Source organism: Schistocerca piceifrons, chromosome 10 (assembly GCF_021461385.2).
Source record: "Schistocerca piceifrons isolate TAMUIC-IGC-003096 chromosome 10, iqSchPice1.1, whole genome shotgun sequence".
Taxonomy (NCBI): Eukaryota; Metazoa; Arthropoda; class Insecta; order Orthoptera; family Acrididae; genus Schistocerca; species Schistocerca piceifrons.
Genome location: NC_060147.1, coordinates 143106032 through 143250210, shown reverse-complemented (window position 1 = coordinate 143250210; position 144179 = coordinate 143106032). Strand labels below are relative to the sequence as shown.

Here is a 144179-nt window from a genome sequence, read left to right as displayed (position 1 = left end):
GCATGAGTAAACAGTCGAATACATCTGGGGTTTGGCAACGTGTCAAGAAACTAAGACGCTGATTTTCGCCTGCATGAAATTCCTTCATTCAGATAAATGAGTCTCGTTTAGAAGCATTCATGGACAGAGCGAGTCCACCAACAGTGCACCAACCTATCACTGTCCTAACTGATGGCTACTTAGACCACTTCCTATGACAACCATTTCAGAATTCAGAGTTGCAGAAAGTGTTCAAGAACATTACTAATTCTTCCCCAGGGATAGTATAGATGAAGGGTGAACGGACAACATAAATTACATAACCAGTCGCAAAAACAAACGCTAACTCCCGATTTTAAAAATTATTTAGACCAATGGTATTATGATCCCGTGTCGGTAAAATACTTGAGCATGTGATGGAATGGTGGTTTGTAGAGCAGGAAACTTCCCCCAAAATCGCTGTTTTGTTTTCCCAAGGGAAAGGAACTTAAGACAACCTCTCCATGTTATGTACTGAAAATTAGATGCTTTACAAGAATACGCAAATCCTGTGTTTGCAGATGTTTCTGGAGCGTATAACATCGTATTAATATAAGACTTACTGCAAAACTTATTAAATATGGATACCGTTCTGGCTTTGTATCAGGCATGAAATCATTTTTAATATTCATTCGACGCGATAACGAACTGCACGGCTTAGGAACTAGACGTTATACCTCAGATCTAGAAACTATTTTTTCTCTATCAGTCAAAATTCTCCAATATGCTGATAATATACGCATATATACTGTACACAAAAGATTACAACACTGGGATATTCATTAAATCTGGCAGTCAGAGCATTAGTTCGGTGATTTGATCTACATTGTCTTTCAATATCGGAAAATAAATTTTCTGTTATACCTTTTACGCAGCATCGGATTCAATATAGAGAAAATACCATTCAGTTGGGTGAAACAGAATTTCCAGTAATATTATATTACATTTTTTGGCACGATTTCCGACATGTGTTTCACGGGGATTATTACCGTAAGCTATTACCAATGAAATACATCAATCTACTAATGTTATGAGGTCTGCAGCTGGCACTGGATGGTGTGCGAAGTCCTCTGGTCAGGTGGTGATATACAGAGCTCTACTCCAGTCTAATTTGTAGCTCTAATAAGATCAGTACTAGACTATGGAAGCTTTCTTTATGGTAAGGGTTCCAAAAAAGATCTGTCTAAACTTGATAGTCGTCAACATCGCTGTCTCAAGAAATGTATAGAAGCAATCCGACTCTCACCCACACTTACTTTTTGTAGTTGATGCGAGGCCACAGACTTGCTTGAAATGTTACATCTTTGGAGGCGCTGCACTGATCAATAATGTAAACTTTGGCGTAGCTTAAAGTTTGATGCGCACTGCGCGAAATATTAAAATGTAAGTAAAGGTTTGGACTTTGGAGATAATTACAATGTCTGCTGTTTAGAATATGTGTCTGATTTTGAGACTATGTACTTGACAAACGTTCTGTTTCAGAAAGTAAAGAGGAAGTAAGCAATTGAAAGCATTCCGTTTAGATGCAGTTAAAAGGACTAAGAAACTTTTGTTTTACGATATAATATAGTGAAATAGCAGTTCCCTTCTTAAATGGATGCATTTATCTCTCTGCCAGGCACATTGCGGTGCTAGTGGAAAACGTCGTAAGTGAGCGCGAAATAAGGGGAATAAGAGAACACTTAGCGGACAAAACGTAATTCATATACTTTGATCTATACAGTACGTGATTCACGGTCTTTTCCCTTGGAATGTACTTGCGTTTTGTTTTCTAATAATTTATTTCTCTTACAGTTTAGAAGGATTTAGAGTATAAAGAAATAAAGAAGATCAGAAGCTTATAAATGAATAGTATTCATGTTTCGATCTTGGAAAATAAAATATTTGTTGGTAATATCAAACGAAGCTTACATCGCTGTTTTACGGTCCTTTCCTCTACGTACGTCACAACCATGATGTTTCGTTATATTATGTTGTTGGAAGTATAATAGGTTTCCTCACTTCGCAGTATGTATTACCACTAATTTCGACAACTGTTTTGTTGTGTAAGTAGTAAATCAACAGGTAATTGTGTAACCTCTACGAAAATGTAACAAATGAATTCAACAAAACTGCTTGAAGCCATGTAGTGGTTAATCGATACAAATATATGAAGGGAATACATAATAATAACACCTACAGATCATGACTATTTTATTAATTTTTTTAAATAATTGTGATAAGCTGTCATTTGCGAACGTAAGATAATTTCGTATTCTTATTATCTGTTGTACCCAATATTTGAGTGGTGTGAGTAGTTTGACGTAGCACGAAGTCAACCACAACTGCTATTGGATTTTTAGATTTTGCTGCAGACGTCAGTAGAGGAAAACGAATACGAGCCCAGTGAAATAAATTACAGAAGTGTGCGATTTTACCCATCTGTTGTGACACATGATGTCATCAATATGGCGCAAAATGATATTCTAAGCGACTCCAATATAGAGCTTGTGACGTCACTACATAAATACGGCAACAAACACGAAAATACGTGTAAATAAGACAATAACATGTCCCTCCAAAAATACATTCAAACTAACTGGACAGCCGCTGGAAAATGAGCGGTTTTAGGGTGCAGACAAGCGAAATATAATAGTAAATAGAAGCTACTATCCCAAAACACACAAAATGACGAACCAAAAAATTGCAACATTCTGCTATACCAACAAAAATCTACAGGAATCGGACACTTCCCTTGACCTATAAAGGTCAACCACAGGTGACGATACCAAAACACCAAATCCTATAACTACGAGAAATATAATCAAAACCACAACACCTTAAAAATCAAACATCCCTACATAAATTAAAACACAGCCAGTACACCATAAATACATAAAACATTACAACTCGATAAGAATAGACCCAAAGAAACAATTACTTATCACAAACATATTCTGATCCTGCAAACTGGGTCCCCCCCCCCCCCACCCCACACACACACACACACACACACACACACACACCCTGTGCGCGCACGCGTACCCATCCCTGCCCCAAGACGTCAGAACTCTGGTCAACCTCATGCTCTCGCGCAATAAATACTACACTTCACAATCTCAGTGATAAGTTCAAATAACTGGAGGAATTTAATAGTAGACATGACCCCCCCATCTCCGACTGATGTTATATTTCATTGTCATATCCATACCTAACAACAGCCGCCACACAATAAATTAAATGCCTTACTGCACCACAAACAGCAAACCAATAACAGCTAACGAAAACGCTAAACACATAAACAAAACAACAAAAACGAAAATTAATTGATAACTCACTGAAAAAGCTTCCAAACCTAAAATTTGGAACTACGAATACTGCCAACGACTTCACACATCCAACACCAAAACCCAAATGAACCCAATACAACACATTACACTCAGCACATACACATACACAAACACATACACACCAGCACAGAGCACCATAAAACACAACAAGATGACATTTACAAACACAACCAACTTATAAACTCTGTGCCATAATGATGTCACACACAACACCCTTACTAAAGAAATGGGTTGAATCGGATGCTTCCACTGACCCGTTTCTTGGTATGTGTCATGGATACGATTTCTAAATCTGAAAATATATTTTTAAAATTGTTTCTGTATGCCCCCTCATGTGCATAACAGCATTTAGTCTGTAGCTCAATTTTCTAAAAATTGAATCTATAGTGCATTATCCACTGTTTTTGTGTATTGGCATTACAGAAACAAGGAAATTATTGGTCAGTGCTGTAGCATGTTCTTTTTGACTTGCCCTGGCCTTTGATCTGTGAACTCATTTGACTCACCAGTTATGGGAAGAGTAGGCTTATAGAACTACGTATTTTCTTTGTAGACAAAGGATTGCAACATATGAGAAAACCCATTTACTGACTGAGGTAGGGTCAGATGGGGTATTTGTAAACTAGGGTTAATTGGAAACAGAAGGTATACGAGTTCTTTTCAGACAAATGGAAAAACTGGTAGAAGCCAACCTCGGGGAATATCAGTTTGGATTCCGTAGAAATGTTAGAACAGGCAATACTGACCCTATGAATTATCTTAGAAAATAGATCAAGGAAAGGCAAACCTACATTTCTAGCATTTGTAGACTTAGAGAAAGCTTTTGACAATGTTGACTGTAATACTCTCTTTCAAATTCTGAAGGTGGTAGGAGTGAAATACAGGGATCGAAAGGCTATTTACAATTTGTACAGAAACCAGATGGCAGTTATAAGAGACGAGGGACATGAAAGGGAAGCAGCGGTTGGGAAGGAGTGAGACAGGGTTGTAGCCTCTCCCCGATGTTATTCAATCTGTATATTGAGCAAGCAGTAAAGGAAACAAAAATTCGGAGTAGGTATTAAAATCCATGGAGAAGAAATAAAAACTTTGAGGTTCACAGATGACATTGTAATTCTGTCAGAGACAGCAAAGGACCTGGAAGAGTAGTTGAACGGAATGGGCAGTGTCTTGAAAGGAGGATATAAGATGAACGTCAACGAATGCAAAATGAGGATAATGGAATTTAGTCGAATTAAGTTGGGTAATGCTGAGGGAATTAGATTAGGAAATGAGACACTTAAAGTAATAAAGGGGCTTTGCTATTTGGGGAGCAAAATAACTGATGATGGTGGAAGTAGAGAGGATATAAAATGTAGACTGGCAATGGCAAGGAAAGCGTTTCTGAAGAAGAGAAATTTGTTAACATAGAGTATAGATTAAAGTGTCAGGAAGTCGTTTCTGAAAGTATTTGTATGGAGTGTAGCCATGTATGGATGTGAAATGTGGACGATAAATAGTTTAGACGAAAAGAGAATAGAAGCTTTTGAAATTTGGTGCTACAGAAGAATGCTGAATGTTAGATGGGCAGATCACATAACTAATGAGGAGGTATTGAGTAGAATTGGAGAGAAGAGAAATTTGTGGCACAACTTGACTAGAAGAAGGGATCAGTTGGTAGGACATATTCTGAGGCATCAAGGGATTACCAATTTAGTATTGGAGGACAGCGAGGAGGATAAAAATCGTAGAGGGAGACCAAGAGATGAATAGACTAAGCAGATTCTGAAGGATGTAGGTTGCAGTAGGTACTGGGAGATGAAGAAACTTGCACAGGATAGAGTAGGATGGAGAGCTGCATCAAACCAGTCTCTCGACTGAAGACCACAACAACAACAATTTTGCTAGAGACACATTTGGTGTAATTGTAGGCAGCATCATTTTCAGCCATAATTTTTTAGGTTGACATGGCTCCCCTCTCTCTGTTTACAGCTGCACCTACATCCATACTCTACAAAACACCATGAGGTGTGTGGCAGACTGTATGTCCTATTGTACCAGTCATTAGAGTTTCTTCGTGTTCCATTCAGGTATGGGGTGTGGGTGGAATGATTGTTTGAATGCCTCTGTGCGATCTGTACATGCAGTAACTATTCTGCCCTTATCCTCATGATCCCTGTGTGAGCGATACCTACAGGATTATAGTATATCCCTAGAGTAATCTCTCCCTCTTTTTGTTGTTAAATTTTATTAATTGTTGAGCTTTTTATGATGATGGTCTCACAGCTCCATATGCTTTTCTTGTGTTTATTGGTAAGTTGAGCATATTTGTAGTTTATTAAGTTATTTTATATTTCCCAAAAGCGATTATAAAAATGAAATTACTTGTTTTCAAGCTAAATAAGTACCATTGCATGTTTAAATTTACTCCCTAAAAAATTATAAAGTGGGGTAATTGGGTACAGATACTAAATGGAGATTGGAAAAAGTAGGAGGATGATATTCCGTATCAGGTTTTTAAAAATGCCATGGTCCTATATTAAAAGGTGTTCAGATTGCAGTTACACTGTAAATAATGTGTCAAGGGCTTTGCATGATGTTATAAATAAAGTTAAAATGTTTAAGGCAGCAGCCTATGGTGTCCAAAAAGTCAATCATATACGACCAAATTATGGGGTGGAAAGGACATTTTTCTGAGAGAAAAGAAGTTAAATCTGACTCTTTATACAGGTTTTGCATTATTTGATTCTAATTTATTTGAAGAAACCTGAGTGCTTTCCAAAGTCCAAAAAGAATGCTAGAGATCAATTTGTAGTTTATGCCTTCTACAATGAACTGAATAATTTGTGTTAAATCTGTGAGCCAAAAGATAATCAAAAATCATGATTTGTCAACAGTTGTGATTAGTCTGGTTTCGGCTGTGACCCAACTAGAGTAAGAGCTCCTGGGGAAGACAGAAAGCCACTGAATGTGTTTTTCTAGTGCATCAAGTATGAAATCAACAACTGTTTTAGCCTTTTTTGGTGCAGATAACACAGCGAATATGTATATCCAAATCTTGTGCTTCTCTGCTGAAAAATTCATCTAATGAATAAAAGGCCTTCTCAAATAAATGTATCTTTAATTTATTTTTAAATAATGCTTTGTTAGTATGTAGACATTGATGGAGCTTGGAAGTGAATTAAAAATTTTAACACTGGAATACTGTACACCTTTCAGCACACGAGTTAGATTGTTTAGTTCACAATGGAGTTCAGTCTTCCTCCCTGTGTTGTGATCACGGAACATTTCGTCGATTTCATAGTAGGCAGGATTGTCAACTAGAAAACTCGTGATCGAGTAAATATATTGGGGCGTTGTCGTAAGCATCCCGAGCTCCTCAAATAGGAGATCACAGCAGGAGGTTCTCGGGTGTACTCTGCACATTATTTGGGCCACCTTTTTCTGCTGCAGGAAGATTTTCTTTGATGAAGGTGAATTGCTCCAGAAGATAATTCCATAGCAAATGATGGTATGAAAGTAACCAAAATAAGTAGATATTGTGACACTGATGTCTCCAATTTCAGAGATTGTCCTAATGGCAAAGGTAGCAGAGGACAAACGTTTCAGGGTTTGTAGGATTTGATGTTCCCAGCTGACCTTACTGTCTATGAGCAGTGCAATGTGCACTTTGTATTTGCCGACTGTCATATAAAATAGGAATGTCTTGTGGGACTTTGTGATCAAAGCTGAAGTGGACTAATTGGTTTTGCTCTGTTTTACTGTTAGTGAGTTTGTTCTGAACCAAATTAAAAGTTCTGAAAGTAATTTGTCGGCTTCAGCTTCTACGTCAGTGGACTGTTCATTGTTTATCACAATGTAGTACCGTCAGCAAACATAGTAAACTAGCACATTTTGTATGACAAAGGTATGTAAATGAGCAACAGCAGTGTACCGAGGACTGGTCCCCGGGAACTCCACGGAGTACAGTGCCGCAGTTGGACTCCACCTCCTCCCCTCCCTGCTAAGCTGCTCTTATCAAGAATTGTCTTCTGTTTCCTATCATTTACTTGAGATTGTTGCCAGTTTCCCACTGCCCCTCTAAGGCTGTAGTGGCTCGCTACGTTGACAAGTGTTTTTGTCATCCACACAGTCGAAAGCCACAGAGATCACAAAAGATCCCAACTGGTTACTTTTCTTTTCTTTCTTTCTTTTTTTAAATTAAGGGATTCCTATATGTAATTTGTGAACAAAAGTATTGCTTCAGTAGTAGACATACATTCTCGGACAATGTTAACATTTTTGAGGAGCCTCACAGTTCCGGAACCCAGTAATTTTTCGAGAACTTTTGCAAAACTGGCCAAAAGAGAGATGGGATGATAGTTAATGACATATAGTGTTTCCCTTTTTGTGGAGTGGCTTCACTGTAGCAAGCTTCATTCCATCTCGGAAGATACCCTGATAACTAGAGGTATTCAATATGTGGGCTAAAACTTTGGATAGTTGATCATTTAGCAGTTTACTGGAAATATTATCTATGCTGGATAAGTTTTGCTTTTTAATGATACAGTGGTTTTCTTTACCTCATTTCTGGTTATGCGAGAAACACTTATTTAACTTACTGAATTGAGAAAATGGTGTTTCAGTGTGTCCATAGGGCTTTCTAAAGGGAGATTGCAGCTTATTTGCACAGCAGAACTTATGAAGAGGTCATTGAACCATTCATTGAATGTTGTTTGTATGCACTACCTTTTGTAGAGTGAAGTTCTTCCAAAACGCTACATTTAAAAGGGCACGTAATTCTTTTTTTTCCTGGCCTGTTTAGGTGCATTCCACTTGTAGTAAACAACTCTCTACCAAAATTGCCTACGTCTACAACACAAGTATTGCTGAAAAGTGTGCAAGTATTCGCCAATTTAAAGTTTTTTTGTGAGATGGCTTCATTTATGCAGGACTGTTTCCATTTCAGTAGTTAGTCTAAGCTTGCAACCATACAGATATGGTACCATTATAATTTTGACACTATACTACACTTTAATAGTCCTGAGACTAGAGTGTTTTACATTGTGCATGTAATGTTAAAGAGGCACAGTAGACTGTGAAAATGAAAGAGACATCTTGTATCTGTGATTTCTTGAATGAATGTTGTATAGTGACTTCTTACCTCTGCAGTTGTATACATAACTACTCAATTATAATACAACAACTATGGTCTGAATAGGTAACAACTGCCCTATGTTTTTATAGATGTTGATAAATTAGACTGTAGTTTAAAAAAGAGAGAAATGGCATGTATGTCACCAGCAACGTAAAATGTCTTGCTTAATATGTTTTGTAATTTTAAAGGCACAAGCTGCAGTATGAGCCTATCTTTACTACCTGTTCTTTTGTTTTAAAAAAGAAAACAATTCGTGAGTTATAGGGACACAGCAGAAAAAAAAGAACCAAAAAAAATTATGTTGAATTACAATTTCAAAACTTACTTGGATATTTCTGGAGAAGATATTTTACACAGTTCAAAACATTTACCAAGTGTATTGACACAATAATTAAACAATATAGGAATAATAAAAAAGATCTTTAATTGAAACTTGATCTGCCATATAGATCTTATATTGGTGGTAATTATTATGTACATCTGGTTGAATTAAATTTATATTTTTGAGAATTCCTTTTTACACTATCAAATTTTCTAATTGCAAAGTAAGCGAAATAGAAATATATTCGAGCCCTGTCCCATGCTACAATCAATACAAATCGATTTTCAGTTGAATACTCGCACACACGTGGGCTGCGCATCATGATTGGCACCTGGAAAGAAAATACGGTGCCCGTCGGATCGAGTTATGTAAGCGAGCACTTTCAGAAAGAATGCTCGAAATCTCGGCTTCAAAGGAAAACAAAGTTCACTGCCAAATGTAACAAGAGTTAATGTGGTACTAGATGTTGATGGTGACAATATCGGTCAACATTCCTATTACCTGTACTGTGGAGTCTTGTGTAGCGAGCATAATTCATTCCAGAATCTTACTTGTAGTGTGAAACACTTGTTATGCGAAACAGTTTATCCCATATAACTTGATGTAAAATACAATAATGCATTCTATGTAGAAAACATACTAAAAGTTTTATCTTATTAATGCCTTTTATTCAAAGAAAATTATACATACAGTATTATGTACTTTATTATTCACGATACATAACTTAATTCTATTTTACCAGGCAGCTATCTATAGTCATTTGTTTCTGCCTACACTTTAATGCTTGGTGAAAATGTGACTCAGCATTATTGTCAAATAAATTTGTAGTGCTCATAACCACTGATTTATTGGGGTGATGATTTTCAATGTACGATGCAATTGATTCCCATGCTTTCAGAGTTTGTCTTATTGCTCCATAAAATTGCTGCTTTGCTGTTACTATCTCCTGCTCTGAAGAACTCCTCTCCCCAGCTTCCTGCTGTGAAACACACTGCAATCCCATCAGCTCTTCGGTGGTCATTTCTTGGCTGTGATCTTCCACAAACTTATCGATATCATACTTATCCACTTCTAGTCCTGTACTCTTGCCAAAGACACAATCTCATTGACTGTAGGCTCCACAGATACTGTCTCAAATGGCACTCATGGACAGAAAAATATGTAAAGCTATATTATCTAGACCCACCATAAAAATATATAATAGTTTAAATGTTATTGTTGTCTTAAAAATTGTAAATTTATGGTTCAAAAGCTAATATCTTGGCAATGCTTTGGCCGATTAATATGAAAAAAGTGTCTACGGATGTGGCTAGTAGAGCTGCATCGAGCAATCTTAGCCGATTTAGCAAAACGTGTAGCTGTTTTGAATGAGAGGTCGGAATATGGGATTTGACTGAGAGACACTATTTTTGGTAATAAATAAATTTAAAGAGATGATACCAGTAGCAGCATTCTAAAGTTTAAAGAGGTAGATGAATAATTAAGTTTGTATTTTTATTTGTTTATTTGTGCTAAGTGTAAAAAATCTGGGAAAAGCAATATCACGCCACAAGAACATTATTTGTGAAAAAACTGTGGCAGATACAAAAAACTGGACTTTAAATTGTTATTGCCCAGAAAATGCCTGTATTTTTCAATATGTCATATATGTTTTTGTGCTTAGTTTTATAATATTCGTAATTCTTTTTGTCAAACATTGTTTTGAGTTAGGCAGCCGTTTTGAGGGTGCATAGGGCAGCCATCTTTGATAACAGTGGGTTTTGACTGACGATAAGAGCCGAACGTGCCGTGCGTCTGGGGGTAGTAGTGTGTTGGAAGCAAGCGATCAAGTGGAACGCAATATAGTGGTTTAGGACAACAGACAAGAGTGTATTTTGTGAACTGTGAACAGACTGTCAAGTGCCACGATAGCGACATATGAATATTATAGTGAAGTGTTGTAGCATCAGTTGTTAAAGGCCGCCCTTACGTAAAAGCCCCTCAGATTGCATTTTAAGTGTTTAGTGAATATATTGAAGAAAAATAAACTACCTGTTCAAATTATAAATCACGCCCGGGTTCCCGGGTTCGATTCCTGGCGGGGTCAGGGATTTTCTCTGCCTCGTGATGGCTGGGTGTTGTGTGATGTCCTTAGGTTAGTTAGGTTTAAGTAGTTCTAAGTTCTAGGGGACTGATGACCTAAGATGTTAAGTCCCATAGTGCTCAGAGCCATTTGAGCCAAATTATAAATCAGCATGAGTGACTCAATATTTTAAATTTCACCACAATACCTGGCTGCATTGTTTTGTTATATTTTATTTCAGCTTAAAAATTGAGTTTATGACAGATGAGCTGACACCCCATGATGAAAAAAGTATCCAAACATTGAGACAGCTACATCTCTGGGCCACTCAATTAAGCCGAGTGTAACAAATACATATACTTTCGTGCCAGAGCACATGGGGGCTCGAGCCAAACTATTCAAGCTTCAACGTGTAGTGCCCAGTACAGTCATAACGCAGGCAATGGTGTTGAAGTGATATTTTGAAAACACTCTTAGAGTGAGATCAGTAGGTTCTATCGACTGAAAGCAGTGCTCAAAGAATGCTGTAGTGTAGAGCTTCTTAAAGCTAGAAATAATCTGCTGGTCCATAGGCTGGGGTAACGGAGTGGTGTTGGAAGGCAGAAATTCTATCTTGATGAATTGAAATTGGAGGTAGTCCTGTAGGCCTGGAGAATGGGTAGCATCTTTGTCCATAACAATCAAGACATGGAGTGGCAGATTTCTCTCAAGCAAATATTTTTTACTGAAGGACCAAACAGTTCACTGATCTAATCACAAACAATGTCGCGTGTCACCCAAGCCTTGTTGTTGGATCTCCACATCACATTTAACCTGCTCTTCTGGACTTTACACTTCATGAAGGCTCGTGGAGTTTCTCGATGGTAAACAAGCTGCGGTTTAATTTTCGCTGTGCCTCATAACACTGTGGATGCTGGTTCTTCTCTTAAAATTCTCAAACCACCCACGACTTCCCTTAAACACTTCTTTGGCAGCTGATGATCCTGGCATCTTCTTAACGAGGTCAGTGAAAGTCATTCTCGGCTTCTCACAAGAGATGTTCTCGTTAATAGTATTGTCTTGCAATTGCATTTCATTTATCTGTATAAGAAGCAAACTTTCGACATCGTCCAGAATACAAAACCACTGTTTAGATACTCTCGTCGCTGCCTTTGAAGCATCTATCTCCTTAATCTTGTCTTGTTCTCGAGAATAGTGCAAATAGTTGATGTAGACTGATGGTATGTGTGTGCTAAATCAATTAAGTTACATTTCATTTCTAAGTTTTTCTTTCTCTTACCTTTGCCTTCTTGCAGCTTTATCTTCGGCGACATGTCTATGAATTTTAGTAAAATTTGCACACAAAAAAACTCTTGTGTGTTCACAAGTTTAAAAGAATATGTGATTACTAGCTTCACTACAGAAAGAGCACTAAACCCAGACTGCAGTACATACTAAAGACACTGTTCATGTGATGCTGCTGACAGTGAAAGGTATTCATATTGCTGAACGTTTCCCCCGCTGCGCACACGGACGGTTGGTGCTGTCACACTGTGTGATCGTCACTCATTATGCAAAACATCACTAGTTAAACGAGTTATTTTTTCACAATTTGTTTTGCCCGTAGTGAGAATTGCGCGTTATGCGAGGTGCTCATTAAGCTAGATTCCACAGTACTATTTTTGTACAGCCTATGACCTGCGTCAGTAAATGCTTTTCTCGTGTACTTATTGCCGTGTTTTCACTGTCATCAGCTTCAAAGTGTATTGCGTGTAGAGATTCCTTAAGTAGACTAAGCAGATAGAAGTCCACGGACTGCAGGTGTGGCCTATAGGGTGGATGAGGGAATGACATCCAACCCATTTTGGCTGTGTTCCCACATTGTGAGACTTGTGTGCAGGCATGCATTGTTATGTTGGAGCAAGATTTCTTTTGTTCGTTTGAATTCTTGTCACACTCAACATATCAATTGATACGATTCTTCTTCACATATGCCTACTAATAAGTGGTTGACTCTTCTACCATCTCATCCACGTGAATGACACCATCACTAACCTGAAGCCTGTCATTGTGACTTTGTCATCATAGGGACTGCCCCCAAATTCTTATTTTTTAGTGCCATTGTAGTGACTGCTCTTCTGTTTCTGTCGCAAAGTAATACAACCGAGTTCATCACCTGGAATGATACGCGATGGGAAGACATCTCATTTTGAATCAAACTACTCCAGCAGTTAAGATAAAATAGCTTTCCTTTGAATTTTGTGGTCTGTTTTGAGCACTTGTGGAACCCATCTTGAGCACACGTATGAATATCCGAGAGTTTCGGTCATTTCACATCCACTTCAGGTGCTCACGAGTAGCTGTGGAGCCAGTTGTCAAGTTGAGATGTGCAGTCTGCATGAATAATGGCAGCCAATATTACTAAAACTGCACTATCATTCACTGTACACAAATTTTTATGGATGATGACCACAGTATCATTTTCTGTTGCCAAAAATTCAATTACAGCACACTGCTCGTAATGAGTTTTTTTTTTTGTGGGCACCATTTTTATGGTTCACAATGTTCACTATGTCTCTGCAGCCTGTCACAATTGCTCAAATGCTTGCACACATGCAGAAGAAACATTAAATCTGAAGCACCTAAAAGTACGTCGAGGAAGGTGGAGTGCAATTGATCTTCTTGAAACATGGGTACAGAATTACCAATTGTATTTAACATTAATAGTCTGCAGTCCTACTAAACTGCAGATTTAAAGTCACTGAGTCTGTCAGCAGACAGTGTGATTGTAGCAGTCACTATATGCCTTTAGTTTTCGGGTATCGTGCTGCTCGTGGGGAATCGTGGCAATTCCTTGATGCGACAACAGTTTCAGTGATGCTTTTTAGTTGAGATGAAGGCAAGCTTTTGTATTCCCTAAACAATAAAAGTGTCATCAATCTTTTCTCTGCGTCTTCCTTGTACAACCCACTTCACCTCTACGATTCCGACATCAGTCCTGAGGATAACATAAATGTCCGTGTGTGGACGAAGAAGACTCGAGATGGCTTTCCGATTGTGCCTTCAGTTGTAGGGGCACAGCCAATGTAAAGTACTCTGAACAACATAGCTGTGTCCAACATGTGGAGCCAGGTGCATAAGTTGAAAGTAGAAATACCATTTTCTGTGCTAGAGTATGAAAGAGTGTGAAATTTCGAGGTTTAAAATATGCCCCTCCTGCAGGTGGGAGCTTCTCAGACAATTTGTGGCACAGCACAGTGTGACAGGTAGTCCCAGAGCTATCAATTCTGCAATCCAGTTGACACAGCTGCACAAGAAAGAGACAAACTGAAGAGATAAGGGCAGACTCAGTTCAGTCCCGAGCTCTTAAAAGTTGATTCTGCTGACCAGGCTGAGGGTGATTTTTGGAGACTTCTTGTGGTCATGTAGTCATTTACTGGCCCTGGATTACATTTTACCAATCTGACCTGAAAAATGTGGCTTTGAAAATGCATTTTGTACAACTTCAGTTACACCATTTGACAGGAAAAAATAGAAAGCATGAAGGTAATACAATAAACCCATTAGCATGGAGAAATGTAGTTTTGTAAGCAAGCAAAATGTTATCAGTGTAATAAATATTGAATAAACGTTTTTAAATGTTTGGTCTCTGTTTCTTACTGTGGTGATATATGTATATATATTGGTTGTATAAAAAAAGACAGAGGGAAACATTCCACATGGGAAAAATATATCTAAAAACAAAGATGATGTGACTTACCAAACGAAAGCGCTGAAGCGCTGGCACTTCGATAGACACACAAACAAACACAAACATACACACAAAATTCAAGCTTTCGCAACAAACTGTTGCCTCATCAGGAAAGAGGGAAGGAAAGGGAAGGACGAAAGGATGTGGGTTGGTTGGTTGGTTGGTTTGTTGGGGGAAGGAGACCAGACAGCGAGGTCATCGGTCTCATCAGATTAGGGAAGGATGGGGAAGGAAGTCGGCCATGCACTTTGAAAGGAACCATCCCGGCATTTGCCTGGAGCGAGTTAGGGAAATCACGGAAAACCTAAATCAGGATGGCCGGACGCAGGATTGAACCGTCGTCCTCCCGAATGCGAGTCCAGTGTCCAACCACTGCACCACCTCGCTCGGTGGATGTGGGTTTTAAGGGCGAGGGTAAGGAGTCATTCCTGACCCCACCGACACCCACACCCCTACCTTCTACCTTCTTCCTAAAATTCACAAACCCAATCATCCCGGCCGCCTCATTGTAGCTGGTTACCAAGCCCCCACAGAACGTATCTCTGCCTACGTAGATCAACACCTTCAACCCATTACATGCAGTCTCCCATCCTTCATCAAAGACACCAACCACTTTCTCAAACGCCTGGAATCCTTACCCAATCCGTTACCCCCGGAAACCATCCTTGTAACCATTGATGCCACTTCCTTATACACAAATATCCCGCACGTCCAGGGCCTCGCTGCGATGGAGCACTTCCTTTCACGCCGATCACCTGCCACCCTACCTAAAACCACTTTCCTCATTATCTTAGCCAGCTTCATCCTGACCCACAACTTATTCACTTTTGAAAGCCAGACATACCAACAATTAAAGGGTACCAGGATGGCCCCCTCATGCGCCAACCTATTCATGGGTCACTTAGAGGAAGCCTTCTTGGTTACCCAAGCCTGCCAACCCAAAGTTTGGTACGGATTTATTGATGACATCTTCATGATCTGGACTCACAGTGAAGAAGAACTCCAGATTTTCCTCTCCAACCTTAACTCCTTTGGTTCCATCAGATTCACCTGGTCCTACTCCAAATCCCATGCCACTTTCCTTGATGTTGACCTCCACCTGTCCAATGGCCAGCTTCACACGTCCGTCCACATCAAACCCACCAACAAGCAACAGTACCTCCATTATGACAGCTGCCACCCATTCCACATCAAACGGTCCCTTCCCTACAGCCTAGGTCTTCGTGGCAAACAAATCTGCTCCAGTCCGGAATCCCTGAACCATTACACCAACAACCTGACAACAGCTTTCGCATCCCGCAACTACCCTCCCGACCTGGTACAGAAGCAAATAACCAGAGCCACTTCCTCATCCTCTCAAACCCAGAACCTCCCACAGAAGAAACACAAAAGTGCCCCACTTGTGACAGGATACTTTCCAGGACTGGATCAGACTCTGAATGTGGCTCTCCAGCAGGGATACGACTTCCTCAAATCCTGGCCTGAAATGAGATCCATCCTTCATGAAATCCTCCCCACTCCACCAAGAGTGTCTTTCCGCCGTCCACCTAACCTTCGTAACCTCTTAGTTCATCCCAATGAAATCCCCAAACCACCTTCCCTACCCTCCGGCTCCTACCCTTGTAACCGCCCCTGGTGTAAAACCTGTCCCATGCACCCACTCACCACCACCTACTCCAGTCCTGTAACCCGGAAGGTGTACACGATCAAAGGCAGAGCCACGTGTGAAAGCACCCACGTGATTTACCAACTGACCTGCCTACACTGTGACGCATTCTATGTGGGAATGACCAGCAACAAACTGTCCATTCGCATGAACGGACACAGGCAGACAGTGTTTGTTGGTAATGAGGATCACCCTGTGGCTAAACATGCCTTGGTGCACAGCCAGCACATCTTGGCACAGTGTTACACCGTCCGGGTTATCTGGATACTTCCCACTAACACCAACCTGTCAGAACTCCAGAGATGGGAACTTGCCCTTCAGTATATCCTCTCTTCTCATTATCCGCCAGGCCTCAACCTCCGCTAATTTCAATTTGCTCATACCTCACCTGTCATTCAACATCTTTGCCTCTGCACTTCTGCCTCGACTGACATCTCTGCCCAAACTCTTTGCCTTTACAAATGTCTGCTTGTGTCTGTATATGTGTGGATGGATATGTGTGTGTGTGTGTGTGCGAGTGTATACCCGTCCTTTTTTCCCCCTAAGGTAAGTCTTTCCGCTCCCGGGATTGGAATGACTCCTTACCCTCTCCCTTAAAACCCACATCCTTTCATCTTTCCCTCTCCTTCCCTCTTTCCTGATGAGGCAACAGTTTGTTGCGAAAGCTTGAATTTTGTGTGTATGTTTGTGTTTGTTTGTGTGTCTGTCGACCTGCCAGCGCTTTCGTTCGGTAAGTCACATCATCTTTGTTTTTTTTTTTTATATATATATATATATATATATATATATATATATATATATATATATATATATATATATATATATATATATCCAACAGAATTTATCAGTCATTCTCTCTTTACAACCAATGGAAAATCCAGGATGGAATAAGAACAATATTATGAAAAGGATAGATTGCTACTCACCATATAATCGAGTGGCCTTTCCTGTACCACTCTAACAAATAGAACAAAGGAAATATGACTTATCTAGAAGCCTCTGAATGCGCCTTAATTTCTTGTATCTTACCTTTGTGGTCCTAACGTGCAACGTATGTTTGCGGCAGTAGAATTGTTCTGCAGTCAGCTTCAAATGCTGGTTCTCTAAATTTTCTCAATAGTGTTCCTCGAAAAGAACATTGCTTTCCCTCCAGGGATTCCCATGTGAGTTCCTGAAGCATCTCTGAAACCCTTTCGTGTTGATCAAATTTATCAGTAACAAATCTAGCAGGCCACCTCTGAATTGCTTCGATGTCCTCCTCTAATCTGACCCGGTATGTATCCCAAACACTCAAGCAATATTCAAGAATAGGTCGCACCAGTGACCGGTATGTGGTCTCCTTTACAGATGAACCACACTTTCCTAAAATTATCTCAATAAACCTAGTCGACCATTCGCCTTCACTACCACAATCCTCATGCGCTCAGTGCATGTCATATCACTTTGCAACATTATACCCAGATATTTAAATGATATGAGTGTCAAACAGGGCACTACCAATGCTGTATGTAACACTGCAGGTTTGCTTTTCTTACTCATGTGCATTCACTTACATTTTTCCACATGTAGAGCTAGCTGCCATTCATCACATTGACAAGAAATTTTGTCTAAGTCATCTTGTATTTTCACGTAGTCACTCAGCTTCAACACCTTACTGTACACCACAGCATCATCAGCAACGATGACAGATTGCTGCCCACCCATGTCTGCCAAATTGTTTATGCATAAATAAAACAACAGTGGTCCTATACATTCCTGATGATACCCTCATCTGTAAGGGACACTAACCAATGAGGACAACATACTGGATTCTATTACTGAGGTAGTGTTCTACCCACTCACACTGTGATGAACTTATTCCATATGCTCGGACCTTTGTTAACAGCCTGCAATAGGGCACTGTGTCAAATGCTTTCCGGGACTCTAGAAACATAAAATCTGCCTGTCGCCCTTCATCCATTGTTTGCAGTATGTCGTGAGAAAAAAGCAAGCTGTTTTTCACACGAGTGATGCTGATTCGTAGACATAACCTTCTCAGTCTCGAGAAAATTTGTTATACGCCCTGGGAATATGTTCAAGGATTCTGCAGCAAATTGAAGTTAGCGATAGTGGTCTGTGATTTTTTGGGTCCATTCTTTTACCCTTCCTATATACAGGTGTCACCTGCACTATTTTCCAGTCTCTTGAGACTTTGTGCTGGAAGAGAGATTCGCGATAAATGCAAGCTAGGTAAGGGACCAGTGTCATAGAGGACTCCTTGTAAAACTGAACTGGGATTCCATCTGGACCTGGTGACTTATTTGCTTTCAAATCTTTCAGTTATTTCTCTCTGCCGTGTTTGCTTATTTTTATGTCACCCATACTGGAGTCTGTCTGATGGTCATACAATTCCCTTGTGTGAACGATTTCTGAAACACGACACCAGATTGGTCAATGAGGGACTCAATGAAGCCCTTAGACTCACTTAACAATTATACATAGTACCAGAATTTTCTCGGTGTCTCTGCCAGGTCTTTTGCTAAGATATGACGGTGGTAGATGTATGCTTCGTACACAGATCTTTTTAAAGAGGCATGTGTTTCTACTAATCTTTGCCTGTCGTCATTTGTGCTTTCTGTTTTGAATCAACAGTGCGACAGCCTTTGGTTCCTCAGTATTTTCCAAATGCTGTTATTAAACGATGGTAGATCGTTTGCATCCTTAAGCCAGTTATTAGGCATATAATGCTCCAGACCTTGATGTACAATCTGCTTTGAACTTTGCCTAAAATTCCTCTATGTCCATCTTACTGGAACTAAGAGACGTCAGTTGACTTTCCAAGTGAGACACTAGTAATCGCTTATCTGTTTTATTTAGAAACAGTACCCTAGGCTTCTTGACGGTTTTATTAATTTTCATAACAGCAGTTGCTAAAATGACATCATGATTACTAATCCCTGTTTCTATGACATTGTCAATAAGGTCTGGCCTATTTGTAGCTACAAGATCTAAGATATTCCAATAGTGTGTTAGCTGCCAAGCTCAAGACAGTTTTCAAAAACTGTGTTCGAAAGTATTTCACATGACTCTCTGTCTGTACCCTCCTGCAATGAATTCGTAGACATCCCAGTCTATACTCGCTGGGTTAAAGTCTCTTCCAACAAGTATTGCATGATCTGGGTATTTATGTGCTACTGACATAGACTGTCTTTGAATGGCTCTAGAACTGTCACAGCAGAGTGGGGTGGCCAGTAAAAATATCCAACATTTAACTTGGTTTCATCCATACCTGTTATACGTGACCAGATAACTTCACTGTCACATACAACTTCAACTTCATTAGAGACAATATTTTTGTCAGCTGCAATGAACACTCCCCCTCCTATGACCTCTAGTCTGTCTTTTTGGTTTACATTCCACTACTCACTAAATATCTCAGAGCTTTCCGCTGCAGGTTTCGGCCAGCTCTCGTCACGAGAATAATATGAGCATGGGAACATTCCTGGAGGGCAGTAAATCTGATAAGTCTGCTACGAATACTTTACTGATAAAATTTTGACAGTCAAAATGTAGTTATCCTGAATGCGGTCTGACATCCCTTGATGCTTATTGCCTGTTGTTTGTTCATCAGAGTACCTCAAACTACAGTATAGCCAAAAAACCCTTACGTGCACTCCACAAGTACTCTGCCACCAAAGTAGCTGCTTCCTTTGTGTGGTGCACCCGTGACCTATCGATGGGGTTTCTACAAATACCCACCCGACAACACAGGTCTAGAAATCTGCAGCCAAGACTGCCACAGAGGCAATGAAGCCTTTGGCTGAGAACCTCTACTCGCCTTCAAACCGAAGGATCCCGATCAACTCTGGGAACAATACTGCAAGCTGCGAGCTCTTCTTGCATCCCACACGTGAGACTAGCAGTCTTCACCACTCCCACCAGCCGCCTGTACAAACTGAGGATGGCCTCAGAAGCCATAAACAGCGTTGTCGGTGCAGACGTGAGCCACAACTTGCAGACGACTGCACCCTGCACGCTCGATAATCGCAGGCGAGGCCGCCTCCACATCTCGGATGAGACCCCACTGCAGACATACTGAGTTCACATCGGTTTTCTTTCCGGCCCTGAATGCTGTCTCTCTGAGGGGCTCCGTAACGCTGCTAATGTTGGAGCTCCCAATAACTGGTAAACTCTTCCTCCCGTGTACCTACTCGGACTGAAGGAGCGGCCGCTTGCCCCCTCACAGCATGAATAGACGACAGCAAGCCTACTACAAGTGCAGAAATAAACAGCTCTTTGTTTCATTAAAAAAAATTTTAAAAAAATGCGTGTGATTGTATTCATATATCCACACTTTTGAAAATACTTGGACCATATGGCCTTTGTTCCAATTAATATAATCATTGAACTAACTTTAACTGACATAGATTCCACGGTAAAATTCAGGGAAGAAATCTGAGCAGCTTTCACAATAAAAACTTGTCATACGCAAGGTGATGGATTATTTTCCCTGTTATTCAATGTAGTCCTCAATTACATTATGAAGATTTGGCAAAAAGAAAACCTATTTCAAATTAAAATTGGAGCAAAACTTCAATAATAACAAACTCCCTGGCTTTTGCTGATGATGTAACTCTCTTAAATCTAGAAAGAACTTCATGCCCAGATCACCAGTATCCAAGAAATCACCTTAAAAATAGCATAAAATGTCATTCAAGAAAACTGAGATTATGTACACGAACCCTGTAATCTAACGTAACCAACAACTTTCTTTTTGTAATAATAAGTAAAGCTTGTCAGCAGACATTAAGATCCCACATTATAAAACTGTAACTCTAAGGCACTTTGTTTGCAAAACCTATTCCAAATTAAAGATGGGAGGAACAGATCTGCTCCTCAAAACTCAAAGAAGAATCATCAGAACTTGCATAAATAAAAAGTACACAGTCAGAGGAGTCTGTCGAGAACTTTACCCGATCGACAGCATAATGAAATGAATTTCTTATTTGTTTTGCAGCTTGTGAATGCAAGGAAACAGAATTTTACAACAACTTGTGATGAGAAATCTTACAAATAAGACAATAGGCTAACAGATCTGAGAAATTCAGCTAGATCTTACAGCAGCTGGACTCTGGATAACAGATACAATGGGCAAAGAAAAAATTAATACTCTTGTTAAAATCCACAGTAGAAATGACACACAGAAGGGCTACAGAGATTTCAGATGAACTGAGAAATTATGATTGGAAACACCCACAGTAGACGTTTATATTTTCTGTTTAAATATTAACTGCTATCTTTCACCATACGAGCCACTTCTTTGTTTTACATGGAACCATCAACTTCACATTTGACACGGTTCAGTGATATGTCACGGGGGTTGTTGTATATTTCTAGTTCATCACTTAAATCTGGTTCTAGGAATTTTGTAAGTAGACTTTCGTAGGATAGTGTGTGTCCATTTTGAAGTGTCTGCCGGGTGAAGTGTGACACGCCATTTTTAGAATGGCACGTCCTACTTCAAGCTGCCGTTATGACAAAAGATGTTAATGACATTCAGCAGTAAGCAACTGTCAGAACATCCCACTGTGGGAGATGTTACTCCAATAAATGCAGGCAGGATAATGGCTCGAACCTGTCACCACCGCAATGTGAGGCGGCGAGTGAGTGTTTCCAACTGCGACGTGGGGCTCTCTGTTCCTCGGTGACTGGTTTTGAAGGTATTTGGAAGATAACGAGAAAAAGAGAAAAGGTCGTGACAAATGACTGCCATATTGGCTTATGCCCTTTTTGTCTCGCTTTTCCAGAAGCTACGTACGTGTAAGGCGATCTGTCATCCCACGTAGTATATGAGATTTTGAGACTAGCAGGTCCACCGCAGTAAACATCAAGAAAAAGTGACCGAAATAAATTCTATTAGGTAAAGCTACTGATCTAGAAGTCAGGAAATGGAACATTGAGGCTGTACCAAAAATCACCCAGTTTCCATTCCATTTGGCAGCTCAAGTGAAGGACACGGATTGACAGTGCTAGAGAAAGAGAGAATAAGATTTTAAGCAAATATCATCAAAAGAATTTGGAAAAATCCATCATTGTCAAGGACGACTGATACCAATAAGAATCTGTAAAGAAGAATAACTGAACACAGATTACAATATTATGAGAAGGGAAGTTGCTACTCATGATATAGTGAAGATGCTGAGTTGCAGATAGGCACAAGAAAAAGATTTTCACACTTAAAGCTTTCGGCCAATGGCCTTTGTCTACAATAGACACACACACACACACAACTGCAGTCTCAGGCAACTAAAACCACACTGCGAGGAGCACCACCAGGGCATGATGGGAGTGGCAACTGGGTGGGGGAAAGGAGGAGGCTGGGGCAGGGAGGGGGGAAGGATAGTATGGTGCGGATGGTGGACAGTGAAGTGCTGCAGGGTGGGCGGCGGGCAGGGGAGAGATGGGGAGGAAAGAATGGAGGCGGAAAAAAAGGAAGAAGAAGACTGGGTGTCATGGTGGAATGACTGTTGTGTAGTGCTGGAATGGGAGCAGGGAAGGGGCTGGATGGGTGAGGACAGTGACTAACGAAGGTTGAGGCCGGGAGGGTTACGGAAATGGGGGACGTGTTGCAGGGAAAGTTCCCACCTGTTCAGTTCAGAAAAGCTGGTGTCGGTGGGGAGGATCCGTATGGCACAGGCTGTGAAGCAGTCATTGAAATGAAGGATATCGTGTTTGGCAGCACATTCAGCAACGGGGTGGTCCACTCGTTTCTCGGCCACAGTTTGTCGGTGGCCATCTGCGCAGACAGACATCTTACGGTTGTTGTGCCTACGTAGAATGCAGCACAGTGGTTTCAGCTTAGCTTGTAGACCACATGACTGATTCCACAGGTAGCCCTGCCTTTGATGGGATAGGTGATGTTAGTGACCGGACTGGAGTAGGTGGTGGAGGGAGGATGTATGGGACAGGTCTTGCATCTAAGTCTATTACAGGGGTATTAGCCACGAGGTAAGGGATTGGGAGCAGGGGTTGTCTAAGGATGGACGAGTATAATGTGTAGGTTCGGTGGACGACAGAATACCCCTGTAGGAGGAGGGGAAACGATAGTGAGCAGGACACTTCTCATTTCAGATCACAACAAGAGGTAATTCGAACCCTGGCGGAGAATGTAATTTGGTTGCTCCAGTCCTGAGTGTACCGAGTTAAGAGGGGAATGCTCCTCTGTGGCCGGACAGTGGTTCTTTGGGAAGGGGTGGGAGACTCTAAAGAAAAGGCACAGGAGATTTGTTTTTGTACAAGGATGGGATGGCAGTTACAGTCAGTGAAGGCTTCAGTGAGACCCTCGGTATATTCTGAGAGGGACTGCTCGTCACTGCAGATGCGACGACCACAGGTAGCTAGGCTGTACAGAAGGGGCTTCTTGGTAATGAACAGGTGGCAGCTGTCTAAGTGGAGGTATTATTGGTGGTTAGTAGGTTTGAATGCTGTGTGTGTCTGGGAAGTTTGACTACTAGTGGAGTTGCTAAGGCATTTAAGGATTATTGGTAGATGAGATTCAGCTTCTGTTCCATAGACCCAAAAATGAGATGATTCTCATGGGTGTGGAACATAAAACATTTGAATATAATACTCTCTACCCTGATCATTTGTTAGGAGAGTGTCAAAATAGGTGAATACACTACAGAACACAGGAATTGCTGATATTTACAGGATTAATACACTGTCAGAATGAAACATAGTTACACAATTTTTATAAATTTAACATACGCAAAATACCTAATCTTGATTGTTGTGACCAAGTGTTGTCAAAACTAAATTCTAACAGACATTTTCACTTAAGCTGGTCTAACAGTCTCTTAAGACATTCATCTATGGAGTAGAAGGAATTGCTTATCAAAAACATGTTTCAAACTCTGTTTAAACTCTATCTGAAACCAAATTTTTAATAGTTGCTAGCAATTTATTGTAAATGTGTGTTCCTGAATATTGGACCCCATTTTGGACCAAGGTAAGTGATTTTAGGTCTTTATATAGATTGTTCTTATTCCTAGTATTGATAAATGTACTGAGCTATTGGTTGGAAATAGAGATATATTACTTGCAACAAATTTCAATAAGGAATAAATATCCTGAGAAGCAGTTGTTAGAATGCAAAGTTCCTTGAATAGGTTTCTACATGATGTTCTTGTATTTACACTACAAATGATTCTTACTGCGTGCATTTGCACACTAAAAATATTTGCTCGGTTTGAAGAGTTACCCCAGAACATGATCCCGTACAACGTAACAGAATGAAAGTACGCAAAGTATGCAAATTTGTTTTATATTTATCTCTCCTACATCTGAAATCATTCCATTGCAGATGCAGTCTTTTTTAGGTGCTTCTGCAATTTTGTGGTGTGCCCTTCCCAACTGAATTCATTATTGAGTTGTAATCCCAGAAATTTAACACTGTCAGCCTCTTTAATTTCCATGTCTTTATATGTTATACACATGATGGAAGGAAATCTCTTACAGGTTCTGAACTGCATGTAGTGGGTGAAATAGCTTGATACCATTTTTTAATTTATTAATGTCAGTGAAAATTTGATTACCAGCCATTTCTAAATTTATGTTTGGCTTGCTACTTATTGCAATGTTTGTATTATCTGCAAAGAAAACAAACTTAGCACCTGGCAATGTAACAAGTGGGAAAGAAAAAGCAACGGAACCTTGAGGAACACCAAATGTAATTAATTTCGAATCGGATGAAATTGATTGCTTACTGTGCAGTTATTTGGCAATGACACCCTTTGTTTCCTGTTAGTCAGGTAAGACTCAAACCATTTTGCAGCATTGCCGGTGACACCACAAAATTTTAATGTACTTGAGAGAATGCTGTGATTCACACAGTCAAAGGCTTTTGACAGGTCACAGAAAATGCCAGTAGCCTCTGATTTGTTATTTAATGAATTAAGTACATTCTCACTGTATGTGAAAATAGCTTTATCTATATCAGAATACTTAAGAAACTCAAACTGTGACTTGTACAGTATATTATTTGCTGTGAGACACCTAAGGTGACACTTGAACACAACCTTTTTAAATATTTTTCAAAAAGCCAGCAAAAGAGAAATTGGTCAGTTATTTGGTGGTATCTCTTTATCCCCTTTCTTGTAAAGAGGCTTAACTTCAGCATATTTCAGCCAGTCTGGAAATGGTCCACTGATAAGAGATTGATTGCACAAATAAATTAAGACAGAACTCAACTTGCATGAGCACTCTTTGATTAAATTCATTGACATGTTATCATACACACTAGAATACTTAGATTGTAAGGGTGTTATGGTGGATGCTATTTCTTTTGGAGACACAAGGGTCATTTCCATTTTACTGATGCTACTTTTAAAGACTGGTCTCAGATACTTCATTGCACTGTTCACCAAACCTGATAACCCCAAGCTGTCAGGAACAAAAGCAAAGTAATTGTTTAAGAGGTTTGCAACACAACATGCACTTGTTACTAATATCTCATTTATTTTTAGAGCTATCGGTTACTCTTACTTTTTGGTGCCACCTGTTCCTGTCTTCACTATATCCCATACAGTTTTTATTTTGTTGCCTGATGTAATTATATTTTTTTTCATAATAAAGCTGCTTTGATTTCTGGATATTTGCTTCAATATTTTGCAGTATTCTTTGTAATGCATTGTAATGCTAATATCAGAGCTGTTCCTAGAAAGTAGATACAGTCTCCGTTTTGTCCCATATGATGTCTTTTTTCATTGTATAATCCATGGTTTATTTTTTGACTTCTGATTGATTTGAGTTACCTTTAGGAGGAAACAATATTCAAAAGCAGAAGCAACTTTATTAATGAATGCTTTGTATTTTCCATTTGACAGAGAAGTATTGTAAACATCTCTCCATTTCATATCTTTGAGCAACCTCCTAAAATTCTCAATTTTTGACTGATTTATTGCTCTCCTGTACTCAGATTTAAGAGATTTTTTATCCTAACAAGTTTCAACATTTAATTTCAGCATTTAACACAAGACAATGCATGTCATGATCAGATAGCCCATTTACTATTGGTTTTGTGATACAACTTTGTTTCCTAGATTTGTCTACAAAAAAAATTATCAATAGCAGTCTCAGAGCATTTAGATACCCTAGCTACAAACTTCACAGCAGGAATTAAATTGAATGACAGTGTTAATGATTGCAATAATTGTTCACTGACAGAAATTTTTAATAAATCTACATTAAAATCACCAGGAACCACTATGTAATAAGTGTATGATCATTCATGAATATCTGAGTGGAGTATTAAGTTAGAAATGCGTTTCATGTAATATATTATGTCAATTATCGTCATTTGAAGGAGTAAAGTTTATTGGTTGTGGACACTGCAATGTGTCACACATTCTATGTTACGTAGATGCATGGCATTTACAAGTAAGACGTGTACTATTGAACAGAAAGGTAAAAAGTGAAGACTTAAGATGCATCTGTTCTCCCAGCCCAGGAGAAGGTTGTAGCAGTTAATTTAGGGGAAATCATTGATCATTATGGCTGCGACGTCTCGCGTTATCTGACGCACTGCTGTGTATACTTTTTATGGGAATATTTTGTTTATATTTGTTTAGTTTTATTTACTTATGTGAGGCCCTATAGCCTTATTAATTATTTATTTGCTGAACAGTGGGGTGAAGGTAAAGCAGAGATTTAGAATTACGTGGTGAACAAAACAAGCAGCACTTTCAGTTATTAGAAATCAGCTGTTAGATTAAGCTATTGAAAGATGATCACTGGAGAGGGAATGCTGCTTTGTCACTGGGTGCTAATGAAACACGGCGAGTATAAACTTGTTGTCACTAATTTAATCATATGATCCTAATGCTGAAAAGTATTATGAGAAGTAGTTACATGGGCAAGAAAAAGTAGTGGTACTGGCACAATTCCAGACAAGGTAATCGAACGTATTTCTGTCAGCATAAATTCACAGCTAGCTGACTTAATAATACTTCTTCCAGGACAGGGGTGTTTCCATCAAAACTAAAGTTACCTATAATAAACCTACTATACAAAAAAAAGATAATATGGCTGACATAAGTAATTACAACTACTGTCACTGCTGACAGGTCATTCTAAAGTAATAGAAAGAGCGATTCATGAAAGTCTGTGTGACTTCCTGAACAAAAATACGTCATGGAAAAAAAAACCTAGCTATTGTGTGCCCCAGGATTCTGTATTAGGCCTTGTGTTGTTCCTGATGTATACAAATGATTTGGCAAACCACCTGTGCACGGTGGTGTCGGCCAATGACACGAGTATTGTTATAGAAGGATGCACGGAGTATGACCTGCAGCAGAATGTCTCTAACATGATAAGTTAGGTAGGAATACAGTTTAGGAATAAATCTTTAGTCATAAATAAGGAAAAAACAGTTTGGATGAATTTCAGTGATATTAGAAGTAAAGCTAGAAGCAGAGTCAAATCTGAGCTAGGTAACTATGTCATTGCAAAGAATCAAGGAACAAAATTTGTATGCATGCAGATGGATGAGCACTTGGGAGAAACATCTAGAATTTTTTCAAATAAAAAACTAAGTAAATGGTGTTGCATACTAAGGATGCTTCAGGACTGCTCCAGCATTGAATCATTGTTGTGTGCCTGTTATGGTTTTATGAACAGTTTACTTTGATGTTGTGTGATCTTCTGGGGAAATACAGGTGTGGTAAAACACACTTCAAAAAGAGGTGTTATAATAATGAAAGGAGTCCACAGTAGAGAACCATGCAGCAAAATATTCAAAGAATCTAAAATAATGACACTTTGTGGGTTACACACGTATAAATATGTGTACTTTCTGAAAACTCATCAGGAATTTTCAACATTGAACATTCAGGTTCATAACTACAAAACAAGGATCAGAGAGACTTCCACAGAGACACTGTCAAAACAAGTGTAAGTTATCAACCAAAAATACTTTTTATTGTACTGTCTACTACAATAAAGAAAATTAAAGAATTTCATAAGTAGAGCTAAACAATTTTTAATAAACTGAATGGAAAGAGTACGGTCGAATATCGAGAATGCGTTCTTTCTGACCTGCCACGACCGTGATTTATGACTCAAAACAACCAATTTTTTAAAGAACTTCCATTACTGCAGGAAAGAATAACAGTTATATCCTAAATAAAGTTGTTCAGTGCAAAGAGTGAGACAGCAATGAAACTGGATAAACACTTCCCACAATGCAGTTTAGTTGTTTCAGCTCCAGGCTAAGGGGTGATAGGGTTCATGTGTATTACCATTATTGTAACATTAATGTCTGGATTGGACACTGAGAAAGACAAGGGGAGGAGGGCAAACTTAAATGAAGATTCCTGTTTATGTCATTTTCAGGTCGATAATGTATATTTTGACACAGTAGGAGTTGAGTTTGTCACTTGACCGTTCTCCTGAAACAAATACATGTCTCCTACGTGTTTTCAATATTCGTCATTCAGTGAAAGAATGAAAAATACCACCTTGAAATAATGAGACTACAAGCCAAATTACTGTCTTGTTCTGTCCCTTTAGTACATAACACACTTGTCCAACAGTGACTACGTGCGGCCAGTCTCGTGTTATGTTAGTTTCAGATCCACACTGAAGTAACCACTGCTACATGGCATTTCCACACTTACATTTACATTTAGATTTACATTTTACTATCAATATATTTCTTCACTACAATTACTGATTCACAAACATGACACCGTGCCATTCATAAATCTTGTAATTAATGCCGTGTGCCTTTTTGCAAAATAACTGAAACACTTTTCTTCTATATTGCAATATAACACTTTCAACTCTGCTAAATTCTTCGTACTGTTTATACACGGTGTGATGCACATCACCGCTCCGTGCTAGAGCCCAATAACGACTCTACTCACACACTGAGACGGCACCAACAATTCTCCCTCATAGATAAGCCACGCACGGCTTTGGAAGTTGCAGAACCCAGAAGTAAGTAAGGAGTACAATACTGATAAGTTACAACGGCAGGACGCTTTGCAAGCCGAAGATGATTGAGCGTTGCACACAGATGCAATGTGAACTTCAGTATTACACAGGCAGTGTGATGCCCTACATCACAGACGAGCTGGTCACTCATGTCAGTGGCGTAGTGAATGTCACTGCCACCTGGGGCACGACACTTTATTTGCCTGGTCAGTGCTCGAGGCACGGGCCTTTATTCGCATACAGATAGTAATGTAAAATATAGAATTTACTCTAATAATAATGTATTTTCTGGAAGGTCTTGTTTGTCTCGGAGACCATTTATTGCCCCTCAGCCGGTGGCCCCCTGTGCGCGATAGACCTCCCCACCCCCCATCCCTCCCCAACCACCTCGTTACACCACTGAATCGTGTCGAACAAAATAAGGACAGCAGGAGGCACGCGTGCATTTTTCTGCCGCTGCCACGGAGTGCGGCAGTCGGCCACGGTGCACTGCCACGACTTCTGCTTCCGAACGTGTACCGTAATGCGTATTCCTGTCGCTGTTCGAACTGACAGTGGCTGTGTCAGACCGAGAATCTAATTGAAGGCCAGTGGCATTAGAAGCCTCAAATGCTTCCATTATCTCGAGTATTTGTTCTCAGACGGATCTTCAGACTGCAGTGCTATTTGGTGAACTCCCTAATCAGTGGCAGCCTGTACTGTAGCATCTCTAATTTTTACAATTTCGTAAGATTCCTGAGATCTAGCAGTAATGCGACCCGAGTGCGATAGGGCTGACGGGATTGTGGTCTGTATTGATAAATCTCCTCTGTGACAGATATCGAATGAGTAGGCTTCAGTAATAGGAATTAGCAAGTAAAATATTTTGTCAAATGCCGGAACACACATCCTCGAGGCGGGCTGACTTCTGTAACAAGTGATACATTTGTGACAAAAAAAAATAGCTGTAGTGGAGGCTGCGAAGAATTGCTGTAGGTATTTTTCCTACAAGTCCCACGTATTGACAGTTTCATCGCAGGTGTGGAATGTACGTGAGTACACTAGCAAAGTTCGAGCCCTCGTTAACGGACCTGTCGACACCGGTGACAACACGGGTGGCCCGAGACCCACCCACTGTGCTTTCCCAAATTAGTTCGACCGACCTCTCTTTCTGGTCCCGCGTTACATCAGTAGCCGCAGCGGGCGACGGTAGTGTGTGCCGCCCTGTTGTCAGCTGGCATAAGTGTCATCCTCAGCTCTGCAGTGACACTGTTAAGGCACGGCCACTCGTGGCACTGGAACAATTTGGCAGAGTGCACATTGGTGACACTGTTTCTGTTTTCTTATTTCTGTGTTTTCTGCCATCTTAGCAAATTGTCATATGCATTGTTATATTATTGGTATCCCATATGTTACTCAGTGTAAAGTTCTGTTGAGACTTCTTATATTAAATGACTGAACTGGTATGTTTTAATGTGCTAAGGTTTTTTGCTCACTTCTATGTTCCTTTTCTTTATTTGTAATCCTACAGTTACCTACCGCAAAAATATTTTGCATCCCAGGCTGCCACTTTGCTGAGAATTTTGACTTAAAAATATCTTTGCTACTGTATAGGCTTACCTTAGAAAGCATCCCTGTTGGTGCCTACTTGACGAAAATAATATGTATTCCCCATTTTTGATGTTGTAGACAAAGCACAGAAAAAACCTAGGGTAACACCTATGTATGGATAACCCTCCATAGCAGAGTATTACTTGCACCTATCTGTAGAGTTCAATGTCTGTTGTAGGAAAGGTCAATTTTATACTTGTGTTATCTGAGGTCATCACAAATATCTTCACAAGTGACCTGTGGTTTTTTGTTATTTTACCGTGCTACTTTGTGTTCACTTTAAGCTGTTCTGTTTCCTTTCTGTCTATTGTACCACATGGTTTATACTTGTGCTTGTTATGCCTCACTTCATGACAACCTACCTGATAAGTTCTCATTTTAATATGAAGCCAATCTTTACTAATATTTCAATAAAATAAGTAATTACCATAGATTTCCAGTGTAAGATACGGTTATAGCCTTGTTATAATATTATTATATATTTCTTAACATCAGGTACCAAGATTTAAAAAATAATAATAATAATAAATGGGGGGTGGGGAGGTTGCTGTATCAGCATGTTAGACTGTGCATCACCACCTTGTATCCATAATATTGTTATATGCATTATGATTTATGAGTCCTCACATTTCTTCCAATTAAAGATCTACTGTGACTTTTTATCTTAAAGGATTGTGCTCTTATGCTTTTTAATGTTCAAGATGTTTTGCACAAAAATGATCGTACTTCTATGTCAGACCTTCAGTAGCACTCCTACAGTTGCCCATCACAGGCATAATTTGCACTGCAAGCTGTCACTGTGCTGAGACCTTTATTCTTAGAAATATTTGTGATCCTGTATATTCCAAACCTAAAAAGAGCGGCAACCGTGTTGCTGCCTGCATAACATAAATAATATGTACCACATTTTTTTATTGTGGTTGGTCACATTCTTCTATTTATGTGACAAGTATTCTGTCGTACATATCTATATTTTTCTATATTGTAGTATAACAGCTACGTACGTACAGTCGGACATAGCAAAATATGACTTGCACCTATCTATAGCAAGTTTTTGAGGTAAAACTCTGTCCAGCTAAAGGACAGTTCTATACGTGTCGTGCTTGAACTGCGGATCTTTCTTGTCTCACGAGGCTTGCTACACAATATTTGCTTTCTATGCTATTATACATAGCTGTTTGTGAATATTAAACATCAAGGCTTAAATTGTGTACTTGGGAAGATTTTTACATATCATGTTGGTATCTACCAAACCTATACACTGCAAGCTTTGCTTTGTTGTTGTCCGGGAATAGATGTTCCCAATCCCCCACTTATGTAAACAGATGCGCTACTGTGTACTGTGTTTTTGTGATGTTATAACCATCTATGAGCACATGACCCATTGCACAAGGTGCTTTATGTTTTTAAACATTTTAGTAATGACAAAGCTTTTATAATTTACGGATTTTTATCCACTTGACAACTTGGCATGAAGTTCAGTGTAACATGTACACGTAAAACAAAAATATTTTTAAGGTATTTAAATATGAACCGTGGACCTTGCTGTTGGTGAGGAGGCTTGCATGACTCAGCAATACAGATAGCTGTACCGTAGGCGCAACCACAACGGAGGGGTATCTGTTGAGAGGCCAGACAAACGTGTGGTTCCTGAAGAGGGGCAGCAGCCTTTTCAGTAGTTGCAGGGGCAACAGTCTGGATGATTGAATGATCTGGCCTTGTGACATTAACCAAAACGGCCTGGCTGTGCTGGTACTGCGAATAGCTGAAAGCAAGGGAAAACTACAGCCGTAATTTTGCCCGAGTGCATGCAGCTTTTCTGTATGGGTAAATGATGATGGCGTCCTCTTAGGTAAAATATTCTGGAGGTAAAATTGTCCCCCATTCAGATCTCCAGGTGGGGACTACTCAGGATGATGTCGGTATCAGCAGGAAGAAAACAGGCGTTCTACGGATCAGAGCGTGGAATGTTAGATTCCTTAATCAGGCAGGTAGATTAGAAAATTTAGAAAGGGTGATGGATAGGTTAAAGTTAGATATAGTGGGAATTAGTGAGGTTTGGTGGCAGGAAGAACAAGACTTCTGTTCAGGTGAATACAGGGCTACAAATACAAAATCAAATAGGGGTAATGCAGGAGTAGGTTCAATAATGAATAAAAAAAAATAGGAGTGCAGGTAAGTTACTAACAACAGCATAGTGAACACATTATTGTAGCTAAGATAGACATGAAGCCCACACCTACCACAGTAGCACAAGTTTATATACCATCTAGCCCCACAGACGACAAAGAGATTGAAGAAATGTATGATGAGATAAAAGAAATTATTCAGATAGTGAAGGGAGATGAAAATTTAATAGTCATGGGGGACTGGAATTCGATAGTAGGAAAAGTAAGAGAAGTAAAAGTAGTAGGTGAATATGGAATTGGGGGTAACAAGTGAAAGAGGAAGCTGCCTGGTAGAATTTTGCACAGAGCATAACTTAATCATAGCTAACACTTGGTTTAAGAATCACAAAAGAAAGTTGTATACATGGAAGAGGCCTGGAGACACTGGAAAGTTTAATATAGATTATATAATGGTAAGAGAGAGATTTAGGAACCAGGCTTTAAATTGTAATACATTACCAGGGGTAGATGTGGACTCTGCCTGTAATTATTAGTTATGAACTGTAGATTAAAACTGAAGAAACTACAAAAAGGTGGGAATGTAAGGAAATGGGACCTGGATAAAATGAAAGAACCGGAGGTTGTAGAGAGTAACAGAGAACGCATTAGGGAACGATTGACAATAATGGGGGAAAGAAATACAGTTGAAAAGAGTGGATAGCTTTGAGAGATAAAGTAGTGAAGGCAGCAGAGGATCAAGTATGTAAAAAGATGAGGGCTAGTAGAAATCCTTGGGTACCAGAAGAAATATTGAATTTAATTGATGAAAAGATAAAATATAAAATTGTAAGTAAATGAAGCAGGTGAAAAGGAATACAAACATTTCAAAAATGAGATCGACAGGAAGTGCAAAATCGCTAAGCAGGGATGGCTACAGGACAAATGTAAGGATGTACAGGCATATATCACTAGGAGTAAGTACAGGCTACAGGAAAATGAAAGAGACCATTGCTGAAAAGAGAACCACTGGTATGAATATCAAGAACTCAGATGGAGACCCAGTTCTAAGCAAAGAAGGAAGGCAGAAAGGTGGGAGGAGTATATAGAAGTCCTGTACAAGGGTGATGTACTTGAGGGCAATATTATGTAAATGGAAGAGGACGTAGGTGAAGATGAAATGGGAGATATGATACTGCGTGAAGAGTTTGACGGAGTACTGAAAAACCTAAGTTGAAACAGGTCCCCGGGAGTAGACAACATTCCATTAGCACTACTGTTAGGCTTGGGATAGCCAGTCCTGACAAAACTCTAACATCTGGTAAGCAAGATGTATGAGACAGGCAAAGTACCCTCAGACTTCAAGAAGAATATAATAATTCCAATCCCAAAGAAAGCAGGTGTTGACAGGTGTGAAAATTAGCAAACTATCAGTTTAATAACTGACGGCTGCAAAAAACTAACATGAATTCTGTACAGACGAATGGAAAAACTGGTAGAAGCCGACTTAAGGGAGATCAGTTTGAATTCTGTAGAAATTTTGGAACACATGACGCAGTACTGACCCTACGACTTATCTTACAGAATAGATTAAGGAAAGACAAATCTACATTTTTAACATTCGCAAACTTAGCAAAGGCTTTTGACAATGTTGGCTGGACTTCTCTCTTTCAAATTCTTAAGGTGACAGGGGTGAAACACACAGAGTCAAAGACTATTTGCAATTTGTACAGAAAGCATATGGCAGTTATAAGAGTTGAGGGACACAAAAGGGAAACAATGGTTGAGAAGGGAGAGAGACAGGGTTGTAGCCAATCTCTGATGTTATTCAATCTATACATTGAACAAGTATTAAAGGAAACAAAATAAAAATTTGGAGTAGGAATTAAAATCCACGGACAAGAAATAAAAACTTTCAGATTAGCTGATGACATTGTAATTCTGTCAGAGACAGCAAAGGACTTAGAAGAGCAGTTGAACAGAATGGACAGTGTGAAAGGAGGGTATAAGATGAACATCAACAAAAGCAAAACGAGGATAATGGAATGTAGTCGAATTAAATCAGGTGATGGTGAGGGAATTAGATTAGGAAATGAGACACTTAAAGTAGTAAAGGAGTTTTGCTATTTGGGGAGCAAAATAACTGCAATGATGGTCAAAGTAGAGAGGATATAAAATGTAGACTGGCAATGGCAAGGAAAGCGTTTCTGAAGAAGAACAGTTTATTGACGTTGAGTATAGAATTAAGTATCAGGAAATCTTTTCTGAAAGTATTTGTATGGAGTGTAGCAATGTATGAAAGAGAAACATGGGTGATAAATAGTTTAGACAAGAAGAGAATAGGAGCTTTCAAAAAGTGGTGCTACAGAAGAATGCTGAAGATTAGATTGGTAGATCACGTAACTAATAAGGAGGTACTGAACAGAATTGGGGAGAACAGGAATTTGTTGCACAACTTTTCTAGAAGAAAGGATTGGTTGGTAGGACGTGTTCTGAGCCATCAAGGGATCACCTATTTAATATTGGAGGGCAGCATTGAGGGTAAATTTCGTAGATGAAGACGAAGAGATGAATACACTAAGCAGATTCATAAGGATGTAGGGTGCAGTAGTTACTTGGAAATGAAGAAGCTTGCATAGGATAGAGCAGCATGGAGAGCTGCATCAAAGCAGTCTCTGGACTGAAGACCACAACAACAACAACATGCAAATGTACATTTCCACTTCCAGTTTCTGTAATGCCAAATTAAAACTTTTATCTCAAATATTGTGTCTTAACTCATAATATGAGACGTATAGTATGTATATGCACTTTATTGCAGACCTGAAGGTAACAGAAAAGTCTTGTCAAAACTAGTTGTCTTAAATAAAGAAATCTTTTATGTGATCTTGCCTGTCGAATGTTTGTGGCATATAACAGGCAACTCACGAATATGTACCCGGACTTCAAGCAAGTCTTCGATAGTCTAATTAGCAAAGAAATGTTAGAAGTTATAAAACTGCTTGGCATACTACTTAAATATATTTTGGTTTTTAAGGCAACCTTGGCAGGTTCTGAGGCAATGGCGAGAGTGGATGTGGAATCAATGTTGTTTCAGTGTCCATAAAGGAGTAAGATGAAGTGACACTCTTTCCACAGTGCTTTTCAGTTTGACCTTAGATTCAGTAATATGAAAATTGCAAATATCTAGACGCTCAGACAGAAGGATCATGCATACTGATGTTGTTGCAGTTATTAGTAGACAAAGAATGTCACTGGAGAGAGTAATGGTGAAACTTCAAGTAGCTGCACACCACATAGGGGACCGAAAATTAATGAATCAAAAACTAAATATATGAAATTCCATAGAACAGGGGCAATAACCTGGACAGCTGGTCAGCACCAGGTTTTAATTTTCAATATGTATAGGATTTTGAATACCTTGTGGGCTAATGTTAATAAAGTAAATTCCAAGTTCACTGAAATAAAAGTCCACATTTTAAGTAGCAATAGGTGTTATCATACCTTTAAGAAGCTAATGACATTTAGCGTGGTAAACAGACAGCGTAAAATGATTATATATAAGGTTACGATTAGGCCTGTATTTACATACGGACGTGAAGTACAGACACTAACCGACACTGACGAACGACAACGCGTGGTATTTGAACAAAGAATACTGTGGAAGATTTATGGAGGGATCCGAAATAATGATGGTGCTTGAAAAGTGAGCACGAATTCTGTGTTGGATTGTTTCATGTGAGGAGCTGACATTGAAGCTCTAATTAAAAGTAAAAGAATAGCCTGGCTGGCACGTGTCCCAGGGATGGATGAAGCGAGAACTACAAAGGAAGTCTTCCAGTGGAAAGGAAACGGTGGAAGATTAAAAGGCAGACCACATAAATGATGGCTCGACAATGTAGATGAGAACATCAGAGTCCTAGGAGTCAGAGGATGCAGACAGAAAGTAAAGGAGAGGGGAGAATGGACGGAAACTATTAAGAAGGTAAAAATCCATGTGAAGTTGTGAAGCCACAAGAAGAAGAAGAAGAGGATAGAAAAGTTCTATTAGATATTTTTTTTTTTTTTTTTTTTTTTTTTTTTTTTTTTTTTAATTGTTTCATTTTGACTCTAAATAGTTCATTTTAAACACACTAGATACCAAATTCTACAAGGTGGTATTCCTGGCATCATTGCCTGTGCACCTTTATTAATAATTTTCTAAATATGTAAAAATTGTAACAGATCACTCTGGAAATTCTACTGGGGGGAATTCCTGGGATGACTGCCTATGCACCTTTATTGATAATTCTCTAAATATGTAAAAATTGTAACAGAACACTCTGTAGAAGGCGCTAGTAACATTAGCAAAGTATTGGATAATGTTGTCAGTATTATGAAAAAGATTGTTGCTTCTGACCACATAGTGTAAATGCTGAGTTGCAGATGGGAACAACAAAAAGACCGACAAGACATTCGTCGGACAACAGTCATAAAACACACACAAAATTTCACACAAACATGCCTCATACACACATGACCACAGTCTCTGCCCACTTAGGCCTCAGAAAAGAGATACTGTGGTCACGATGTGTGTGTGTGTGTGTGTGTGTGTGTGTGTGTGTGTGTGTGTGTGACTGTTTCCGAAGAAAGCCTTGTTGGCCGAAAGCTTACTTTCTGCCAGTCTTTTTGTTGTGTCTATTTGTGACTCAGCATCTGTGGTGACAGGAAGGGTATACGGCCCCCCTCTGACACTGTAATGGTTCTTTAACTACCGCGCCTCCGCCAATACAAAGATATAATTTACGATCGCGCACGCAGAAGAGCGCTGCGCCAGCGACTGATTTTTATAAATAATTTTGTTCGTTTTTTTTTTTTTTTTTTTTTTTTTTTTTTTTTTTTTTTTTTTTTTTGCGTAGGTTTTTGTTTTTAACAACTAATTGATTACACTCTCTCTCTTGTCTTCATACGAAAGACGTGTATTTTTCGGCGATGTGTTGAATGTGCCTTTGGGTGGAAATTAAAATTACATTACAAAGCGAGGTTGTTTCAATAGTGATTCGAGGTGGTTATCATCAAATTTTTAAATTGATCATGACAGTGACAACTTGAAGAAGTTTTCAACAGACAGAGAAAAGTGAAAGACGGGTCGTCCTACAAGAGAAATTAGGAGGACAGCCATGAAGACTACATTGTAATTAATAATGCGTATCTAACAAGATTATAAGATAAATTTCAATTAGTTTCTGATATTTTATATTTTTCACAGCAGAACCCCGAGGAGAAAGGTACACTACAACACTAACATTGCCAAATCCATAGTAAAAGGCCAACCCTGCATTCATGTGGGACAAAGACCCTGAGCAAATGATGATTCCTGAGTCAGAATCTCCACTATATACTGTCTTTTTCATAATATTGTCACATTCTATCCTGGTTTTTCCACTTTTGGATAGTGTTGTAATTTATAAAAATACCACTCAACTTCTCTGAAAACTGTCAGTAGTTTGTCAAGTTCTATGCCTTTCGCGAGCAGACGGCACAAAAAAAAAGTACGAGCCCTCAAATTATGGATTGATCTCTCAGAAAGTCCTGACCTGGGACCCTTTAAGAACGTAATAATGAAACGAAAGGAGCAAGCACAAGAACTCTTTCAGTACGTCGCTAATATGGTCAATGTAAGATTCGGAGGGAGAAGATTAACTGCCGAACGAGAAGAAATGCAGGGAAAATTGGCTCGTAGAGAGATGCATTCGGAATTGATTAACGAAGCCTTACATCATTGTAGAATTGCTGGTTCCGACTGTTTTCCCAACAGTATACACTACTTTTGTGAAAAGCCTCATTTCTTGCCTTGACTGCACTGCATCCATTGAGAGAATCCTCTCCACTGATGGACTTGTTTGGTAAAAATTAAGAAACAATTTATGAGAGAAAAGAGCTGAGAAATTAGTGAAGAGCTATAAATTTGTACATGCTTCAAAAAGGACTTATTTGTACTCTACGTTCATTATGATTGTAGTTCAGATTCAAGTTTTCATTTTGAGGAAGTGTAAATATTATTTAACTGTGTATCTTATATTGCAAGAAAAGTCATAAAACAATATTAATAAAATAAAGTCTTATTGCTGTAAATACCATGGCACTTTTCAATCTGTGTAAAGCTAACTATGTAACATTTTGTATATTAAGTACATTTGTCTTTTTTTGGGTTTTTATTTTATTTTATTTTGTTATTTTACTTATCTATTTTTGAAGGAAAAAAGCTTTTTCTTGGTTGGGTTAGATTGCAACAAGTTTGGTTCATTGCAAGGTTGCATGACAGTGAATTACATTTTGTAAATATGACTACACTTAGGTGACAAAAGTGAAGGGATAGCGATGTGCACATGTACAGATGGCAATAGGATCGTGTACACCAGGCATAAAAGGGGCACTGCCATCATTTGTACTGATGTGATTGATGTGAAAAGGTTTGAGGCGCGATTAAATCGGCATGACAGGAATTAACAGACTTTGAATGTGGAATGGTAGTTGGAACTAGACACGTGGAACATTTCATTTTGGAAATCATTATGTAATTCAATGTTCCAATATCCACAGTGTCAAGCGTGTGCTGAGAATATCAAATTTCAGGCATTACTTCTCATTGCGGTCATTGCAGTGGCTGACAGCCTCAACATGAGGACGAGGAGCAGTGGAATCTGCGTAGAGTTTTAGTGCTAACAGACAAACTACACTGCCAAAAATAACTGCAGAAATCAATATGGGGCTTATGACAAATGTTTCCGTCTCGACTGTGCGTTGAAATATGGCATTAATGGGCTACGGCAGCAGATGACAGACGCGAGTGCCTTTGCCGATATCACATCGTGGCCGGCAGGACCTCTCCTGGGCTCGTGATCGTATCAGTTGTACCCTAGACGACTGGAGAAATGAGGCCTGATCAGATGAGTCCCGATTTCAGCTGGTAAGAGCTTACGGTAGGGTTTGAGTGTGATGCAGACCTCACAAAGCCGTGAACTCGAGTTGTCGACAAGGCAATGTGCGAGCTAGTGGTGGCTCTGTAATGGTGTAGGCTGTGTTTACACAGAAAGGGACTGGGTCCCGGTTATGTTGAGCTACTCGAGCATCGGAGACGACACGGTGTCGAGTAGACACTCCTGAGGAAAGCTAACCCAGATATACTAGTAACGAGAACTCTACAAGAAGTCTAATACTCTTTTGGCAGCGGCGGGGTGTGAGGATGGCAGTAATGTGCTGCCAAAACTACTCGTGTGAGACAATAAAGACATTCTCGAGATACAGCTGTGGTGGCACTTTTTATTATGTACGTAGAGACCATTTGCAGCCATTTGTAGACTTCAGGTTCCCAAACAATGATGGAAGTTTTGAGGATGACAATGCGCCATGACATTGGGTGACAATTGTTCACTATTAGTTTGAAGAACAATTCTGGGCAGTTCGAGCAAACGATTTGGTCACCCTGATCGCCCGACACGAATCCCGTCGAACATTTACGGGACGTAATCGAGAGATAGGTTCGTGCACAAAATCCTGAACTGACAACACCTTCGCAATTGTGGACAGCTATACTGGCAGCGTGACTCAGTATTTCTGCAGGGGACTTCCGACAACTTGTCGAGTCCGTGCTGTGTCGTGTCGAGTTGTTGAACTGCACCGGCCAAAATATGTCTGATACGATATTGGTAGGTTTCTTGTGACTTTTGTCACCTCGGTGTACACACAAATCTAGGAAATTATTCTCTGCAAAAATTACTGGTGTAACCAGATAAGTATTAAGCTACCAACAACCAATGAACAACAGCCTTTAAGTATAATTAAGGAGGCAGCAGCGTGTTTCAAAGTAGAGCTTTCTGTCTATTTTACTTCATTTATTTTAGCTGCCATATGTATGGGCAGTATTAAGCAGTATAGTGATACACTCCTGGAAATGGAAAAAAGAACACATTGACACCGGTGTGTCAGACCCACCATACTTGCTCCGGACACTGCGAGAGGGCTGTACAAGCAATGATCACACGCACGGCACAGCGGACACACCAGGAACCGCGGTGTTGGCCGTCGAATGGCGCTAGCTGCGCAGCATTTGTGCACCGCCGCCGTCAGTGTCAGCCAGTTTGCCGTGGCATACGGAGCTCCATCGCAGTCTTTAACACTGGTAGCATGCCGCGACAGCGTGGACGTGAACCGTATGTGCAGTTGACGGACTTTGAGCGAGGGCGTATAGTGGGCATGCGGGAGGCCGGGTGGACATACCGCCGAATTGCTCAACACGTGGGGCGTGAGGTCTCCACAGTACATCGATGTTGTCGCCAGTGGTCGGCGGAAGGTGCACGTGCCCGTCGACCTGGGAACGGACTGCAGCGACGCACGGATGCACGCCAAGACCGTAGGATCCTACGCAGTGCCGTAGGGGACCGCACCGCCACTTCCCAGCAAATTAGGGACACTGTTGCTCCTGGGGTATCGGCGAGGACCATTCGCAACCGTCTCCATGAAGCTGGGCTACGGTCCCGCACACCGTTAGGCCGTCTTCCGCTCACGCCCCAACATCGTGCAGCCCGCCTCCAGTGGTGTCGCGACAGGCGTGAATGGAGGGACGAATAGAGACGTGTCGTCTTCAGCGATGAGAGTCGCTTCTGCCTTGGTGCCAATGATGGTCGTATGCGTGTTTGGCGCCGTGCAGGTGAGCGCCACAATCAGGACTGCATACGACCGAGGCACACAGGGCCAACACCCGGCATCATGGTGTGGGGAGCGATCTCCTACACTGGCCGTACACCACTGGTGATCGTCGAGGGGACACTGAATAGTGCACGGTACATCCAAACCGTCATCAAACCCATCGTTCTACCATTCCTAGACCGGCAAGGGAACTTGCTGTTTCAACAGGACAATGCACGTCCGCATGTATCCCGTGCCACCCAACGTGCTCTAGAAGGTGTAAGTCAACTACCCTGGCCAGCAAGATCTCCGGATCTGTCCCCCATTGAGCATGTTTGGGACTGGATGAAGCGTCGTCTCACGCGGTCTGCACGTCCAGCACGAACGCTGGTCCAACTGAGCCGCCAGGTGGAAATGGCATGACAAGCTGTTCCACAGGACTACATCCAGCATCTCTACGATCGTCTCCATGGGAGAATAGCAGCCTGCATTGCTGCGAAAGGTGGATATACACTGTACTAGTGCCGACATTGTGCATGCTCTGTTGCCTGTGTCTATGTGCCTGTGGTTCTGTCAGTGTGATCATGTGATGTATCTGACCCCAGGAATGTGTCAATAAAGTTTCCCCTTCCTGGGACAATGAATTCACGGTGTTCTTATTTCAATTTCCAGGAGTGTAGTTTGCTGTTAATGTAGTATACAAACCTAGTTTCTACAGCTTCTTTGTCTTTTGTTAATGTGTGCCCTGTCTCATTTTACATTCCTAGATTTTTAAAAATTTCTATTTTATTTTATTTTTTTCTACAGAACTTGAATGAGTGAAGTGGTCACACCCTCACAGCAGATATAACAGTTAAGCTTTTATCTTCGGTAAGTAAAAAGCCTCAGAGCGAAATTGTGCATTGACTGGTGAGTCCTCAGTGTACGACAGGAAAAGAAATGGTATGTCTAATTGGTGTAACCAGTACCACTGTGTATTTGTGTTGAATGAATGTAATACAACCTCATTTGGAGTTATGTTGCACAGCATTTCTGTCTATGTTTTAAAATGTGAAGTTATACTATGTTTTGCGGCATCTGTTTTGGTTGTTACAGATTATCGCCATGAGCTCCTGTGGTTTGCCATTGGAAACATCAGAGCATGCCAGTATGGCCTTAAACAGCCGTCCGTCCCCCACGTCTACTGTGCACGGAGCCAACATGTCAGACGTGCCGCCGGTTTCAAAACTTGAACTGAATAACAGGAGACACTCGGAAGGAGATGCTCCATTACGAACGGGCAGAAACACTTCAGAACTTGCCGGCAGAGGCACCACTATTGATGACCTACCAGACGAACTGTTGCTGGAGATTTTCTCGTACTTTAGCTTCACTGAAAACATTGACGTTTTACAAGAGGTGTGCCCTCGCTGGAAAATTCTGGCCCAGGATTCTCACTTGTGGCTCGACAAGAAGTACGTTGTCGGGTAAGAAGACGATTCAGTGTTACTCGAAAGTAGTACTACATAAAGGCTAGGTTGGTCACTAATAAAAGAGCTGTGCTTCAAAAATAGAATGACTTTATTGCTTGAAATATGACACATTTTGTACTCGGCCATTTGCAGGTATCTAGGACTGACGGTGTTCAGACTATATCAGATCGAAGGTAAGTGTCAAACTTTTGAAGAGTAACAGTGTCTTCTTCATCAGAAGGTGACAATTTGCTGGGAGAGATGTCCGGTTCCTGTGTATGGCATCTGAGCTTAGTGCCAGCCAGGTGACTTTGTTTGAAATTGTTGTAACTGAAGTCGGTTGTGATGTCACCCAGAAGGCAGGATTCACATGCACAAATGTGGGAAATTGGTAATGTGGGTGTAACCCCCCCCCCACCCCCCCCACCCCCTCACTGGGCAGTGATTGGGGCTGTATGAAGAAGATGGCATCAGTCTTTTTTTAATTCCAATTTGAGGTAGTACGAACACCGAGATGGTGTCATTTTGGAACTTCCTGGACGATTGACACTGTGCACCAGAATAGAACCTGAACTCAGAATGTCTTTTGTGGGCAGTGGACTTACCGGCTGGGTTATCTGGGCCCACCTCATGACCTGTACCCACAGCTTCACTTTTGGCATTTCCTCTCTCCTACTTTTGGAGCTTACAAAACTGTGGAGGATACTTTGTTGGACCGCACTCGCGAAAGAAAGGGAATTTCAGAGAAATGGCTCAGCCCTAGGACAGAGGATTGTTCCCAGCCTAAAGTTATGTGGGAGAGCTTGTGTGAAACTTGGGACTTACGAGAGGTGTAGTGGCAGGAGCAAAGCTGCGAGCGCAGGTGACGATTCGTGAGGTGTGCCCAAACAGTGAGGGTTCGAATGGCATTCTGGCAGGCATTTTTAATACTGCTGCTAGTTTCAAAAACAGATTGTGTCGTACTTCTGCTGAATCAGTATTCATATTCTCTTTATGTATTTGCATTGAATTAATATTGTTTGAAGCCTCAGTGACTGTGTACATGATGGACTTCACTGTTACAAGGTGCAGGACATCCCAACACTTATAATTCATCTCTGAATTAAATTGTTCTAGGTTCTTTCTTTTCTTGAACATTTTGAGCTGTTATTTGATCTAGAAGAAAGAAGACCCCCCCAAAGAATACTAATTTCTTGTGACATATCATATCTGGATAGCTATATCTGAAAAAATTGTAGCATTCATTTAATGCAAATTTCAGCATGCTTGACTTTGACATGCTCTTTTCATAAAATAAATAAGGATAGTTGCTACTAACCAAATAGCAGCGATGCTGAGTCATAGATAGGCACAACAAAAAGCCTGTTGGAAAGTGAGCTGGATGGGTGAGAAGAATGACTAACGAAGGTTGAGGCCAGTAGGGTTATGGCAACGTAGGATATATTGCAGGTAACAATCCCACCTGTGCAATTCAGGAAAGCTGGTGTCGGTGGGAAAGATTTGTGTGGTACAGGCTGTGAAGCAGTCATTGAAATGGAGAATGTCACGTTTGACAGCGTGGTCAGCAATAGGGTGGTCCACTCGTTTCTCGGCCACAGTTTGTCGGTGGCCATTTGTGCGGACAGACAGTTTATCGGTTGACGTGCCCACAAAGAAAGCAGCACAGTGGTTGGAGCTTAGCTCGTAGATTACGTGACTGGTTTCACAGGTAGCCCTGCCTCTGATGGGAATGGTGATGTATGTGACCGGACTGGAGTAGGTGGTGGAGGGAGGATGTATGGGACAGGTCTTGCATCTAGGTCTGTTACAGGAAGGTGTTGGGAGCAGGGGTCGTTTAGGGATGGACGAGTATATTGTGTAGGTTCGGTGGGTGGCAGGATACCACTGTAGGAGGGGTGGGAAGGACAGTGGGCAGAACATCTCTCATTTCAGGGCACGACGAGTGATAGTCGAAACCCTGGCGGAGAATTTGATTCGGTTGCTCCAGTCCTGGATGGCACTGGGTTACAAGGGGAATGATCCTGTGTGGCTGGATGGTGAGACATTGGGAGGTTGTGGGGTACTCAAAAGATGAGGCACGGGAGATTTGTTTTTGTCGAGGTTGGGAGGATAATTACGGTCTGTCGAGGCCTCGGTGAGACCCTCGGTATATTTCGAGAGGGTCCGCTCGTCACGGCAGATGCGACGACCACGTGTGGCTAGGCTGTAGGGAAGGGACTTCTGGTGTGGAATGGGTGGCCCCTGTCAAAGTGGAGGTATTGCATGTGATTAATAGGTTTGATATGGACAGAGGTACTGATATAGCCATGTTTGAGGTGGATGTCAACATCTGGAAAGGTGCTTTGTTGGGTCGAGTAGGACCAGGCGAAGCAAATGGAGGAGAAGCTGTTAATGTTCTGGAGGAATGAGGATGGGGTGTCCTCACCCTCAATCTGGGTCACAAAGATGTCATCAGTGAATCTGAACCTGGTGAGGGGTTTAGGATTCTGGGTGTTTAGGAAGGATTCCTCTAGATCGCCCACAAATAGGTTAGCACAGGATGGCGCCACACGGGTGCCGGTAGCCGTGCCCTGGATTTGTTTGTAGGTAATGCCTTCAAAGGAGATGTAATTGTGGGTGTGGATACAGTCGGTCACCGTGGCTAGGAAGGAGGTTGTCAGTTTGGAATCTGTCGGGCATTGGGAAAGGTAGTGCTGATTAGCAGTGAGGCCATACGTGTTAGGGATGTTAGTGTAAAGAGAGATGACAGCAATAGTGACAAGCAGGGCACGGTGTGGTGAAGGGACAGGAACTGTGGAGAGACAGTGGAGGAAATGGTTGGTATCTTTTGTGTAGGAGGGTAGGTTCTGGGTAATAGGCTGAAGGTGTCAGTCTATGAGAGCAGAGATTCTCTCTCTCAGTGGGGGCACAGCAACCAGCACTTTGGTGTGTCCTGGGTGGTTGAGTTTATGGACCTTAGGAAGCTTGTTGAAGGTAGAAGAGTGGGAGGAGGGTAGGGGTGAGCAGAGAGATGGACTCCAGGGAGAAGCTCTGGGACGGGCCTAAGGATTCGAGGAGAGACTGGAGATCCCGCTGGATTTCTGGAATAAGGTCCTCTGGCAAGGTTTGTAGGTGGATGTATCTGCCAGCTGGTGGAGTCCTTCCTATGTTGTTGATATTCCTACGTGGATTTTGAATTGTTTGGTTTAATGAATAAAGTGACGTACAAATTAATTTTGAAGTCGTACGACAATAAAATGCATGAGCAAAAGTAGGAGAAATAAGGCCATTCTACCATGCAGTTTATTAAATTAAAACAGCAGCAACATAATGTGTCTAAAATAAAGTACACTGACATGTCTAAAATAAAATACAGTAACATAACTCATGTCATAACCAATACTAAAAACAAGCAAAATTGTAGGGGAGAAATTGGAGGAAGCCACAACACAAAAATGATTGCAAAAAGCCCACCGGTCGTATTAATAAACATCGAGCCATATATCGATGTGATACATTCGAGGTGTGAGGTTAAACCTATAGATGAATTATAGAAAACAACATATGTAACACTAATACATCACCATTAATAGCATTGTCAATTGTTCGAAGAAAATATTTTCTTTAATAGTTTCTGGATCGAATGTTGCACCTCAAGTGTATTACGAAGAAATACAGCGTGATATCTCCCTAGTTTGAACATTGGGTTATTTGCATTACTTTTGTATACCACCTCTGTTATGACCCTGTTTTCTTTTGCCAAGTACACTAATGTTGTTTTTAGATAACTTTGCATTACAACCATTTTATTTCTACAAAATTCTGCTAATGACACCATTTGAAAATGGACTGTTTGTATACAATAAAACACACACAAGTGAGCCTGAATTCTGCACATTGCTTATGCTTCTGCAGCTGTGGTTATCCCAAAATGACAAAGAACATTTGTTAGTGATAAGCAACGAAAAATCTTTTGGTGTAGTTTATACTGTGAAAGTGTCACCAAATATCACCTAATTGTGAGGACTGCTTTTTGTGTTTTTCTGTGTAGGAATGTGTTAATGTAAATATCCTTGTATGTTCATCAGCTCAGCTGAGCCACTACAAATGACTAATGGTAATATCCTTGTTGGGTCATCAGGTCAGTTGAGCCATAACAAATGAGTTTGTTACACAGTTTAAAAAGTGAAGAGATCTTAATTTCCCTCTCGTACCACAGTGGGCCGGCAACAGATGTAATTGTGTCGATAGTGCCGTATTAAATGTTATTTCTGAGAATGTTCTACTCGTACAATTGAAACTGCAGTCAAATCTCGTGCTCTACACGCAGTTACAAAACGACTGAAGAGGAGGCCATCGCAACATTTTCCGCCGTGCCACAGCTGCGGACTGTGATCCTGGACAAGGATGTTTCACCCGGGGTCTTGGAGGCTCTGTCTGCCAGCTGTCCGCATCTCACCACTCTGCAGGCGACTTATCTGCAGGTGCTGACTTACTTGGTAAGTATCCCCTGTCTGCATCCTAACCTAAATCTGATACTGTCTACCTCCAGTGGTACAAGAAGAGAGATGCTGTACTGTTACGTGCCATTTAGGCAAACGACATTTCCCATTGTTTATTTACGAGAAGGAAAGATGATGGTGACAAAACAGAAAAGTAATGTGAGGTATGGAATAAAATGTGAAACACGTACTATGCACAGTCATTTTGTTTCGTATCTGTGCGGAGGTAAACGGAGACCTGTGCAGTACGAGTAATCGGCAAGGCACAACAGTGAGTAAATGTCATTACCTGCTGCCGGCGGGGAATTTTACGTTTTAAAATCGCGGCTCGTCGGTGTCTCGACTGTCCAGGAGCAGACATTCTCTACGAGAATGAAAACAGGAATGACCGAAGGAAGATCTAAAATGCAATGTCTCTTTCTTCTTGTCGAGCTGAGGACAGCCTCAGTACCCGAGCGACATGTGCGTCAGTGTCGATGTGAGCCACAGCTTGCAGACTACTGCACCCTGCGTGCTCGGCAACTGCAGGTGTGGCCTCCTGCACGTCTCAGATGAGGCCCCCCGGCGGACGTACCGAGTGCACATTGACTTTCGTGCACATTGGCTTTCTTTCCGGGTCTGAACAGGGCTCCACAAAGCAGCTAACGGTGGAGCTCCCGATAGCTATTAAGCCCCTGCCCACGTGTGCCTGCTCGGACCTTGCTGATGAATTGGCCGTCCGTTCACTCACAGGGCGAATGTGCGAGGCCAGACGGCCGGCCTCCACATTGGCGATGCGAGTGCGTTACCGTCTGCCACTCACCCTGCTGCGATGGTGGATCCATCCTGGGTACACTAGGGAGGTACTTTGGCAGCAGAGTGGGCAAAATGAGTGACACCCGAGGTGTCCCGTGTGACGCTCCAGATTCTCCGCCACTGCTACACCTGAGGCAGCAGCCGGAAGGTGATTGACCGTAGCCGAAACCACATTCAGCTGTTTGCAAACTGCGGCCAGCTCCTCGCATCTGGGACCAGCAGGCAAACGTCCTATCCGTTGTAGGGAGACCAAGGAAAAAAGTCTAAGGCACTTACATACCTAGATGGCACAGCAGTAGGTGGAGGCGACTTTAACCAGTGACTGTGGCCTGGTACGTCTACGGGTTCACTGCAGGAAGTGCAGACAGACAGTCTTACAAAGTGCTTTTAAACACAGTTTTCTGGAAACTGTCTCGAGCAGACCTTAAGGATGGTATCAGTATAGAGAAAGGAGTTACTGGTCGTGTTGTTATCACAGTGACTGTGATTATGAAAGTTAATAAATAAGTCAAGAAGGCTGGTAGAGTCTTTCTGTTAGAAAGAGCTGACAGCAAACTGACATCACTTAGTTCTGTTATGGTGGACATAGAGGAATTATCGACAAAGTTTAAACATATTATAAATTGCAGTCTGGTAAAGTATGTGTGCGGTAAGTGGATTAAGGATGGAAAAGATCAACCACAGTTTTGCTACGAAATTAGAAAAATGCTGGGGAAGCAGAGGCAGTTGTGCTCTCAGTGAAAAGAGAGCTGCAGTGATGGCAAGAAAAGGTTAATAGAGAATCGTGCATCTGTGAAAAGACCTGTGCACGAAGCATACAACTACTACCACCATCGTACTTCAGCAAAAGATCTGGAAGAGAACCGAGAAAATCACGGATCTATGAAAAATTGCCGAGCAGGTCTAAGGCTCGTTGAATGGTCTGGTGTGGCAATTGAAGATAGCAAAATGAAAGTCACAGTTTTTCATTTTAAAAAATCGTTCGTGAAGGAGAATCGTACAAACATACTGTTGTTCGACCGTCAGACTTTCCTACAGACAACGTAATAGCAAAGATTCCTGGTGTAGTGACACAACTGAAAGAGCTGAAAACAGCTGAATCACCAGGTCAGAATGAAACCCAATTCAGTTTTACAAATAGTGGGTGCCAGCATTGACCCCTTACTTAGTTTGCATTTATCGTGAATCTCTCGCCCAGTGCCGTGTCCGAAGCAAGTGGTTAACATCGGTTTGCTGCAGAATCCTTGAACAAATTCTCACTTCGAATAAAGCAAATTTCTTTGAGACCAAGAAACTTTTATCCACTAATCAGCACGGTTTTAGAAAGCGTGACCTACTCAGCTTGTCCTCTTCTCTTGTTATATTGCGAACTATGAATGAAGGGCAACAGGTAGACTCCATATTTGTAGATTTTCGAAATGCATTTGACATGTTGCCCACATCAGACTGTTAATGAAGGTATGAGCATACAGAATAGCCTCCCAGACATATGAGTGTCTCACAAACTTCTTAAGGAATAGGACTCAGTACATCATCATCAATGATGAGTGTTCATCCGAGACAAGGGAAGTGTGAAAGGTTCACTGTTATTTTCATTGTATGTAAATGGTTTGTGGGGTAGTTGTTTGGTGACAGTGCTGTACTGCACTGGAAGGTGTTGAAGTTGAGTGACTGTAGGAAGGTACAAGATGATGTGGTGCCACAAAGCTTAGGCCTGTCCCACCCCTCATTAAATCGACCAAGACTTACTTATACAAATAATTGTAAGAACGTTGTTCTTGTTGTTGTCTTCAGTCCTGAGACTGGTTTGATGCAGCTCTCCATGCTACTCTATCCTGTGCAAGCTTTTTCATCTCCCAGTACCTACTGCAACCTACATCCTTCTGAATCTGCTTAGTGTATTCATCTCTTGGTCTCCCTCTATGATTTTTACCCTCCACGCTACCCTCCAGTGCTAAATTTGTGATCCCTTGATGCCTCAGAACATGTCCTACCAACCGGTCCCTTCTTCTTGTCAAGTTGTGGCACAAACTTCTCTTCTCCCCAATTCTATTCAATACCTCCTCATTAGTTATGTGGTCTACCCATCTAATCTCCAGCATTCTTCTGTAACACCACATTTCGAAAGCTTCTATTCTCTTCTTGTCCAAACTATTTATCGTCTATGTTTCACTTCCATACATGGCTACACTCCATACAAATACTTTCAGAAACGACTTCCTGACACTTAAATCTATACTCAATGTTAACAAATTTCTCTTCTTCAGAAATGCTTTCTTTGCCGTTGCCAGTCTACATTTTATATCCTCTCTACTTCTACCATCATCAGTTATTTTGCTCCCCAAATAGCAGAACTCCTTTACTACTTTAAGTGTCTCATTTCCTAATCTAATTCCCTCAGCAACACCCGACTTAATTATTGTAAGAACAGTTATTATTATTATGTTCTTTAAGTTTGTTTTTGGGTTTTCAGAAATACTGTGGGAAGAAAGTTTATTTATGTTGCAGATAACGTGGAAGACGTTGCCCAACGATCACCACAAAAGTTCGACCTAGCGGCAAGTGGGCAAGGAATAAAACGAATGCTGCAAACTACCGCGAGCCGTGGAAGAGCCCGGGCCGCGAGGGCGTCGAGCTTCCTAGGTCGTTGTCAGACAACGTCAAAGGAAGAGATATTCTGCTTTCTCTTTGTAAACAGATCAATCGAGTCTTAAAAAGGTTCTCGTAAAACGTATAGGCGGGTGCCACATTAGATGGGACCCGATGCCTGTAATACTTCCACAGTTATTAAAAAGTTGTTAAACGGCAAAACCAATACTTCATCATTTATGTAGACAAAAGGTAGTAAAGATATAGGAAAGGAAGAGTTGCGGCGTCAGAACGAAAAGTGATACATCGCTCAGCAACGGAGGACGTAAACAGTGGGCGTTACGTGGTGAAAACAAATCAACTGATAAAATAGTAAGCCTGTAATTAAGCATAAAGCCACGTAACACTGCAATGACTTGGACAAAACTGCTACTCAGTGTGATGAACAGCAGCTGGCTCTAAACATAGAAAAATCAAAGCAATTCGCAGGCGGGCTACTAGATTTATTGGTGGTAGGTTTGAATGACAAGCAAGTATTTCGCAGATGCTTCAGTAACTGAAAGGGGAATTCCTGGAGGGAAGCCGGCGTGGTTTTTGAGGGACACTATTGAGGAACTTTAGAGAACCAGCATTTGAAGCCGATTGTAAAACAATTTTTCTGCCGCTGACAAAAATTTTGCATAAGGACAATGAAGGTAAGGTATGAGAAATTAGGTCTCGTGTCCAAAAGAACACACACGGTGCATTCATGTAAGGAAGGGAACTGACTAGTATTGGTATGATCATGTGCCATATGGTGGCTTGTGGAATATGTACGTATGAAGAAGTAATTTTTATTCTTCTTTCCAAACTTGTAAGCCAAGAAAACACATACACCCTCTGTGAATGTAACTGTTCCATTTTACAAAAGGGTGTATGCGACCCGGGAGATCCGGGAAAAACCCGGGAATTTTCTAGAATTCCGGGAATTTTTCATTGTTTTAGTTATAAGTTAAATTTTTGAAACTTTGACTGGTAATAACGAATACTCTAACAAAGAATATTACTGTATCTCGCTACTGCAGAATAATACTGCAGCAATAAAACACGAACGAAAACAAAACTTAAGTTGCGAAGGAAATGCACCATAAACAACTGTTTACATTAGATTCTTTCGAGCAGTTGCGAGCGAGCTTATGCGCATATGCAGTTGAGTCGCGTATGAGTAGTACCTTCTCCCACTTCTGGCTACGTAAGTGTGGCAATAAGCTGTATAAGCAATAGCACCAAACAGCCAGACGCTATCCGAAAAAATTTTACTGGTGCGCCTAAGCTGCCAGATTCACGTATGCCCAACAGGCGCGGAACTAGGGGGCGGGGGAAAACTGGGGTATCTGCCCCGGGTGGCAGTTTTGGGGGGGCCAAATTCATATTATTGAGCAAAAAGACCTTGTTTCACAGAGCGCCAAGCATCCAGTGCACGTTGGTCTATAGGTTAGTCACACGATTTTGAACGCATCTCTGTTGGTTTTTGAACATTTTTGATCAAATCCTATATTGATTTCTGAATCAATCGTAAGTTGATTTTTGAATGCATGCATAGTGTATGTGATGTCTCTGCCTGGGGAATCCCAGTCGCACCTAGAAATAAACTTTCCTGCAAACAAAAGGGGACAGGTCTATGTGCAATACATGCTGTCGACTTCTTTGACATTGCAGTGCAATTTCGTACACACGTAAGGGTAAATGACAATCGCTGTTTATGTGGTTGACTGGGTTTGCAAATGATCAGTGTTCTCATCGTGAATTCCATAGATTCATACTACCAGAGTGGAAATAAATGACTAACAGGAATAACAGGCAACAAAGATTACGTATTGTCTTCTCTGTGATCCAAGAAACTGAAATTTTGTCTGAAAACTTTTGGCCTGACCACTACACTACTAAGGGCCAGTTGTACAGTCTCCAGCTAACAGCTGCTAAAGTTCTATTCTGGAGGTAGCGAGGAAAACGCGTTGTACGAACACGTAATAACGTCTAACCGGAGAATAAATGCGGGATAACTAAACTAGTGATTGTGGCAGGTTTTGTTAAGTTAACCAGAGAATAAATTTTGACACTGGCAGGAATAGTTACAGAATTAGTGATGACAAGATTGTTTGTTAGAATGAGGAAGGAGAATAAACAGGGACTCCCACAAACTGCGGAAGAATATGACGATTCCAAATTTATATAAAAATTTCGTACTACTACTTTTCGATCTCATGCTTCAGAAGCTAGAGAGTATGAATGAAATGTGAAACTATTTCCTAACATAAAACTTTTTGCTTGTAGTAGGCCTAATAGGCATTTGATATTGGTACTCCGTGAATTATATTCTGTCGTGTTATAAAAATGACCATTTGTGCCAAAACAGTCTTGTTTATTTGGTGTGTATAACAATTGATTGAATATTAGGCAGGCCTATTTCGTTTTATCTAGCAGACTGACAAAATACATGTAATCAAATCGAGAAGCCACACCAGTCTTGGGTACTATTAGTGTTAACAGCTTTTCTAGTATTAGACAATGACATTTCGTTTTTTCCGCGTAGCAAAACATTCATGAACTTTGATGAGGTAATAGATTCTTTCCTAGAAAGGAAAGCACACCATGTAAAGTTGTAGCAAGAGTAGAGAGAAAAAAATGCTAGTACTTAAGGATTGATGAAATGTGTACTGCCTTGCTTGTCTCCTGTCTTTACTGGTTTTGTGTATCCTTTATTTAATTTTATGTCACACAAAACAGCAAGTTATTAGCTAATAGGCAATAAAGAGTGCAAATTTCCTAAAGAATTCTTGTTCTTCCGGTTACAAATAATCCCACCCAGTATTAATTGTGAGTTGATTATTTTAAGAGGGGCAGGAGAGGCACCATTAGACATTTTAAATTTCCACAGGCCCGAATATAGTTTGATGGCACCCATTACAAAATATTACACATTTGAATTCCACAGAGTGAAATACAGAGACGTGCGATGGAAGAATGCTGTGTGGAGAGGTGTGGCACTGCACTTCAGCACACTTAAGACCAAATAACATGTCTTATGTTCCCTCAAACATATATGTTTTATGTATCAGACTCTTCAAAGTGGCTCTGAGCACTATGGGACTTAACAGCTGTGGTCATCAGTCCCCTAGAACTTAGAACTACTTAAACCTAACTAACCTAAGGACATCACACACATCCATGCCCGAGGCAGGATTCGAACCTGCGACTGTAGCAGTCGCGCGGTTCTGGACTGCGTGCCTAGAACCGCAAGACCACCGCGGATGGCCCAGACTCTTCAGAATGATGTGCGCTACAAAATGAAGATTTTTTGAAAAGCCGATTTTTTAAATTTTTGGCGTCCTACCTCAGACGCTCGAGGGAGGGGAGCGCCACTATCTAATACTGTCCCGATTCGGAAATATCATAGATCCGGACCTGATGCACAGAGCCATCTGAGTTGTTGTGGGGAGATGATAGTCTCCATGTGACCCATGTTTAAGTGATTTTGTTGTCTCCTCTTTGTTTATTGCTCCACGTCAAATGAAAACAAAACTGATTTCTGTGACCGGCAGCTATCAAGTGAATTACAATTCATTCACATAATTACGGAAGGCTAAAATATGTTATTAGTTTCAGACAGTCAAGCATTAATTGCCTTGCAGAACAATGAATTTTTTTTGTCGGTTTGTTAAAGGAATTTGACTTTTATTAATCTTTTCTGCTTTTATTTGAAACGAAGTGTTTAATTCCACACTACTGGCTAGTTTCACCTGTTCGCTGCATTTCAAGTTCACATTTTCATCTTCTAGCACTTATGGCATTATGCCATAATAAAGAACCAAACATGAGATAATACAGTACTGGTACTCCAAAAGAATTTACATCTGAATCTGGATATACGCATGTGCACTTTAAGCTGAATTATGCCTTTTAGTATGGTTCACAAAATTCCCATACTCTTGGAGTATCCACTAATGTCTTGTTTCTTTTATGACATAATATAAGATCTTTTAATGTTTTACACGTACGAACGTACGGCTTTCCTACGTCCTCGTAGCTGCACAAGCGTGGCGACGCCTGTCATCTGGCGCAACTGCTGAAACGAATCTATTTCAACAGACCGCGGGAAAATTTACCAAATGGTTGTTTGAAAAGCGTTATTTTCAAGTAAAGTAAATTTCCTTTTACACAAGATGAACTCTGTGCGGGAATGTCCGATGAATTTCTTAAATCACAGAGCGTTTGACTCTCATTCAAAAATCAAATCATTGAGGACGACCATTTAGAATATTTTCGCGCCCAGAATATCAGACATTTATGTCATTGTTACTGGCACATTTGTGTGATGTATCTTAAAATGTAACGTGCGCAAAAAAGATCAACGTTATGTGTGAAAGCTTAGCTTCTCTTGCAGCTTATTAATACAACATTATACGTGAAAGCTTTTCTTTTCTTGTAACAACGCTATGTATATTAATTTAAACCATTACCTTTTCCTATGTGTGTGTTCGCGCTGCTTAACAGTGATGTTGCTATTGGCTGACTACATCACGTGTCCTATGCTCCTAATATCCAATGTCATCGGCTGGCGAGATGGCTTGACACAAGCTACGACTGGCTTACAAAAGCGCATCGCAATCTCGATTTCAATCCTTCGGAAAGTAACATGCAGTTTTTGATAGAATTCGTATTTATTCTTTCATAATACAAAAATATGCAGTGTACATGTTGCTGCACATCAACATCTTTCCAAAACGTGTTTTTTCCCCTGAGTTACGTTTTATAAAGTGCCGGGAAGTTCTACGCTGGTGTATAAAACCACAACCATTGAAAGTAATGATCAGTTTTACAGTTCCGAGGAAAGATATACTGTTACTTAACACAGAAAAAGTGTATTTTCATCCGGGAGAAAGTATATTTTCATCCGGGAGAAAGTGCGTTTTTAACCGGGAAATCCGGGACAAATCCAGGAATTTTTTTTCCTCGTCCACGTATACACCCTGTACAAGTAAAACACATTAGCAGGTACAACAGGTGATGTCAGTTGATCAAGATAGGGGTTAGATGTCTGCTGGATGTCTTAATTTCACAATGAGATACTGCGAATATGTTTAATATTCTCTATACCTTTCAGCTTGTGCTTGTTTTACATTTAATTGTAGCTTTTGCATTTTATTGTTTCCATGTTTTTTAGCATTGTTGACAGCTTGCAACAGTGAAAAATCCAGTGTGATCAAATTCTAAACACAATAGTGAGTAACTATGGTGGAGATAATGACTACTTATGTTGCATCACTGAATTACATAATAATTTAGTAATGTAATAACTATGGTAATCATTCACACCACAGTCTAATATAACAGCCATGACACTCCGCCTCATTTTAGTTACCCCCAACGATAGCAGCAACCCAAGCAGTGAGCAAGTGACACTGTGGTATAGGAAATCAGACGAATGCTTATGTTGTTGTGGTCTTCAGTCCTGAGACTGGTTTGATGCAGCTCTCCATGCTGCTCTATCCTGTGCAAGCTTCTTCATCTCGCAGTACCTGCTGCAGCCTACATCCTTCTGAATCTGCTTAGTGTATTCATCTCTTGGTCTCCCTCTACGATTTTTACCCTCCACGCTGCCCTCCAGTACTAAATTAGTGATCCCTTGATGCCTCAGAACATGTCCTACCAACCAGTCCCTTCTTCTGGTCAAGTTGTGCCACAAACTCCTCTTCTCCCCAATTCTATTCAATACCTCCTCATTAGTTATGTGATCTACCCATCTAATCTTCAGCATTCTTCTGTAGCACCACATTTCGAAAGCTTCTATTCTTTTCTTGTCTAAACTATTTATCGTCCATGTTTCACTTCCATACATGGCTACACTCCATACAAATACTTTCAGAAACGACTTCCTGGCACTTAAATCTATACTCAATGTTAACAAATTTCTCTTCTTCAGAAACGCTTCCCTTGCCATTGCCAGTTTACATTTTATATCCTCTCTACTTCGACCATCATCAGTTATTTTGCTCCCCAAATAGCAAAACTCCTTTGCTACTTTAAGTGTCTTCTTTCCTAATCTAATTGCCTCAGCATCACCCGACTTAATATGACTACATTCCATTATCCTTGTTTTGCTTTTGTTGATGTTCATCTTATATCCTCCTTTCAAGACATTGTCCATACCGTTCAACTGCTCTTCCAAGTCCTTTGCTGTCTCTGACAGAATTACAATGTCATCGGCGAACCTCAAAGTTTTTATTTCTTCTCCATGGATTTTAATACCTACTCCAAATTTTTCTTTTGTTTCCTTTACTGCTTGCTCAATATACAGATTGAATAACATCGGGGATAGGCTACAACCCTGTCTCACTCCCTTCCCAACCTCTGCTTCCCGTTCATGCCCCTCGACTCTTATAACTGCCATCTGGTTTCTGCACAAATTGTAAATAGCCTTTCGCTCCCTGTATTTTACCCCTGCCACCTTTAGAATTTGAAAGAGAGTATTCCAGTCAACATTGTCAAAACCTTTCTCTAAGTCTACAAATGCTATAAATGTAGGTTTGCCTTTCCTTAATCTTTCTTCTAAGATAAGTTATAGGGTCAGTATTGCCTCACGTGTTCCAACATTTCTACGGCATCCAAACTGATCTTCCCTAAGGTCGGCTTCTACCAGTTTTTCCATTTGTCTGTAAAGAATTCGCATTAGTATTTTGCAGCTGTGACTTATTAAACTGATAGTTCGATAATTTTCACATCTGATGAATGCTTATACTAATGTTTATATTGATTTGTAACATAGTTTTTACAATAGGGAGTGTATGTAGTGACATAAAAATTGACAACAACAAAGAAATTGCACTACATTTGTGATTATTTAGTTTCACATAATGACCCTGGGAGGTGCAGAACGGTGCATTACGGGACAATTTATTTATGATTCTCTTGTAACTTACAGACATTTAAGGCATTCAGTTATGCTGTTTCCCTTTAATAACAAAAAACTGCTAGTAAACACCAACAGATACCAACAGAAATATATGCTTCTCATGCATGAAACATGTTTATATTCTCTTGCTCTGTGTGGAATAAACTGCAAATATGGACATATTGAAAAGAATTTCGTCACGAATGAGCTGTAGCTTACATCATTGAAACAGTGTGATTTGGTTGTTTTTACACATATTTCATAATAATCTCGTGGAATGCAAAAATATAACATCTATTCCATTAACATTGTAGAAAATAATTGCAAATAAACATCCTCATGACACATACGAGTGTCTGGTTTCTCACCACTTGGAGCACTAGTGTTGCTTTGTGTGTTAAACAGTATTAAGTGGCCACTGTACCGTGGCAGTTTTAGGTGGGATGTGTTTTGAACTGTGGTTGCATAAAATACTGGTAGAGTTCAGACTTGAACTATCACTGCTAACCACAGCAAACAATTGCGCTGTAGTCTTTACAGAAAGCTTCGTGTGTTCCAATTTATTTTTTGTTGTGGATTGTTTGTTTTCTTTTCTTATATTGAAATGAGTGGAGAGACTGATCCTGGTGCATAAAGGCATTCGAACGAGTCTCTCACCGCAACGAAAGGATTTGGCGATCCCTCCGACTGCTGACAGCCCGGTTGCAGTGGTGACACCAGTTGCCGTCAGATCGCCAAAGTTGTTCGCAGTTGTGCTCGCCCAGCACTCGGACGGGTGACCGTCCGGGCCTGCCGAGCACTGTCGGCAAGCGGGGTGCACTCGGCCCTCGTGAGGCCGTTTGAGGAGCCACTCGACTGAGAAGTAGCGACACCGGTCACAAAAAAAAAAACAACAGCAGACCGCGTGCCTCTCCATATCCGTATCTGCATCCGGTGACTCCGAAGGACTTATGATGAAGTTGCAACTGGTCAGTACTGCTGAACCTTTGAGTCATATTTGGACAGTGTTTTTTTATCCCTATGATTTTTATGTCAGTTCCATTTTTGTGGAAGCACAGAATACGTATGTAGGATGGCAGTCCTTTGAAACAGAGGTGTGGCTTATTCCCCCACACTGCTCCTCTCCCCTCGGGCAGTCTTAAGTTCTCGTTTCTTTATGGTCGCGGCTGACTGCCACGATATACTGTCTGTGTAATGACAACTTTTGCACCAGAGAGTGTCGTGACTGTATTTATTAGACTGTGATTCACACCCTCGTACATGGACATTACAATACTACTTGCAATACAATCGATATAACTATTTACACAGACAGTACTCAGCAGTTCCTAAACCAAATAACTTACTGCAATGGTGGAGGTAACATGCTCGTAATAAAACTTTGTACTCGAGTGCCAAAATATTTTATAATGAAGGGCTTTGAAAATAGTTAGAAAAAGAAGTTATCTGTCTCCACTAGCGCAGACTACTACATCAAAGTTGTTATGACACAGAAAGTCTCAGCTTGACTAGTGCAGTTCTCATACACGAACAAGAAGTGTTTTACATAGTTTGTTTCTTTTTAACACATACTCTGCGTTTCAGTGCAGTTTAACTTTTGAAACAGTTAATTTCATAAATACTATGAGGGTCATTCAGTAATTAAAGAGGCAAATTGGTCTGGAGAAAAAAACCGTTAGTAGGGCAAGTTTGGTACTTTTGTGGCTTTTAGTTGACATCACTGGGATGAGCCCTGATCAGCTGATGTATCTAAATTGCTTTGTTTATAACCTCAAAAACACCTTTCAAGATGGTGAGTCTGCTTGAAGTGTCCACATTAGTTGAACAACATTCTGTTATTCATTTTTTACTTGCTGAAGGTGAGAAACTAGTGATCGTATACTGTAGAATGCATAAAGTTTATGGTGATGGTTGTATGAATTGTGCAAACTTTTACAAGTGGGTAGAGCAGTTCAAAAACAGTCGCGACTCAGTGAGTGACGAACACTATTCTGTCCGACCAGTTGCTGTTTCAACTTCCTCACTAGAAAGTTGAATTGATGACATTATCTGTAACAAGCTGACGTATGGCAAAACGTGCGAGATGGGTCCCAAAGGAGTTGACACGGCTACACAAGGAAACAAGGTTGAGAGTGTGCACAGACCTAAAGGAACGTTATGAAAGAAAAGGTGAGCACTTCCTCAACAAAATTTTAACTTGTGATGAAACTTCGCTTCACTATTCTGAATCACAATGAAAAAAACGAAACATGGAGTGGAAGCACACCAACTCACCTGTCAAGGAAAAATTCAAAACCCAAGCATCAGCAGGAAAAGTCATGTTGACTGTGTTTTGGGATGCTGAAGGTCCAGTTTTTTGTGATTATCTTGAAGAACAGTGTACAATGAAAAGCAAATACTAATTAGATTTGCTTTTAAACAAGGTGAAGCCAGCCATGAGAGAGAGAGAGAGAGAGAGATGTCGTGGATCTCAGAGGAGAGGTGTGATTCTCCAGCGAGGCAACGCACATCCTCATATTGCTCAAGTAACCCGTGAAGCCGTTGACAAAATGGGCTGGGAAGTAGTGCCTCATTCCCTTTACAGTCCTGATTTAGCACGTAGTGATTTCCATTTATCTGGTGCACTGTAGGAGGCGTTACGTGGGAAAAGGTCCCGGGATAACGAGGACATGAAAAAGATTGTGGGTAATTGGTTCAAACATCAAGGTAAAGAGCTCTTTGCAGCTGGAATAAAAAAGCTTGTAGCCCATTGGAACAAGTGCATAAATGTTCAAGAGGATTATGTTGAAAAGTAGAAAAAGTATTGTCTTGTAAAAATAAACGTTTCTTTCTCCAGATCAATTTATCTCTTTAGTTATTGAACGACCTTCATATTTTCTGCAAATACTAAAGTGCGTAGACAGAAATGATAACATTTATGCAAATAGTTTCTTATGCTGTTAACAGTTGACATTAGTGGTTACAGTCTAAGAACAGTAGTGCATACTTTGAAATATTCCAGCTTGTATTATAAACTGAAATTAATAAATTCACAACTGTCTTATATGCTGCACTTTTGAGTTTCGCAGATCAGTACCTTTAAGTGTAGGCTACTGTCTTCACACAACTGTCTCATTACACTTTCCATGAGCAAAACTGATGAAAAGTTGCCCCGTGTTTGTGACTTTTTGAACACAGCCTGTCAAACGACTGTGTGAATCCTAGCAAGACTCTCAGTATTGAGAAAACCACTACACGTGACACAGACAGTGACTCTCAGTGGGCCCAGTCGAGCCCCAAAGTGTCGACTGATGACGGTGAGAAACGACGTGTGGTGATTGTGAGAAAAATTTTGAAACATAATTTTTTTGGTCAGTTCGTTATCAACACTGAAATTTTGGCACTCAGGTGCGTCCCTGAGTCGAGGAGTAAAATTCCAACGGCACACCTCAGAGACAACTCATCCGGACGTGGTGAGGAGAATGGGGGTCAAAAGTGAAAACTGTGCCAGTTGCACTTTTTGACTAAAGTGGTGCAGTTGAAAAGCATTTGTAACACGAGGACAGAGAGCCGATACTTCCTACCATACAGATGTGCTCGCGAAGTTAAGGAAAAGGGTCATCTGAATACGAGAAGATATCCCCAATACCCACCAGTTCCGTGGCAGCAACCATTCCCAGTCGTGCCTGGGCGCAACTCGGCCTGCAGTGCTGCCTATCACCCTGCTCTGGCAGACATTTCCCATTTTCCCATTCCTGGAAATTGGGGCATGCCTGAATGGAGACTGTTTAGCTTACTGGAAACTATTGCACCTAATTGTGGAGTGGGTGTTTGTACTGTTTCAGATTTGGCCAAGTTGATATGTAAATTTCTAGAGAACAAACAATCCTCATAAAAACACTGAAAACATCCAACTTTGAAATATTAGGCAGAACTCTTTACCTTTGCTTCACGGTCAATGTTTACATATGTCATAAGAATTGGGTATTGGTGGCAAATTTGTTTAGCAACTATACAGGCTACATTGTTGTTGTGGCCTTCTGTCCAGAGACTGGTTTGATGCAGCTCTCCATGGTACTCTATCCCATGCAAGCTTCTTCATCTCCCAGTACCTACTGCACCCTACATCCTTCTGAATCTGCTTAGAGTATTCATCTCTCGGTCTTCATCTACCATTTTCACCCTCCACACTGTCCTCTAATAATAAATTGTGATCCCTTGATGCCTCAGAACATGTCCTACCAACTGATCTCTTCTTCTAGTAAAGTTGTGCCACAAATTCCTCTTCTCCCCAATTCTATCTATTCAGTACCTCCTCATTAGTTATGTGATCTACCCATCTAATCTTCAGCATTCTTCTGTAGCTTCACATTTTGAAAGCTTCTATTCTCTTCTTGTCTAAACTATTTATTATCCATGTTTCACTTCCATACATGCCTACACTCCATACAAATACTTTCTGAAAAGATTTCCTGATACTTAAATCTATGCTCGATGTTAATAAACTTTTCTTCTTCAGAAATGCTTTCCTTGCCATTGCCAGTTTACATTTTACATCTTCTCTACTTCAACCATCATTGCAGTTATTTTGCTCCCCAAATAGGAGAATTCATCTACTACTTTAAGTGTCTCATTTCCTAAGCATTACCTTATTTAATTCGACTACATTCCATTATCCTCGTTTTGCTTTTGTTGATGTTCATCTTATATCCTCCTTTCAAGACACTATCCATTCCGTTAAACTGCTCTTCCAAGTCCTTTGCTGTCTGACAGAATTACAATGTCATCGGCGAACCCAAAGTTTTTATTTCTTCTCCATGGATTTTAATACCTATTCTGAATTTTTCTTTTGTTTCCTTCACTGCTTGCTCAATGTACAGATTGAATAACAACAGGGATAGGCTACAGCCCTGTCTCACTCCCTTCCCAACCACTGCTTCCCTTTCATGCCCTTCGATTCTTATAACTGCCATCTGGTTTCTGTACAAATTGTAAACAGCCTTTTGCTCCCTGTATTTTACCCCTGCCACCTTCAGAATTTGAAAGGGAGTATTCCAGTCAACACTGTCAAAAGCCTTCTCTAAGTCTACAAATGCTAGAAACATAGGTTTGCCTTTCCTTAATCTATCTTCTAAGATAAGTCGTAGGGTCAGTATTGCCTCGCATGTTCCAACATTTCTATGGCATCCAAACTGATCTTCCCCAACGTCGGCTTCTACCAGTTTTTCCACTCTTCTGTAAAGAATTCGTGTTAGTGTTTTACAGCCGTGGCTTATTAAACTGATAGTTCAGTAATTTTCACATCTGTCAACACCTGCTTTCTTTGGGATTGGAATTATTATATTCTTTTGAAGTCTGAGGGTATTTCACCTGTCTCATACATCTTGCTCACTAGATGGTAGAGTTTTGTTAGGTCCGGCTCTCCCAAGGCTGTCAGAAGTTCTAATGGAATGTTGTCTACTCCGAGGGCCTTGTTTCGACTCAGGTCTTTCATTGCTCTATCAAACTCTTCACGCAGTATCATATCTCCCATTTCATCTTTATCTACATCCTCTTCCATTTCCATAATATTGTCCTCAAGAACATCGCCCTTGTATAGACCCTCTATATACTCGTTCCACCTTTCTGCTTTCCCTTTCTACCGTATCTTCCTTCGCCGTCGGCGTTGTCGTGGTTACCGTGAGACACCGTTATACCAAGAGGAAAGGCGCGTCGATCTTAGAGCATGAGATATGATGACCTTAAGCCATTGACAACACACAACGGTCACGGTAGCACCTGATTCCAGAATAGTTGCAGTAGTTAAGATGTACGAACTATCCCCTGTTGACCAGGTCCCCAAAACTTAACTCGTAACGAGATCCCATCAAAGCAAATTGTCATAACGATCGTCTATAAAGGCTTCGAACAATGAGAAGAAATGTTACGGGTTATGGAATAATAACAGATACGACCAAACTGTCTTGTCTCTTCTGCTTTATTTAACATAACTTCGTTCACAGTTTCATTTCGCATTCACCACTCATTCACCGAAACCCTTTGATGAACAGTTTTGGTTGCTTAACACCAACAGTCAATGATAATGATACAGCTTTTCTCCTTTTTATTAATTGAAGCCCTCTCTCCGCGATATAATTTAAAATAAAAAACGGTCTCAATACCACGTCCCTCGTGAGATGCGAATAGACTTATCCCAGAATTGACCGCCCTGTAGGTGTACTCAGTTTAATGACCACACTTCACAGTCCGCTATTTCGCGTAACTGAATGTCCATTTGTTAGTCTGATTATACACTGTAGCTATTTAAAATTCGCCCCTATATTTTTCACAACGCACAATTAGCACATCGTTACTTATTTTCTTTTTTTTTCTTCTAAGAGTAAATGAAAAAAAAAAAAGACGCCGTATCATCGGCTTAGTCGATATAAAGCAAAACACCTTAATATGCCCAATTTTACCTCTTCTTATAGGATTGGCTACCTTACTCATTAATTTATTACATATTATTTCCAATAACGCTAAACAGGTATCGCCGTTATATTTTAATTGTATTCAAAAGCATGTTACTACTATTATGACCGACCAAATCGTAACAAATCGCGCGGCGTGCGTTTTTAACGATAACTTTACGCTATTCAAGTTCCGTTACAGCTGTCTTGACTCGTAATGTTACACGGCCCCCCAGACTGTGATGTCTTGAAGAGGGTTCCAGACAGAACAGGCTTATTTTTTTTTTTTTTTTTTTTGTGTACTGTGACAGGAGAGGGTATTTGTTTCGGCGAATACACTCACTTTCAGATTCACTCAACAAGTCAGTACATACATTCTACAATATTTAAGTTGAGTTAATGGGCCTAGACAAAATGCCCTTAACTAAATTCCACATTTGTTTATAGGTTGTCTTAGAAACACTTCGCACTAATCACTTCATATTCACACCACATTTTTTTTTCTTGGATGAAGCCCTCAGTTCTTCAACCGACTGTGCAAGGCAGGGATCACAGCCGGGTTCGACGATTGGCATCCTAGGCCAAAACCCTTATCAGGCCACTTGTTTAACCAGAGAGGATTTGGTCCTTTTCTTTTCCTCTTAATTCCACTTTTAAATCATCCATCCTCGCTGTTCGGTGAGAGGATAAATTGTATTTCAGCGTCGACATTGTTGCTGATACCAAGAAGGTATCTCATGGAAATCGTCGGTACATTCTTTAATTTTCTTTGTAAGTTAGTATAAGTACGTATTTATCCACTGGTGCTTTTATTTAGTCCACTGAGTGTAGTCTTGGTATCATTAAGTGTTTCTTGAATCTATATTTTGCTCATTATTGATAATACTTCTTCAGGTCTATGTGAGGAAACAAGCCTTTAATTACATCAGTATCACAATCTGCCAGGAGGTAGCTCCCTTCATGAGGTATTTTCATTATTTTATATGGACCTGTATATAAATATTGCCATTTCTTATTCAGTCTTTTCCTGGTTGATGCTTTTGGGTGATTTCTCAATAAAATTTCTTCCCCTACATCATATGAGACTACTTTCTTCGCATTTTTATCAAACGGGTTTTTCTCAATTGTGCTTGATGCTTCAGGTTTTCGTAGACCTTCTTCACCATATCTTCTTTCTTGGTAATCTTTTGTTCTATCGCAGGTAATTTCTTCATCCATTCTGTCACAATACTTTCACCAAATACTATTTGGTTAGGTGCATAACCTGTCGATAAGTGTGGTAAGTCATTATACACTTTCTCAAATTCATAAATCCAATCGATCCATTTATAATGTTGTTTGGGTATGTACGTCCGTAAAAATCGGTTCAACTCTCGGAAGATTCTTTCAACCGGATTTCCACAAGGGTAAAATCTTGAGATGTAAATGTGCTGGATTCCTTGTTCTTTCATAGTGTCTCTCCATACTTTGCTTGTATAATAAGCAGCGTTGTCTGTCAAGATCATTATAGGTTTGCCAAGCTCAGTTATATAGTTGTTGATAAATTTGCGTAACATGGGTCGAACGTGGAGATTTTTCAAAGGATATAATTTCACATATTTTGAAAAGAGATCATAGAAAGCCAATACATATTTGAACCGTCCACGTGTCACGGGACATGGCCCACAGACATCACATGACACCAACATTAAAGGTTGTTGTGGGATGATAGGATGTAATTCTATCTTCCGACATTAGTTTATGGGTTTCACCTTCTGACATATTTTGCACTTCTTAATAATATTTGTAGCTATACGTCCCAAATTTGGATGATAGCAGTATTGTGCTATTTTGGCTGTACATTTAGCGGAACCAAAATTACCCCAATTCAAGTGAGTGTACCGTACTAGTGATTCTAAATATTTATTTGGAACACAAACTTTCCAAACATCTTCTTCATCCTTCCTCCGATACAATACTCCGGATTTTAATTGATACTGTTCTTGAGAGTGACTTAGCGTTTTGCTTTCAACAGCATGCCTAATGGCTTTCCACAACTTATCAACTTCTTGCAGTTGTGGAAGACTTCGAGATAGCTGTGAAATCTGCCTCTCACAATATTGCCTTGATAAATTCATGACTTTAAAGTCAATAGTCCGTTCTTCACACTCGTCGTCATTCTTTCTTTTCGGTAGTCTTGAAAGAGCATCGGCTATGATGTTGTCTTTCCCTCTGATGTATTTGAGCGTAATATCATATTCTTGCAGTAGCAAGGCCCACCGGGTTAAACGTGAATGGAACATCCTTCCTGTTAAAATAAAAGATAAAGCTTTGTGGTCGCAGAATACAATGATCTTCTTTCCATATACAAAATAGCGAAACTTTCTAAGGGACCAGACCACGGCCAGTACTTCCAATTCAGTAGTACAATATGCACGTTCACAGGTAGAGAGTGTTCTGCTTGCAAACCCAATTATCTTGATGGTACTGATATCTTCTGGATTGTCCATCTGGAAAAGAGTGGCACCCAATCCTGTTTCAGAAGCATCCGCAGCAATATAAAAATCTTGATCAAGTCTCGGATGATGTAACAGTGGAGCATTAGTCAAAGCATTGCGGATGTTATCAAAAGCTTGTGTGCATTCGGAATTCCACTCCCACATGACATTTTTTCTTAACAGCCGTAACAAACAGTCTTGGCTTCCTAACTGATTGGGTAAAAATCATCGAAAAAGTGAAACTAAGCCGATAAATGACTTTAATTCCGTCCTATTCTTTGGATAAGCACGTCTGTTAATCGCATCCATCTTTTTAGGATTTGGTTTTATCCCTTCAGGAGTGATTATATGTCCAAGAAATTTCAATTGGTTATGAGCAAACTTGGATTTGCTCAAATTTACAGTAACTCCGTATTCCAAAAATTTCGCAAAAACTCTTCTTAACAAATCCAAATGTTCCTCCCAAGTTTCAGAAGCAATTAGCAAATCATCCACATATAAAGTAACTTCATTCAAAAGGTCTCTGCCCAGTACGGTATCTAATGCCGATATAAAAACACCACCGCTTACTTTCAACCCAAATGGCATGACAGTAAACTGGTAACTTCGGCCCAGAAAAACGAATGCAGTATATTTTCTAGATTCTTTCGATATTCTAGTTTGCCAATATGAACTACGCATATCCAAAGAGGTTAAGAAGCGGGCACCATAAAACTTTTGTACTAACTGTTCTAGGTCCTCCGGTCGCGTTTGTACAGGTATAATGATCTTATTGATCTCTCTGGCATCCAACACCAATCTGATGTCACCATTGGGTTTAATTATCGCCACAAGAAGGTTACAATATTCAGAATCTGAGGGCTCAATAATCCCCCTTTCTAACATTTTATTGATTTCCTTTCTGACTACTTCTTTCTATGTCCATGGGATAGAATAGGAAGTACGACAAAAGGGTTTATGTGCATACGACTTTATATGGCATTCAAAGTCTTTTATTATACCCGGACGTTTACTAAAAATTGACTGATATGCTTCCAACAAGTAGTACAGTTTATCCCTTTGGATAACAGATAAATATTCTGATTCTAACACCTTTTCCTGCAATGACATTTTATCCATCATTTCTTCAGAACATTCAATAAGGCATATATCATACACATTTTCATCATCAATACTGACATATTTTACCATTAGATTCATACACAATTGATTTGGAATTACTCGGCCCTTTCTCAGGCTGGTTGTCAAAACATTACCATTGGAATTAAATATACATTCACCTTTCTCTAAATTAATGATTGCACCGGTTTCACATAAAAAATCCAAACCCCAGATACATGGTACTGTCATTTTAGGAACAACCAGGAATGTACTTTCTATTTGAGCCCCCTGTATTGTAACGTCAACACGTACCTGTTTCACAACTTTTTGCATTTTTGCGCTCAACGCGCCAGACACGGTACATCCTGAGATAGGAAAAGTGGGCATTTTTACCCCTCGGCTTATCTGTTTTAAACAGTCCAACGTCATGACACTAATAGTTGCTCCAGTATCAATTAATATTTCAACATCAACATTATTTATACTTGTTGGAATTATTGCCTGTAAAATTTGTCCACATTTATTAGAAACTTCAGGTTTTTCTTCAATTAATTCATTCCTTATATCCTGATCATTATTGTACCTTAATACTCTCAGTTCAAATTGATACCTGCCTTCCTTCTCCTTTCCAGTCATCCTAGGAAGGCATTTGGTGACTGGTATTAGTTTAATCTATCTCGTTGAGTCATCGGTGGGGGTTCATGAACTCCCACAATCCGTACAGTATGATCCGAGTTATGGTATTCACCCCGTCACACATTGGAGGCTCCTTCGCCCATTGGTATAACTCCTTGTGCTGGATGAGGACTCGAGGCATTTGTTCCATCCTGCCGATGAACATTATGCTTCGAATTATCTTCCCAAGGTCGAATGCAATTGGGTTCATCACTTGGGTACCTGTTACTCTTATTAATATCACTACTATGCACATTCGCGTCACCATATCGAGGTTTACCTCTAGCACAGTAAGTATCTCTTCTATATTTATTATAATCATTGTTTTTATTGCAACCATAGGATGAAGATTGTCCACGCGCCTGTGATGCGGGTTTGACCTGGTTTTCGGTATTATTATTATTATCATACGTTAAATTATTATTATAATTATTCGTATTACTATGAGTGTGAGTCGACATTTGATTACTACTCATTTGTCCTGCGTCTTCCATAATCATATCTATAGAGTCAATCACCGACAAGAATTGTTCTACATCGTGGTCAGGAACATTTATTAACTTTTCACGTATATTTATGGGCAACCTTCCCTTCAAAATTCTGATCACTTCCTTGTGAGAAATTGGATCATTCCAATAACGTGTCTTATTTATGTACTTTTCAAAATATTGCCTTAAAGTACTCCTTTTACTGTTAAAATACTCAGGTTGGTAAACCTCTTTTCTTAATTTCTCATGTTTACTCGACGACCAGTATTTAGTCAAAAAAAGTTGTTCAAACTCAGCGCAAGTATGGCAACTTTCACTTACTTCGGCGGCCCATAATGCGGCTTCTCCGGTAATTTTGGATACTATAAATTGAAGTCGGTCATGTTCTGACCAGCTACGCGGAAATATTCTTTTGAAATTATTGATAAAGATTTTCGGATGCAGGTTGTTCTTTTCAGTGGAGAATGTTGGGAATTGTCTACTTTTAAAAATGCTGTTCTCCACCTTTAAAGAAGATAAATATCCTCGCTGACCAAAAGAATCATCATCTTTACCAACCGAATCATCAACTTCCCAATGCAAATTTTCACCACAATTGTACTTCGTATTATCACATGTTCGGTTGTTTTTCGACCTATTCTCCGAACGTTCGTCCTCTGTCAACAAATTTTGTGATGACTTTCGTTCTAACTCTGCCAATTTATGATTGGTTTCCTTTTGCCATTTAGGTAACTCATCAACTATTTTGTCTTTTATTTTCTGAAATTCGCTAGTGAAGAGTTTAATTAATTCATCATTTCTACTTAGGTGCTCATTGATATTTTCATTTGGCTGGGATCCAATAGTAGTCTTAACCTTGTCTACAATTTCATTTCCTTTTATTTCTATCCATTCAGATAGGTCTTCGTCAAGTCTTTTAGTTTGATCTACTAAATACTTGTCAATCCCCTTACGAGCATCAGACTCAAACTCGACTATTTGTTTGGAAAGCTCTTCTATCTGTGCACTAGCATTGAAACAGCTGCTTTCACACTTAACCATCCTATTGGACAGGCCATCATAACTCTTCGAAACTACCTCATATTTCTTTTCTACGTCATGAAGTTTTCCCATTAAATTATTATATTGCCTTTCTAAGGTGTTAGAAAACTCTACATCTAGTTCTGTGTTTCAATTCTTTCACATTTAATTGAGTCTCCCAGTCCGCCTTTAATTCTTTCTTAGTATTTTCCAGTTTATAATCAAAGGTGTTCAGTTTGCTTTCCAAAGAATCCATTTTAACTTCTAATGAACCAAATTTGGCCTCAAATTTTTCATTTAACTTTTGATTGTCCTCTTTTAATTGCTTATTATCTTTTTCTAGTGAACCAAGTCTTCCATTCATTACACCCATTTGAGTATTTATTGATGCCAGCATATCAAACATTTTTTGATTAATATTTCCATTTTGAGGATAAACTTGCTGATCTACTCCCGAAACCTCAAGATCTTTATGTTCTCCCACGCTGCTTACCTTACTTATCATTGTATTTGAATCTCCTAACAGCTCTAAATCAATAACTGTATTATTATCTGTACATGTCTCCTGTCCCACATTGAGCTCATGGGATGCATCATCCCTTTCCTCTTCACTTTCCTCTCTCTCTCTCTACTCATTACTCTACTCAACTGCACATTATCATGTATTCTTTTCGTTCATTTTGACATGATTATTCACTACCAAGACATACACTTATTTTCACTATGTATTTATATATATATTTATCTACCGAAATCACAAGTCTCAACTTCCCTTTTTTTTAAATAATTATACAGTTATTTTAATCATACCTGGTAGTATCGCTCACTTTTAGCGATTATTGAAGAATACCTCATTCATTGGACAGACTCACTGGCTGCTACAATATTTTCCAACTCTAGGGTTCGTGAATCCGGATGACACTCGACTCGATGCAGCAATCCTCCTCGATCGAGCCCCACGTTGGGCGCCACTTCTACCGTATCTTCCTTCACCGTCGGCGTTGTCGTGGTTACCGTGAGACACCGTTATACCAAGAGGAAAGGCGCGTCGATCTTAGAGCATGAGATATGATGACCTTAAGCCATTGACAACACACAACGGTCACGGTAGCACCTGATTCCAGAATAGTTGCAGTAGTTAAGATGTACGAACTATCCCCTGTTGACCAGGTCCCCAAAACTTAACTCGTAACGAGATCCCTTCAAAGCAAATTGTCATAACGATCGTCTATAAAGGCTTCGAACAATGAGAAGAAATGTTACGGGTTATGGAATAATAACAGATACGACCAAACTGTCTTGTCTCTTCTGCTTTATTTAACATAACTTCGTTCACAGTTTCATTTCGCATTCACCACTCATTCACCGAAACCCTTTGATGAACAGTTTTGGTTGCTTAACACCAACAGTCAATGATTATGATACAGCTTTTCTCCTTTTTATTAATTGAAGCCCTCTCTCCGCGATATAATTTAAAATAAAAAACGGTCTCAATACCACGTCCCTCGTGAGATGCGAATAGACTTATCCCGGAATTGACCGCCCTGTAGGTGTACTCAGTTTAATGACCACACTTCACTGTCCGCTATTTCGCGTAACTGAATGTCCATTTGTTAGTCTGATTATACACTGTAGCTATTTAAAATTCGCCCCTATATTTTTCACAACGCACAATTAGCACTTCGTTACTTATTTTCTTTTTTTTTTCTTTTAAGAGTAAATGAAAAAAAAAAAAAAGACGCCGTATCATCGGCTTAGTCGATATAAAGCAAAACACCTTAATATGCCCAATTTTACCTCTTCTTATAGGATCGGCTACCTTACTCATTAATTTATTACATATTATTTCCAATAACGCTAAACAGGATCGCCGTTATATTTTAATTGTATTCAAAAGCATGTTACTACTATTATGACCGACCAAATCGTAACAAATCGCGCGGCATGCGTTTTTAACGACAACTTTACGCTATTCAAGTTCCGTTACAGCTGTCTTGAATCGTAATGTTACACCTTCTTTGCTTAGAACTGTGTTTCCATCTGAGCTCTTGATATTCATGCAAGTAGTTCTCTTTTCTCCAAAGAGCTCTTTACTTTTCCTGTAGGCAATATTTATCTTACCCATAGTGATATAGGCCTCCATATCCTTACATTTGTCCTGTGGCCATCCCCGCTTAGCCATATTGCACTTCATGTCAATCTCATTTTTTAGACATTTCTATTTGTTTTTGCCTGCTTCATTTAATGTGTTTTTATATTTTCTCCTTTTGTCAGTTAAATTCAATATTTCTTCTGTTACCCAAGGATTTCTACTAGCCCTCATCTTTTTACGTACTTGATCCTCTGCTGCCTTCACTATTTCATCTCACAAAGCTACCCATTCTTCTTCTACTGTATGTCTTTCTCCTGTTCTTGTCAATCATTCCCTAATGCTCTTTCTGAAACTCTCTACAACCTCTTGTTCTTTCTGTTTATCCAAGTCCCATCTCCTTAAATTCACACCTTTTTGCAGTTTCTTCAGGTTTAATCTGCAGTTCATAGCAAATAGATTGTGGTCAGAATCAACATCTGCCCCTGGAAATGTCTTACAATTTAAAACCTGGTTCCTAAAAATCTGTCTTACGATTATATAATCTATATTAGACCTTCCAATGTCTCCAGGCTTCTTCCGTGTATACAACCTTCTTTCACGATTATTATTTTTTATTCATTATTAAACCTGCTCCTATTTGATTTTGTAATTATAATCCTGTAATCGCCTACCCAGAAGTCGTGTTCCTTCTGCCACCGAACTTCACTAATTCCCACTATATCTAACTTTAACCTATCCATTTCCCTTTTAAAATTTTCTAACCTGCCTGCCCGATTAAGGGATCTGACATTCACGGCCCAATATGTAGAACGCCAGTTTTCTTTCTCCTAATAACGATGTTCTCCTGAGTAGTCCCTGCCTGGAGATCCAAATGGGGGTCTATTTTACCTCCGGAATATTTTACCCAAGAGGATGCATCATCATTTAATGATACAGTAAAGCTGCCTGCCCTCAGGAAAAATTAAAGGTATAGTTTCCCCTTGCTTTCAGCCGTTCGCAGTACCAGCACAGCAAGACCGTTTTGGTTAATGTTACAGGGCCAGATCAGTCAATCATCCAGACTGTTGCCCCTGCAACTACTGAAAAGGCTGCTGCCCCTCTTCAGGAACCACACGTTTGTCTGGCCTCTCAACAGATACCCCTCCGTTGTGGTTGCACCTACGGTACGGCCATCTGTATCGATGAGGGACGCAAGCCTCCCCACAGACAGAGGAGGGACAGGCCACGTATACAGCTACATTGCTGGCCCCTATTGCTGGGCAGTGTTTGCGGCAATATATTTCAGAGGCAGAAGTGTTTACGTGGGCCTCACTGTGGTCACAAAATAGATGGAAGTGAGCTAGTGGAAGCGAGTGCCACTCTCCTCATTGGCTGGTAGTTTTTTAAGGAAATGAACTGCCTCTGAAAATTTAACTTGGAAACTGATACTGGATGCATATATTTCACAGAAAGCTGAAACAGTATTTTGAATATGTTATTTGCAGGCAATTTGTCCAAGAATTGGTGAAACTGATATCAATATGAAAGACTATATACTAGATACAACCACATTGGTGATCACCCTTCAATTTTTGATCTGTTGTGATTAGTACAGAAATCTTGCTTCCCCACCCACTGGCTCACCAGTCTGAACAAAGTTACGCTGCCAGTGATAGTGAAGTTGAGTGGTTGTTTCATTCCATTTTATGTGCATCTTTATGTTGTTGCAAATAACTGGAAGCGTATTGTGATTAGTTTCACTGATGAATTAGCTGGTATCAGATAAGTTGAAAAAGGAAATTTATTAGAAACTGTTGTGGCTAATTGTGAAGTTGGTATTTCTACCATTTCAGAAGTGGTGAAGTCAAAATCTAATTACCAGAGGAAGCTGTGAACAATGCTCATATGGAAACACTGAAAACATCAGACTTTGAAAAAGTGGGTGAAGCTCTTTATCTTTGGTTCACCCGAGAATGAGAAAAAGGTGTGTCTGTGAATGGCCCGATACTGCAAAGATAAGCTAAAATGTTAGCTGAACTGTTTGGTGAGGAAGGAAAAGATTTGTCTTCTAGCTCTGGGTAGTTGGGCAGGTTTAAAAACAGGCATGGCATTCAGCAACAGAATGTGTGCGGGGAAAAGTTATCATCAGACCCAGACACAGTTATGTTTTCAAAACAACAAGAGTTTGAGATTACACCTGAGGTTACACTAAAGACCAAATTTACAATGCTCATGAAATAGGAGCCAGTTTTCAGATGTTGCCTACAGACTCCTTAGCTTCCTCAACAGAAACATCTGCCCCAGGACACTGAATGAAAATAGAATGGCAAAGTGTTCTTTTGGCAATAAATGCTTCTGTCACTTACAGACTGCCTCGGGAGTGTATTGGGAAATTGAAAAACTCTAAAACCTTTAAGGATGTTACCCAAAATGTACTACCAGTACTTCATAGAGGTCACAAAAGGTCTTGAATGTTTTTTGAACTCTTTACTGAATGGTGGAGTTTTGTCAGAACTACTGACAGCCTTGGAAGAGCCAGTCCTGACAAAACTCTACCATCTGGTGAGCAAGATGTATGAGACAGGCGAAATACCCTCAGACTTCAAGAAGAATATAATAATTCCAATCCCAAAGAAAGCAGGTGTTGACAGATGTGAAAATTATTGAACTATCAGTTTAATAAGTCACGGCTGCAAAATACTAATGTGAATTCTTTACAGACGAATGGAAAAACTGATAGAAGCCGGCCATGGGGAAGATCAGTTTGGATTCCGTAGAATTATTGGAACACATGAGGCAACACTGACTCTATGACTTATCTTAGAAGATAGATTAAGGAAAGGCAAACCTATGTTTCTAGCATTTGTAGACTTAGAGAAGGCTTTTGACAGTGTTGACTAGAATACTCTTTTTCAAGTTCTGAAGGTGGCAGGGGTAAAATACAGGGAGCAAAAGGCTATTTACAATTTGTACAGAAACCATATGGCAGTTATAAGAGTCGAGGGGCACGAACGGGAAGCAGTGGTTGGGAGGGAAGTGAGACAGGGTTGTAGCCTATCCCCGATATTCAATCTGTATATTGAGCAAGCAGTAAAGCAAATAAAAGAAAAATTTGGAGTAGGTATTAAAATCCCTGGAGAAGAAATAAAAACTTTGAGGACTGTCGATGACATTTTAATTTTGTCAGAGAAAGCAAAGGACTTGGAAGAGCAGTTGAACGGAATGGACAATGTCTTGAAAGGAGGATAGAAGACAGACAGCAACAAAAGCAAAACAAGTATAATGGAATGTAGTTGAATTAAGTCGGGTGATGTTGAGGGTATTAGATTAGGAAATGAGACACTTAAAGTAGTAAAGGAGTTTTGCTATTTGGGGAGCAAAATAACTGATGATGGTCGAAGTAGAGACGACATAAAATGTACAGTGACAATGGCAAGGTAAGCGTTTCTGAAGAAGAGAAATTTGTTAACATTGTGTATAGATTTTATTGTCGGGAAGTCATTTCTGAAAGTATTTGTATGGAGAGTAGCCATGTATGGAAGTGAAACATGGACGATAAATAGTTTGTACGAGAAGAGAATAGAAGCTTTCAAAATGTGGTGCTACAGAAGAATGCTGAATATTAGATGGGTAGATCACATAACTAATGAGGAGGTACTGAATAGAAATGGGGAGAAGAGGAGTTTGTGGCACAACTTGACTAGAAGAAGGGATCGGTTGGTAGGACATGTTCTGAGGCATCGAGGGATCACCAATTTAGTATTGGAGGGCATCGTGGAGGGTAAAAATCGTAGAGGGAGACCAAGAGATGAATACACTAAGCAGATTCAGAAGGATGTATGTTGCAGTAGATACTGGGAGATGAAGAAGCTTGCACTGGATAGAGTAGAATGGAGAGATGCATCAAACCAGTCTCAGGACTGAATACCACAACAATAACAACATACTGAATGGTTTAGTATCAGTTTGTACCAAAAGATGAAAAGTTTCAAACTGATTTGTTAACATCAAGTATAGATTTAAAGGTGAGGAAGTCGTTTCTAAAATTATTTGTATGGAGTGTAGCCATGTATGGAAGTGAAACATGGACGATAAATAGTTTAGACAAGTAGAGAACAGAAGCTTTCAAAATGTGGTGCTACAGAAGAATGCTGAACATTAGATGGGTAGATCACATAACTAATGAGGAGGTTTTGAATAGAATTTGGGAGAAGAGGAGTTTGTGGCACAACTTGACTAGAAGAAGAGATCAATTGGTAGGACATGTTCTGAGGCATCGAGGGATCACCAATTTAGTATTGGAGGGCAGCGTGGAGGGTAAAAATCGTAGAGGGAGACCAAGAGATGAATACACAAAGCAGATTCAGAAGGATGTAGGTTGCTGTAGTTACTGGGAGATGAAGAAGCTTGCACAGGATAGGGTAGCATGGAGAGCTGCATCAAACCAGTCTCACTACTGAAGACCACAACAACAACATGTGTTGCCAGTCTAATTCAGTTGATGCATCAGGGCATAATAGGACATTTAAATGGCGCTGGCATGGACTGCTTTTGCAAACTGTCTACTGACATGCAAAGCAACACACACAAATGATGAGCTGAAGGCAATAAACACGAAGCACGTAATTTACAGGTGCGCGCAATCCTGGAGGTAACTTGGAAACAGAAACTCTTCAAAGGTGCTGCAGAAATATGTATGATAGGCCTGAAGAAGACTTGACAGACGTAGTAAAAAGAATTCCTGGATGTGAAGTCACACGTATGTTCAAAGTGGACGATTTGCGAGAAGTCACGGATTGAGAAATTGTACAAATAGTACTGCAGTCAAATGCTGATGCGCTGGAAGAACCCGAAATAGACGATGTGGATGATAGAGTGACAGACAGTGATTGTTTTTGAGCACTAGAGGTAATCCTATATTAAGAATTTATCTTACAGAGGTGTACTGGGTATAGTATAAAACAAGAATTACAGTAAATGTGGTGCTGTTATCATAGGTTGCTATAACATCTGTTCAACAAGGCAGTGAGTCAACATCAGCTGGATTCCTTCTAATGAAATGCTGGTTTGACATCACTGCTCTAAAACATGTGTAGGGGAAAAAAATTACTGTGTTTTTTGAGTAAGTAATTCATAGGATGAAAATGCTAAGTACAGTATACTGTTTATTAATGTACTGCAATTAAACAAATGTGATTTTAACTTGTGTTTACATGTTAAAGTCTGAAGTGGATTTGCTAGACGAGTTAAATATGGTGCCTGGAAAACAGCTGTTACATTGTATGATTTAGTCAGCACAATCGTTATTCCTCTTCCGTTAGACAAAGTGTAAACAGCTTCAGTCTAATATTCTTCACTGTACGAAAAGCCACTCTGTCCATATTAGCTCCAAATTTTGAAATACAAGACGAAACCTGAGAGCCCAAGTACTTTTCAAAACTGGTCACATTTCATGGGAGTGAAAGTCGATTGCGGAACTGAAAAATGGCAGTCAGAAGCGGATTTTCAGAATCGGCTTAGAAGTATTTATGTGACCACCCAGAAGCAGTATTGGGAAATTGGTTTATGAAATTTGATTTTGGGAGCTCCATGGGGTGGCAGTGTTTAAATAAATGAGATAGGAAATGAGAACAAAATTGCAGTATCTCCTTGCAGTCACTGGCCATCGGCTAAATATGACGCTCTGACTGGTGCGGCGATTCTCTGCTCTGGCAAAGAGTATGAAACTGTGTTTCTGTGATCCAGACTTGTACAACTTGAAACAACTGAAATAACGAATTTGTATTTATTTACAAATTATGATTGTCAAAAATTCTTAAATATGTTTTACAAATAAATGTTTACATCGCTCAGTTGGCAAGCACAGTAGTGTGAGTGAAAATTCTGTATTCTAAGTCAGACTGAAAATCCTTGTAGAGCATGCAACCATTATAAATATAATTTTTGGAAAGAATTTAAAATGGCATGTGGTTGGTTAGTAACAGTCGCTGGTTTTCTGTGAATTGGTTTATTAAAGGTCATGATGTATTTTGTCTGTTTATAATAGGTCATCACATGATGGTTTCAACCTGAAATATGTCATGTCAATTAATTAAGAAGTTCAGAGAAAAATGGTGACTGCTTTTGTTCAACAATACACCTTTTTATTTGTTTCCAATAATTTCATGAAAACTCTGTCACACTACAGTGTAGGCAGCTACTCTTGGCCATGCAGTATGTGTAATTTTGCACTTTTGGAACAACCCCCTCCCCTCACCATCCCCTCCCCATATCCTCCCCTCCCCATATCCTCCCCTCCTCTCCCCTCCTCTCCTCAATGTGATGATTCTATTCCTGAGAATTGCAGTTTTGATATACCTTTGCTGTGTATATGAGATGTACTTAGTGTTTGTACCAATTTGATAGATTATTTGTAGCATATTATAAGTCCAAATGATGTCCACTCTACTCTGATGCAGGAAGCAGACAACCTCTTTGCCGAGTGCAAAGAGATCCGCACACTGACCATTTCTGACAACAGTTTCGATGTGGACGTGAGGTTCTTTGATGCCTTGGCGCGGGTGGCAGACCTACGAGTGCTGCACCTAGGTGTTTATCTTCCTCAGAAGACGTCATTTCCACTGAACTTGTTAGCTGATACCTGTCCCCATTTGTGTGACTTAAAACTGGGGAGCTGTGGCAATATTTGCTACCAGATTCGAGATGCCGAGTATTTTGTCAGTACCCACAGACACGTGCTCGAGCGCCTGAGTATCAGTTGGATGTCAGTCAAAGGAAGGTGAGTCTACAGTAGTGACACTCATCCTGTGTTGTCGCCTGTGCCGTATCTGTGCTTACCTTCCCTCAGTGTTGTTCACTTCAGGTGGATTCCTCTCGTACTTGGATCTGAGCTCGATACCTGACTCAACCTGATCACTTATTAGAACTTCCAGTTTAATAAGTAGGTGTAGAGCATTTTTATTAAATTGAAATATCACCAACTGGAATTGTGCTATTTTGTAATTGTTTATATAATAATTTATTACATTGTGATCCCTTAGATATATAGGTACATAAAAATATATGAATATGTTAGCAAAATTCACATCACTGGTTTTGACAAGTAACTACCATTCTCAGATATGTTTAATCTATATCTATACTACTATATATGAGGGTGGCTCGATTTGGTAAGTTCAGTAAATTTTCACGAAAGAATAGAACATATTTGTCGTGTCTTCACGGTCGGTAAGCTCGATTATTGCAAGTATCGTATAAACTACATACAGTTCATTAATGACAGCTGTTTGAATTGTTCAGTGTGTCAACGTGATTGGAAATTGAGAAAACGAAATTTTTCATTTTCATTTGAAGGGGTGGACTGCTTCACAAATCAATACTGAATTGGATAAAGTGCACTCGGAGTCTGCACTATCATTCAAGACCATTTACTTTTGGATTAATGAATTTGTGATGTACATTTGTTTGATGTTACTGTATTTCTACATTGAAAAAGCTTATTTTTGATGATGAAATGTATACGTGTCAGAGATTTTAAAGCCTGACTTGGCTGAAATGAAATCTTTTGCAGTACCAAATGAAAATGGTCCAAGGGCAAAAATTGCAATTGTGAAATAAATAACTTCTACAGTCAACAACAAATACAATATCTTAAAAAATTCTACACAACTGGTAATCCAGACAGTCAGAAGTTAATCAGTTTAAACACAGCCGAACACGAAGAGGACTCCGATCACCCAGTTGAGGTCACCACAAAGCAAAACATTTACAAAGTCTGTGATATTGTAATGCGAGGCTGCCAAATACAAATTTGAGAGACTGCTGAGACTGCAAGCATCTCAAATGAGTGAGTGCGTAATAGCCTGCTTGGAGAACTGGCTGTGTGCAATGTGGGTGCAGTGGCATAGCTATGTAACTGAGGGCCTCGGGCCAAAAATGAAATTGGAGCCCTATTTAAACTAAAATAAATACTTTATAGCTGCAAAACTACTTCGTCATCATCTCCTACCGTGTAATAAGGCAAACTTCTGGGATAGAGTTCGACCTGAATAGGATACAGAGTACTTTAGTACTGATAAAAGGATCCTGTGGGATAATTTTCAGTGGCAGTCCACACCAGGGGAACAAAGTCGCAAGCACAAAAAAGTAAAAAATAAACAATGAAGCAGTAGTACTTGGCCACATAAATGTGCCCGTTGCCACGAAGCATACTGGGAACAGTGAAGTCAGTGCCAGCAAGTCACTTTCACTAAACTAGTGTGCTACGAGTTCAGTGCGCCTTACCGATCGGCCCGATTTTGCTTAGAGCTACGATTTCTTATTGGTAATTGTCGGTAAGCATGAGAGGCAGGGGCCGTGTTTTCGTGGCTCTAGTAGATTGCAGTTAATAATATAGGTTGACGCTACAATGAAGTAGACAATTTTATTTTAACAATTTCTTTTACGTCTTTTTATGACTTGAGATTTTGTGAACTCATCAATAAGTTCCGTTGAATGTAGACTTAATGCACCCTCGTGTTTGATTGCTACGGGTGCCAAATGTCAGAGTCGAGCTTGAGCTATATTATTCCTTGTATAAATTTTGATCATTTTTAATTTGCGAATGATCTTTCGGCTGTTGCAGAAGTGACTGTTATTGTATAAAATAATAAAACTGTGTTAAACACTTCCATAATGTCACATTCTAGCATTTCACACGTAATTGGTGAACATTCCATATTGGAGTCAATTTAGGTAGTACAAGGTGACAAGTATTAATAAATTGTTGTGAAAAATTAGGACCGGTTATATCAAAATATTTACTTTGGAATTGATCACATTTTTTGTAATAAAGTTGCTTCATACACAGTGAGCAAAAATGGTGGTGCTAGGAACTTAAATATTTGACATATTCTTCTGATATTGAGAAGGCTATCTACACTTACAGTGAAAATGTGCTTAATTCATTACACACAAAATTGCAGGCAACTGATATATTTTGTGATCTGTCAAAGGCATTTGACTGCGTAAATCACAATATCCTTTTAAATAAATTAGAATATTATAGTGTAACAGGAAATGCTGCAAAATGATTCAAATCTTATTCCCTGGCAGGAAACAAAGGGTGTTATTAGGAAAGAATCAAGCTATCAGGCATCATCTAACTGGGAACTAATTACATGTTGGGTCCCACAAGGTTCCATTTTAGGGCCCTTACTTTTTCTTGTGTATACCAATGACCTTTCATCAGGAACATTATCAGATGCCAAGTTCATTTTGTTTGCCGATGATACAAACATTGCAATAAATAGTAAATCAAGTGCATTCTTAGAAAGATCAGCTAATAAAATATTTGTGGACATTAATCACTGGTTCCTAGCCAATTCTTTGTCACTAAACTTTGAAAAAATGCACTACATGCAGTTCAGAACTTGTAAGGGGTGTCCCACGAGTATATGCCTAAAATACGATGACAAGCAGATAGAAGAAGTGGACAGTGTTAAATTCTTGGGATTACAGCTTCATACTAAATTCAACTGGGAAGAGCACACCACAGAACTGTTGAAGCATCTTAACAAATCTCTATTTGCAATGAGAATTGTGTCAGACATAGGGGATATAAAAATGAAAAACCTGGCATATTATGCTTACTTTCATTCCATAATGTCATATGGGATTATTTTTTGGGGTAATTCATCAAGCCAAACTAAAGTTTTCCGGGCACAAAAACGTGCAGTAAGAGTTATATGTGGTGTGAACTCAAGAACATCCTGCAGAAGCAATATATTTATTGCTTAGTGAAATTTTTCATTAAAAATATAGCACTTTTTCAACCCAACAGCTCAATTCATGGAATCAATACTAGAAATAAGAATAATCTTCACAAGGATTGAAGTCACTTAGTCTTGTACAAAAAGATGCACATTATACAGGAACACACATTTTCAATAACTTGCCAGCAGCCATATAACACACACACACACACACAAATTTCAATCTTTCGCAACCCAAGGTTGCTTCATCAGGAAAGAGGGAAGGAGAGGGAAAGACGAAAGGATGTGGATTTTAAGGGAGAGGGTAAGGAGTCATTCCAATCCCAGGAGTGGAAAGACTTACCTTAGGGAGAAAAAGGACAGGTATACACTCGCGCGCACACACACACACACGCACACACACACACACACACACACACACACACACACACACACACAGACACAGCCAGACATATGTAAATGCAAAGAGGTTGGGCAGAGATGTCAGTCAACGCGGAAGTACAGAGGCAAAAATGTTGTGAATGACAGGTGATGTACGAGGGGCGGCAACTTGAAATTAGTGGAGGTTGAGGCATGGTGGGTAATGGGAAGAGAGAATATATTGAAGGGCAAGTTCCCATCTCCGGAGTTCTGACAGGTTGGTGTTAGTGGGAAGTATCCAGATAACCCGGACGGTGTAACACTGTGCCAAGATGTGCTGGCCGTGCACCAAGGCATGTTTAGCCACAGGGTGATCCTCATTACCAACAAACACTGTCTGCCTGTGTCCGTTCATGCGAATGGACAGTTTGTTGCTGGTCATTCCCACATAGAAGGCTTCACAGTGTAGACAGGTCAGTTGGTAAATCACGTGGGTGCTTTCACACGTGGCTCTGCCTTTGATCGTGTACACCTTCCGGGTTACAGGACTGGAGTAGGTGGTGGTGGGAGGGTGCATGGGACAGGTTTTACACTGGGGGCGGTTACAAGGGTAGGAGCCAGAGGGTAGGGAAGGTGGTTTGGGGATTTCATTGGGATGAACCAAGAGGTTACGATGGTTAGGTGAACGGCGGAAAGACACTCTTGGTGGAGTGGGTAGGATTTCATGAAGGATGGATCTCATTTCAGGCCAGGATTTGAGGAAGTCGTATCCCTGCTGGAGAGCCACATTCAGAGTCTGATCCAATCCGGGAAAGTATCCTGTCACAAGTGTGGCACTTTTGTGTTTCTTCTGTGGGAGGTTATGGGTTTGAGGGGATGAGGAAGTGGCTTTGGTTATTTGCTTCTGTACCAGGTCGGGAAGGTAGTTGCGGGATGCGAAAGCTGTTTTCAGGTTATTGGTGTAATGGTTCAGGGCTTCTGGACTGGAGCAGATTCGTTTGCCACGAAGACCTAAGTTGTAGGGAAGGGACCGTTTGATATGGAATGTGTGGCAGCTGTCATAATGGAGGTACTGTTGCTTGTTGGTGGGTTTGATGTGGACGGACGTGTAAAGCTGGCCATTGGACAGGTGGAGGTCAGCGTCAAGGAAAGTGGCATGGGATTTGGAGAAGGACCAGGTGAATCTGATGGAACCAAAGGAGTTGAGGTTGGAGAGGAAATTCTGGAGTTCTTCTTCACTGTGAGTCCAGATCATGAAAATGTCATCAATAAATCTGTACCGAACTTTGGGTTGGCAGGCCTGGGTAACCAAGAAGGCTTCCTCTAAGCGACCCATGAATAGGTTGGCGTACGAAGGGGCCATCCTGGTACCCATGGCTGTTCCCTTTAATTGTTGGTGTGTCTGGCCTTCGAAAGTGGAGAAGTTGTGGGTAAGGATGCAGCTGGCTAAGGTAATGAGGAAAGAGGTTTTAGGTAGGGTGGCAGGTGATCGGCGTGAAAGGAAGTGCTCCGTCGCAGCAAGGCCCTGGACGTGCGGAATATTTGTGTATAAGGAAGTAGCATCAATGGTTACAAGGATGGTTTCCGGGGGTAACAGACTGGGTAAGGATTCCAGGCGTTCGAGAAAGTGGTTGGTGTCTTTGATGAAGGATGGGAGACTGCATGTAATGGGTTGAAGGTGTTGATCTATGTAGGCAGAGATACGTTCTGTGGGGGCTTGGTAACCAGCTACAATGAGATGGCCGGGATGATTGGGTTTTTGAATTTTAGGAAGAAGGTAGAAGGTAGGGGTGCGGGGTGTCTGTGGGGTCAGGAGGTTGATGGAGTCATGTGAAAGGTTTTGTAGGGGGCCTAAGGTTCTGAGGATTCCTTGAAGCTCTGCCTGGACATCAGGAATGGGATTACCTTGGCAAACTTTGTAAGTAGTGTTGTCTGAAAGCTGATGCAGTCCCACAGCCACATACTCCCGACAATCAAGTACCACGGTCGTGGAGCCCTTGTCCGCCGTAAGAATGACGATGGATCGGTCAGCCTTCAGATCACGGATAGCCTGGGCTTCAGCAGTGGTGATGTTGGGAGTAGGATTAAGGTTTTTTAAGAAAGATTGAGAGGCAAAGCTGGAAGTCAGAAATTCCTGGAAAGTTTGGAGAGGGTGATTTTGAGGAAGAGGAGGTGGGTCCCGCTGTGACGGAGGACGGAACTGTTCCAGGCAGGGTTCAATTTGGATAGTGTCTTGGGGAGTTGGATCATTAGGAGTAGGATTAGGATCATATTTCTTCGTGGCAAAGTGGTATTTCCAGCAGAGAGTACGGGTGTAGGACAGTAAATCTTTGACAAGGGCTGTTTGGTTGAATCTGGGAGTGGGGCTGAATTTGAGGCCTTTGGATAGGACAAAGTTTTCGGATTGGGAGAGATGTTTGGAGGAAAGGTTAACTACTGAATTAGGGTGTTGTGATTCCAGATTGTGTTGATTGGAATTTTGAGGTTTTGGGGGGAGTGGAGCTGGAAGTGGGAGATTGGTTCTAATTTGCCGTTGGCCTGTAGGAGGATGCTCTGAACAGCCGGTGTGGATGTGGGAGAGGAAAGACTGAGGACTTTTATTAAGGATAGGAGTTGACGGGTGTGTTCATTGGCTGAGTTGATGTGTAGGTGAAGGATTAGGTGGGTGAGGGCAATGGATTGTTCAGTTTGGAACTGGTATAGGGACTGATGGAAAGAAGGGTTACAGCCAGAGATGGGAACTTTGAGTGTGAGGCCTTTGGGGGTAATGCCAAATGTCAGGCAAGCTTGAGAAAATAAAATATGGGAGTGTAATCTGGCTAGGGCGAAGGCATGTTTGCGGAGGGAATGTAAATAAAACTTAATGGGGTCATTGTGGGGATGGTGTGAGGGTGACATGGTATTACAAGGTGGAAAGTGTAACATGAGGCTGAAATGGAAATGAAAATAAAAATATAAATATATGGGGAGAGATAAAGGTGAACTGGAAAGCAACTGGAGATCTGGTGTGAAAAAAGGCGAAAAAGTGTTGGTTATAGCTGGGCTTGTTGATCCTGTGGTGAACTTGGGTTGATAGACAACGATGTGCACAAAGGTTAGGTGGTTGTGTTGCCGCCAAAACACGTTAAAGGGTGGAGCAATTCGGGGAAATTTCGAAAAAACTGCGTGCAAATGTATTAAAAGGAGTGGTTTTGTGGTGGCAGTTTGTGAAAATGAGGCTAACAATTGTCTGACGAAGAAGTAATGACGTTAAAACCTGTGGGAAGCAGGTAAAAAAGATCAGTGATGTGGGAAAAACGGAAATGGGGAAAAAAAGACGAAAGTTATTAGAACTAGCCGAAATGGCTGTTTAATAGCTGAAAGGAACTGTTTGTGAACTGGAAACGGTGGATTTTATAGCAGCGGTAGTGTTGAAAGCGGAAAAAATTTTTTTGGTTGTGGTTTGGAAGTGGGTTACGTATTGTTGAGTATATATAGGCGGGATAAAATTGTATGGTAGATTCGGTAATGAGGAGAAGGAGAATACAATCTTCAATTAGTTTGTTTATCCAGATGCCACTCACTTTTTAGTAGCAGAACATGAGAAACTGTACAATTATAATCCACCTTATGAATAACAAATAATCTCCATTCTTCATTCTTTCACAGAAAACAAACAAAACAATGAACTGTGTATTTGCATAATTACATTTCCACATAACCAGAGACTGCTAATTAAGTTCTTAACCGATACTGACCAAGGCAGACAACATGTCTATATCTCACGACTACCAAACCACCTCTGATCTTCCAGCCAAACTACTTCACCTGCCATCCATGTTAGGTGCAATCTGAGCATCTCCAAAGTGCTTTGTCTGGTTTTTTGTTTAGCAGTTGTTTATTATTCTACTCGTTATGAACAGTTCTGAAATAACTGAATGATAGCCCCTACTATTGTGAAATGGTTTAATATGAAATGCTCACTGTTTAGTTTTTCTAATACAACAGAAATTTACCATTTTGGCATGCTACTTCCAAACGCAGCTGTCAATTGCGGAGGAGGACCGCAATGTGTGTAGTTTTTCTCACGATACCCGTTCCGAACATACAATCTGTCATCGGAACCTCACACCACATTACGTCATCTTCCCACTGCTGCCTTCTCAACTGCTCTAAGAAGAGCTTGTAGTAGCTGAATACGATGGCTGCAAAGCCACAAATGTTACAGTATGTTAGTTCAGAAAAAGATCAAGTAAAGAAAGTGAAGCCACCAAAGGCAGTACATGCCTTCATTAACTCGTCTGGTAATCTTTGAACTCCCTCTATGTCTGAATCCAGCAGATTCAGGTCACCACTGGGATTATTATTTGTTACACTGATGACAAGCCAATCACTAACACAATCCACAAAAACATACGATACCGAGACCCACAGTTGCTCTTCTTCTTTCATGATATTCAGATTACAGTTGTTTACAACACTTTATGAGCATCTGTGATTAAGGATCATTCACTTGGGGAAGTTCCCTACACAAACAGTCGGTTACCATGCCCGATACAGTATTAGTGCTTGTCTGCTAGAGAATAAAGGCGAAACGTGTATGGCACGAAAATTGTCTCACATTCAGTTGTAGTCAGATGATCCAAAAAAGTAAAAATCAGCAATATACCATAAAATTTAGATAACTAATTGGAGGAAATACATTTGCTAAAACTGCTAATGAGGAGGCTCCCTTACTATGGTAGAAAAGAAATATGATACAGAGGTTGGTCAACTGTAAGCAGTCTTTTATTTTCCATTGAAAATTTAGATATTTTATATACGAAAATAGAGGAATTCGTATCACGGGACAATAGAGCTTGTGATGCACATGAGAACAATTGACACTCAAATAGATTTTGATAAGGTAGTGGGAACAACAACATATGATATCACAAGTGTTTGCACCCAATCACACTGGAGACTTAGAGGATATAAGAGCAAAAACATTACATATCAAAATAAGTTGATGCTACAGGACAGATGGCCAATTGTTGGGAAACAATATGAGTCTAGGGACTAGAGCGTTTACACACAGAATACAAACAAGAGAGTGGCTTTTACAGGAAGGAACTACAGAAGAAGAAGTAAATAAAGCAGCGGTGGCAGGAGAACTTTTTAACAGTAAAATTGACTCCAGGCATTGTGGTGCCACTCGTATCACAAGAATTCACATTTGGGAACCCATTTTGCTCAGAGCTTTCTCATGACCAAAATAATGTTAGCCACACATAATCAGAATATTCCCAGGATCTGTCTGCTGTGCAGGTGTATTGCCCCACTGCTGTCTGCGTGTGCTGAGACGCTGTGTCGCCTGGAGGTGTTCGACTGCAACGAGCGGACCGTCGAGGAGGCCACGGATATGTTCGCTACCCTGGGGCGAGTCCACAGCCTGCGGCAGCTCCTCTTACACGTCAGTGACTCGAAAGTCCGACACTTAATTCCTGCTGTGTTTGAGTGAGTTTCACCAGATTAAGTATTGCACTTTGTTTTTTAATGTGGCACCTCTCCGTGCCCCCGCTAGCTAAGCGACTGCTACAGAAGATCTGTCTGCTCTGCTGTGCACAGTTAGTACACAAACATAGGATCAGGGGATACAGATGGGTAAAATTATCTGTGTATCTGGGCTTGACCGTCCGTTTACGTGGTCCCGTCTACTATACAGTGGAATGTAACAGCCGAGTTCTGTAGCAGTACTAAGCCAAAATGAAGTGTTACCCGTTTCTCAAAGTTTCTCAACATAGTGGGCCTGCTATGCAGTACTGAAAAATGTCACCGTTTCACTGCTTCGCCCTCTGCAGAGGTTCGAGGGCTGAAAGAGTGCTCCAAATTGAGCGAGCTACTAAATGATGTAAACTTCTTTTGCTAATTCTACTGTATTTTGCATATGATGTATGAGAACATTTACAACTGTGGGTGGACAGACCTCTTTTCAATTCGTAACCTCCTAAAGTCGTATAATCATTTGTGTAGGGATTCTCAAAACAGAATGACACTTCTGTTAAGCTTCCTTTAACTGTTCACAAGTGTCACCTTTATCGCCAGTGCCAGTTGCTCCGTGCCTTCTGAGACACCGTCGAGCCGCAATGCCAGGGCACGAGCTCACACAGTCTGCATCTCCCTTTTGAGGCCGGAAGCTTCTGCCTGCTTGCAGGGAATTTTTTCACTACACCTTTTCTACTCCCTCGTTTCTTACTGCAATGTGGCAGGTATAAGCAAATGGCACTTAGATATGAAATTTTGCTTCCTGTTGGGGAAAAATGCTGCAAAAACTCTTGGGAATTTGAAAATGCTCACAATAATGGCACCTCGTGGAAAACTCGAGTGTACTTGCGGCTTTCTCATTTTGGAGATGGTGATTGGTGACACAACTTATTGTATATGCCCATCAGCCTCGGGTTCTGACTCCGTGGCACAAGGGCCATCGACTGATAACGGGGAACAAATTTCATTCTTTTTGGAAATGGTGCAAGTGTAGGGATGAGATGTAGTACCCGTCTCCTCAGTGAAAATGCAAGTAACGAAAGAGCTGAAAATGGCCTTAAACATGGTTGAACCCAAAATGAACTATTAAATTTTGACAGCAAGTGTTATATACAGTACAGTAGGACTTCACAAACTATAGCAACAGTCTCCCCAAACAAGGAAATATGAGAAATACAAAGTACTAATGAGTGTTGGCACCTTTCTTTGTTGGAAACTCAATTTAAGGGCATAGTATTTTCTGTAAACAGATTTGTATCATAATAATTATAAATGGTATTAGTTCTAGAACATCCAGCTCAATATCTTCCAAAAGAACGTTACATAATAGTGAGTTGATGCATAAGTTCGTAGCATTTTTCGTTAGGTTTAATAAACACAACAGATACACATAACAGAGACTTTTATCACCTGTGATATCTTCTCCTTTCCTATTTACAACAGTTTGTCAATGCTGATGTAACTTTTTAATTCTGTGACTGTAGAAATCAGATGGTTTTGAGGTTAAGAGCATGTTTAGATAGGTTCAGAACACATTTTTATTGTGAGAGGAAGATCGTTGTAGGTAGTTTGATTGAGAGCAGATGAGGTAAAATCTAAGGACACAAGATCAGTTGTGTGAACGACTTCCCAACCCAAATCCCGTATAGTCTTTCTCGTCAGACTAGCAGAATGCAGGTGGGTGTTATTGTGGAGTAGCGTCGCTTCACGCAGTCTTTCCGGTTATTGTTCTCAGACTGCATCTGCGAGACATCTGAGTTGTTGACAATAAATGTCAGCACCGATAGTTACGTCTCGGAGAAGGAGTTCACAGGACAATACGATGTCGTCGTTCCTCCAGATGCCTAACATCACCTTTTGAGGATGCACGCAGGCGTTTCTATGGGGGAGCTGCTGCTTTGGTTGGTGTCAACCATTGCTTTATTTTCATTGTGTTAGCATAAAGACACCATTTCTTGTCACCAGCAACAGTATGGGATAGAAATGGGTGGTGTTCTTCATGAGCCAACTGATGATGGGCAAGCAGATTTGCACATTTGGCCACCTGCAGAGTTTTGTGATTTTGGCTTAGAGCATGTGGTACCCATACACCTGACATTTGAACCTTCCCCATTGCATGCAACTGATGCACACAGTTTTTCACATTTGTCAGCGAGTACACTGACGTGGATCGTTGCACATTAATGTATTTAAATGATCTTTGTCAAACCCTGAAGGGCTTCCTAAATGTGGAGAGTCATTAATATCAAAACAATCTTCCTTAAAAAGACAAGAACATTTTCTTGCATGCTCTGTCCAATGGCATTATCTCCATACACGGTGCAAATGTTTCTAGCTGCCTCCACGGCTGTAATCCATCTGTTGAATTCAAACAGAAGAATACACTATGTGATCAAAAGTACCCAGAACTTACAAGTTCGTGGCGCCCTCCCTCGGTAATCCTGGAATTCGATATGGCGTTGGCTCACCCTTAACCTTGATGACAGCTTCCACTCTCGCAGGCATACATTCAGTCATGTGCTGGAAGTTTTCTTGGGGAATGGCAGCCCATTCTTCACGTAGTGCTGCACTGAGGAGAGGTATCGATGTCAGTCGGTGAGGCCCGGCGCGAAGTCGGCGTTCCAAAACGTACCGAAGGTGTTCTATAGGAATCGGGTCAGAAATCTGTGCAGGCCAGCCCATTACAGGGATGTTATTGTCGTTTAACCACTCCGCCACAAGCCTCGCATTATGAAGACGTGCTCGATCGTGTTGAAGGATGCAGTCTCAATACCCGAATTGCTCTTCAACAGTGGGAAGCAAAAACGTGCTTAAAACATCAGTGTAGGCTGTGCTGTGATAGCGTCATGCAAAATAAAAGAGGTGCAAGCCCCCTCCCTGAAAAACATGATCACACCACACCACACCACCACCACCTCTGAATTTTATTGTCTGCACTACACATGTCGGCAGATGATATTCACTGGGCATTCTCCGTACCCACTCCCTGCCATCAGATCGCCACATTGTGTACCGTGATTCATCACTCCACACAACATTTTTCCACTGTTCAATCATCCAATGTTCACACTACTTACACCAAGCGAGGCATTGCTTAGCATTTACCGGTGTGATGTGTGGCTTATGACTAGCCGCTCGACCATGAAATCCAGGTTTTCTCACCTCCTGCCTAATGGTCATAGTACTTGCAGTATATCCTGATGCAGTTTAGAATTTCTGTGTGATGGTCTGGATAGTTGCCTGCTTATTACACATTACAACCCTCTTCAACTGTCGACAGTCTCTGTCAGTCAGCAGATGAGGTCGGCCTGTACACTTTTGTGGTGTACCTATCCATCACGTTTCCACTTCACTATCACATTGGAAACAGTGGACCTAGGGATGTTTAGGGGTGTGGAAATCTCGCTTAAGGACGAATGACACAAATGGCACCCAATCACCTGACCATCTTCGATGTCCGTAAGTTCTGCGAGGTGCACCATTCTACTCTCTCACGGTGTCTAATGACTACTGAGGTTGCTGATACGGAGTACCTGGCAGTAGGTGGCAGCACAATGCACCTAATATGAAAAACGTATGTCCTTGGGGGTGTCCAGACACTTCTGATCGTGTAGTGTGTATCAGAAACGTTCCAATTTCATCACATGGTACTCCCATTTTCTAGCGTCCACAGATCCTCTCACTATCTCCAAATGACAACATGTAAACTCAAATAGCAACAGAGAACTACAAGTAAGAAGCGCCAATCGATTAATAAACCTGTAGCAACCGGAATCCCAATATGCAAAACAAAAATGATACAAACTTATGCACCAACCTAATATAACGTACAAAAGTATATTGACCAGTCAGTGGCCTCAGTTAACACATTAGAGGACTGCCCTCCGCTGGACTTTGTGTACACCAAAGATAGGCTGCAGGATGCCACTTGTTGCCTAGTGACATGGATGACTTATCGTTAGCAGTCAGAGATAACATATAAATTGTTGAAAAATATGTTATGGGAATGCAGTCAGGTGACTTTGAAGATCACTAATATTTTGACAGGTGCACACTCTACCATTTTCAAGGCAAAAAACTGCAGCAAGTAAGTGATATGCAAGTGAATTTAATCCTTGGTTTGCAGACCAGTTCTCTAAAGGCGCGCGTGCGCGTGCACACAAAAAAACACACAAACACACACACACACACACACACACACACACACACACACACACACACACACACACACACAGAGTGTAAACACAAGCACCATCTAACAACCGGACATGACCAACATCAGAAGTTATCAATAGTGAAAATTATGTTAGAACATTTCCATGGTTCATAATTTAACAGTATCTCAATTTTCTGTTGTAAATTTCACAAACATAGCTTTTGACGACACTGCTTTATCCGTGCTAGGGAATGGTTTAAACTTTGCACCGAGGCCAAAGTGTTTGTCTGTGGTTGGCTTTATTAATTCTTTTGTACAGTCTGTTATTGAACTACCCCCTAATGTTCCAGAGGAGACTAGGAAAGAGGCGTGCCATGTTGGCTGTGGCATGTCCGCCTAGGTGTAACATCAAGGCACATCAGAGGGCTGCTTACAATTTGTTTGGAGTTTATCCACATATTATTATTTTACCTATGGACAAGAGCAAAGCCACAGTTGTTTTGGAAGCAGGAGTTCATTCAAAAGGTGCAATGTTTACTGTCTGATTCAGCATATCACAGGATCAGTGCTGAGCTTATGAAAACTAGTAGTGTGGTGTCAACGCTAGACATCACGTTAGAGGTTGCCATAATCGATAGCAGTCCAGCACTTGCAACCTCTCTGAACTCGCCGGCTGACACAGACAGAGACTTGCAGATCATACCGGCCAAGTGAGCTACTGGTCGTGAGCAAAGTATGGAGCATCTAGTTCACGCGTGTATTACGCACGTAATACCAGAATTGTGTTATCTTGCTTGTTGTATAATCCAGTTAATGTTTGTTGATGAATCATTTGCATTCAAGAAAGATAGTTGTTGTGTTGCTTGAGGCTTTCCCGATGGACATGTTGTATATATGGTTCTCGGGCAAGACATCGGATGTCATAGTGAAAACTCCACAATATTTGATCAGCGCAACTGGCCGACATCTTCAGGTGTGATGAACACACTGCTAAGGCATGACTAGAGCCTTCTATTTATGCCAGTCTTAGGCTGGAAGTGCGCATGTGTGGAGGCGCCAAATTCTATGGCCAGTAGCGACAATATCAACCGATAGCTGGAAGGACAGCAATGCCACCTGTAAGACGAAGAACCAAAGACTTCGGCACACACACGGAGGCTGCCGCTGCTGCTCTGTGCTGCCATTGGCTGCCCAGTGACCTCTGTCAGAAGCCACAAGCAAAAATGGGTGTCCACGATGGCACGTGACCATCCTCTCGTCAAGAGAATATTTATATTGCTGGCGAATCGTCATCCGTCGTATGACCAATAGTACTCCTCTCTGCTCAGTGCGACTTCAATATGGCCACTACTGGATCCAAAGCTGTACTGAGCTGAAAGCCTGTGTCTCTGTTTACAAGATTCGTCAAGCTACGTATTTCCACTGCTTCCTTAATAACACTGTCCCAGTACGAAATTGTCGACACGAGAATTTTGGTGTGTTGATAATTCATAGAATGGCCTGTACTGAGACAATGCTCGGCCGCTTCAGACTTCTCTGGTTGCTCCAGACAAGTGTAGCAACAGTGTTCAGTACATCTCTCTTCTACAATGGGACAAGTTTGTTCGTTGTACGAAGTGCCGCAGCTACGAGGAATCTCGTAAACACCAGGTCTTCTTAGGCCAAGGCTGTCCTTAGATGAGCCCAAGAGAGCTCTGACTTTTGCCGGCGGACGAAAGACACATTTAACTTTATGCCTCTTCAATAATCTTCCTATTTTTCAAGAGACACCACTGAAGTATGGCAGGATGACCATTCCTCTTTGTTCATCGCCTCCTTCCAGTCCTCACGTTGGGTAACCCGCTCTGGCTGTAAGGTATGGCGAATCTCCCGTCCGGAATATCCATTTTGTTGGAAAGTGGTACACAAATGGAGTAGCTCATTGGATAAGCTGTCTGAGTGTGATATGGCTCGTGCTCTGTGAACCAACGTCCTAAGTACACCACTTCGTTGCGAAGGATGGTGACAGCTGGTGGCCTGTAAGTATAAGTCCGTGTGTGTTGTTTTATGGTACACTGCGTGACCTAATGTGCCATCTTCTTTTCTCTGTACCAACACGTCCAGGAATGGAAGTTCGCCATTTTTCTCCATCTCCATAGTGAACTTGATGTTGGGATGAAGCGAGTTAAGATGCTCAAGAAATACTTTCAGCGATGCAGTGCCGTGAGGCCAGATAAAAAGGTGTCGTCCACATATCGCCCAAAACACGTAGGTTTCAAATCCGCCGACTGAAGTGTTCTCTCCTCGACGCCTTCCATAAAAAGATTAGCCGCAATGGGTGACAAGGGACTACCCATTGCGACGCCGTCAGTCTGTTCAATGTATTGTCCATTGAATAGAAAGTATGTCGAGGTGAGCACATGTTGGTATAAGTCTAAAAGTTCCCCATCCAGCTTCTCGCTAATGAGCAACAACGATTCCTGCAATGGTACTCTAGTAATAAGTGAGACCACGTCAAAACTTAGGAGTATATCTGATGGTGCAAGTTGTAAGTTCTTGAACCGATGAATAAAGTCTTGTGAGTTGTGGATGTGATGCTCACACTTTCCTACTAAAGGGCTCAGTTGCGCTGCCAGATGTTTCACGAGATTATACATTGGTGCCCCCAATATTACTCACAATAGGCCGCAGTGGCACATTATCCTTGTGAATTTTGGGCAAACCATATAGCCCTTTAGTAGGAGAGTGTGAGCATCACATTTGTAACTCACAAGACTTTATTCGTCGACTCAAGAACTTACAACTCGCACCATCAGATATACTCGTAAGTTTTGACGTAGTCTCACTTTTTACTCGAATACCATTGCAGGAATCGTTGTTGCCCATTAGCGAGAAGCTGGATGGGGAACTTTTAGACTTATTCCAATATGTGCTCACCTCGACATACTTTCTGTTCAATGGACAATACTTTGAACAGACTGACGTCGTCGCAATGGGTAGTCCCTTGTCACCCATTGCGACTAATGTTTTTATGGAAGACTTCGAGGACAGAACACTTCAGTCGTCGGATTTGAAACCTACTTGTTTTTGGCGATATGTGGACGAAACCTTTGTTATCTGGCCTCACGGCACTGCATCGCTGAAAGTATTTCTTGAGCATCTTAACTCGCTTCATCCCAACATCAAGTTCACTATGGAGATGGAGAAAAATGGCGAGCTTCCATTCCTGGACGTGTTGGTACAGAGAAAAGAAGATGGCACATTAGGTCACGCAGTGTACCATAAAGCAACACACACGGACTTATACTTACAGGCCACCAGCTGTCACCATCCTTCGCAATGAAGTGGCGTACTTAGGACGTTGGTTCACAGAGCACGAGCCATATCAGACTCAGACAGCTTATCCAATGAGCTACTCCATTTGTGTACCACTTTCCAACAAAATGGATATTCCGGACGGGAGATTTGCCGTACCTTACACCCGGAGCGGGTTACCCAACATGAGGAACTGGAAGGAGGCGATGAACAAAGAGGAATGGTCATCTTGCCATACTTCGGTGGTGTATCTTCAAAAATAGGAAGATTATTGAAGAGGCATAAAGTTAAATGTGTCTTTCATCCGCCGGCAAAAGTCAGAGCTCTCTTGGGCTCATCTAAGGACAGCCTTGGCCTAAGAAGACCTGGTGTTTACGAGATTCCTCGTAGCTGCGGCACTTCGTACAATGAACAAACTTGTCCCATTGTAGAAGAGAGATGTACTGAACACCGATGCTACACTTGTCTGGAGCAACCAGAGAAGTCTGCAGTGGCCGAGCATTGTCTCAGTACAGGCCATTCTATGAATTATCAACACACCAAAATTCTCGTGTCGACGAGTTCGTACTGGGACAGTGTTATTAAGGAAGCAGTGGAAATACGTAGCTTGACGAATCTTGTAAACAGAGACACAGGCTTTCAGCTCAGAACAGCTTTGGATCCAGCAGTGGCCATATTGAAGTTGCACTGAGCAGAGAGGAGTACTATTGGTCATACGACGGATGACGATTCGCCAGCAACAAAAATATTCTGTTGACAACGGGAGGATGGTCACGTGCCAACATGGACACCCATTTTTGCTTGTGGCTTCTGACAGAGGTCACTGGGCAGCCAATGGCAGCACAGAGCAGCAGCGGCAGCCTCTGTGTGTGTGCCGAAGTCTTTGGTTCTTCGTCTTACAGGTGGCGTTGCTGTCCTTCCAGCTATCGGTTGATATAGTCCCTACTGGCCATAGAATTTGGCGCCTACACGCATGCGCACTTCCTGCCTAAGACTGGCATAAATAGAAGGCTCTAGTCATGCCTTAGCAGTTTCTTCATCGCACCTGAAGATGTCGGCCAGTTGCGCTGATCAAATATTGTGGAGTTTTCACTATGACATCCGATGTCTCGCCCGAGAACCATATATACAAGATAGTTGTTATTAGTTATGTTGCTGGAGTGTAGTAGCAGGACCAAGTTAAGTAAAAGTTGTTTACGAAAGTATTTCATTACTAATTATTATAGAATGTTCCAGATTCCTACAACCACCCCACGCGTGCTAGCCTCTATCATCCCACTGCAAATCCCGGGGGTACCGATTGGAAAGTGTCCTGCATTTGTGTGAGTCATGACATGCTGCTATTGACCTTCACATCAAGCAGCCTTCTGAAGAAAAGTTCCTTGTCACAACAGACTGCCAAAAGTCTCAATTCATATTGTTCTCTTCTCTGTAGTTTATATGCTGTCCCTGAGGCCCACAAGGTAGGGATTTCTCCACAGAGGTCAGTGTGAACATCACATTAAGAACTCGGCAGATTTCTTTCGTCAGTTAGAGGGAATGCTTTTAAAGGATTCTGATATTCCAGTAAATTTTGATGTGCTTTTTTTCTTCACTCATGTTCGTGTGCCTGATTCATTACAGTTAATAGAGGTTAAGTTAGATGTTGAATTAATAATCCTATTTTGACATATGTTGACTTATACTTATTGTTTATTGAATGACCAGTGTATGAGCTGACAGATGGAGTTCCAATTTGAAGTCTGTTGTCACCCAAAACTTCAAGGAATGCGCTTTGGATTCTGTGCCTTTCAAACCTGCCTGTTTTTATAGATACTTAGACAATACTTATGTTGTCTGGCGTCATGGCAGTGAGAACTGGAAGGACTTTTTAGAACACCTGAACTCAATCCACCCGAATTTTTGTTCCACAATGGAGATAGAAAAGGATGGCTGCCTTCCTTGCTTTGATGTGTCGGTCAGAAGGAGAGTGTGTGGTACATTGTGACATGCCATTTATAGGAAGCCTGCTCACACAGACCTCTGTCTACAGGCTGGTAGATGTCCCGTGTGGCTCATTGTGAAGGGGTACTTCGTACCTCAGTTCACAGGGCCCACATTGTCTCCGAATCTGAGAGTTTGTCAGCTGAATTAGCCCATCTCAAGGTCACATTCTGTCAGAATAGTTATAGTGAAAGACGGATCAGACATACATTTCTCTATTGACCAACTGTGCACTGGGTCAGTGATGAGAATACCTAGGTCGCACCAAAAGTCTACGGCCTATTTGCCTTGCACAGGGAGCATTTCCAACAGAATTGGTCAGATATTGTGGAAATACAATGTGAAGTGTATTTTTTGACCACCATCTAAGATTAGAGTACTTTTGGGTTCTGTGAATGGTGATCTCAGTTTGCGTAAGCCGGGTGTCTACCGTATTCCTTGCAGTTATGGCATGTCATACGTTGGTCAGACTATCAGGAGTGTGGAAGACCGGTGTCCTGAGTGTAATCATCACACACACTTACAACAGCTGACCAAATCTGCTATTGAAAAACATTATCTTGGCACCAGTTGTCATACGGAATGTAACAATGGGGCTATTTTGGCTTGCACTTCCAGTTATTAGGATAGTGTTATTAGAGAAGCATTGTAAATTAAATTAGCATGTGACCTTATAAATAGAGATGGAGGTTTTTGTTTAGATTCTGTTTGGAATCCTGCTGTCTCCCTTGTCGAAAAACAGAAGGACAATGTTATTGCTACTGCACCCATTGATTATTAATTTTCACTATCGATAACTTCTGATGTCGGTCATCTTTGTTTCTGTGTTGGTGCTAAGCTGCATTCCTGCAACTTATTTGAACATTGTGTATGCAGGTAGAAATTCTGTTCTCATATAAATTTAACGAAGATACAATTTAAAATAGTAACTGGACAGTATTAAGGTTTATATTCGTGCCATCTGATACGTTCTATTGTATCTTCCTTCGCCGTCGGCGTTGTCGTGGTTACCGTGAGACACCGTTATACCAAGAGGAAAAGCGCGTCGATATTAGAGCATGAGATATGATGACCTTAAGCCATTGACAACACACAACGGTCACGGTAGCACCTGATTCCTGAATAGCTGCAGTAGTTAAGATCTACGAACTATCCCCTGTTACCAGGTCCCCAAAACATAACTCGTAACGAGATCCCTTCAAAGCAAATTGTCATAACGATCGTCTATAAAGGCTTCGTACAACGAGAATAAATGTTACGCTTTATGGAATAATAACAGATACGACCAAACTGTCTTGTCTCTTCTGCTTTATTTAACATAACTTCGTTCACAGTTTCATTTCGCATTCACCACTCATTCACTGAAACCCTTTGATGAACAGTTTTGATTGCTTAATACCAACAGTCAATGATAATGATACAGCTTTTCTCCTTTTTATAAATTGAAGCCCGCTCTCCGCGATATAATTTAAAATAAAAAACGGTCTCAATACCGCGTCCCTCGTGAGATGCGAATAGACTTATCCCGGAATTGACCGCCCTGTAGGTGTACTCAATTTAATGACCACACTTCACTGTCCGCTATTTCGCGTAACTGAATGTCCATTTGTTAGTCTGATTATACACTGTAGCTATTTAAAATTCGCCCCTATATTTTTCACAACGCACAATTAGCACTTCGTTACTCGTTTTCTTTTTTTTCTTTTTTCTAAGAGTAAACGGAAAAAAAAGACGCCGTATCATCGAGTCGATATAAAGCAAAACACCTTAATATGCCCAATGTTACCTCTTCTTATAGGATCGGCTACCTTACTCATTAATTTATTACATATTATTTCCAATAACGCTAAACAGGTATCGCCGTTATATTTTAATTGTATTCAAAAGCATGTTACTACTATTATGACCGACCAAATCGTAACAAATCGCGTGGCGTGCGTTTTTAATGATAACTTTACGCTATTCAAGTTCCGTTACAGCTGTCTTGACTCGTAATGTTACACGGCCCCCCAGACTGTGATGTCTTGAAGAGGGTTCCAGACAGAACAGGCTTTTTTTTTTTTGTGTGTGTGTGTGTGTGTGTGTGTGTGTGTGTGTGTGTGTGTACTGTGACAGGAGAGGGTATTTGTTTCGGCGAATACACTCACTCTCAGATTCACTCAACAAGTCAGTACATACATTCTACAATATTTAAGTTGAGTTAATGGGCCTAAACAAAATGCCCTTAACTAAATTCCACATTTGTTTATAGGTTGTCTTAGAAACACTTCGCACTAATCACTTCATATTCACACCACATTTTTTTTTCTTGGATGAAGCCCTCAGTTCTTCAACTGACTGTGCAAGGCAGGGATCACAGCCGGGTTCGACGATTGGCATCCTAGGCCGAAACCCTTATCAGGCCACTTGTTTAACCAGAGAGGATTTGGTCCTTCTCTTTTCCTCTTAATTCCACTTTTAAATCATCCATCCTCGCTGTTCGGTGAGAGGATAAATCGTATTTCAGCGTCGACATTGTTGCTGATACCAAGAAGGTATCTCATGGAAATCGTCGGTACATTCTTTAATTTTCCTTGTAAGTTAGTATAAGTACGTATTTATCCACTGGTGCTTTTATTTAGTCCACTGAGTGTAGTCTTGGTATCATTCAGTGTTTCTTGAATCTATATTTTGCTCATTATTGATAATACTTCTTCAGGTCTATGTGAGGGAACAAGCCTTTAATTACATCAGTATCACAATCTGCCAGGAGGTAGCTCCCTTCATGAGGTATTTTCATTATTTTATATGGACCTGTATATAAATATTGCCATTTCTTATTCAGTCTTTTCCTGGTTGATGCTTTTGGGTGATTTCTCAATAAAATTTCTTCCCCTACATCATATGTGACTACTTTCTTCACATTTTTATCAAAACGGGTTATTCTCAATTGTGCTTGATGCTTCAGGTTTTCGTAGACCTTCTTCACCATATCTTCTTTCTTGGTAATCTTTTGTTCTATCGCAGGTAATTTCTTCATCCATTCTGTCACAATACTTTCACCAAATACTATTTGGTTAGGTGAATAACCTGTCGATAAGTGTGGTAAGTCATTATACACTTTCTCAAATTCATAAATCCAATCGATCCATTTATAATGTTGTTTGGGTATGTACGTCCGTAAAAATCGGTTCAACTCTCGGAAGATTCTTTCAACCGGATTTCCACAAGGGTAAAATCTTGAGATGTAAATGTGCTGGATTCCTTGTTCTTTCGTAGTGTCTCTCCATACTTTGCTTGTATAATAAGCAGCATTGTCTGTCAAGATCATTATAGGTTTGCCAAGCTCAGTTATATAGTTGTTGATAAATTTGCGTAACATGGGTCGAACGTGGAGATTTTTCAAAGGATATAATTTCACATATTTTGAAAAGAGATCATAGAAAGCCAATACATATTTGAACCGTCCACGTGTCACGGGACATGGCCCACAGACATCACATGACACCAACATTAAAGGTTGTTGTGGGATGATAGGATGTAATTCTATCTTCCGACAATAGTTTATGGGTTTCACCTTCTGACATATTTTGCACTTCTTAATAATATTTGTAGCTATACGTCCCAAATTTGGATGATAGCAGTATTGTGCTATTTTGGCTGTACATTTAGCGGAACCAAAATTACCCCAATTCAAGTGAGTGTACCATACTAGTGATTCTAAATATTTATTTGGAACACAAACTTTCCAAACATCTTCTTCATCCTTCCTCCGATACAGTATTCCGGATTTTAATTGATACTGTTCTTGAGAGTGACTTAGCGTTTTGCTTTCAACAGCATGTCTAATGGCTTTCCACAACTTATCATCTTCTTGCAGTTGTGGAAGACTTCGAGATAGCTGTGAAATCTGCCTCTCACAATATTGCCTTGATAAATTCATGACTTTAAAGTCAATAGTCCGTTCTTCACACTCGTCGTCATTCTTTCTTTTCGGTAGTCTTGAAAGAGCATCGGCTATGATGTTGTCTTTCCCTCTGATGTATTTGAGCGTAATATCATATTCTTGCAGTAGCAAGGCCCACCGGGTTAAACGTGAATGGAACATCCTTCCTGTTAAAATAAAAGATAAAGCTTTGTGGTCGCAGAATACAATGATCTTCTTTCCATATACAAAATAGCGAAACTTTCTAAGGGACCAGACCACGGCCAGTACTTCCAATTCAGTTGTACAATATGCACGTTCACAGCTAGAGAGTGCTCTGCTGGCAAACCCAATTATCTTGATGGTACTGATATCTTCTGGATTGTCCATCTGGAAAAGAATGGCACCCAATCCTGTTTCAGAAGCATCCGCAGCAATATAAAAATCTTGATCAAGTCTCGGATGATGTAACAGTGGAGCATTAGTCAAAGCATTGCGGATGTTATCAAAAGCTTGCGTGCATTCGGAATTCCACTCCCACATGACATTTTTTCTTAACAGCTGTAACAAACAGTCTTGGCTTCCTAACTGATTGGGTAAAAATCGTAGAAAAAATGAAACTAAGCAGATAAATTCCGTTCTATTCTTTGGATAAGCACATCTGTTAATCGCATCCATCTTTTTAGGATTTGGTTTTATCCCTTCAGGAGTGATTATATGTCCAAGAAATTTCAATTGGTTATGAGCAAACTTGGATTTGCTCAAATTTACAGTAACTCCGTATTCCAAAAATTTCGCAAAAACTCTTCTTAACAAGTCCAAATGTTCCTCCCAAGTTTCAGAAGCAATTAGCAAATCATCCACATATAAAGTAACTTCATTCAAAAGGTCTCTGCCCAGTACGGTATCTAATGCCGATATAAAAACACCACCGCTTATTTTCAACCCAAATGGCATGACAGTAAACTGGTAACTTCGGCCCAGAAAAACGAATGCAGTATATTTTCTAGATTCTTTCGATATTCTAGTTTGCCAATATGAACTACGCATATCCAAAGAGGTTAAGAAGCGGGCACCATAAAACTTTTGTACTAACTCTTCTAGGTTCTCCGGTCGCGTTTGTACAGGTATAATGATCTTATTGATCTCTCTGGCATCCAACACCAATCTGATGTCACCATTGGGTTTAATTACCGCCACAAGAGGGTTACAATATTCAGAATCTGAGGGCTCAATAATACCCCATTCTAACATTTTATTGATTTCCTTTCTGACTACTTCTTTCTTTGTCCATGGGATAGAATAGGAAGTACGACAAAAGGGTTTATGTGCATACGTCTTTATATGGTATTCAAAGTCTTTTATTATACCCGGACGTTTACTAAAAATTGACTGATATGCTTCCAACAAGTAGTACAGTTCATCCCTTTGGATAACAGGTAAATATTCTGATTCTAACACCTTTCCCTGCAATGACATTTTATCCATCATTTCTTCAGAACATTCAATAAGGCATATATCATACACATTTTCATCATCAATACTAACATATTTTACCATTAGATTCATACACAATTGATTTGGAATTACTCGGCCCTTTCTCAGGCTGGTTGTCAAAACATTACCATTGGAATTAAATATACATTCACCTTTCTCTAAATTAATGATTGCACCGGTCTCACATAAAAAATCCAAACCCCAGATACATGGTACTGTCATTTTAGGAACAACCAGGAATGTACTTTCTATTTGAGCCCCCCCGTATTGTAACGTCGACACGTACCTGTTTCACGACTTTTTGCATTTTTGCGCTGAACGCGCCAGACACGGTACATCCTGTGATAGGAAAAGTGGGCATTTTTACCCCTCGGCTTATATGTTTTAAACAGTCCAACGTCATGACACTAATAGTTGCTCCAGTATCAATTAATATTTCAACATCAACATTATTTATACTTGTTGGAATTATTGCCTGTAAAATTTGTCCACATTTATTAGAAACTTCAGGTTTTTCTTCAATTAATTCATTCCTTATATCCTGATCATTATTGTACCTTAATACTCTCAGTTCAAATTGATGCCTGCCTTCCTTCTCCTTTCCAGTCATCCTAGGAAGGCATTTGGTGACTGGTATTAGTTTAATCTATCTCGTTGAGTCATCGGTGGGGGTTCATGAACTCCCACAATCCGTACAGTATGATCCGAGTTATGGTATTCACCCCGTCGCACATTGGAGGCTCCTTCGCCCATTGGTATAACTCCTTGTGCTGGATGAGGACTCGAGGCATTTGTTCCATCCTGCCGATGAACATTATGCTTCGAATTATCTTCCCAAGGTCGAATGCAATTGGGTTCATCACTTGGGTACCTGTTACTCTTATTAATATCACTACTATGCACATTCGCGTCACCATATCGAGGTTTACCTCTAGCACAGTAAGTATCTCTTCTATATTTATTATAATCATTGTTTTTATTGCAACCATAGGATGAAGATTGTCCACGCTCCTGTGATGCGGGTTTGACCTGGTTTTCGGTATTATTATTATCATACGTTAAATTATTATTATAATTATTCGTATTACTATGAGTGTGATTCGACATTTGATTACTACTCATTTGTCCTGCGTCTTCCATAATCATATCTATAGAGTCAATCACCGACAAGAATTGTTCTACATCGTGGTCAGGAACATTTATTAACTTTTCACGTATATTTGTGGGCAACCTTGCCTTCAAAATTCTGATCACTTCCTTGTGAGAAATTGGATCACTCCAATAACGTGTCTTATTTATGTACTTTTCAAAATATTGCCTTAAAATACTCCTTTTACTGTTAAAATACTCAGGTTGGTAAACCTCTTTTCTTAATTTCTCTTTTTTACTCGACGACCAGTATTTAGCCAAAAAAAGTTGTTCAAACTCAGCGCAACTATGGCAACTTTCACTTACTTCGGCGGCCCATAATGCGGCTTCTCCGGTAATTTTGGATACTATAAATACAAGTCGGTCGTGTTCTGACCAGCTACGCGGAAATATTCTTTTGAAATTATTGATAAAGATTTTCAGATGCAGGTTGTTCTTTTCAGTGGAGAATGTTGGGAATTGTCTACTTTTAAAAATGCTGTTCTCCACCTTTAAAGAAGACAAATATCCTCGCTGACCAAAAGAATCATCATCTTTACCAACCGAATCATCAACTTCCCAATGCAAATTTTCACCACAATTGTACTTCGTATTATCACAAGTTCGGTTGTTTTTTGACCTATTCTCCGAACGTTCGTCCTCTGTCAACAAATTTTGTGATGACTTACGTTCTAACTCCGCCAATTTATGATTGGTTTCCTTTTGACATTTAGGTAACTCATCAACTATTTTCTCTTTTATTTTCTGAAATTCGCTAGTGAAGAGCTTAATTAATTCATCATTTCTACTTAGGTGCTCATTGATATTTTCATTTGGCTGGGATCCAATAGTAGTCTTAACCTTGTCTACAATTTCATTTCCTTTTATTTCTATCCATTCAGTTAGATCTTCGTCAAGTCTTTTAGTTTGATCTACTAAATACTTGTCAATCCCCTTACGAGCATCAGACTCAAACTCGACTATTTGTTTGGAAAGCTCTTCTATCTGTGCACTAGCATTGAAACAGCTGCTTTCACACTTAACCATCCTATTGGACAGGCCAACATAACTCTTCGAAACTACCTCATATTTCTTTTCTACGTCATGAAGTTTTCCCATTAAATTATTATACTGCCTTCTAAGATGTTAGAAAACTCTACATCTAGTTCTCCAAATTTCGCATTTAATTGAGTCTCCCAGTCCGCCTTTAATTCTTTCTTAGTATTTTCCAGTTTATAATCAAAGATGTTCAGTTTGCTTTCGAAAGAATCCATTTTAATTTCTAATGAACCAAATTTGGCCTCAAATATTTCATTTAACTTTTGATTGTCCTCTCTTAATTGCTTATTATCTTTTTCTAGTGAACCAAGTCTTCCATTCATTACACCCATTTGAGTATTTATTGATACCAGCATATCAAACATTTTTTGATTAATATTTCCATTTTGAGGATAAACTTGCTGATCTACTTCCGAAACCTCAAGATCTTTATGTTCTCCCACGCTGCTTACCTTACTTATCATTGTATTTGAATCTCCTAACGGCTCTAAATCAATAACTGTATTATTATCTGTACATGTCTCCTGTCCCACATTGAGCTCATGGGATGCATCATCCCTATTCTCTTCACTTTCCTCTTCACTTTCCTCTCTCTCTCTCTACTCATTACTCTACTCAACTGCACATTATCATGTATTCTTTTCGTTCGTTTTGACATAATTATTCACTACCAAGACATACACTTATTTTCGCTATGTATTTATATATATTTATCTACCGAAATCACAAGTCTCAGCTTCCTTTTTTTTTATAATTATACAGTTATTTTAATAATACCTGGTTGTATCGCTCACTTTTAGCGATTATTGAAGAATACCTCTTTCATTGGACAGACTCACTGGCTGCTACAATATTTTCCAACTCTAGGGTTCGTGAATCCGGATGACACTCGACTCGATGCAGCAATCCTCCTCGATCGAGCCGCACGTTGTGGCGCCGCTTCTACCGTATCTTCCTTCGCCGTCGGCGTTGTCGTGGTTACCGTGAGACACCGTTATACCAAGAGGAAAGGCGCGTCGATCTTAGAGCATGAGATATGATGACCTTAAGCCATTGACAACACACAACGGTCACGGTAGCACCTGATTCCTGAATAGCTGCAGTAGTTAAGATCTACGAACTATCCCCTGTTACCAGGTCCCCAAAACTTAACTCGTAACGAGATCCCTTCAAAGCAAATTGTCATAACGATCGTCTATAAAGGCTTCGTACAACGAGAATAAATGTTACGGTTTATGGAATAATAACAGATACGACCAAACTGTCTTGTCTCTTCTGCTTTATTTAACATAACTTCGTTCACAGTTTCATTTCGCATTCACCACTCATTCACCGAAACCCTTTGATGAACCGTTTTGGTTGCTTAACACCAACAGTCAATGTGAATGATACAGCTTTTCTCCTTTTTATAAATTGAAGCCCGCTCTCCGCGATATAATTTAAAATAAAAAACGGTCTCAATACCGCGTCCCTCGTGAGATGCGAATAGACTTATCCCGGAATTGACCGCCCTGTAGGTGTACTCAATTTAATGACCACACTTCGCTGTCCGATATTTCGCGTAACTGAATGTCCATTTGTTAGTCTGATTATACACTGTAGCTATTTAAAATTCGCCCCTATATTTTTCACAACGCACAATTAGCACTTCGTTACTTGTTTTCTTTTTTCTAAGAGTAAACGGAAAAAAAAGACGCCGTATCATCGAGTCGATATAAAGCAAAACACCTTAATATGCCCAATGTTACCTCTTCTTATAGGATCGGCTACCTTACTCATTAATTTATTACATATTATTTCCAATAACGCTAAACAGGTATCGCCGTTATATTTTAATTGTATTCAAAAGCATGTTACTACTATTATGACCGACCAAATCGTAACAAATCGCGCGGCGTGCGTTTTTAACGATAACTTTACGCTATTCAAGTTCCTTTACAGCTGTCTTGACTCGTAATGTGACAACGTGTCGCATACATCGAATCCTATTGGTTAAAGACAGGGTAGGGTGAGAGGAAAGTGGCGGGCTATTTGCTACTTAACTCCACAACACCACCACATGGTCAGCAGTTGACATCGTGGGGTGGTCTCCACAGTTGCTGCTCTGTGGCGTTGTCTCCACATATCATCACTGGGTCTAACATTGTATAATTTTAGTTTTAACTTAGTGTTTATTATATTGATGTTTCTCTCTGTTCTTTTGTGCTCTAAATTACAGAGTACGTTCTGAAGGTGATCCACATCTGGTCAGAACAGGTCACCACTTATAAAGAGCTTTTATGCACTAGACTGTTTAAATAGTATTTTATTACTGTTCATCATTGTTGCTGTTATGCCCAGTATTTCTGCAAAGATTAGCTCTCTTTATGACACCACCTGCTTCACAGAAACTCTTGAAATTGATATTAAGCTTGTTGTATAATCAATATTAATGCCGAAATATGGTAATCTTTTGTAATAATGAGTTAATTCATTATATTTCACATGAATAAAATTTACATCTTTGACTTTTTTCTGCATCCCAGAGGCTATCCAGGAAATGTATGAAATATAATTCCTGTGGTGTAACTGATTGTCTTGTAATAAACATTTTAATACTTTCGCTGGCCTGCCCGCTTCCGTCCACAGAAACAGAAAGAAAGAAAAAAAATACTTCGCCCATCCTTTAGCCCTTTGATGCACGAGATTCACATTTTGATATGCAGGAATCACACTGTTTTGGTGAAGGAATTTGTTTTCTCACACATGAAGGGATTCTAACCACGACAGTGTGAGTCGCAGGTGTGTTTCGTCAAAAGTATCCGTGGGGGCCCTGTCGCTGCGGCAGTGTCGACAGCTCGAGCCTGCCTCTTCTGTAGTAGTGGTGATGTCGTGACTGCTGCACAAACTCGATTGTATCCGCTCAGATTTGCATATGTAGAATGTTACATATTATCTCATTACTCTGGTAAATGTTAATGTCCTTACTGCAACATTGGTCTTTCTTAGAAATAGCCCTAGCCAAAATAAATGATATGTCTTATCTCACAGCATGCAAATATTGCCATACTGTTCCATAGGACTTTCAATTTTTGTTTCCTAATTAGGTTTGTTGGTGCGTTCAGAAGTTGTAATGTTTGCTGACGACACAACCGTAGCGATCAGGAGTCCAAATTCCACCTCACCAGACAGAGCTGGGTGTATAGCTGTGCATGCCTAGGAGTGGTCCACAGCCAAAAGTTTAAGACTTTCTACCCTATTCAGTCTTCTCTTTCGAGTGTTACTTCAATTTGACTCATTACCTTTCTCGTATGAAACAAAATGAAATATATTCTGAGAGAAAATAACGACGGTCCAAACTCTAAACAACCCTGTACAACCTGTATTAGGACACGGTAGTGCAACAGAGGTGAATGGATCCGGTGCTTAGCAGACGTACCTCTCTGGTTTTGCATCTTCAGAGTCCAACTACTCCGTACACACTTGTCAAATTTACCTGACTGATCTACAGGGCAGCTAACAACATTTTAAATGTGAACATTTTTAGGTTAGGCTTTACCGTGACTGTTACTGACATTAAACGAAACAACAAGTTTACTGTTACCAGTCACCGTTTTATTTTTTCCACGACGTGTTTCGAAAGTTTAAACCTCCATCATCGGGTGGATTTACATTAGTTAGTATTACATATGTGTGTATGTTGTGTTACGACATTTGGAGGAACTTGTGGCACTGCCTAGTGGAGAAACAAGACACTATTTCAGAATATGGTTTTGGATAACTTTTGACAAAAAATTAAACTGATATTTAACGGTAAACTTTAATAAGTAAACTAGAGTACCTCCAGTGGTCACAGGTTCCTTTTTCTGTCATAACACTTCACATGTATACTGCCACATTTGTAAACAAATATGGCGTCTGGAATCAGCTGGGTCAAGGTTCGTACAGCAGAAGAGAAGACATAATCGCAAAGTGCAAAGAATATACATTGTAACAACATTATTACAGAATAATCGTTTAAACCATTTGGAGGTGTTTGTTTTGAGGTGTCAAATATATGTGTGTGTACTTCAGGTGGTATATAAATCCAATTTTGAAAGGTTAAAACAGCTAAACATTCGTACTCGTTTATGCAATCAGATGAAATGTTAAAATGGCTTAAACTTCATACTTGCTAATAACAATTAGGTAAAATGTTACAGGCTTGAATTACAATGATCATATTGGCTACAGCAGTAAAATCATACATAGCTGACACTCTTTGAAGAAAGAGAGAGAGAGAGAGAGATAGAGAGAGAGAGAGAGAGAGAGATAGAGAGAGAGAGAGAAAGAGGAAGGAGTGATTATATGAGAGCAAACATTTACATGGCAAGGAGTCTTAAGATTACATGTTGCATATATTAGCTGCCTAAAGGTTGGGGTAATACACTGGTTAATGTTATAAAATATGCAGATAGATATACATTTGTGCCAGTAGTTGATGTACATACAGTTTTAAGCTGACAGGGGGTACAAGCTGTTGGTGTGATGAATTATCTGTGAATGAGATCAATCTCTTGTACTCTTGGCGGCTGTCAATATTTATGGTAAATATTAGGATATGTGCACGTGTGTGTGTTGTGTGTGTGTGTGTGTGTGTGTGTGTGTGTGTGTGTGTGTATTTATTTTAAGAGTGTAGGCAGTTGCTGAAAACAGAGATGATACTATTGTAAATATTGTCATTTTTGTCATTTAAGATGGATTCTGGTTGTTTCATTTGGTGTTTGTATATTTGGAGTGTTTCAAGGATGTCTAGTTTTCTGCCTTTTGGTTGGATGTGTAGGATGCTAATACTTGTGTTGTTAACATGGTGTTTTGTTTCATGTAGGTGGGTAGCTATTGCTGATGTGTGGTATTTTTTGTTTTTTAGTGCTGCCATGTGTTCCTTGAACCTAATCTCAAATGATCTGCCTGTCTGGCCCATGTAGAAGCAGTCACAGTCCAAACATTCAATTTTGTACACACCTGTGTGATGAAGTGGGTTTTGTGTGCCGATGTTGTGGGGTAATTTCTGTCCAATCTTGTTGTCTGTTGTAAAGGATATGCTTATGCCTTTCCGTTTGAAGACATTAGCAATCTGGTATGAAATGTTACCCAGGAAGGGGATTGTATGCAAGACATTATTTTCTTTTTGTTTTTTTGTGTTGTGATTGCTTTGCCATTATTGAGTGTTTTAGAGTGTCTATTATGGAGTTGTTATAGCCATTTTCAATAGCTGTTTGTTTTATTATTTCAATTTCTTGATCACGTTTATCTTCTGAGAGTGGTAGTTGGATAGCTCTGTTAATCATGTACCAGTATGCTGCCATTTTGTGTGCTGCGGGGTGGCAAGAGGAGTTGTGGATTGTAGTATGTGTTGTGGTAGGCTTCCGATAAATTTCAAACTGATGTCTGTTATTCTTTATTGTAATGGTAAGGTCTAGGAAATTTATGCTGTCATCTGTTTGGTGTTCAACTGTGAATTTTATGCTTTCATGGGAGTTGTTGAAAAACTGATTCAACTCACTGATGTCATCTTTAGTGCCTTTGATTAAAATTATGATATCATCTACATATCTGTAGTAGTAGATGATATTTTTGAGGAGGTGGTGATTGGAATTAAAGATTTTGTCTTCTAGGTTACTTATAAATATTTCTGCTAACAATCCGGAAAGATTTGAGCCCATTGCCAGACCATCTGTTTGTTTGTAGATTTTATTGTTAAATTTAAAATAGTTGTGTGAAAGTGTGAATTCAAGAAGGTCCATTAGTTCTTTAATGTGAGTTGAAGGGATTTTTTTTGTGTTTATGTAGGTTGGCATTAATTATTTGTAGTGTGGGATCTATTGGCACAGATGCATAAAGGTTTTGTATGTCGAATGAGGCAAGTGTGGCTCCATCAGGTACTTGTATGTTTTTGACATATTGTGTGAATTCTGTTGTGTTTTTAAGTGTTCTCTCATTATTGAATGTGTATGCTTGTTTGAGAATTCTGAAGAGTATTTTATTGAGCTTGAATGTTGGGCTGTTCCTACAGTTCACTATGGGTCTGATGGGGGTCCCATCTTTGTGTATCTTAGGTTGCAACCTAAGACAAGGTGCTTGTGGGCTCATTGTTACAATGTTTCTTGCTTCTTGGATGGTGAGTAGAAAGTTAATGTTGTTTGAAATGTGTTTAATCTCCTTTTGTATTCTGGCTGTTGGATCTTTATGTATTTCAGTTATGTTGCTGGTTTGGAAGAAGTCTAAAGTTTTTTCTATGTATGTTGTTCTGTCCATTACAACAGTTGTGTTGCCCTTGTCAGCTTTTACAATTATTGCATTATTCATGTTTAATTTAGTCTTAATGGTACGTGTAAGGGCTTCTTCTCTTTTCTTGTATGCTGGGAATGGTTTTGCAATTTCCTTTTCAATGATTTCGTTAATTTTGTGGCAGGCTGATATTCTGTCGGTTTGCTTCTTAAAGGCGATGGTCGAGATCTGTGAGACACAAGTGATGAGCTTCTCTTCGTTCTTTTGGTCCAGCGGAGCTTGAACATTGTGTTTTAAGCCTTTGCAGAGTAGTGCCTCTTCTTCTGCAGTGAATATTATGTTCGTGTTGTTGAGGAAAGGTGTGTAGAATGTGTGCTTCTTTTGGCTGTTTTGGTTTGGTTTGGAAGGTAATTGTTGCTTTATAAGATTGGCCAGTTTTTTGTCAAAAGTTATCCAAAACCATATTCTGAAATAGTGTCTTGTTTCTCCACTAGGCAGTGCCACCAGTTCCTCCAAATGTCATAACACAACATACACATATATGTAATACTAACTAATGTAAATCCACCCGATGATGGAGGCTTAAACTTTCGAAACGCGTCGTGGAAAAATAAAACGGTGACTGGTAACAGTAAACTTGTTGTTTCGTTTAAAGCTAACAGCATGTTGTACACCAGCATACGAATTCTAGGAATTAAATTACTATGAAAATAATACTCTGGAGAAGTTGTTACATTCTTAAATAAACTACAAACAAATCGTATAAATGTAATTGTATTGTCGAGGTCCGGCATCCTCCAGTTTTGTGGGTGTACCTTCGTTACAGAGCCAGCACAAAGTTCCTACCACTTAGGCCAGAATTGGCAGTGCACTTGCTAATATAACCTCTGCCTCTCGGCCCGGCACTACTGGTACGGGAGACAAAGTTATTTGCAACAGAAATGAACAGTAACAATCTCCCATCATTCTATTGTATTTTAAACTGTATCTGCTGTGCAGGTATCGTAACCACATTACCAGCATAGTTTAGGAAATGCTGGTAGTTTCACAACAAACACAAAATGACAAACTTGTCTCCCCATTGCAACCAAACGGTTAACAGTGACGATAAATTTGTGACACTGAGACAGCACGCATCAGAACAGTAAAGACAACCATCATACCTAGGTGCACTATAGTAACAGTATCGTGATTGCCGGAAGCTCAGCGCATTACTCGGCCGTGTCTGAGTCTGCAGTTTGTCACTCGTCAGAAATACTCGTAACACTTCCTATGTGACTCGACTCACAAATGGATTATTTATGTAATACACATAAAGACAGAGCACATTCTGCCGTAACCGCAGAGCTGTCTCTCAATACGTTTGCCCCTTTGGACTCCAGCCTCGGTCTCCTCAGACGATCCTCCTCAGTGCTTCCCTGTCGGGGCAAACACGACATCTCACTCCCACCTTGCAGAATTCTTACTGTTTTTGAGATTCTAAAGCTTCCTGTTGACAGTTCTGAATGGGACCTTTGCAGAATGTTAGGTGCCAGCATTTTACCTCTCTCCTGTTATGATCCGTAACATTATTGGGCCCTACATTCCCCCTGATTTTGCATATCCCTCTGGACTCGTCCACTCGTTCGGCAAGAAAGGGTGTCTGCTGCTGCAAACTATGTAGTATTTTTGTCGAGGACACTGTCAGTATCTGTCCGCCAGTCATAGAAAATTTCAGAAGCTCATCTCGGCTGACACCTCTCGTACCTGTCAATCGTGAATTGAGATCGGTTGGCCGAATTAAAACTGTAATATCTTGTGATGCACTACTCGGGCCACGTTGTGATCTTTGGCACTGTTATTCTAATAAAATGATCTATATGACTACTTCTTCAGTTTTTTCTCGAATTATCTTAATTTACCGAGTGAGGTGGCGCAGTGATTAGCACACTGGACTCGCATTCGGGAGGACGACGGTTCAATCCCGTCTCCAACTATCCTGATTTAGGTTTTCCGTGATTTCCCTAAATCGTTTCAGGCAAATGCCGGGATGGTTCCTTTGAAAGGGCACGGCCGATTTCCTTCCCAATCCTTCCCTAACCCGAGCTTGAGCTCCGTCTCTAATGACCTCGTTGTCGACGGCACGTTAAACACTAACTACCTACCTACCCTTAATTTAACAGATCATTGACACAGAATACTGTCAGGGCAAACAGTGGATGCCCTTGCCACTGCCCATCTCTCCTTAATCTCACAGAGATTGTGCGGTTTCAAATGAGCCAAAATGTTCTTGCTAGAACTGTGTGTTGTCTAATTAGAATACTAGTTAAAATAGAGTCAATACATAGATCAATTAATTGAGATGCTCAGTTCATTGTGTTACGCCATTAGAAGGATCTGTCATTGTGCTGACCTTAATACAAGAATGTTGGTTCACTGTGCATGTTTTCATTCTTATCTTCTGTGGCAGGGCGCCTGAAATGAGTTAATAAAAATGTTGTGTAAAGTAAATAACCATAGCAGCCTTTTTGAGGATCTTGAAATACTTATACTCAGTTCCCAATACATTTACTGCTTCATCAATTTTGTTGCTGATAGTGACATTTAATTTCATCTGAACTGTGGTATACACAGTCACAATACAAGACAGCAAAATAATTTTTATGTACATTTCACTCTCGGTTTAGGATTCAGATTGGAGTTAGGCATGCTATTAGGCAAGCTCTCATCTGACATAAAGCAATAAATTGGAAATCTCCGACAATCGAAAGTAAGATCGTACTGGGTACCGAGCGATATTTCTGACCGTATTGAGGACATTTTGGTAGGGAGAACACAGCATGTTTTCTTGGATGGAGAATAATCAGCAGATGTAGAAGTAACTTATGGTGTGCCCCAGGGAAGTGTGCAGGGACCCTTGCTGTTCATTTTGTTGACATTGCAAACAATATTAATGGCAGCCTCAGACTTTTTGCAGATAAAGAATTTATCTATAATGAAGTACTTTCTGGTAGAAACTCCACAAATATTCAGTGAGACCGTGATAACGTCTCAAAGTGGTACAATGATGGGCAGCTTGCTTTAAATGTTCAAAAATGTAAAATTGTGCACTTCATAAAACCAAAAACGCAGTATCCTATGACTATGATATGAATGTATCGCAGCCAGAATTGGCCAACTCCTACAAAAATCTCGGTGTTACACTTCGTAGTTATGAAATGGAATGATCACATAGGCTCAGATGTGGGTAAAGCAGGTGCTAGACTGCTTACAAATCATTTGTGTGATCCATCCTAGAATATTGCTCAGGTGTGTGGGCCCCATATCAGATAGGACTAGCAGGTGGTATTGAATATAAATGGAGAAGGGCAGCATGGATTGCCATTGGCTTGTTTAACTGCAGGAAGAGTGCCATAGAGATGCTGAAGAAACTGAACTAGCAGACTCAGAGATGTACGTAAACTGTCCCAAAAAAGCCTACAAATAAAGATTCAGGAACTGGCTTTAAATAATTACTCTAGGAATATACTATAATCCCCTGTTTATCACTCACTTAGGGATTGTGAAGACCAGATTAGAATAATTACAGCACGCACAGAGCCATTTAGACAATCATTCTTCCTGCTCTCCATACGTGAACGGAATGGCAAGAAACCCTAATAACTGGTACAATGTGGTGTACCCCATGCTGTGCAGTTCACGGTGGTTTGCAGAGTACAGATGTAAATGTAGAAACCTAATAAGCCACTCATTCTGCACATTATCTGAGGCTCTAGATGGAGGAGGCGGAAAGTTCTGTTACCTGCATGACAAGTAGCAGCGTTTGTTGTGAAACTACTAGGCAAACAGTAATGTACTGTAAACAGGACTCAGTTGATACATGTGTGTTAGCGGAACAGAATTGACCCACATAAAGGTAATTTTGGGAGTACCACCAGGCAGTGTTACAGAGTTATTTCTGCTTGCAACATACATATAGATATTGTCGGAGACTCCGAGAGGCTATTTGCAGATGATGTTGCCTATAGTAAGATTTGTGCACCAGAAGAAAGTAACAAAATGCTCTGTGGCCTGTAGATGAGCTATGATTGGTGCAGGGACTGGCTGCTGACTTGGAGCACAAGTAATTGTACTGGATTGCACATAAATACGTGGAGAAATCAAATACTGACAGATTGCACTGTTGGCAACAAATGACTGGAAACAGTAACTACTGTAAAATATGTACAAGTAGCTGTCTGAAGTGACCTAAAGTGAAAAGACTTTATAGAACAAATATTAGGATAAACAGAAGTCAGGCTGACTTTCATTGGGAGAATGCAATTCCTCTACAAAAGAAGTGACTTGTTTGACACTTTATTTAACTGATTCTCATGTACTACTTGCGATCCTGGGACCCGTACCGGGTTGTATTAATAGAATGTGAGAGAAGATCCGAGAGAGGGTAGTGTGTTTTGTCACGGGACCTTTGTTCATTAGGTGTGAGAGCATTGTGCAGACGTTCGACAAACTCCAGTGGCAGATGCTACGAGAGAGCTGTCGTGACACACGGAGAGGTTTACTGTCGAATTTCACAGAGAGTTCATTCTGCAAAGTTTCGGATAACCTTTTATTTACTTGCACGTACGTCTGACGAAATGATCGGGACGAGAAAATTGGAGAAATTAGAGATGGTACTGATGTTTACCCGCAGTCGTTCTTCCCACGCACCTTTTGTGAATGGAACAGAAAGAATGAAACCGATAGTGGGACCAGAAATACCCTCCACCGTGCACTGTGTGGTGGCTTGTGGAGCGTAGATATAGATGTAGATGTAGGTAAACGTTTTCTGTGAGAAACAGCAGTGTAAGCAAATAAATGTTGATCTATCAGTACAGGAGAGACAGGAGCAGCTTTCGTTCTAGCTTGCTGCATTGCAAGTGAAGACACAGTGACATTAAATGATATGTTGGGTTGAAACCCAGATTTCCACTTACCCTCAAAGCAGCATCTTTAACTGTTAGGCCACACGAGCACTCGTACAGGAGCACTCGGTCACTCGCATCGCCCCGCGTGGTACGCAAATGCACTGCTGCCCTGTACAGGCCCTGTGGGGATAGAAAGGAATGACACTGCCAGGGGAACAGTGTCTGTGAGACACCGCGGCTCACCCCGACTTGACGGTTGTGTACAGCTGGGTGTTAGAACTGTTACACCACAGACGTGGCAAGTGACAGTCGTCAAATGAGCTCGAAGTTCCCTCCGTGCTCGGATAAAGTATTTTGGCGCAACTACACACAATACGTAGGAGTAGTGTCACCTAAGTTCTGTGTATAAGGAAAGATTACACAGCTATTCCTAATTTAGAAATAGCATTCGAATGTCTGTCAGGAGAACGGAAGGGAAATGTCTACCGGCACGTGACCGAATCGGAAGCGACACGACTCCGGCCTATCGAGACCAGTTGTGGGATACTGCCGTTACCTTCCGCCGTGACGACACGAGGCTGCGTCACGAGTCCCGTGGTGACCGGTTTGCCACACAGAGTATTTCACTGTCACTCTGGCCCGCACGTCCGATACACCGTCCTTGTCGGCCACTCCTGTGACGTAGAATGGGAGCAGCACGGAATGACGTACCTCTCATATCTCGTCCCAGCTCGGTTCGACTCGACGCACAACCGGGTTAGAGTTGTCGTTTATTCCAGACGGCAGCTCTGTACAGGAAATTTCTTACTCTGTGCACCTCAGAATTGACTGTACATTCCCAAACATCACACATAATTTTAGTTGTGTATCCTTCCTACTATAATGTAAACATACTATAAATAAAATTCCATCGTACAGTCTTCTTCCCGGTGTCGGATGCTTTATAGTCGGCAATGTTAGTATCGGTCAAATGGTGAAATACGACGTCTCGTAGTAGTGTCTTGAAATCGTAGTCGGAAATGTTGACGACAGAGCGAGTTTGAGTCACGCAAGTGGAGCTGTCATAGGCTACCCACTGGTCGGCCCCATTACACGCATTCTGTGCACAATCTGTGTGAACCGTATGGCTGACCCTGCCTGCACGTGTCAAGCCAGAGCACAGCTGTCACGTAGGCTACGGCACGGTTGCCCGACTGCTTTCGTGTCGGCATTTTGGCCACTCTGGCCCAGGGGCTTTCTCTGAGAATGTGTGATTTGCAACTAGGATTCCAAACGCTTTGCATTCTCTGTGGTATCTTCTGTGGCACTCATTTCTCGTAAGTCCTGCTTAACTTCTTCTAATTGAATGATTTTTAGTTTATTGGCTTTATTATACTGAGTAATTGTTTTTGCTAATCTAGTGTTGTCCGTTCTGCAGATATGACCGTAGAACTTCGAGCGTCTTCTGCATATTCTGTCTGTGAACTTGTCTATTGCTGTGTATAGGTCTGCAGTTTTTCTTTTAATCCATTTACTATGTACGATAGTCGGTGGCAAATTTTTCCCTCTTCTTTTGCAATTTCATCTATTTCTCAATAGCCTCTTTGAGATGTAGTTTCAGAGACGGTTTGGATAACACGTACCTCACAATGCCAAAGTGTTGCATTATGGGGTATCAGTCAGTTACCGTAGTGATTCCGTATTATTCTGTATTCTTTCTGAAGTTTGGTGGGTCTTTCTAAAGCGATTTTACTGTCAGTCCAGGTGGTACGGTGATTTCCTCGAGATATTTAAAAGAAGATACATATGACATTGTCCCATTCATCTGCAGTGGGAACTTTTGATATTTTCATGCACATTTTCCAGAATGGATTATCTTTTATGATAATCGAGGCCCTCTTTCGTGCTATAGCGTGTAACTTCACTTTGATTCCCTATCCCGAGATCCCAATGTTTATAGCATTGATTTCTTTCCCTCATTCTCTGACGAATTTGTCTAACACGATACAAAACACGAGCTTGGAGAGGCCATTCCTTGTTGAACTCCTGTGCGTACTTGAAAAGGGTCAGACATTTCACCAGGAAGTTTCACTTTAGATGATGTGTCTGTGGGAATGTAGAAGATTAGTACCCTGAACTCTTCTCATGTGGCCAAAATGGTTTGTCTCTCAACAGAATCACATGCCCTCTGAAAGTTCACAAAGATGATGTACATGTCAATACTTCAACTTATCCTTAATATTGTCTTCAGACACCAAATTCGGTGAGCACATGATCTTCATTTCCAAAAGCCTGCTTGATATTCACCAATCAAATGATCTGTTTGCTGTTCAACTCGTAGAGAACTCTGTATGTAACTGGCAGACGGCTGGCCTCTGCAGTTGTTGGGGTCTGTTCTGTCCCCTTTTTCATGCAATAGATGTATTATAGTTTTCTTTCAGTCCTTTGGAATTTTTTCATTTTTCCATATTTCTGTTAAGAGTGCATGAATTCTTCTTATGAGGTCGTCTGCTCCTATTTTTAACATTTCTGCAGATACGCAAACTGCTCCTAGGACTCTTTTATTTTGAATAGTATCTCTCTCTCTCTCTCTCTCTCTCTCTCTCTCTTTCTCTCTCTCCTGGTTCTCTTGTCGGGGATGAGAATTTGTGTTTGGCACAGCTTTACTGAACGCAGTGTTTCCAGTGAAGGATCACAGTTAACTGAATTTGGAAAGTAATCAGCTAGTATCTTGCAGTTCCCTTTATTGTTTGCCTCTAGTTCTACATTAATGTGCTAAACACAATGTTGTTGGTTTATACACAGATATCATAATGGGATATCTACTAGAACTTTTGTATTCTTTTTCTATAGAAATTCTACTCTATTTCTATCAGCCTGCGTTTTTTCATTGGCACAGTTTTCAGTGTGAGTTGTTCTTGAGATTAATTTTTGTATTTTCATGAAAAAATCCCACCTTTAAACTGTTTGAAATCTGTCCCAGGTGTTCCGCGCTTTGCTTCGCTCATCGACAACTTCGTAGCAGGTTGTGTTCCACCACCTGTGTTTATATTTCCTGGGTGGCTGTTCTAATTTCATGTCTGACGTTTGTAATGTATTGCAGAGGTATGACCACTGCTCGGATTCTTGTTCTCGGATGTCACGAGTGAAAGCCTCGGAGTTTTTCTTCACACCGACTGTATTGACTCTTGTATTAGTGTTGAGTAATGATTCAAATCAATGACTCCCTTTTGTGCTCTGAGATTTTGGATCTCATGCATATCCTTTGCAGGAACTGCCACATGATCGATGTTAAATTTGCCTAATAATGGGTTTGGCAATCTCCAAGTTTTCTTTTTGCATAGAGGTCTCACAAACTTTATAGACATAAGTGCGAATGATATAGAAAACTTATTAGACATTCTCCATTCTTATTCATCCACCAATGCCCTGGTTGAAATCCTACTGTTGATCTGTATTTCTTCTCCATACCAATCTGTGCATTAAAAATCACTTAGTAAGATTTTCACACACTGTTTGAGGATCTTGCTCATAGTTTCCTCTAGTGTTTCCCCAAAGTCTTTTATTTTATAAGAATCTTTCTTGTTATCACTGTCTGTGTGAACTTGCTCAATTATCCAGAGGCCGACTACTGTGGCCAAGCGGTTCTAGGTGCTTCAGTCCGGAACCGTGTGCTGCTGCTGTGGTCGCAAGTTTGAATCCAGCCTCGGGCGTGGATGTGTGTGATGTCCTTAAGTTAGTTAGCTTTCAGTAGTTCTAAGTCTAGGAGACTGATGACCTCAGATGTTAAGTCCCATAGTGCTTAGAGCCATTTGAACCATTTATCCAGACATATGCTTTCACATGGGGATATAAACTCCATTTCCGAATCTGCATCCACACGATTACTTTTCAATCCACAATTAAGTGCCTGGCAGAGGGCTCATTGAACCACCTTCAGAGTAGTTCTCTACCATTCCCCTCTCAAACAGCACATGGAAAAAACAAACACTTTAATCTTTCCATGCGAACTCTGATTTTTCTTATTTTTTTGTGATGGTCAGTATTTTGACATTTGGAGGAGAAAATGTGGTATTGAAATTTCATGAAGAGATCCTTCCACAATGGCAATGCCTTTGTTTTAATGGTTGAAACCACAATTCGCATATATATATGTAGCTCTCTTGGCCCCTGTTTCACTATAATACAAAACAACCTGCCCTTGTTTGAACTTTGTCGATATCCTCTGTCAATTCTATCTGACACAGATCCAACACTGCACAGCAATACTACAGAAGAGGAAAGAAAGGCATAGTATAGGCAGTCTCATTAGTAGACCTGTTGCATTTTCTATGTGTTCTGCCAGTAAATTGCAGTCTTTTCTTAACGTTATCCATAACATTATGTATGTGATCATTCCAATTTAAGTTACTCATAAAAGTAATCCTTAAGTATTTAGTTGATTTCACAGCCTTTAGATTTATGTGATCTATTGTGTAACCAAAATTTAGCATATTCCTTTCAGTACTCACGTTGTGACTACACACTTTTCATTATTTAGAATCAATTGCCACTTTTTGTACCATACATATATATTCTTTAAATCATTTTGCCATTTTGATCATCTGATGACTTCACAAGATGGTAAATGACAGCATCATGCGCAAACAATCTGAGACGGCTCTCAGACTGTCTCCAAAATTGTTTGTGTGGATCAGGGCTAATTCACTTTCATGGGCAAATGTCAGATATTACTTCTGTTTTACTCAATGATTTTCCATCAATTGAATCAGTGGTTTTGAAAAGGGGGCTAATTCACTTTCATGGGGAAATGCCAGATATTACTTCTGTTTTACTCAATGACTTTCCATCAGTTGAATCACTGGTTTTGAAAAGGGCATGACTCCACAAGAAGCAATTTTCGGGAAATCAATTAAGACTGTTTTTTTAAAAAAGTTTTTGATTTGTATGTTTTTAAGAATTTGTCATTAATGTATATATTTAACATCTATTGTGTAACTCAACTGCAAGTGATTATCTTTGTTTGTTTTCGCAAAAAAACAAGAGTTTAGAGAAAGTAGACTTATGCACTTTTTAAAAAGAAAAAACAAAAAAAGGAAATTTGAATAATAGCACTTTGTAAGAAAATGTATTTAATGTTGAATTTGAATATGTTAACATTGTATCAAAAAATCATTACTTATTTCAATTATCAATAAAAAATAACAAAATATGTGCATTTTAAGGTTATATTTTATATTCAGTCATCACTGAGTTCTTCGTATTGTGTTGGTCATTCATGTATTTCTTCATAAAAGGTGAGATGCTCCTGTGGAATGTAGTTTACCAACTTTTTAATATCTTCAACTTGCTTATTGTTGATTGGACACTTGATATGGTAAGCTTCCTCTGTTGGTTAGCAAATGTTTCCTGCCTTAGCCAGAGTAAACCAATCAATATGTTCATAAGCATTTAACACAACAAGATTATATTTTGCACACTGCAACATGAAATACTTTGATACATTAAAATCAATTTTGTCATTTTTTTGGCACCCTATTTCCCAAAGATTCAGTCAACTTGGTTGTCTTTTTGTAAAATTTTGCCTACCAACCTTTATAATCAATACTGAACAATTTTTCATGCAGTACACTAGTAAATTTACATTTTAAACTTGATTCAGCTACTTTCATTGCATACTATGTAGGCGAGTACACACAATCACTACACTTTATATATTTTGTAATTGTGCCAAAGTTACAGTAACAGGGAAGAAAAGAGTGCCCCCATGTAGGATAATATTGTACAGTTTTGTCGAATCTTCCTGTTGCAACCAGACTTGTGATAAAGCGTGTGACTGTGTGGTTTCAGTTTTGACCACCACAGGAATCTGAAAATGAACGAAGCTCCTTGGTGCTGTCAGGTGTATTATTGCATATGTAATGATTAAGAAGTGAGCATGCCTCATTGGGTTCTTTTCTGCCCAGGCCCTCATGATATAAATGATGTACTGAGGTTCCCTTTTTCACATAATGGATGCAAAACAAGAACACCCATAGTTGTCTCATGTAAAACACCTCTTGCACTGGAATGTGTGGCAAGGGCAAATTCTGCATGTAATCAAAACAAATATGTGCAATGTCATCTCGTTCGACACAATTTTACTGTTACTTCCTTCATTTTGTTGTAGAACTTTTGTGACCTATGCTTATGTACCATCAGCTCTGTGCATGCAACATGCGTAGCATTATCATTTAGAAAATTACTTTTAAGTGTTTGACCAAGCTCCACATAACACACACCTTTTTGTGGCCTTCCAAATGCATAGCCGAAGTTCTCTTTCAAATAAAATGAATAAGTAACTTTAATGTTTGGATAATGTTTGCAAAAGAGTGCATGCATGATTTTTACTGTTAGCTCAGTATTCATTTTGCATAATGTGTTTCCTTTACTGGGAAAGAGGAAATATGCTCATTTATTTTTTCACAAAGTGCTCCTGCTGCAGCTTTGTTTCTAGAGTTTTCGGATTTTCCTCGATTTTCTTTGGAGATTCCCCAGCAGCCAGGAAGTCAACAAGTTTTCTCACTCCCTTTTCGGATACTCTGTACAAACTGATGAATGCTTTTTTTGCAAATACACTCCTGGAAATTGAAATAAGAACACCGTGAATTCATTGTCCCAGGAAGGGGAAACTTTATTGACACATTCCTGGGGTCAGATACATCACATGATCACACTGACAGAACCACAGGCACATAGACACAGGCAACAGAGCATGCACAATGTCGGCACTAGTACAGTGTATATCCACCTTTCGCAGCAATGCAGGCTGCTATTCTCCCATGGAGACGATCGTAGAGATGCTGGATGTAGTCCTGTGGAACGGCTTGCCATGCCATTTCCACCTGGCGCCTCAGTTGGACCAGCGTTCGTGCTGGACGTGCAGACCACGTGAAACGACGCTTCATCCAGTCCTAAACATGCTCAATGGGGGACAGATCCGGAGATCTTGCTGGCCAGGGTAGTTGACTTACACCTTCTAGAGCACGTTGGGTGGCACGGGATACATGCAGACGTGCATTGTCCTGTTGGAACAGCAAGTTCCCTTGCCGGTCTAGGAATGGTAGAACGATGGGTTCGATGACGGTTTGGATGTACCGTGCACTATTCAGTGTCCCCTCGACGATCACCATTGGTGTACGGCCAGTGTAGGAGATCGCTCCCCACACCATGATGCCGGGTGTTGGCTCTGTGTGCCTCGGTCGTATGCAGTCCTGATTGTGGCGCTCACCTGCACGGCGCCAAACACGCATACGACCATCATTGGCACCAAGGCAGAAGCGACTCTCATCGCTGAAGACGACACGTCTCCATTCGTCCCTCCATTCACGCCTGTCGCGACACCACTGGAGGCGGGCTGCACGATGTTGGGGCATGAGCGGAAGACGGCCTAACGGTGTGCGGGACCGTAGCCCAGCTTCATGGAGACGGTTGCGAATGGTCCTCGCCGATACCCCAGGAGCAACAGTGTCCCTAATTTGCTGGGAAGTGGCGGTGCGGTCCCCTACGGCACTGCGTAGGATCCTACGGTCTTGGCGTGCATCCGTGCGTCGCTGCGGTCCGGTCCCAGGTCGACGGGCACGTGCACCTTCCGCCGACCACTGGCGACAACATCGGTGTACTGTGGAGACCTCACGCCCCACGTGTTGAGCAATTCGGTGGTACGTCCACCCGGCCTCCCGCATGCCCACTATACGCCCTCGCTCAAAGTCCGTCAACTGCACATACGGTTCACGTCCACGCTGTCGCGGCATGCTACCGGTGTTAAAGACTGCGATGGAGCTCCGTATGCCACGGCAAACTGGCTGACACTGACGGCGGCGGTGCACAAATGCTGCGCAGCTAGCGCCATTCGACGGCCAACACCGCGGTTCCTGGTGTGTCCGCTGTGCCGTGCGTGTGATCATTGCTTGTACAGCCCTCTCGCAGTGTCCGGAGCAAGTATGGTGGGTCTGACACACCGGTGTCAATGTGTTCTTTTTTCCATTTCCAGGAGTGTAGAATGTCTGTTACCTGCAAGAGTAACGCTGTACAAAACATTGTGGAGTCTGATCTTCAGAGTATCCTTCCGTGGTCTACGGCGATGAACATCATATAAAGTCAGCTGACCTTGTAGGATAATATCTTGCTCCATTTTAGTTTCAAATTTGTGGAAATTTTTCAAAATTGTTGTCTTGTCTAGGTCACTGAATTTTGTAAAACACTTCATACTGCATCTGAAATCAAACAAAGGCTACTAGTTTCAGCTTTAGTGTTTTGTAATGGGTATTTAGGAAAATTATGTTATCTGCATAAATCCGTGGAAATATAAATTTAGTATTGTAGATTTTTAATTTATTTGAGCTTAAATGCAGGTGAGACTGTATTTATGCTATGTGGTTGAAGATTAATAATTACAAAAAAATTCATTGATTGATCCCAGTAAACAGAATAAGCCTACATTAATATTTTGATATATTTATTTTATAAATAAATTAGTGAAGATGAAGTGAATGTTTGCCCCATTCAAATGTGATTATTATTGTTCTGCTGTCCATTATGTAGAAAGCTTTTTTGTATTACATTATATTTTTAATACTATGTAACCTACAACAACAAAAGTTGTCTACGGGTGAATAAATAAATAAATAAATAAAAAGTTAGGTTAGAAACTTACCTGCAGTCAGGTTCTGTAGATCTGGCTGCAATGACTTCCCCAGAATAGCTGACATGTTCATTTCCCTTTACTTCTTCTTCTGGGTTTCATTGGCCATGTTTGCATTTTCCAGGTGATTTATTAGTATCACTGTCCATGTTTGCACTAAATCAGCTAAAAAAACTACGCTCAACCAGCTGATTGAAGAGTTTGCTAAAATGGCCACCAATGCAACAGTGTAGTTGTTTTGAAAGGGGCACGAGTCCAGGACTAATGCCCTTCTCAAAACATTCAACGAATTCATTACCTTCCACTGCCTATGTTATGCATCGGACTGATGCCATTTCCATACAAAAGATGAATCTTTCTCTACAGATACCGCATCCAAGCATAACTCAATATGCCAAAAAATGTGACTTGTGCCCTTTTCAAAATAACTGATTCAGTTAGTATGAACTGTGTCCTTTCTGACAGTAGATGATGAACCCATTCACACAAATGAAACGATTATCAGTAGCCATGCAATTCGATTAGAATCTGCTTGTGAGGAACAGTATCAAAATCCCATTGGAGCTTTAGAAATATAGAGCCAATTTAACATCCCCTCTCAATGGGAATAAATGATGTTTTCTGAATCTGTGTTGACTGTGTGTCAACAGATTGTTTTGGTCAAGGTAATTCATAATGTTCAAACACAGTATATGTCCCAAAATCCTACTGAAAATTGATGTCAGTGATACGAGTCTGTAATTCATCGGACTACTCCTATTTCCTTTCTTGAGTATTGGTGTGACCTGTGCAACTTCCCAATCTTTAGGGACGGATCTTTCGATGAGCGAGCAGTGGTATGTGATAGCTAAGTATGGATTTAACAGATCGTATTACTCTGAAAGGAACCTAACTGGTAGAAAATCTGAACAAAAGGCGTTAATAAACGATTTAAATTGCTTCACCACACCAAGGCCAAGGATATCTACTTTTTGGTTACTCATGTTGGAAGTTTTTCTTGATTCAAATTCTGAATTATTTACTTAATCTTCTTTGCTGAAGGAATTCCAGAAAACCTTATTTAGTAACTCTGCTTTAGTGGCAGTGTCAACAGTAATTTTACCATTGCTGTCACACAGTGAAGATATTGACTGTGTCTTGCCTGTGTTGTGCTTTACATGCAATCAGAATCTTTTTGGGTCGTCTGGCAGGTTCTGAGATAGGCTTTTCTTGTTGGAAACTATGAAAAGGATCTCGTATTGAAGATCACACTAAATTGTGAGCTTCTGTAAAACTTCACCAATATCGGAGATTTTGCATACTCTTAAATTTTGTACACTTCTTTTTGTTGTTTCTGCATCAGTGCTCTGACCTGTTTCATGCAACAAGTGGGGTCAGAACGATTTCTTATTAATTTATTTGGTATATATTTCTCAACTGCTGTAGATACTATTTCTTTGAGTTTAAACCACATCTGGTCTGCATTTACACAGATTTCCATACTGCAAAGACAGTCCCAAGTATTGATAAACAGCCTTTAATTTTTATGGCTGATTTACTTAGTTTTTTGAGCTGAAATGGTTTTCTCCTTGGAAATGTTTGCTGGATTGCAAGGATCTAAATAGCAAATTAGTGTAGAGTGTTAGTCAGCTGTTTAAATTTGCCAGTTTCCAGCAGGTTGTTGATGTTAATAATGCACAAAAAATTCTTTTGGGGTGAAAAGATTTTCAGAAGTTCCAGTTTTTCTCTGCACTATGTTCCCAACGTGTAGACTCTGACAATTGGAAACAGCCAGACGTGCATCTGGGGCCTGGAGTAGTTGCATTTGTACCATATGCTCTATCTTGTCAATTTTACAAGTTGAAGGATGAGATCATAAAATTAAAACCCAACTGTTGAGAATGAGAGGTGCCAGTACATGCTCTCCAGCTAAGTTGTGTTTGGCAGAGAGGAGTTACTTCCTCATGTGCACCAGGAATATCACCTATACCCTGCTGTGACAATGTGACCTGTTTTATTGTAGTTTTTTGACCATTTGAATGTAGCAGCCATAAGATGTAATACAATTAATGAATGATACATTCTTACATACATCAGCAATGCCAATATACATTTTATACATGTATAGAGCTTTACGAGTATTGTGTGTGTGTGTGTGTGAACATTTGATTTCAAAAAGTTGTAACAATATTATGAAATGTATAGATTGCTGCTCGCCACATAGAGGAGGCATTGAGTTGCAAACAGGCCCAATAGAAAGATTGCTGAAGATTTAAGCTTTTGGACAAAAAGCCCTTCTTCCAAAATAGAGTGCGTGTGCGCGCGCGCCCACACGTACACACACACACACACACACACACACACACACACACACACACACACAGACACACACACACACATGTTTGGAAGAAGTGTGTGTGTGTGTGTGTGTGTGTGTGTGTGTGTGTGTGTGTGTGTGTGTGTGTGTGTGTGTGTTTTCTGCTCCAGAAAATGGAATTTTTGTCTGTAATCTTAAATGTTCAGCCATCTTTTCTTTGTGCATGTCTGGAACTATCACCCCCTGTATGCAGTAAGTAGCAATATATCCTTTTCATAATATTGTTGATATTCCATCCTGGACTTTCTGATGTTTGTTTTTGCAAATAGGTTTTATTTTCAGTAAAATCCCCCCTCCTATCATTGTTGTGACTGGTTTGATGTGGCCAACGATAACTACTACTCCTCTACTGACCTCATAGCAGTACTTGCACCCAAAGTCCTCAAAATAATTAGATGTATTGTAGTATCTGTCTTTCCTGTAGCTTTTACCCTTTGCAGCTACTTCTGCTACTGTGGAAGTCATTGCACGATGTCTTATCACACGTCGTATCATTTTGTCACTTCTTTGTCAGTGTTTTCGACACATTCCATTCCTCGCAAATTCTGCTTAGAACCTCATAATTTCGTGTCCTGTCAGTCCACTGAATTTTCATCATCTTTCTATAGCGCCACATCTTAATCAATTCTACTGCTTATAAACTTTGAACTTCAGTTAAATCTTGAATTCTTCATTTTCAGATACCTCATACTTTAGAATTGTCTTTTATAGGGGGCTCTCCTCCTTGTATAGATCTGCAAAACGCAATGAATGAATTTCATCTGACAGAGTGTAAGAGCCACATATATGTTATTTGATATCCTAAAATTTCAATTTTTACCTAACAAGTTTCACTGACAGATAAGCATCATTACACCCGGGGGGAGGGGTGGGGGGTATATCATATCACCATAAGCAAAAGGTACACTTTACTGTGACATACAGAAAAGTGAACATTACAGGCCTCTCAACATATACTTGTACAACTATGACTGTTCTCTGCAAGTCACATTACAGTGTATGGTGGAGGGTGCCTGAGGTACCAATACCATTTCACATTTACTCCATAACATTCACGAATGCTGCACGGTACGTGCAAGCATCTGTGTGAACTCTAAATTCTCTTATTTTTCTGTCACAGTTATTTTACAAGATGTCTGTCCCCCTGCGGGTTCGGGGGTAAGAATAGGCCCGCGGTATTCCTGCCTGTCGTAAGAGGCGACTAAAAGGAGTCTCAAACGTTTGGGCCTTCTGTGATGGTCCCCTCTTGGGTTTGACCTCCTTTTTTCTTCCAAATTTCCGTCGTCAGTGCGTGCCATTTGGGGAAGGACACCTTACGTGGTGTTTTTGTATTGGTCCATCATGCTCCACCATCTTGCATGTTACCTATTGTTGTGTGGGGGGGACTACGCCCAAAATCTTCTGGGTGGTCTCCTTCTCGCCTTGTGCGCACTCTTCTTCTTAGCGCCTACGACAACTGTGGACCCTTTAAACACCTAAAATCCAGCACGGTAGCCAGTCCGTTGTGGTGGGGTCGTCATGTACCCTCTTGGTGGTAGCCCCCTGACCACGCAGGGATCGCACTACAGATGCCTGAGCTGTTTCCTCCCCATGCATGCCAAGGAGTATGTGCCCATCTTGTCTGGGGCACGGGGACTCCGGGCAACGGGATATCGGCCAGGTACCCGTTGCTTTGGCTGGGTGGCGCCCTTGGGGAGAGCCCTCGTTCGGAGTAGGTGGCATCTGGGCGGATGTGGCGCAATGAAGCGCAATAAATCACATCAAGCTGGTGGTCGCACGGCCACCAGCGTCTCTAAGCGAGGTAGAGTCGACTTCGATGCTGCGCAGTATGACCCTCAGACGTTCCCCTCGTTGGCTGCGCCATGGGAGGGACGCCGATCTAGTGCCAAGCGGGAGCCTTACGTACCGCAATACCTTGTCTGCAGCAGGACTGATGGTGACTCCTTTCTTCCGACGAAGCCTATGTTTTTTGTGGAACACCTGGAGGATAAGTTTGGGGAAGTGGCGGGGTTGTCAAAAATGAGGAATGGGTCCATCCTCCTCAAGACGTCCTCCCCAGCCCAGTCACGAGCGTTGCTCTTGTGTGATAAGCTGGGTGACGTCCCTGTTACCGTCACTCCCCACAGTAGCTTAAATATGGTCCAGGGGATTATTTACCATCGTGACCTCTTGTTGCAATCCGATGACGAGCTGAGAGCCGACTTGGAACGACGTGGTGTGCATTTTGTCCGTCGCGTCCATCGAGGACCCAAGACAAACAGGGTGGCCACCGGTGCCTTTATCTTGGCCTTTGAGGGTGATGTCTTGCCCGAGAAGGTCAAGGTGATGGTTTACCGTTGCGACGTCAAGCCATACGTGCCTCCCCCGATGCCGTGCTTCCAGTGCTGGAAGTTTGGGCATATGTCCTCCCGTTGCCCATCCAGCGCTACATGTCGAGATTGCGGACGCCCCTCTCATCCTGATTCTCCATGTGCACCTCCGCCTGTATGTGTTAACTGTGGGGAGCACCACTCTCCATGCTCGCCGGATTGCCCCGTTCTTCATAAGGAGCGGAAGATCATGGAATTTAAGACCCTGGACCGGCTTACTTATCGAGAGGCTAAACAGAAATATGAAAGGTTGTATCCTGCTTCCCTTCGAACATCTTATGCTGCAGCCACGTTATCGTCGCCCGCACGAGCGACGGTTGTCGCTTCATCTGTGCCGCCTTCAGTGGGCCCTCGGGGCCATGTATCTCTGTCTGCCCCCCTCGTGCCTGGGGGCAAGCCTTCCTCTCTTGCCCCCTTAGCAGTTGGGGGCAAACCCTCTTCTGTCGCTCCCCCCATGCTTACTTCGGGAGTGACATCTGCTCCACAACTGGGAGGCTCGATTCCTCCCCCTCCTTCTCCGGCGGCGTTGCCTCCGCCGGTTCCTCTCTCGCGGAAGGGGTCCCTCGGGGCTGTCCCTTCCTCCGTTTCTTCTCCTTCCCAGCCGGATGTCAGCCAGTGGCTGAAGGTTCCGCCACCTGCTGGTCGTAGGGCTTCTGCGTCGTCGTCAGCCTCCGACGCTCCTTCAGAGAAGCTCTCCCAGCCCTCTCACCCTAAGGGCAGACGCGAGAAGAAGGAACGGAATGTGTCCAAGAAGAAGGACGTTCTGGCGGTTTCAGCACCGCCTGCTGTACATAGTCCTGGCTCCGGGGATGAGGTGGAGATCCTCGCCTCTGCCGCGGATCTCGCCCTCACGGAACCCTTGGGGGCCTCTCCTATGGACTCAGCTGACTCTCCCCTAGTGGCGGCGGTTGGCTCTGAAGCGCTGTCTGCTTCTTAGTCGCCTTCACGCCCTCCCAGTCCCTTCCTGCTTCCATTCTCCAATGGAACTGCGGCGGTTATTTCCGCCACCTGCCAGAGCTCCGGATGCTTCTGAGTGATTCCCCTGTTCTCTGCATTGCTCTGCAGGAAACTTGGTTTCCTGCACTGCGGACCCCCGCCCTTCGCGGTTATCGGGGATACTATAAGAACCGTGCTGCCTGTCAACGAGCGTCAGGTGGGGTTTGCCTCTTTGTTCACCACTCTGTCTGTAGCTCGCCAGTACCCCTTCAGACGCCTTTAGAGGCAGTTGCTGCCAGGGTTGAGCTCTCGCCGGCTATTACTGTTTGCTCTGTTTACATTCCTCCGGATGGGGAGCTCCCCCGCCATGTCTTGGCTGCGCTGCTGGCTCAACTCCCACCACCATTGCTGCTTCTGGGCGATTTCAATGCCCACACTCCTCTATGGGGTGGGACTGTCTCCGATGATCGCGGTCGGACCGTGGAGCATGTGTTGGCTCAGCTCGACCTTAGCCTCTTGAACACCGGTGCTCCCACGCATTTCAGTGTGGCCCATGGCTCGTTCTCGGCCATCGATCTCTCTATTTGCAGCCCTGGACTTGTCCCATCCCTCCACTGGAGGGTGCATCCTGACCTGTGTGGCAGTGACCATTTTCCCATCTATTTGTCACTGCCACAGTGTCATTCTTCTGGGCGCTTGCCCCGCTGGGCTCTCCACAGGGCTGACTGGCCAGCTTTTACTTCCGCTGTAACCATTGCGTCTCCCCCACAGGGTGACATTGACGAGGTGGTCCGTGTTTTCACCACGTCCATCATTTCGGCGGCCGAGGCTGCCATCCCCCGTTCCTCTGGCCTCCCTCGGCGGAAGGCTGTCCCCTGGTGGTCGCCGGAGATTGCTGAGGCTATTCGCGACCGTAGGCGGGCTCTCCAGCGTCATAGGCGGCACCCGTCTCTGGAGACCCTCATCGCCTTTAAGAGGCTCCGTGCCTTCGCCCGTTGTCTTATTGCACGGCGTAAGCAGGAGTGCTGGGAGAGGTACGTCTCCTCCCTGGGCTCCCGTGTCTCGTCCTCGCACGTGTGGTCCCGGATCCGGCGGATTTATGGCTCCCGGACCCCTATGGGTGTCCCTGGGCTCTCCTTGGACGGCGCTGTCTGCACGGACGCTGCCGCCATTGCTGAACGGCTAGCCGCGCACTTTGCTCAGAGCTCTGCGACTGCATCCTATCCCCCCGCCTTTCGCTCTCTAAAGGAGCGAGCCGAGCGGACGCCGTTCTCATTCCACACGCGTCGTTCTGAAACATACAATGCTCCTTTCAGCGAGAGGGAATTCCTCGCCGCCCTCGCCGATTGCCCTGATACAGCACCAGGCCCAGACAGCATCCACGCGCAGATGCTGAAGCATCTCTCCAGGGACTGCCAGAGACACATTCTCGCGATATTTAATCGCATTTGGAGCGAAGGCGTGTTCCCGTCGCAATGGCGGGAGGGCATTATTGTCCCCATCTTGAAACCCGGTGCGGACCCACTGGCGGTGGACGGCTATCGTCCCATTACCCTCACCAACGTTTTGTGCAAATTGCTCGAACGTATGGTGGGGCGGCGTTTGTGTTGGGTCCTTGAGTCGCGCGGTCTCCTCGCTCGATCCCAGGGTGGCTTCCGTCGGGGCCGGTCTGCAGTGGACAATTTGGTGCGGCTGGAATCTGCTGTCCGTACGGCTTTTGCCCGACGTCAGCATCTTGTTGCTGTATTTTTCGATCTGCGGAAGGCGTATGACACCACATGGAGGCATCACATCCTCACCACGTTGTATGAGTGGGGTCTTCGTGGTCGGCTCCCGGCTTTTATTCAAACCTTTCTATTGCACCGCTCTTTCCGGGTGCAAGTCGGTGCCGTCTCTAGTTCTTCTTATACACAGGAAAATGGGGTCCCACAGGGCTCGGTGTTGAGTGTGTCCTTATTCCTAGTGGCCATTAATGGTCTGGCTGCAGCAGTGGGGTCGTCGGTGTCTCCTTCTTTGTATGCCGACGACTTCTGCATCTCATTTAGCTCCACGACTACGGGAGTCGCCGAACGCAGGTTGCAAGTCGCCGTTCGCAAGGCAGCATCATGGGCTCTGGCTCATGGTTTTCAGTTCTCTGCTGCCAAGACTCGTGTTATGCACTTCTGCAGGCGTCGGACGGTCCACCCTCATCCTGACCTTTACCTTGACGGCCACCTGCTTGAAGTGGTGGACACTTGCCGCTTCTTGGGACTCGTGTTTGATGCCCGGCTCACATGGGTTCCTCATGTTACTCGGCTGAAGCAAAAATGCTGGCGGCACCTCAACGCCCTCCGCTGCCTTAGCCACACGTCTTGGGGTGCGGATCGCTGCACGCTGCTGCGATTGTACAGAGCCCTTGTGCAGTCTCGGCTTGATTATGGGAGCCTGGCTTATGGGTCTGCATCACCCTCAGTGTTGCAGTTGTTAGACCCCATACACCACTGTGGGGTCCGGCTTGCAACTGGCGCTTTTCGAACGAGCCCCGTGGATAGTCTACTGGTGGAGGCCGGGGTTCCACCGCTGCGGATTGGCCGTCATCGTCTGCTCGCCGACTATGCTGTCCACGTACATTGCTCGCCAGGCCATCCCAATCGTCGCTTGCTTTTCCCTGCCATGGTCCTCCATCTGCCCGAACGGCGACCTAGGTCTGGGCTTTCCGTCGCTGTCCGCGTTCAGTCCCTGCTGTCGGAATTGGGTTCATTCCCTCTTCCGCCTCCCTTCCGGGTCCGTGCACCTACGCCTCCCTGGTGTTTGTCCCGGCCGTCCGTCCGTCTGGACTTGGCACAGGGACCCAAGGACTCGGTTCCGCCTGTGGCCCTCCGTCGCCGTTTTCTTGCGCTCCTCGCCTCATTTCCGGGCTGTGAGCCTGTCTACACTGATGGTTCCCTGGTTGATGGTCGCACTGCCTACGCTTTTGCTCACGCTGCCCATGTTGAACAGCGCTCCTTGCCAGCTGGCTGTAGTGTTTTTACTGCAGAGCTGGTGGCCATCTTGCGCGCTCTTGAGCATATGCGTTCCTGCTCAGATGCGTCCATCGTCATCTGCAGTGACTCCCTGAGCAGCCTCCAGGCCATCGACCGCTGCTATCCCTCTTCTCCTCTGGTGTCCTCTATTCGGGAGTCTGTTTCCACCATTACCCACTCTGGTCGTTTGGTGGTTTTTGTTTGGACGCCAGGTCACGTTGGCATCCCAGGGAACGAACGTGTTGACAGGCTGGCCAAAGGGGCGATAGACGCCCCAGCTTTGGAGATCGGCCTTACGGCTCGCGACCAGCAGCTGGTGTTGCGCCGTAAGGTGCTTGGGATGTGGGCAGCTGAGTGGCGTGGCATGACAGCCCCGAATAAACTGCGGGCTGTCAAGGAGACGACCGCCGTGTGGCGTTCCTCCCTGCGGGCTTCTCGCAGGGACTCAGTGGTCCTGTGTCGGCTGCGCATCGGCCATACATACCTGACGCACGGCCATCTGTTGCGTCAGGAGGATCCCCCCCTGTGTCAGTGTGGGTCCCGGCTGACGGTCGGCCACATTTTGCTGGAGTGTCCTCGACTGCGCACACTCCGGCATTCTTTTAATCTCCCGGGCACTTTGGCTCTGGTTTTATCCGATGATGCCTCCATGGCTGATGACGTTTTAAATTTTATCCGTGGTAGTCCGTTTTATGGTTCGATTTAGGGAGGTCCTGCACCTTTCCCTTTCTGTGTCTTTTGTCCTTGTGTCTGTTGCTGTTCTGGTGTGCCGTGCGATGGTTGACTCTTTCCCATTTTTGTTCTCGTGGTCAGTCAACCAGTCTCCGGCCATCTTCCTTTCTTCTGTTTCTTCTGTTTCTTTCTGTCTGGTGTTCCTCTGTCCTGTTCTTGTCTGTAGTGTTTGTTGCTGCATTTGTGTTCTTTTAGCGCCTGGGGGGACGTCTCCTCCCCCTTTGGTTTTTACCTGCTCTGTTGCTTTTCGGCTTGCCTGATTTTGGAATGGGGGACTGATGACCTTCGCTGTTTAGTCCCCCTTAAACATCCCAACAACCACCACCACCTACAAGATGTCTGTGGGAAGGAAGCAAAATGTTGCGTGATCTTCATGGAACTATTTCTCTCACAAGACTAACAGTAAGCATAACTGTGGTGCAGAATGTCTCTCTTATAGTGTCTGCCAGTGGACTTTACTAGCCATCTCTGTAACACTGTTGCACCAATCTGGGACAGAACAGGCTCCACTCTGTTGGATCTCCTATTTCCTGTCTTAATAATACCTGGTAAAGGCCTCAGGCTGGTAGCACTATGCAAGAATGAACGAATGTTTCATTGGTGACTTTTAGTATGAATTTTCCTGGAAATCTTAGTCTGGGCTCCCCTTTTCATAGAATGAGTAGATGAGAGTATTGTCTGAGAATGACCTCACAGAACTTCTTTAGTTTTTTTATGTATATTACATTGTTTGCAATTAGTGTAGTTCACCATCCTTTTAGGAATGGAGGATTGCCGAAACTACAGCAGCTTTCACTCTCCTGCCTCATTGCGGATGAGACGACACGCGCCTTGGTGCCGCTCTGCCCAGACCTGCGAGAACTCGAGCTGGTGTCCTGCGAGGGGCATACGGACGCTCTTTTTGAGCAGCTCTGCCGACTCGAAAAGCTGGAAAAGTAAGCTGTCGTACAGAAAGTGCTGCTTTAAGGAGACTGCACTTTTACTTATTCGGATGGAAACACACGTTTATTTGAACTTTCATTGAAGATGTGCCCCAGAACAGGAATTAGTGAATGATTGTGTCTTTTTGAGATATTGGAGGAAATTTCATCCCATCCATTAGATACTTTGTTTTGCATCTTATTTATTATTCTCTCTCTTTCAGTTGTATCTGTTTCACATATATGCTTTGGTTTTTGTACCAGGCAAGTAGTTCTGTAGTTATCAGCACCAGAGTTCATATTAATGCTCCCTGAATTAGTACAGTGGGTATTAAAAGCATTACTGGCCATATAAGGGTTTAAAGCACTCACACAGTCACTCACCAGTTGGATGTTGCCGGCACTAGGCTTCAGTTTTTTGCCGAGTCTCTCATTTACACAGTTCTGTACTGATTCGCTTATGTTATTTAAGTTTTCTACTTTTTGTTGCATAATTTCTTTTGTGTATAAATTCAGTGCTAATTCGTACGCTTTCTGACACGTTTGTTAGTTATCAGTATTAAACATTTGCTCCTTCAGTTGTCTCAGTTCTGAAGGCAGTCTTACACGGGTTTCAGCAAATTTCTTTTTAAAAGTAATTGTACATTTTACATCGAAATGGGCAAAGAAAGTGCTATAAAAGTTATTCCATCTGTATGCAACATTTTCTACACAATGTCTGTTGTTCCACGTGTCAGACAGTAGTGTGGACTCTAACGTCTCTAAAGAGTTTTCATTTATACGTCTAATTTCCCTCATCTCACACACATAGGAAGGATGTAGAAGTAGCCAAAAAGAAAAGCAATGACAGGTTCGAAGAATCTTCAGCAATGATACTTTGAGTCTAATTAGGCATATAACTACTTTCCTCATATGGTCCTTCTAAAAATCCTTAGTCAGTATAGAGTCGGAGGCACTGTTCTGCAACCCCCAAATCTTATCTGGAAACCAGAAGACTGATTGTATCAGTCCGAGGAGCACTATCGTGTGAACACAAGTCGGAATACGGCATGCCACAGGGTCCGCTATCAGGAGCAGGATCGTACTGGGTACCACACGATATTTGTGATTGGACTGAAGACATTTTGCTAGAGAGAACGCAGGGTGTTATCTCGGATGGAGAACCGTCAACAGATGTAGAAGTATCTTTGGGGGTGCTCCAGGAAAGTGTGCTGGGACCATTGCTGTTCATGTTGTATATCAGTGGCCTTGCAAACAGACTTTTTGTAGATGGTGCAGTTATCTCTAATGAAGTACTGTCTGAAGGAAGTTGCACAATTATTCACTCAGAGCTTGATAAGATTCCACTGGTGCAAAGATTGGCAACTTGCTTTAAATGTTCAAAAATGAAAATTGTGCACTTCATACAACAAAAAAACATAGAATCCTATGAAACAGCCAGTATTAACCAACTCATACAAACAGCTGAGTGTAGCACTTTTTAGGGATACGAAACGGAATGATCGTGTAGGCCCAGGTGTGGATAAAGCTAGTAGTAGGCTTCTGTTCATTGATAGATACTGGGGAAGTGCAGTCAGTCTACAAGGGGAATTGCTTACAATTCACCCTTTCGACTGGTTCTGGAATATTGCTCGAGTGTCTGGAAACTGTACCAAATAGGACCGACACTGTATATTGAACATGTAGAGAGAAGAGCAGCACAGATGGTCACAGGTTTGTTTGATCCGTGGGAGAGTGTCACAGAGTTACTGCAGGACTCTTGGAGACAGACGTAAACTATCCCGAGAAAGGCTATTAAGAAAGTTTCGAGAACCGTCTTTAAACGATTCCTCTAGGAATATACTATAACCCCTTACATATCGCTCACATAGGGTTTGTGAGGATAAGGTTAGACTAATTACTGCACACACACAGAGGCATTCCGACAGCCATTCTTCCCACACACATGGGAAGAAACCCCAATAACTGGTGCCATCTGTGGTGCACGTCACAGTGGTTTGCGGAATACAGATGTAGATGTAGAAACAATAATAATTTCCTAAAATGTAAATTGTATGATTTAGTTGGAATTTGGAGCATCTGCTGACTTCAAAAGTGTCTTTGCATTTCTTAAAATACTGTTTCAAGTATTCTTAACTGTTTATACGAATACGATTTTCATCGTTATATTTCAGTCGTCAGTTCGCGAGGCTCACATTCTGTGCTTGGGCGGCACTTCCTATTGAGCCGGTGCATGTAGTTCCAGTCGGCAACTGTTTGCTCACTGCCTCATTTCCAGCCACACCTTCACCACGAGGCACACAAACTCCTGAATCTGACTGAATCTATCAAACTTGCCAGTTCTCGGAATGCTTGTTGACATAGTATAAAATTGTATGGCTGAGCCTCTTGTAATCTTATAGTTTGTTTACATTTTAGCTACACAAAGTTGTGTAGTTCACAGTTATGTGGGGACCATTAGTGGTTACAACTTTGAAGACACTTAGACATATCCGTGACATGCGTGCCCACAAGCAGAAACAGTGGCAAAAGGAGCAGAAAACATTTCAGAGATCACTTTGTAGCCTGTCTGTTTTACGTAGGGGAGTTGGAAAAGAAGTTTCCCCTGTCAACTGTGGTCAGAGTTGTGTGTGAAAGGAAACAAAACAGAATGAGACATTAAAGATAAGATATATTTTTATTTTTCTACATAATTTCCAAGTACATTGAGACATTTGTCATACCGCTTTATAAGCTTCAAAAAGCCTTCCAGGAAAAAATCAGGGTGTTGCATATGAAAGAAGCATTGAACAGCTTGTTTGACGTCAGCATTGCTGCCAAAGCGCCTTCCACTGAGAGTCTTCTTCAAAGCAGGAAACAGATGGAAGTCACTTCGCGCGAGATCCAGATTTGAACTACTTTTGGACAGGTGACGATGGATGTTTCCACTCCACGGATGTGGCCTTCGATTCGGGCATGCAATGGTGGACCCACATTTCATCCTCCATCACAATCCAAAACAGAAGGTAATTGCCAGATTAATGGTAATGCACGAGCTGTTCCAGGCTGAACGCCATGCGTTGTTCCACATGTGTCGGGGTCAGTTAGCGGGACAACCATCGTGCTGAAACCTTCCTGTATCGAAGAATGTCGTGGATGATCTTGTGGATTGACTCATGTCCAATTCCAAGTTCTGCCACTACTCCATCGATAGGGATACACCATTTTGCTTTAATCAAGTCATCCACCTTCCTGACATTTGCATCTGTAGTGGCCGTGCACGTCCGTCCAGGTCTCAGTATGTCCTGCACTTGCTGACATCCATCAGTGAATTGCTGGCACCATCTCTGCACCATTTGCCTCGACATCACACCTGTCCCGTACACCTCGACAAGGCGGTTATGAATTTCTGTGCCTGATACTCCATGTGCCCATTCATAGTAGATACCAGCTCTCACTTCTGCCTTTGACCACGACTCCAAAACGCACCTAATCTCCATAGCTCCAGGAAAAGACCGAGCGGCTGGTCTCCACTTTGCGCAGGCACTGCGACAGTGCCATCTACTCGATCGCGGTCGACGACTACCCAATGGTGTATCGGTGTCTTGCACGTGAGCATTCACGTGTCATCTTTTGCCCATATCACACAACTCTGCCCACAGTCAACAGGGGAAACTTATTTTCCAACTCTCCCTCGTAGTTGTGGATCAGAGCTTGACAAAACTGCAGCAAGGATTAAATCTTAAATAGTTGTCTTAAATGGAGTATGAAGAAGAACTTCATTATAAATATATGTGAAGTAAAAAATGTGTGTGTGTGTATACAAAATGATAAAATCGAGTGCATTTAAATATGTTAAGATTGATTATAAATAAGTAAAATAATGCCACTTTAACACTGAGCTGTTTGATTTATGCATGACTTGAACTACACAGTGTACTGTTACATTCATTATATTAAAAGTAATAATAAACCTTACTAAAACTTCTTCCCAAATATTTACTATTATCAAATTTAAAGGTGGATATTTTGCTGTGTTTCAGACTGAAAATCAATTCTTGTAAATGTCTCGGTGAATACGCAATGTCGCACATAGCTAAACTGCCAGCACTGAACACTTTGGAGTTCAGGGACCTTAAATTTGATAAATTAAAACCCAGTGTGGACTGCATCCTCGAAATATCGGGGCTCCGCTGGCTTTACCTATTCGAAAGTGACTGCTGGGCCATACCGTTTGACAAGTTTCCCGGCAGACTGGTGAACCTGAGGTAACATTTCATTCACAGTAGTGTAGTTGTCTTCCTAAGAGAGATGCGAACAGATTAAACTATCGATGTGGCTCGTTCGAGGGCTATCTGGAGAGTAACCTCCATTTTCACGTAACACGTGAAATAGCGGGGGAGATGCCGACTCTCAGAGTACGTCACTGTGTACAATTCTACTACGTGGACACTTTAAGTTGCAGACAGGCACAATTAAGACACACATAAGGGAAGTATTCTGGTCCGAGCTGTCAAAGTTGGCGGTAATGTGTACTTGAGGTGTGCTTGTACGTGTGAATGACTGGTGTGTGTTTATCTTTTTCTGATGAAGGTTGTGGCCAAAAGCTTACGTGTGAGTTTCTTTTAACCGTGCCCATCTGCAACGTACTGCATCATCTCTCCAGTAAGTAGATATCTATTTTTTCCTACATTGTTGATACTCCAACCTGGAGTTTCTATTGTTCGATTCTTCTACATTGGGCATTTGGTACGTGTCGGAGATGAATATCTCTCGAAATGTGAAATACACTCAGTAATAGGATTATTAGTGGGAAAAAGATGTTGACTTTCATCACGAAATTTGTGCTGTATACTGACGAAATGTGAAGCGTGAAGGTATTGTAAGTGTAAGGATGAATGCTGTCAGGATCACAGTACTGGCCATCTGTCTGCGATCACCAAAGATCTGTGCAGAGAACTGACCAAAAAAATTCCTTCAGTCCGGTGTTTTTGACATGTCGACTGTCAGACAACTTTCCACAGATTTATTGTGATGTTTTACGGGAAACCCAGATATGCTGACAGAAGTTCAGTGCTCTCAAATTCCAAAAATGTTTCGAGAACCAATGAACTCGACAGATGACCACTTCTCCGGTCTCTTTTTATCGTTACAATGTGGAAGAAGAAGTCCTACCGATCGAAATTGTGACCACCAGTGAGACACGAGTTTTCGACACTGACGTGGGGACAGAATGTCAGACAGTAGTGTGTTGTCATGCTTCCTATCGTAACAAACTGGGAAAAGTGAGTTGAGCACTGTCAGTTGGAGATGTTACGGATACTGTCTTTTGGGACTGTTAAAGGAATCTCGTTTGCAGATTTTACGAAACACGGAAGGACAGTTAATTCTTGAGCCTTTCGTGAAACTTGAAGATAACTAAGAACAATCTTTCAAAATATGTGATGCAGTCCCTCGACTACAGGTGCCACATTTGCAGATGACTCTGTGTGACAGACAAGATAATTGTAGTGTCAGTTCATACGGGACGCATTTGAATACTGGCCCTACAGCTCAGATGTGACTCCGTCTGATTTCGACCTCATTACGGAGGCTCAGCTTCAGTGAAGAACAGTGGGCCAGTAGCGATCTCGGATACCAGAATCTCATGCTGAGGTAATCCGACAGCTCATTAAGAAATATGATAAACATTTAAATCTGAATAGTGGTTGTGTAAAGAAGCAAGGTGAGATTTTAACATAGTTCTAATAAATGTGCCTTAACTATTCCAGTAATTTATTTATAGCCTAATGGTGGCTACCTTACTGTTGGTGTTGTTTTTTTTAGTGTACCTATTTATATTATGCATAAGTAAAATGTGTTATGACAGCTCTTGATAATTATCTTTCTACTTGTCCTCTTAAACAAACAGAGTGTTGGAGGTCGACTGCTGCGAAGGAGACCAGATAGCACTGGACAGAATTAGTGCCCAGATGCCAGACCTGACAGTGGAGGGGTACCTTTGGGAACCATTCCCCAGACAATATTCACAAAATTGTTTTGTGTGACACCATTTTCAGTTCACACACAGACACCACTCAAACTGGGTAGCTGTGGGACTGGCACTGTGCTGGAAGCTGCTCTCATATTCCACAGACCCTGACTTCCAAACTCAGACAATGCCTCCACTCCTTTACTTCCTCAGCTTCAAAAGGGCATCGGATGCCCTAAATAAGAAGACAGGAAACTGAAAATGACCAACGGGACACAAGTGAAGGTTTTAGTAACAGCATATGTGATGAGTGTCTCTATTTTATTGTAAACAATTGTATTTAATTATCAGTGAATTGAGAGACTGCATGTTATTGAAAGTTCTGCTGATGCATATAAAAGTTTGTTTCTTTTTACAGCATAGTGAAAAGTGTGCGTTGTTTTTAATAATTAGTGGCTGAAAGTATTTGTGTATAAATCTAGATTTAAATTTTTGATGTGTTGTAATTGCTGAATATATGCACTAAATGTTATGTGCATCACACTAAATGAAAACTTGATTTTTATCATTTAAAAGAGAAATAACTGTTTTCTTCCTTATGTGTTTGGTCGTGAGAAGATGCTGTGTAAATCTGAGAAGATGCTGTCTAAATCAACGAAGATGCTATCTAAATCAACGAAGAAAAAACATTTGAATTTAATCCAAAAAATGGTTGCCAAACATTTAGAGGCACGTATGTGTGGTCCAATTTGGTGGTGAAAAACGGTTCTTTTTCCTAGGCTGAGTGATAGACCTCAACAGATTAACAGTCTTCAGAGTCTCGCCTTGCTGTCAAAATTGTTATTTTTCCAAAATTATTTTAGTTGAATGCCACAAATTATTTCTTTTGAGGGCTGTAGATCATGTATTGATCCGTCTCTAATCCTCTTGTCCTCCTCATCTTGTTGAACTGCAGTCAGTTTTTCTCCAGGCTTCTAGGATATCACTAAGATTGAGATAAAATTTCCAAACTCTTTACAGCCTCCATTGTCAGTTCAAACTGCATCTGACAACTGAAATTATGCTTTCTCACTTTTTTTACTGTCGTAGTAACATCATACGCAGCTGTCCCTGCTTGTCTGTGCTCTCTGACAGCCATTTCTGAGATGTGCACCTCGTGTGCCTTACAGCTCCTGACTGTATCTGAGCGTCGATGTCACCCTACAAATTTTTATTCGTCAAATTTCAGATCTGGTAAGGTAAATAGTTCCAAAAAAGACTTCCTAACACTTTAATTTCTAACACATGTTAACACCTTTCTTAGATAAGGAAAATGTTTTTCTCACTTTTATTTTTTTGCATCTAATATCCTCTCTACTTCTGGCAGTGTCAGTTATGTTGCTGCCCAGACAGCAGAATTCTTGAACTACAGGCTGACATTTGGGAAAAGGATTAGTTTCAAATGAATAGTAGTATGTTGATTTTTAAGAAAAGAGAAACAACTCTTATTTGTTTAAAATAAAAGTTTAGCATATTCTATTCGATTTATACAGTAATTAGTGGTCCGAGTGTCAGCCATTTTCTCATATACTAATTTCAACTATCAGCCAGAAGTTACTCGTAACTCGAACAGTCTGCCGTTGCTCAATAAAACCCACCCGATGTGCTCTACACGTCAAATAATAGTATTATTATAGTAATAATAATTTTATTTTATGTCAGACGAGGCAGTGAGAACCGTAAGAGCCTAATGCGCAGCACTGTCGAATCCACGTTTAAAATAATGTCGGAGAAATGAGTGAGGAAGCTCATTGTGAACGTTCGTATATACAGAGTGGGCCTGCAGCATTGATAAACCAGACTCACCGTAAGCTCGACAGATGTCGGGAGCGCGAGTAAATGCTACAGTCTCACGATCGGCGGTGGTGTGCATTAGGGCCTTACTGTTCACAGCACCTCAAATGGTATGGAGATCACGTTTTTGAATTTGTCAGCTCGTAATGAAAATTCTTTGCATACAACTTAAGGTAAAAAAAATTCAACTTAACACCTAAGTCATTTTTATATGATTTATCTTAGCAATGAAAGAAGCAAAACTGAATGTTAAGTGATAATTAGAATAGTGACCACCCTAGCATCACCTGGGGCCAAATGACTTATGTGGTGTAGCACTCATTTTGTTTACAGGGCACTGTGTACAGTTACAATTAAAAATCACAGAACAACCTCAGGTAACTGAATATTGTCACTTTCACATAAGTTAAAAAACTGAAGCAGCACATGCCACCTGCCGGCATTCTGCAGCAGCTACGATGGTGAGAGGACTGCCAGGCAGTGACCTGCTGACAGTGCGAGCCTCGAGTCTGGCCTCTGCAGCCGCTCACTTGGTGGTGGAGTGTTTGCAAATGTAAAAGTGTGGCAGAGAATGATTTATCATAGTTAGGCCATTTTACACAAAGTATTGAGGGTATAAATTAGATATGTGAACCTTCGTCATGAATTGATGTGTCTATTAGTGAAATTGTTATCAAAATTGCTACAGTACTTTCTGAGATTTGACTTCATATATAGGCAGAAAAAGATGGTGGCGAACTTAAATTTATAACATGTATACAAGGAAAATTCATTTATCTAGTGAGTGGCCTACCTATTAGCCCCAGTTGCAGCTCCTGAGCCAAAACTGGCTGAAAGGTTGGTGGTGGGAAAATATATTGCCAATCTGTAGCTGACGCCAAAAATTGCAGTTTGAATACTTGAACTGCTCCCAGATGCTGAATGAACTACTGTTCACCTACTTAATTTATGCACAGATAAACAGGTAGCCATTTACTACACTTGGTTATAGTTCTGTAGTTCTATATTCTGGTAAATTGGCAATTGACACAGTCTGGATAAAATAACACAGTTCTTCAACTTGAGTAGCATTAATAATGTCAATTAGAAGGGCTCAGAACACAACACTTCACGAGATAAATCTGTTGTCAAACACGATGACGGTCATAATTGAACCCGGACACAGGTAATGAAAATAATTAGGAGTCTCAGTCAAATTAAATGTCAAAATTGGTCACTGAATTAATACACAGTTAGCAGCAGGACATCAATCACAACTCAAATGCGGTACGTGTTTTGGTTTATCGTATCCTCCGAACCGACTGTGATTCATTTTCCTTATAGGCAGACATAGATGCTACTACTTTCGAACTCACCACAGACAGAACTGGATTTGAACTAAAATGGCTTCTGACAAGCTTCTTATAAAAGTTTACAACAATTAATACTGAATTTGTGTATTGTTGTTTGTCAGATTTTTCCCAAATCACAATTAAAGATTTACATTGCTGAGTAACTAAATAGTGGGTGGAGATTCATTTGAATACGAACTTTCAGATATAGCAATAATTTCTGTGGAATTACAT

The 144179-nt window shown here is 41.1% G+C and overlaps 1 protein-coding gene across 1 annotated transcript; it reads left to right on the top strand.

Moving 5' to 3' along the window:
• The first annotated feature begins 42974 nt into the window (after nt 1-42974).
• Nucleotides 42975-141232, top strand: LOC124719003. Its single transcript, XM_047244674.1, has 8 exons — nt 42975-43043; nt 43182-43222; nt 47338-47506; nt 78543-78862; nt 87483-87671; nt 134673-134846; nt 138854-139078; nt 140722-141232. Exons 4-8 carry the CDS (start codon nt 78846-78848, stop codon nt 140855-140857), a joined length of 741 nt encoding a protein of 246 aa, XP_047100630.1. The 5' UTR covers nt 42975-43043; nt 43182-43222; nt 47338-47506; nt 78543-78845; the 3' UTR covers nt 140858-141232.
• The last annotated feature ends 2947 nt before the right edge of the window (nt 141233-144179 follow it).

Excerpts from the sequence above, each read along its gene's own strand:
- LOC124719003 (XM_047244674.1), top strand. Across the intron at positions 87,672-134,672 it reads TTAATTCCTGCTGTGTTTGA|GAATGGAGGATTGCCGAAAC; the intron begins GTGAGTTTCACC and ends CCATCCTTTTAG. Across the intron at positions 139,079-140,721 it reads GGCAGACTGGTGAACCTGAG|AGTGTTGGAGGTCGACTGCT; the intron begins GTAACATTTCAT and ends TTAAACAAACAG.